The following is a 144,179-nucleotide window of genomic DNA, read 5'->3' as shown; positions in this document are numbered from 1 at the left end:
AGAAAAATGTTCTCTTTTCGTTTGTCGAAGCTCACAAGTTTTTTATCTCACTCATTTTATTTTCTTTGTCTTGCTTTTCGTCTTGACCTGTTTTCCTTATTCTTATTACTGGCCTTTTCCTTTAAGTATTTTATTTTACTGGCCAAAGGCAAAGGCCAAGCTCAGAGCTTAAACATAAAATAAAGGCAGCAATTAGTGCTAAATAAAGAAATCATAAAGTGTAAATAATATTATTCCAGCGCAAATGAAAAGCAAGCAGGAAAAACCACAAGGAGCCATAACAGGCCAGAGCAGAAAAGACGTATTATTTACGGCTGTCATTGTTTTGGCATTTAAAGGAGAAGAAAGCTTCTTGGCCGACAGCAAGCAATCATTTGCAAAGCAATTAATTGTTATACAAAATATTTTAAATAAATGGCACAAGTTTGTCAGGCACATGTCCTGACTTAAAAAGATATGTGGATGGGTAAATGGAAATGCCTTTTATTATTGAATGTTTTCAAAATAGACAAATTCTGATTGGCTCTTTAGAGATTTCTTTTACCGACCTTTTCCGAATTTAAGTAATTCTCTTCTGTTTCCCATTTGCTATCAAACACGTCTTCATTTATTGGACCCGAAATAAATCTCAGAAAGCACATTTGCCTTACAACAAATGCATGCAAAATGCATTTCCTCATGCACAATCTAAATGAATTTATGACTGCAATTCACAAAAACTCAATAAAATATGACTGTTAACTGTGAATTTGTCCTCCATTCAGATTGCATGCATAAAACCATCAGGGAAACCACCAAATAAAAACGTTGTATATATATATTCGTATTTTGTCTATCTGTAGAGAAGCGAAAAAGGTAAGAGTTTGTCTCTTGGCTCAACTTCGAAGGCAGCGGGGAGAAGGACAATTCCTGGCGGGAATCACGTAACGAAGTGCATTGTTAAAATATAATAAAATTGCAATTTTGCGTTCATGTTGCAATGTGGCGTCATATCCTTTTTCCTTTAATTTTTCACGAATTCGCCATTTCGTAGTTCCGAAAAACTGAAACTATCCAACACACCCCCTCCCCTTGCGCTTCGTCCTTTCTGGTCCTTTCTGGGCGGAACATCCTCCGCTTTCTATGCACACTCCATAGATTTTAATGCAATTTTCTCAATGGCGGGTGGTGCGGCATCAGCCCCAGACTCTGTACGTATGTTTGGGTGTACATATTTTTATTTTCGCTGCTGTCATTGTCGCAGCTGCCAAAGTCTTTGTTCTTGGCCCGTCGAGAGTGCGAGTCGAGTGGTGTCGCGTCCGAGTTTCAAGCATCGAGCTCGGATCTGGGTGCTAGGAGTGGGAAGTGGGCCATCCGGGTCCAAGTCCAAGCCCAAGTCCATCCGCTCTCCCCCCGGTTGGTTACGTTTAGTGGGCAGTGTTGCCATTTTACTATTTTTCAGTTAGTGCTGCCTTCTGATTTATTTACAAAATTTAAGAAAAAATAATTTTTGTTTTAACTCTTTTTAAAACATGAAATGAATTAAACGGAGTTTAGATTACATATTCATATTAACGATGTGTACTTTTTAAAAATAAACTCGAATAATTTCAAATTGGGAAATATATAAGAAAGTTACAAAATATATATACAACTAGACTTCCCTAATATAAATATTTTTATTCCGGTCTAAAAATGTATTACATAAGTGATTTAAACGAGTAGTGATTTCTGTAGCACTCTTATACTAAAAGTTATTCGGTTCAAAGATCTGGGTCACTGAGTAATCAACAAAAATGTTAAATGTTACTTCAGCTCAACAAAAATAACTTTATAATTTGATGTTTGACAACACTGATAGTGGCTGCTGTTGTTTCTGAATCGCTACGGTTCGGTTTGGCTTGGCTGTTTGGCCAGCGTATCCGCTTTCTAGTTTCTCTCCGGCTTTTGGCCATATTTCTGCACTCAATTGTCCTTCAGTGCATTTTGTGGTCGTCTCTGTTCTCCTTTCAGCATTGTGTTTGTCATCTCTCCCTCTTAGCCAGAGCTGTAAAGTATAATGCCTTTGTTTGTTCGCGCAATAAAAAATGATTACTTTAATTTCCGAGCCACATAAAAAGGCACGTCTAACATGAGAAATCGCTGTCATTGCCGGTTTGCTTTGCTCTTCTCTGTCATCTACACCGGCTGCATTGACCATGGACCTGCAATGGGAAATGCATTAGAGGTTTTGTCGGGAGCGCTTAGTTTTGTTACGGAGGTGTAATCGGACAGATTATTCTTTTACACTTCCCTTGATTAGAATGCTTAAGTGTGGTTTGCATCTCCTCCATGTGAATTTATTTTAATGGTTCGTTTATAGTTTGTGAATAAAGATTTTCTACAATTTCTAGCATAATATGTAATACATAGTATTTTTATGCTAGCATTAATCTTCTTCTGCTTCACAAAAATTTATAAATTAGGGTATTAAGATTATTATTATTTTTAGTACCAAAAATCTTTCTTAGACTAACATCTGCAGATCAGGGCGGTATTATGATCATTTTAAACCCACCTCAGCTGGGTGTGGACGCAGTATTATCTTTTTGGTGCCATTTATTTCCTTTTTAACAATCGTAGCTCACCAAATGCAAAAATATGCCTGCCAAGGCAGTAATTTTTTGTGGACTGCTGCCTCTTCTTGTTTTTTACCCGATTTAGGTGTTTTTCTCCTTTGTGTTTTTCTATTTCTCTTATTCTTTTGCTATCTTGGCCCCTTTTTGTTTGCTCTGTTTTGTGTCAAACCACATTGGGCCACAAAACAGAAGTCAGAGCCATATTCCGGCACAAGGTCCTTGGGTCGCCAACGCGCTGAGCTGCTAAGCGAAAACTTTATGCACCAAATTGTTTTCACCTGCTGTCCCAAATTTATAACACCTCACCCTCGCCGGTCCTCTTCTCGTTTTATTTTTATTTGTATAATCCTTTCGGTTATGGGCCACGCCATCCGGACACCAGGACACCAGGACACCCGCACCCTTTTTGTGGGGCCGAGTAACTTTTGGGGATGACAGAAACCAGCATTGGAATTTGCGAGCCGGCGCAGGGATTAAGCGAAAGACAAAAACCGGAGGCGACTCTGAAATGCGGATTCCACTGCTCACTGTTCACTGTTCACTGTTCACTGCTCACAATGCCGTACCGAAAAATCGCCGGCACAGTGGGCCCGATTTCGACTTCAAGTGCTGCAGGGTTTCTCGGCCTCTCCAGTTTATGGCTGCGCATCTCTTACTTTGCATAATGTTGTTAAGCAATTTTTACGACACCAGACTGAGGGGTCACTAATAATGGCCAGCACACTTGTTGTGCCCGTCGGCTACTCACGCAAACACTTTTGAATGACCCTCATTAAACGACCAGAAATTATATTAAATTTGCCAAGAACAAAACGGCCAGGCAGCGCAGTGGCGAAAAAATCTTTTTGCTGCATAAAAAAGTTGTAAATATTTTTATGCCTGCATTAATATGCAACGCCAACCACTGTGGGGGTCGTCATGGGAAAATGGGTGGGGCAAGATGGTTGGGGCTCCTTCCTGGCTTGCTGTCGCTGCTAATACCACCGCTAATAAAATCTTACTGCCGCAGTAGCGTCGGCCTCCTCCAGATTCAGATTCAGAATTCAGATTCGGCTTCAGCTTGGCAGCCATGAAGCACAGCTGTGTGCAGTCATTTTTACTGCTGCACTGCAAAGGCATAGAAAGGCGGCAGTATAATAGGATGGCCCTCCTTTCTGGGGGCGGAACAGCCCCAAACAAGGCGTGGCCAGAGCCAAAAGGCCAAAGTGTTTAAGTGCCCAAACTTTGTTATTAGATTGCCGGCGGCCACTAGTTCAACAGTGATCTTTGGCCGGAAATGAAGTGCACAGTTATTCAATCCACGCACTAAACTTATTATAAATCAGTTTTTGCTACTAAAAGTTTAATTGCATTGTACAAAATTAAAACAAAGTTCTAGCTAAGAAAGTAATTAAGAATAATGCCTTTTATTACCTTTTAGTATAAATGCTTTAAGAATTTATAAAATAATATTTTGAAGATTAAGACATTAAAATATATAATTAAAATATTTAAATTAACCAAATTAATTTATTTCTAAGTATTGTTAGAAATGAATATACTTGTTTAAAAATCAAAAAATATTCTATTTAATTTATATATTGTTAGTAAAGTTCCTAAATTTATCCTTAAGTAAATAGCTTTTTTTCGTAGCCATAATAGCATATTTAATTAAATGGAGATGAATAAAATTCATTTTTACTTTCAGATAACTAAATTTTAAACGTTTGGGACATAGTTTTCTGGTTCGATGTAGCCTACACTTCATATTTTAATTATTTTCTCATATTTTATTTGTATTTCGCAATGGAATTTAATTGTTTGATAGATATCCATTTCGACAAATAACGTTCGATTTTCTTATCGGCCACAAATAACTCCAACTCAGAACTCATTTTGATGACCAGATCAAGAACCTGCTGCTTCCGTCACTTTCAAGCATGTCACTTCTGCCGCTTTGCTGTCTGAGCTCCGCTCATTTCTTGCCATATGAATATGGGGAAACAGCATTGTGCAGATTGCAAATATTATAATATTCCCACACAGATGCCCTCTGACAGCTCAAGAGTCGGTGCCTGAATTCCTGTCTATCCATACCGACTGTATGCAAAGCAATATTCTCGGTGGCCCGCCTCTTCGGATCACATCGTACTCCTTGCTTTGTTTGGGCTGTCTGTCTAACTGTCAGTTCAGTTAGCTTTTGTTGGTAATTATTCAGATTTTGTTTGCGTTTCATGCATAAATAAATCACCGAAAATTGCGACTCAAAACTATAAATGCCAAGTCATACATCTGTCACTATTCGGAGAGTGGAGATGGTTGTGCTGTTGGATAATATTTTCGGACCGGCACCGGCACTAAAATGCAGCTGCCTCTCATTAGTACTCAGTCGCTATACCGCGTTCCCTTACTCTAATTTAATCAAGTTGAATGGTAAAAGAAATTACGCTTTCTTTTTTCGGTGGGTGCTCCAAAATATTCAACAACAAAAAATGTAAGGGAATGGAAAATTACCATGGCTAACAACATTTGGGGCCGCGCGTCCTTTATGGAAATTGCGGCCAAATTAGTGAGTCAAGGAAAAAGGAATCCCAGTACAGGTAAAGGAAAACAGACACTTAGGTGGCAACTAAGACGGCTTTGGCTTTGGCCAGACGAGATGACTCCGGGGATATTACTTAACCGCCGGGCAAGTGGCCTCACATAAAGATCCATTAGATGCTTAAGCTAAGTGGTTAAGCGACAACATCAGTGGCCCCATCATATTTTAATTTGCATTCAAATTAAATGGCATATCAACGAAAACAAAACGTGTTTTTGGTCACTTTTCTGTAAAGACGATTTTTGGGAGATTTAGAAAGGGGTTACATCACAAAAATGACAAAAAATCGATTCGAAATTACAAACCAATTTTTTAACGCAAAGTTTTAGAGACTAAAGCCCCAATACTTTAAAGATATTCCATTTTGAAATCGAATGTTTGCAAGAAAAGTTATGGAATTAAAACTGAAGGTTTTTGGTACCTTTTTGAAAATTATTTGTTTCGGAATTTAATTAAGAAGTTATTTCGTAAAAATATCACCCCAAACTTCCAATTCAAATTTTAAATGCAAATTTTTAGAGGCTTAAGCCACAAAAGTTTAATGATATACAACTTTGCGTGAAAGAAAAGTTATGGATTTAGAACTGCAGGTTTTTGGTCACTTTTCTGCAAAGACGATTTTTTCGGAAATTTAGAACCGATTTTACAAACCAATTTTTAAACGCAGAGTTTTAGCTTTTAAGCTTGTTTCTTACCCAGTGAATTTAATTTATTATTATTGCTTGTATTTATAATTAAGATTTCCAGTAGCTTAGTAAATGGAGTGAGACTACAAATAGTTTCATTCTGACTGTCTTCAATTATTTGAAAATAAATGCGATTCCGTAATGATAAGAGACGTATGCCTCGATGAACTTGATGATTTGATTAAAAGTTACCGCAAAAGTGCTTTCCCCGCTTAACCCGAAAGTCATTAGAGGTTTCCATTTAATTCCCTAATCCACAACATCCTTTTCTTCCGCCCCCTCACACGATTGCGTGTGCAAATGGGCCCGATCTCGCTCCATACTCTCCATTTTCCATTTTCCACTTTCCACCGACTCCGATATAATCCCCATAGCGCGCTTTTCTTACGACCCAATCCACATCGTTCCGGCCCCATAGTCGACTGTCATCAACGACGTCAAAAGCGCTGCCCGCTGAGCCAACAATTAACAATTAAAACCCCAAAGCGCACAACTCAATTTTGCAATACACACAGAGAGCAGAGCGTCGACTGGGGCAAACACTGCAATGGCAATTTCATCCATATATACATATATATATATATTCCACAGATAGCTGGGGAAAGATAAGGGTAACCCACAACAACAATAAGCCAGCACCAATGGGCACTGCCACGGCTAAGTTCTCTGTGTGCTCGTCGCACTTACAACTAAAAACTTGTTACGTATTTAATTGCAATTAAAAAGTTGTTTTGTAGTTACGAGTGTTGGTGCTCTTGGCTTTTCTTGGTGGGTGGCTGGCTGACTCGCTGGCTGGCTGACTCGCTGGCTGGCTGGCTGCCGTTGTTTTGTCTGACAGCCAACAACAGGATGGCTTCGAAATTGTCTCCAATAACAAGACCAGAACGAGAGCCAAAACCAAAACCCCAAAGACTCTGGAGCTGGGGATGAAGTCATTACAAGGCGAAATGAAAATGCGTGGAAAAGAAGCCAAAAGGGTTTTACGCTTAATGACTTTCATGGTGTTTCGGTGCTTTCGGATAAAGGAGCCAAAAATCCCATCGCCTGAATCCCACTTCTCCACTCTCCTCTGATTTCAACGATAGCACTCATTAGAGTTTGGCGATTTTTGGCTTAAAACTTTGGCCATAACAATTGGCCATGGCCATCATCGCGATTTTGACACGAAACACGGAGCCATTGGGAATTTCACATCCAAATGGGAGGCAAATTGTCTGCTCTTTGGCCTCGTAAACAAATTGCTTTTATTTGATTTGATTTAGTTTTATTTAGAAAAGCATTTGAGCTTAAGAAATTTAAGGTAGTGATTTTTCTTTCATTTTTTTCATTTTATATGGAAAATATTCTTAATAAGACTTGATTAAACAAGTTAATTTGATAAGTTAGTAAGCAATATTTGTCTTTAGTTTACATGAAATGGTAATGGTAATGGAAATGGAAATGGAAATAGTAATGAAACAATGTTAAGTTGTCTAATGTGTATCTTTTAGATCATGGCTTTCTTCTCTTATGTAAAGTGATGCGTTGACTATAGTCTGCTTGGCAGAATGAAATAATGCTTAACCAAAGAAATCGAAGTTTTGCTGCTGCTGTTGTTGCTGCTGTTGACCTCCGCCGCCACCTTGCTGCTGTTGCTGTTGCTCCTGGAAAAACTCAACACTGCCACCGAAGGGACCTCTAAAGATTACACCCTGCTCCTGCTGCTGCTGCTGCTGCCCACCGCCGAAGTTACTCTGCTGCTGCTGTTGTTGTTGCTGACCTTGTTCAAATCGCTCAAAATCCCGAATCAGTTCTCCAAAAAACTGACCCGTTGCCACGGCGAAAAAGGCCACAAGCACAATAATCTAATGATATACCAGAATTAATAGATTTAAATTAAAGTTAGGATACGCTCAAAATTATTGGGAATTTTTATATAAAAAAATTAATTGTTATGAATTCCATAAGAATGTCACAAAGCAAATACAAGTATATACTTTTTATAATAGATTAATAAATAATTTTGATTCAAATGACACTGTTAATGTTATGTAATATATAGATAAAGTTTGTGCTTTCGCATGCAGCCATTAAAATAATTATTAAAATTCCCAGTATTCCGAGTTTAATTAACCAAACTCACCAGGAATTTCATTTTGAATTTTCGGTTTTATTCCTCTAGCTAACAATCTTAGTTGAAAGTCTAAAATGAACTGTTTGATTTTTGTCTGCTGATCGCGTGTATTTATCCGATTTTTGTTTGCCTTTTTGACACTCAAAACTGGTTGGACACGGACAGATCACAGCTCGGACTTCCCTTTTGCTCTGATCATAGACATTTGCGTTCAAAGGGGCTTTTTTCTGTTGGCGAAAAATTTCAAGTATGGTTGTCAACCTTTCTGGAGCTGACGGGCCCACTAAAATACAGGTTTTCAATCTAGCTCTCACTGGCATATGCTCTTTGTTAATCAAATTAATTGAATTATTATCATTAGAATGTTTACGAAAATCATGAATTCTTAATTTTTGCATGAATCATTGGGTACTATCGTTAAGGGTTATTAGAAAAAAAAATAACATCTGAATAAAAAACCTTAGTAAAGCCGTTACTGCTTAATCTTTTCAACTCATGAGAGTTTTGATTGAAGAAAATTCTTTAAAAAATACTAATACACTGTTTCTTAAGATATTCTTTAATTAATTTAATGACGAAATAACTTTAGAAGAAGCCTCCTTGCTGCTGCTGCTGTTGCTGCTCGAAACCTCCGAATCCTCCACCAAAGCTTTCTTGTTGCTGTTGCTGTTGCTGCTCGAAACCTCCGCCGAATCCTCCACCGAAGCCTTCTTGCTGCTGTTGCTGTTGGCCACCAAATCCTCCGAATCCTCCAAATCCTCCAAATCCTTCTCCAAGTCCGAATTGTGGCAGAGCGGAGGCAATTGCAATGAAGGCCACAAAAACGATCACCTATAGTGGTATTAAAAATAAATATTTTAAAAAATAGTCCTTAATCCTGTGAGACAGTCCTGCGTACAGGAAGCGTAACTTACCAAAAACTTCATGATGTATTCAAAATTAAATTCGATCTTTAAAAATATCCAGAAGGATTGGAACGCTGCGGCGTTGCACTTGATACTGTGCCCTTTTCGGCAAGTCTTTCTCTATTTATACAATTTTTTTTAGTCGTCTGAAGATCGAATTTCATAGGTTCTTTACCCGCATTGGAAAAAACTTGTCCCCAGACACTGGCCCAGACATGGGGGCTTTCCTCTTATTCTCTTTTCTCTTTTAATCTGGTTTTGAATTTGTTTTGGTTTTTGGCTGGTTTTTGTTTTCTTCGTTTTTTTTTTTGTTTTGTTTGGGTGAGCAGGCGCCAAGTGCGTGGCTTTCGATTTGAATTTTAATAGTTTGCTAATTTACATTTAGGTAGTTTTTTTTTAATTTATGACTAAGCTGACGCATGTTTCTGTGAATCTCTATTTAAACAGCTAAATTTGTATTTATATTTAATAATCAGCAGCATATACTTTTAATTTTTTATGCTTGATAATTATTTATTATTAATTAACAGCTCAGTGAACTAGATTTGCAAAACACAATAAGTCCACGTGATTTGAGATACTGATTATATATTCGGAAACAAATGCAAATGAATTCCAGCGAAAAACATATTTTTCAATTCGGTTACATTTTTACAAAGATAAACAAAATCGAATGGCATAATCAAATCAAACTTGGTCTTTTTGTTGGCGTTGATTTCAAGAGTTGTCCAATCGGAGCAAACGGAGCTTACTCAATAGATAAGTGCTTCGAAGGGGAATCACCTGCAGCGTTCAACGGCGAATAGGGAATACTTGAGACCCTGGAAATTTGTCCTTAGCTCGACAAGGGTGAACTGAAATTGCATTTGGTGTGCGGCGCCAGGGGCGATCGAGTTTGGCAATACGTGCTGCCTTTAACTTGGCCCCTAACCCTGCCAACCCGAAAACAGGGGGACACGAAACACGACGACACGGTGTCTTTTGGCATACTTCAGTGGAGCGCATAAAGCTCTAAATGAATTTATTTGGCTCATTTAAAGCAGCTAATTTATTTTTATTTTCATTGAATTTGTGTTTAGTCGTTGGTAAGTAAGCTGTTTAGTGTGGAGACTTGTGACTTTATCCGCCCGAAGTTGTAGTTTCAGCTAAGTCCGCTGGCTTAAATCAGGAGAACCCTGTACTTCGAATAATCCACTATTTCAAGCCTAATCACAGAGAAGTAGCCTGTGGAAATGTGCAGTAATTTTGGTAAAATGTCTAATGAACCCTTTTCGGCAGTCCTGAGGGCCCACAAAATTGCATAGCTCTGGGGAAACACTCTGGGGCAACGTCTTCGTCGCGTGTCAAAAATGCAGCACTCAACGCTCTTTGACTCCTTTGATGGTGGCCCAACACGACACCCTTCGCCGTGCCCTCAAATTTGTTCAAATTCATTTCAATTACCGTCAATTTTCAATAATTTTGTTCAAATTATATTCCATTAGGTTCAAAGCCCAAAAAACACTTTGCATGAATATAATTAGACTGTGCTCGCAACGCAAATTTTTAAGCTATTCTTTACTCTCTTAAACTTAATTCTGTTTAGTATATAATTGAATATCTTGCGACTCCGATTCGAAAGTCTTGAAAACTAGATTCAAAACTAAGCACTACACTTACTTTAAAATTTTAGATTTATAATACAAGAAGTATTATGATGGAACAGCTGCTTAATATAATGAATGTTTGAAGTTTTAGTCCATTAAATTGCATTAGAACTAGTTTTAGAATAAAAACTAATTGTGGTTTATAAGCGGCTAATTCTTATTTATTTAAAAAACAAAGTTAAATATAAAAAAAGTAAATATAAAAAAAAGTTAAAAATAGTTTCATTGCTTTAAGATATTTTAAGGAAAGATATATTTTCTAATTTTTTCGAGTACATTACATTTACATTACAAAATAAATTGTAGTACATGCCTATAAATAAATTATTATGTCATCAATTTAGAGAAGTTACCAAATGCTGACAAAGTTTATACGTAAATTAAGATAGTAATACCCTACCCTTTTTTGGGCCAACCTGGCAAGGTTTTCTCGGATCCAACTACGTTTAATTTTAAACTTTTTGCGCCAGTAACTTCGTTTGACTTTTTTGGCACCCCCGTCGACGCAGTGTCTAAGGTTATTAGGGTGGCTGGCAATGCATTAGCCCAGTCAGTATTTTATGCCCAACCAGCAGGTGAGTGGAGTTTTGGGGGGCTGGTGTGTGTCTCCAGCCGTATGAATTTCACATGCTTAAGCCGCAAACTTATGTGCGCGCACAGCTTGAAATCCACGCTCACGTAAACTTAACTGGAAACTAAACCCGAATGAAATGGAATTCCGAAGAGGAAGATGTCGTCTCTTCCGTTTTTGGGTGTGCTGGGAACTTTTGCCAACATGTTAGCAGGGACTTAGAACTTAGAACTCGGCACTCAACAATTTTTGAGCCAAGTCAATGAGCAATTGACTGCCACGCACCACCGCCACCTGCCTATACATATATGTATATGGATATGGTATATATTTGGGAAACTTCCTTGCACTCTCCACGCATTTGCATATTTTTCCGCAAATATGTTTTAATATGGGTTAGTAAAGTTTCCCACTGCACTCGCTTCCCTTCTTTTGATGGCGGGCGAAGTTTTCTTCTTCTGCCTTTTTGGCCCCCTATTTTTCCTTCCTTCGGATTTTTGCTAAGTGCACTTCCGTCAGCGACGCGAAGAAAACTGAATTTTACTTTATGATAGATGTTTGTGCGGGAGCATTTTCAAAACCAGGCTTGACGGAGATTTTCAAAAGCTTTGATTTGATTTTTATAATCCCAATCAAGAATGTATTTTCATAATTTTAGCTAGAAAGCTCTTGGCTTACGGTTCTTAGTTGTTTGCTGTATGTAACAAATTCAATACAAACTTGAATTCAATATATTATTGAGTATCGGTAAAAATAAGTTTAAATGGCTTCATAAATCAATTAAAATTAAATTATTTGTGCAGTTCACAGAGAAAACTTCGGATATATTATTTGTATTATATTAAATTAAATTAAATGAATTTAAATTGTAAATCAAGATGAATGGAGACTATTAACAAATTCTTTTTTTTTGTTAGGATTTTATTATCCAGGGAATAACGATTAAAAAGATTGCGCCATTTTTTAATTGCTCCATTTTAGAACATATACAACTTATAATAAAGATTTTCAAGCCTTTTTAACATAGCATTTGAAATAAAAATATCATTTATCATAGATTATTTGGAAATTAGCAACAAAAATACTTGTTACCTTTATCATAATTTTCAAGAAAATTACACTTTTAAAATGTTTTACAACTGAACTTAAGATAAGTTGTTTTAATTCGTTTTTTGTGGCACTTCATCAGGATATCCTTATTTGCACATATGCACTTACATTATCCTCGTCCTACTCGCTAATTGTATTTCTTCACCTGAGCAAACTTTGGCCTTTAATCCCTTCCGCCTTGCGACCAACAAAAGCGGCCCGCACTTTGGGCCGCACTCGAAGATTATGTCGCCTTGGTTTCGCTTAAGTTGAGCCCGAGTAGTTTGCAGTTGGGTAACCAAGTGAAGATGCATCTGCGGCCGAGGAACGTGAAGAAGATGCAGACGAGGGGCTCTTAAAAGTTTGGTTTTAATTAAAGGAAATTTGCGTGCGTGGCACTTGATTTGTAGTTTTCTAGTGCTTCCGTGTGTGCGAGTGTGTGGGCGCTTTGCACTTCCCCAGCAGCCCCAGCAACCCCAAAACCCCATAAAAAATATAAATATAATTGAAAATTCTAAATTGCAATTGCCGCAAGTGCTCCTCCATTCGCAGATGCCGAGTTTCCGACTTGCCAAGATGCTGATGCCGATGGCGATGCCTATGCCGCTGCTGGGATGCTGAGATGCTGAGATGCTGCAAATGCGGGCCTTCCTTTTCTGCTCAGGTCTGGGCAATTTCTTGTACTTGTTCCCGCTCGTAATTAGAAGCAAATGCAAATTTACACTTTGAGTGTGTCGGTGATGACGGAAGTCATTGGTAAAACCTGAAACTGTGGGCGGGCAGAAAGTTTACTCTGCCGGTGGAATCCACTGGCTCCAACTGTTTGTCGCTGTGTAAGTGCAGATATAATGAGAAAAGTTTCAGGTAATACGAAGCCTCTGCGCAGGAAGAACCCCTTACTGTCGGTTAAATCTATTCCAGGGTTACCAATGTCCCCTGTACACCATTAGTAAATTAAAACAAAATGGATTTGGTAAGGGTAATGAGCACAGAACTAAAAAAAACGGATAAAAAGAATAGGTTCTTAAATAATAATTCACAATTGACTTGCATCTACTTAAAGTTCAAAAAAATATAACTTCTGACAATTTATTGTTTGAAATGCTTGTTTTAATTTTACAGTAAATTGTTTCTTTACCAGCTAAAAGTTAATTAACACATTATAAATCATATCTCATTTTAAACCCTTTTCCTATGAAATTATCGCATACATTTTTGTTACCGATGAACCCTACTTCTCCATTGAAGATAATTTCCATGCCAATCCATCTCGTTCTATACAAATGCACCTCATTCATGCCAAATTAATTACCGCAAAGCTATTAATCAACAAAAGGCGAGATAACCGACAGATAATCGCGTCGCAGCCCCCCAAGTGGGCGGCATGCCTGACGGGAGGGGGCGTCGCCCGAGGAAAGCGCCACGAAAAAGTTAATTTGGTGTATTAAAAGTAGCCACAGTAGTAGTAGTAGCAGTGGTAGTAGCAATAAGTTGTAATGACCACAGGACGATAGACATCAGGATGAAATCCTTTCAAGCGTGAAATGTCCGAAATGGAAATGGAATTACCATTCACAGAGTTTCCTCTCTTGACTTTTAACTGATGGGCAACAAGTGGAAATGAATGAATGGCTGGGGAAAAGTAATTAAAAACGCTCCTTGTCGGTCTGCCTATCTGTGGTGGATGAGACAAAACTTTTCCATATTTCAAATCGAGATTTGGAAACATTCGTAGGTCGCTGGTCGCTTGGTCGCCAGGCTGTGTTGTCAACGTTGGCTTATGAGCGGCATTCCGGTTGAACGCACTTTCCTCAATTGGCCCTAGAATGACACACCACCCCACCACCAAATGTTTCACCTCCAAGGCCCCTTTTGATCTACTTCTTAGTTGGTTTTTGCCTCACAAGCTTTTTGACGAGAGGCTGGGGCAACCGCAGGTAAATGAGTTTTCATATTGACATGAATTATTCGCCTCACTTGGCCCAGCAAATGGGGGCGTGTTTGATAAGTGTCTATGTACGCACCCACAAACATTCTTAACCATTTCTACATGTTATAGGGTAGGGCTTGATAAATTAAGTTTTGCATTTTAATAGACTTATTTCATGCGACTTCAATATAATTATCCGTGGAAATAATTATATAACGGTAGGCCGCAGAACAATTTTAGATCAAAGTGTCTTTAAATATATAAAAAAAAATTTCAATAAATATAATAATAAATTATAATAAAACAAAAAGAATATATATAAATGTATGTGTATAATACAAATAACTTCACAGCAGGACTCTACAAACATTGTTTTGCATATCTGCACAAACAATAATTATTAAAATTACAATCTTTATTCTAAAAAGTTCTTTAAGTCTTTGTCATTTGAGCTATACTTTCCTCCTAAGACAATGTCATCAAATTTGAATGATATCATTGTTTTGACCTCAGCCATCTCATATGGCTGGGATCGGGTCATTAGATGCAATGGTTCCAATCCAAGGAGGAAGCCTTTTTATAACTCAAGCCTTTTTATAACAACCAAGCCCCAAAATGTTTGAGTTGTATAGTACTTTAAAGAATTAGGAGCAATTTCTATATTCGAACAACTTGATGGTAAATCCTTATATTTATCCGAACTCTCCGCCTGCAACCAAAAACTTCTTAGTTGATTTGCCTTTTCATTTGCAATCGCTTCAAGTTCACTATTTCGCTGCTTCACTTGGGAATTCTCTTCATATAGTTTCTTGGTGGTTTCTGCCGACGAATTAAGTTTTCTTAACGCATTTATCTCTGTATTCAGCTGACTCATAATAATTCGATTATTTTCAAGTGCTTGTTTTAGCTGGTTATTCAACTCAGCTGACTTTTCGTCTTCCTCGAGCTGAACTGGAAGCCTACCATTTTCAATAATGTCTTTATTTATCTTAGTTTCTCGGTCGTTAGTTTTAACTTGTAGCTGCGAGACAGCCTTTCATTCCTTTGATGGCACGGCTGATTTGACCTAAATATATTTATTAACCTTATTATATGTGTGACAATTTTGTTGACCTTTGAATAAAAGTTCTTTAAGTTAAGAAACATGTTTTTGGTTAATTTTTAAATCAAATTTATAGTGCCTACACATTCCTATAGATGACGCGCAAAAATTCATTAAATTACTTTGCGCCAACAGATGGCGCCGGTTTTCCTTATTTACATCATGTCCCCAGAAGTAGGCAATATTTTTTTATTTTTTGAGCTTTCCGAGCTTCAGATGCTTCCAATATCGGCCAAGAGATGTCGCTGAAAAGAGCTTTTTATGCCTTTAGTTTTTTCGAATTTCAAAAGATGGCGTACTTAACTCAAAAAGTCTTATATTTACAAATTTATATGGAGTATTTTCCAAACAAGATGAGTTTAGCGAACAAGTTCTTAAATTTTCTACCCAAGCAAAGAAGCAATTTTTTTTGCCTTGGGCAAACCATTGGAAAACCACAAACTTTGCACATAGTCATGGAGTGCAAGTGTATGCAAATTCCATGGTCAAATGCCCAAATGGATCAGTGTGCCAGCTACTTAGCTACGATGACCAGCGATGGGAGTCACAAGCAGCACAACCCAATCGAAAGAAAAGCCAAAGAAAACCTGCGATCCTCAGGTGCACTTGATACCCACCGGAAAAATCGCTTGCATCGCATGACTGGGAAACTGAGAACTGGGGAACTGCGGCAGTAATTGCTGTGGCACATTGAAGTGTTCCAGTTTCGATCTTCCTCTCGCCGGGACCCAATCCACAATGCTCGATTCGGGGATTGCCTCACGCACACCCATCGCATCGACTGGTCATGCAAATCGCAGCCACTTGCCACTTGACCATAAATCGTTTGCTTCTTTCACACTGAACTTGAGCATGATGGCCAATATGCATACAAAATATATTTAATAATATGGCTAATTTTTATTAAATAAAATATGTTCTAGTTCGAAAAATTATGTCTACTTATAAACAGGTACTTGACATTTTTCTGCTCAAATATATAATAGACTTTAATATACCTAAATAAATAAATATATTTCAGTTACTTAGTTAACTTATATTTTTAATCATTATCATAGACAGTTAAATAAGCATGTGAATAATATTAAAAAAAAATGTTTATTCATGGTTGTAAGCTGTGTGAAAACTTATCCCTGAAACTCTGTTAACTTTTAAAACCACTTAGGGATTTTAAAATATATTTGTTTTTCATAAAGTAACTTTTTTTGGGCATCTTATCAAATCTTATTGCACATAGACACACAGTTCGATCTTTGATCTAATTTTTCCCTGTGCGAGAACTGGTAGATCTACGCTTGGCTACCAGCTGAAGTTTTTCACTATGGGCGCCACTTGTTGGGCGTTCATTGGGGCAACTTTCCAGGCCCAGCGAAGGCTGACCTTAATCGATTGTCGTTTAGCTGCAGATTTTCTATGCCATCGAATGGGCGGAGGTGGTGGTGCAGGTGGAGGTGCAGGTGCAGGGACTGGGCTCTGCCTCCCTCCCAGCAACTTGCACTTGGTACTTTTACTCAAAAGCTGCCAAGTCATTTCTAATTGACCCAGCTAAGGCGGCGGGCGAATGACGTTAAGAATAATGTCTCATAGTGCAATGATTGATGTCAATCCCCGGGTCGCCCTTACTGTGCCCCTCCAGAAAAGAATTTACTTCTGTCTCTGTGGCAATTGGGTCAACGATTGGAAAAGCATTTTGCATCGCAAAAAGTTCATTCTCATGGCCCGCAGAAATGTGTCAAGTCGCTGGCGCCTCGGGGTCTTTTAAAAGTATTTCCATTTTGTTCAGTTTTAGTTTGCCATGCAAATTAAACTTAATACGACGGTGGTGGTGGATGGTGCCAAGACTTGGCAAGGCAACCAGTTTCTTGGGAGGAAAAACTCTTGAGACTGCTAAGAACGCACTGGTCATGTTCCAGCCCCGGAATCATTTACACCTGCTGTCGGGCCGATAGTTTGAGAGTTGGACAAACTTCTTTGGGGCCTGCTATCTGCTCGCAGGGATTAGCGTTCATTTGAAGTCTTAATCGCAAATCAGATTTCCATGGCCAGTCCATAAATGGCACACGGTCCATTTTCTACACTCACCTTTTCCAGACGGATTTGAGCGGCGTGAGAAGTGGGTTGGATGAGACTTCTACGTTCTAAAAACTAATCAAATTTAATTTAGCAAAGGAAACTAATTAGTATACTGTATAACTTTCTTATCCTGCACATTAATAAAAAATGATTTTAGAATGTATTACCAGTTCGAATTGGAAAAACATCCAAATGGCTTACAGCATAAAAAAAATTCTAAGCGTTCTATTAAATATTGACTTTTCCCAACTGTCCTTAAATTGGTTCAAAAAGTTTATCGGTGAATGCTAATTGAATTTTATAACAACTATTATTATGCGAAACGAATGAAAATAAATCATTGTATTTAGCTCACACCTCTGGGCACGACTTTCAACCTTTCTCTGACAAAACTTCTCTCCGTGGATCCTTTCACGGCCTTAAATCGCCATAAAGCTTTACTTTATCTCTTCCTTTAAATATCAGATCACCGGGGCTATACGGTAAATGATCTCACTTGAAGCCTTTTGCCAGCCCCCAACAGTCATGGCTCCAGCAGCTACATGAAGCTGGCAAAAGCAAAAGCAAAAACAAAAGCAGGCCTGTGATTAGACTAGTTTTTAATTTTTATGCTGTGTTTAAATATTTTGTGCCACACCTATGCCAGCGACACGAGCAGCAACAGCCAAAGCCTCGGCAAGAACAGTGCCTCGTGTGCACTTGTTTTTGAGTCCAGGTAAAAGCTGCTGGAAGCCAAATTTAACGATGACATAAATACTGCAGATAACGAGCAGCAGGTGAGCCCGAGCGAGTTTCCCTCAAATGGCTAAGCGAAAAAAATCTAAAATGTAAAATCACAAATAGTCTCCCCTCTTTCAGTTAGTCACACACAACGGCATAGCACGAGTGAAGTACGCTTGCAGTGATGTAAATTTAATTAAGTGCTTGGACGTCTACGATTTTTATTTGCAGCTGGGTGTGGAAGGTAACTTGGAAATATTTTCCAAACAAATGACGCAGGAACTGGCAAACTAAGCGCACAAATAATTTATCTATTTCACATTACTTGTAGGATTTTACTTTCCACCTATTACAAGTTCTTATTTGAAGTCTAAATAAATATATTTCAAAATTTAACGCTTAAACACGATAGCATTAAGTTTTATAAGTTACAAAGCCTTCCTAAAAAAAATTACATGGAGATTCAATTCTTACGCTTACTTTTTTTTAAATAGTAGCAACAATATTTCTTATATATCTTCTAATTTTTCCTTTTTCTGAAAATAATGCATCATAAAATATTAAGTTGAAACCATATTTTAACGTAAAGCTTTACATAATTAATATCAATATAAATATATAAATAAGTTAATTTATTAATAATTGTATTATTTCTAACACTATTCAATTTGATAAATCAACAAAACTAATCATTGCATTTAAAAAGGTCTCAAGTATTAAAATTTCAGATCAATTGTTTTTCAAACTTTATTTAGGAATAAATGTTTTTATGTCTGAATTATAGCACGAGATGCCTTCTAAAAATTATGTTTGTTAGTTTCTTACGTGCATCTAAGACTCGCATGAAAAAACATCTTCTGCTCGACAAAGCCCAAAGCGATCTGCCTAGCTGCACCTTCTTTTTTGTGCTAAGCCCAGCCAATCCATTGCCCATATTTGTAACATGCTGCAGTTTGTTCAACATAATTTACCTGGCCGCCGTCCCAGAAGCTGTTGTTCATGTCGTTGTCGTTGAGCTGATAACTGGAGCAATAATGATGCAAAGCACAGTTAAATGAAGTCGCGCATGAAAAATATATACATATATATAATAATGGATGAAAAAAAAAATAAATATGGTTGAGCGTTTGAGCGCAAAAAGAAAACAAAGTAAACAAGAGAAACGTAGTAATTGCCAGTCAGGCCAGATGAAAGAAAGAATTTCTTCGGGAATTATATTTTACAATTTCAGTGAAAATGGCCAAGAATTAAGAGTTTGGAGCTTGCCCCGTTTTAATCATCGGTTGCATGCAACACTGCCACTGCCGAGGAACCTGTTGCTGCTGCAGTTGCAGTTGCTGCACACACGAGTGAGCAGATGATCGAGACTCGCATATCCCAACCCCGAAACCCCATCCACTGGGTGGGTTTCTGGGTGTTGTCTTGTCATTATCTTGCTCGACGGCATTAATCAGACCCACCTTCTCCCACCCTCCCTCTCTCCCCCTCTACTTTATTTCATTCGAATAAACCTATTTAATTAGAATAGATTCTGGTTCCTTTTCGCAGTGTCTTTAACCTGAAACAAATTTAAACGTCGCAGCAAGTTAACGAGAATTTGATTTATTACCATTTTATAATTTGAAAACGCAAGGAAGGGAATCGGCGGGATAGAAATTGTAATGAAATTCGTATTTTTATTTCGCACTGTCGCCGGCAGTCAACAATGTTCTATGAAGATTTATGGCAGCCAATTGACCCAAGTTTCGCCAAGGTGCTGGCCCAAGAAGCCGTCAATTGGCCGCGGAGGGAGTTGGCGGCAAATTGAAATTGAGTTTCCAACGGCAGAAGAAAGGCCTCGACAGACAGCGGACTTCGGCATTGAATGGGCGTTATTTGATGAATTGTTATTGCTAAAAGTTATTTGTTTATAATTCGCATATAAATAAAAACCGCAAATTGTATTTATATGCGAAACTGTCTGAAAGAAATTGACCAAAAATGTTATTAGTAAATCAAGAAAAACTAATTTCTTACTAAGCTCTAGTATAGGGAAAATAAAATACTATTCTACAACAAAATTTTTAAAATGATTTGTTAATTAGAAAATAAAATGCTATTGAACATTGAAAATAGTTTTAAGCCCGACAAAATATTATGCTATACTTCCAATATATCCAATCTCAAAAACTATATACATATGTATATAATTTTTAAGCCCTAATAAATATTTCCAATAAGACTAGTTACAATTTTCATAAAGGAATAATTACTACAAATTTATAAGCTGTAATACACTTACAAATGTTCACTTGTTGAACAATCTTGACTGCAATCTAATTACGACTTGGCCAAGCTTTCCCCTCTCACCCAAACCCAAACAAATCCCACCACGTCTAAACCTAAATTCAAAGCAAATTTGATTAATTTCACTTGAATTTCACTTGCTCGCCCAGCGCGGCGGCATCTTTCAAAAACAAAAATCTTACGGAAAGGGATCAGAGATGATCAGAGGCATCGACTCCCCAGAGCTTTTCGAGGGTAATTAGAGTAGAGCTGCTGGTAAGCGCCTTAGTATTGTTATTGTGGTGTTGCAGTTGCTCCGGCTGCAGTTGCTGCACATTTTCACCGGGCAATTAAAGCGGCAATGAGTGCATAGAGAGGAGACTGCTAGCGACACTGAGAAAAAAAACTAGTGCCTCTCGATCTTTTTTAAGACCAGGCATACAAGAAACACTAATGAAACCATGACAATTGCGAACAACTAATATAAAAACAAAAATATATTTTATAATGATAATGTAATCCTAGGGTTTCACTATCCTCTTTAATTTTTGTTTTAAATTTCAGATCGGACTAAATTGTAAATTAAATATTCTTTGAATACCAGAAAATAAGAAAGGTATTTTTGATCTTGATGTCCTTGTTTAACTTGAAAATCATAACAAAAAAGTAAAATATTTTCATTCTATTTGTTGTAGTTCACCCTAAAAGGGTTTAGGGCATTAAATTTATATTTTTTCTCAGTGCAGCCAAGACCGAGCAGTAGACTTTCGTGCAGCACTGTAGCCGAGTTGGCTGACGCTGCACCCGCCCGCTTCTAACGAGCGAAAGTGTTGTAAAATATTTTGTTCGCCTTTTTGCTCCATCTCGCCGCGTCTCTGGCTGGTTCATGTTTATGCTTTAAGCACATATTTCTCTTGTGATTTTATTGTTTTTCCATTTCGATTTTTTAATTGCATTTTTAGCTGTTGCTCGATGCTTGTTGCTTGTTGCTGGTTGTTTGTTGCTTGGGCTTGGTCGCGCTCCAATTTGTTGACAAACAATTTTTGTGCACGATGCGTCACAGTTGATTGAGTGACTCGCAGTTGGCTGGAAAAGGGGGGGAAAAAAGCCGCTTTTGTGTTGCTTATGTATTTAATTAATTTCAATTTCTTTCGTTCACTTTGAAGTGTGGAAATGTGCAGGCCAGTGCAATCTGTGAAAACTTGTTGAAAATCGTTTTGTCCACCGTCTGTTGCAACAAAAATGCAATCACTAGAAAAACTAACCTACAATTACTTTCATTTTCACAATGGGAAAAGAGCAAAACCGTTGCACGCGAAAATGCACATTGTCTTTGACAGAGCGATGCAATTTTTTTCGAAATTACATTACTAGGGTTTTTTTGCGAACTTTTTAATAATTGCTTTATAATTATAGGTGGTTTGGCAAAAAAAAGGCAGCTAATTGTATGAAGATTTGAAAGCAGAGTAATTGTAGCTCAGCAAACATGAAACTTCATAATTAGAATCAAATAAATGTGCATTTAATTAGGTTTGTTAACTACAAATATGTATGATATCACCACCAGCTTAACCGAGCAAATAAGGTACATAAACAAGCTAGTCAAACTTTTTTAATACTTCATAATCTCCTTTTCAAAGTTAAATTTAAAAAATTAGAATAGCAATCGCTAATTAGGCTTAAGTTACATATATTTTAATACCTTGAACAATAAAAGGCAAAGTATAAACCTACAAAATGAAAAAACAACAATAACAAAAGTGTTTATATAAAAAAACAAAAGTTGTAGTGTTGTGAAATATTTTTCAATAAAATAAAATTTATAAGCTTTGGACTATTTTTAATTTACGCTTGAAGTACAATACAAACATTTGCAATAGTAATTGAAATCACTCGTGGCGTGCTCTATCTCCAGTTAATCCATCACTTTGGCAGAGTTCTGTGACATTTGCCACTGTAGCTGGCTAAAAACACATCGAGTTGCCAATTCACAACACGATCAGGCGCAAAGACCTCGGCTAACAACGGCCACAATGGCAATTTGTTGGCCCATTACAACAGCATTAAGGCTGAAAAAAGCAGTGGGGGGAAAATGGAATAAAATTGACAACCACCGAGCCCAGCTTGCAGCTCTTTTTTTTTTAATAGACTGAAACCGAGGCGCGGCAACCTCTTAACGCCCCCTTTCCTCGAAAGGCCACTACGCACTGGCATGTGGCCAAAACCAAAGCAAAGCAAAGCAAAGCAAAACCAAAAGCCACAGTCTCATTCGCTCTCACTCATATACGCATCGAAAATTGGGTGCGTTTATGCAAAAAAGTGACAAGTCGACGTGGCTGTGACCAGCCCCCTTTTCCCCGAAAACCTCCCCCTTTTCGCCGCCTCTGCGGAGTACACACAATATACATATATATGTATATGCAAGTATATATCTGTAGGTGAAATCGCTTGGCGCACGCCTCAGGCATATTTTCATGCGTTTATTATAGCTGCGTTCGCTTTTTTGGACGCCGCCACCGCCGAAACGTTTCCAGTCGTCAGTCCGTCAGTCCGTCCATCTGTCTCTCTGTCAATCTGTCCATATGTACATCTATCCACTGCTGCATTTGAAACATGTTTAAAATTTATGATTAACACACGTGCATTCAAATTTTTTCTCTCATTGGTTTTTAATTCTATGCAGCCAAGCGGCATGCTAAAGATTTCTATTTGTTTATGTGAATAATTTTTATGTGCATATCGTGGATATTTATAGTTCTTAATGGTGGGGAAAATTTGTGGTGCCAAGGGGGCGAAAAATGGACGTGGGTTCATAGAACTTTCTGTAGCTCAAAAGCTATCCAGTTGCTGATAAGTTCGTATGGAATTTTATCAAAAATTGTACTTCCTTGAGTTTTGGCGACACAGCGGATGCCTAATTTCTATATTCTTTTAAATTTTAGAAAACAATTAAGCTAAAAAAATGTTGATTGTTGTGGTAATAAATATTTGTGAAACATATAGGCATTTAACAAAGTCTTACTTAAATGAATTGAAAAATAAATAAATATTTGTAAAAATGTAGCCAAATTTTGGCTCTAGAAACAAAATCTCTTTTAAGTAAGTTTAAGAAAGTTGTCAAAGGAAAATCATATATTACACTTAAGCAAACGAATTTAGTGGCTGCCGAGTCACAGAACTAGGGAAATATCTGATCAAAAACTTATGATGTGCCTTTAGCATAACTTGAATAATTTAAGCACGGGTGAAAATATCAGTTTTATGTTCATTATCGACCATCGAAGATCTATAAAATTAGAATAATGTTTGCCCAAAATTAAGAGACCATAAAGTCTTTGATGGAAAACATGAGCATAACTTTGGGTGCAGTTTAGAGCCGTGGAATATGAATACTTATGAGTGCCTAAACCTGGCACAGGGTGTGGCCATTTACGACTCCCTGACAAGTGTCGACAGAGTGGCTGGAAGTGTTGAGCTCGTGGCTAATCTACAAGCTCCGATCAGATGGTAATACATGATCCATGCATTCAAACAACGTTTTCCCATTTAACCGTTGACAGGCCAAAGTCAAAAGTTTTCCTTTCAGCCCAGGTTTTTTTTTTTTTCTTTTTGTTTTTTTGTTGGTGTGCAGCAGCTAATTAAAGAGCTCAGTCACTGCCATCAAAGTCAACCTGTGGACGTCATCAACGTCGTCGCCGCCATCAAAATTTCACCCAACCAATCCGACGAATGTCCATCAAACATAAATTGTAACTTAGTCTTTTTGCCGATTTTTTTTTTCTCCCATCTCTTATGACAGTTTGCGGCCGTTACACTGTCAAAAGCGAATCGTCGAATGAAAACGAATGCAAATGTTGGTGGTGTGGTGGCCAGGGGGGAAAAACACTCTCCCCAGCGGAATATTCATGGGGGACTGGCCACAAATCCAATTTTGATTAAATTATAGCAAAATGCGATTTCGGTTTTTCGTTTTTACTCAAGGGGGCCGCGCATTTTTTGGCGTATGTCAGCCAGCGAAAATTCAACAGCAGCGACTGCTACTCCACAAAGAAGCCAAAGGCATTCCGAAACAGCGGCTACTGCTACTGACACTTCTTCAGCTTACACTACTCCACTGCCACTTGACTCCTACTCGACGATCTGGCGGAAATACATTGGGCTACACCTTATTATTCTGAACTTAAAATACATTTTTCAAAAAAAATCTGTTTTTTAATATAATTTCTTAAAAAGTATAAATAGTGTAAAAAGTACAAAGTTTTTTATAAAAATTTGAAGTAAATTGAATTTACTGTGAAACTAAACATTAATGTGTGTAGGCAAGAATATTTATTTATTTTTATTTTGCCAACGAATTTAAAGACAAATAAAATATTTGTTTTTTTTTTTTGTAGATTTAAAAAAAGAGTATTAAAGGTTTACAAAATGATATTATATATATATTTAAGTTTATAATTTACTTTATTTCTTGCTAAAGAACATGTTGTATTTATTAAATGATCGAAAACAACAAACCTATTTTTCCCTAAAATCATATTCTATCCACTGTATTTCAGTGGCGAATATTTCTGCCACCTCATTCAGTCAACGAGTCCGTCATTCATTTATTTGGCACGTATTTGTTCGTGGTGAGGGGATTCACTGTAAGTGGGGGCGAAATATAGTGGCATTCATCATTTAATCGAAAATTCATATTCCTGTGGTGTTCTTTTTTGATTGCCGTTTGCCATTTTCTGTCGTGTGAAATTTCGCCTGACACTTGCCTTTTTTTTCTTTGGTTTTGGACAAGTGAAATGGTCGTCGTGTCTACCAATCGAGCTTGTATTTTCTCTTTTTTGTATAAATTTGTTGTTTGCATACACTTTTTGTGATCTGTTTTAGTTGGCCATGATGCTTTTGGCACGCCAACGACAAAAACGTCAAGAACCAATTTCAAAGTCAAAGCTACGTTTCATCAATCAATGCCAAGAGCCTGACTGAGAAGGAAATGCAGCCGAAAAGCAATTAGAATTATTAAAATCAAATCAAGTAATCAAAGTCAGCACTCAGCTGCCAAGTCCATTAGTATTTCTGAGACAAGGTCAAGCTTTTGGATCTCGAAGTCAAACAAAAGTACTGAGTAAACACTTAGGTCTTAAAAAGTTAGGAAAGGAATGCGTATCTTAGATAATTTTTTAAAAAAAACTGACTTTTTTTTTTAAAAATGAGTCAATTGAAGCATACTAGTAGAAATATTTAAAACAAGAGTATTAGTTGCTATCAATCGTTTGTTAGTTATTTATTTTAAACATTTTCTTATAAATCCTGTAAATCCTTAAATTTATAAAATTATTCAAATATTTGCTTTTATTTTATTTTTTTAGAGCTTATCCCTCTCCTAATTACCATTTGTATTTGCATGTTTTTCACGTCAATTAAACCAAGCGTAAAGTCAACGATCATTCCAATGACCTTACCCCAGCAAAATGAGGCCCAAAAAGAGTTTCCCTTCAATTTGTGGTTTGTTACTTTGAACTTGACGTCTGCAAGAGTTGGATTGAAGTTGTTCTGCTCGTTGTTTTCTTGTAGTTTTTTGTTGTGGTTGGCACGCGATTAAGTCGTAATTTGTAAAACGTTTTAAAGTGATACTTTCCGACTTGATGAGGTTGTTTGGGTCAAGTTGATGACGGACCGATGGATAAAACAATTTTCTAACACTTAAGCTGGAGTTTATTTCTCCTTGGTTTGTTTGTTTGCGACTGTAAATGCTAGAGTAAATATTTAGTATTTACAGCTATATAAAGAAAAGTAGCTCTAAGTTGTAAATGATTGTTGTAAATCGAATGGTAAACTACCATATAAAGTTGAAACGTAAATGGTTAGAATGCAGAGAAAGTTTATTAGTTTCCCACCCTTAGGTTTTCCAAGTTTATGACAAGATAAAATTGTACAAATTTTGCCAACTTGACCCATGGGTGGTACGGCCCCTCAGAAAATTTCCACATACTCATACATCATTTTGATTTTTCCATTTTCCTCCTCTCCCTGCCCACCCAATTGTAATTGGTTGCATTTGGTGTTTTTTCCCCCGGCTTTTGTAACACTCCCAAAGCAATCAATTGTCCTATTAAGTTGGCTTTTTGTCTACCTCTCTGGATGCCTGCCCTTTTGCCACTTGTTTCGCAATCGAAAATGAGTTGTTCGAGTCGAAATTACACTGGCCAGCAACAGTAACAACAACAGCAACAGCAACACACGTGTTGTCCGCTGGCCGTTGCACTTTATCGATGGACTCTGATGGGAAGGAGTGGGTTTGGGTTTGGGTTGCTGCCTCATGCCCAAAATGTTGTAAAAGTGAAAATCATAAACTGCTAATTGTATTCAAATGCAACTTGCATTCGGCTTATGTAAGAAAGAAAAAGATACATGTCCAGCATGAGATTTGGGTAAATGGCAAAAGTTGAAGCTATAAGGGGGTGGGAGTGGAAGTGGGAGGGGACAACCCACAGGGCAAAATTCATTGGGATTATAAAGGCGATTTCCCAACAGCAATGGGGCGAAAGAAAAAATAGTTTCAATTAAATACGCAAATCAAATGAGTCTTTACGGCCTAGACTTTTACTTTGCCTTTCGGTTTCGGTGTTTAAGTCCTCAAGAGCATAATTTAATTTGTTTTACTGCTTTACGTTTATCGATTTCTTGTGCAATTTTATGGCGGCTTTCAATTTGTTTTAGCCGCTTCCTTAGCGTCCGTGACTCAGCAGCAGCCACATCGCGAAATCTGTTTGCCTGCAAGTGGAAAAAACTCGTCATCGAATCAAATCTTGAGAAGTCTGTTGAGGCCATCCTACCCAGCAAAGTGATATCCTGCTGTGTTCTGTTTATTATATGATTTATATGCATACTACTCTGCGACTTGTTGTTGTTGTTGTTGTTGCTGTTGCTGCTGATGCTGCGCGAAGATGCACTTCACTTTGAGTTAAAAAGAGAGTGGGTCAAGTGCAGTCAAAAGTGAAATTAATATTTGCTCGCCCTTGCTAAAAGCAGATTCGATTGGGGCATAGCAAGTTTAAGCTGGCTTAGGTGCAAAAACCTCATAAACAAAGGAATTGTGTAGTGAGTAGGTTTTTAAAAGTGTAATAAAGTTACTCTAATTCATTATAAAATATGTTTTATGATGGATGCATACTAATTTAATGTTGTGTAATTAAGATTTATTATCTAATTATACTTATTATAATTAAGTTGTAAGTGTTGTGATGTATAAATATTAATGAAAGTAGTTCTCTATTATAGGGTGTATCAGATTAGTGGTTGAATATTTGACTCATTTTTTGATCTACCAACTGGTACGGTTTTTATTGGCCGTATAAATGTTGCTTCAGTGATTCATAATTGAATTCTGTTTTGCTACTTTTATGTATTTTAGTGTACTATTTTTTATTTGCTGTTGTGTTTTGTGCTTATTTATTCGATGTCTGGCCAGCAGGTGCACACAATTGGTGCTAGTAGAAAACCCACGTGATGCATTCGTTCCATAGAAGACTTTGCTCACACTCTCGAATCTCAACTGGGCGTCGAAATTGCGTGTTTGGTCTGCATCTGGACTTTTCGATTTGTTTGCATCGCGCACAGCTAAATAAAAAAGAATTAATTGAAAATAAAATTCATTAAAAATGCTACATTGACAAATAAATCATTGTTCGTTTGGCTGTCATGTCAAATAAATCATAAGACACGACAAAACTGAGCGAGCAAATGGGAAACTCGGAAAATGGAAAACTCCTCGCGCCACGATTCTTTTTTTTTTGTTTTTTTTTTGACTTTGCGTGCCGAGTTGCGTTGATGAAGAGTTAACGGTAAATTATGTTGTCGCACTCACCAAAAAAAGAAAACCAACCAAAATAATGCAAAATATAGAAAAAAACGTAACGTTTTTCCTTCTGCTTTCCCGAAAAACGAGCAAACGAAAGGTATTATATCAAAAGGAAAACGAGCGAAAAACGGCACAAAAATAAAACAACTCGAATAGATAAGTTTGGCGACCGCAACAAGTATACGCAATGTTGGTCGGCCTGCCTGCACAACGCTTTTCCTTCCCTCTCGGCAGCTCATGTCACGGCTGTGACGCTTTTCCCCTCCCCAATTTTCAATTTTCCTTTTTCCATGTTAATGAAACGCGATTTCCTAGCAGCCTGTTGCCGCTGACGTCTGTTGTTGCAACTACTGCCGTTGCTGGTTGTTATTATTCACGCGCTTAGAGTCAATTATCAAAACCGACAAAAAAAAAGACAGCGGATAGCGGGAAACTTTGGCGGGAAAAGTCATCGAACTAGGCATGCTCTAAAGGGTATTATTTCCGAATTTTTGGGTTTCCTTTTTCAAAAGACATTTCAATATGTTTCTTACTTATGTTAGGTGGTTTTAATATTTTCATGGATGTTTTTGTTCTAATTTTTTATCAGCGTTTACTTCTAACGTGAAAAAAACACTAACCATACATTGTAAAAAGGATAAAAATATAATTTGGTTTTAATTTATTTAGAATAAAGCTTTTACCTCTAAAAGTTTAAAACTTATTATTATTCTTTTAAGAAAGTTTTGAAAATTTGAAAGGAAAACAATATCCCTTTTTAATCGCTTACAAAAAAAGATTAGCAATGTAAACTTTTCATTTCTTTTGTATTCCCTGTTTATTGTTTTACAAAAAATATAAAACATGGCTTATCGTTTCATATGTAAGCAATACAATTTTCAAAATTGATACGTTTTATTTAAACACGTTAAAACCCTTGCTTAAATTAAATGTACATTTTTGCTACATGAGAGATGTAATACTACCTTCATAAAAGTGCAGGAAAACCAACTGGAAGTCGAGGCTAGCAGCAGCAGACACAGACATTCGCACACTCTGCGGACTTTGCGAAAAATTTCACTTTCACAAAAAGGTCTATGGACGTTCGGTGCCGCCCCTCCCCCCTTTTCCCAGTCCGTATCTCTCAGCCCCTTTCTACCCCTCCGCCCCTGCCTCCGCCTCCTCCTCCTCCTCCCCCGAGTCCACACCCTGGAATTGGCGTGAGTCCGCGAATCGCTGCCAAATTGGTACCAGTACCAGCCAAAGCCAAAGACTGTCAGACGTCGATTTGCGGCATTTTTCGTTGGCTTTTCTTGATTGTTGTTTTTGTTGCTGCCGATTGAAAATTGTTCGCAGGTGGTTTCCGTCGGTTAAGTCGAGTCAAAATGCTTCGGCTGGCTGGGGCCTTGGATCGGTTTCGTTATAGGTTTAGTTGGTTTTGGTCAGTTATGGGGTCTTTTTGACGCCCAAAAACATTGGCGGTTGCATGCAAAAACATTTGCCTATTTTCAAACGCAAACATGCTGCATATAGGAAGTTGGGTTAGTTTTTTGTTTATTAGCACTTAAAGTGGGTTTTAATGCTCTCATTCCTTTTATTGTTTCAATTCGAATTGTGTTAGGAACGGAAAATAAATTTTATAATTCATTATAAATAACTTTAGAAATCCAATTCTTATAAAAAGCTGAACAATTTTGGGGACAAATAAATTATTTCCTCAGAGGAGCAAGGAAAATCCCTTTTCTGCTACCACTTTCTCCGAAAAATGTCATAAAATGTCTAGCAATAATGTCTCCATAAAATTTTCAAATATCTATTTATATTTCCAATTCCATTGCATTTCATTTTTCATAACCTATCTTTCGGTTAAGTCTAGACTTACTGCTGGATTAAAAATTAAGTGGCAAGTTCAACATAAATCAATGTCTATTTATGGGAAATGTATAAAATTGAAAGGGGCCCTCAACGAAAACAAATGTAAAATACAACTTTTAATTTGCTTCTGTGAGGTTATTTTCAAAATAAGCAGAAAAAGAAAACACTTTTATGTACTTTTGTCCCCCTTTTTATGCTTTAAAAGTAATACATAAATCATTTATTAATGGCCATATCCCGAGGAGTTAAGTGGTTAAAACTGTAAACTAGTCTTTTCTTTTTTGCCGCCTTTTCTTTAATTTCCGTCGTATGACTACAAAAGTATTAAAGAAATATCACTTACTTTTTAATATACAATTTTAATTAAAACTATAGTAAAAAGAAAGCTTATTCCAATTCGAAACCTGGTTCTTTGAATTACCTAAATTATTAAATGGCTATGTAAAATGGGAGATCTTTTTCAAAATTCCCAAAAAATTATCTTTCGCTCGTTTTTTTTTTGGGAGGAAATTAGCATAGAAAAAAGTGAAAGTGTTTGCAGCTGCAGTGAATTTAATATGTAGCAGCACCAACAACCGAACCAGACATCATGTGCAGCATTTAGACCTCGCCCTCTTCTCTCTAAATTACCCATGAATCGAGCCTCACTTGGCCGTCAAAAGGGCGCAAAGTGTGGATAATTTTTTTTCCCAATTTTTTAAAGCTCTTTTTACTTTGGGAAAATGCCTACGAAGCGGCATGGAAAGTGCCAGCCCACGCCGCAGATTATGAAAAACTGTGGAAGTGCAGCGGAGGGGGGCGGAGGAACTGACGGCTCAGATTGCCTCAAGTTCAGTGCTTTGATTTTCAATTCAGTTCACGATTTGCATGGCTAGACGAGATACTTATTAACCCAAACCCAAGTGCTCCAACAAGAAGCGTGATCCAAGTTTTTGGTCACACACCCCGAGGGCGGGATCGGTTGCACTTGTTGTTGCTGCTGCCCCATGTTGCATGTTGGCTAAGTCCGCTGGACTAATTGCCATTGAGTCAGTTAATGATACATGAAGTTTAATGTTTGGGAAACATTTGCCAGACAAGTCTGAATTACCAAAATAGCCAAGGGCGTAGCTTTAATAAATGTTTTTGTAATGTCGCAGCTCCCCATTCAATTATAAAAAATCAACATTTTTGTAGTATCTGTTTAATACAACTACTTTTTGTTTTTTCGCGAAACGTTTCTATTAGGAAAGACCAAGATTTCTTTAATAAATAAATTTGGTAATGGTTTTTTAATTGTTCTGCTATTATCATAAAATTTAAACTGTCGTTTTCAATACTAAACAAAAACCCAAATGAAGTCATTTTTCTGCACATCAATGATTATTTCATCTCTTGGGCAATTTGAAAGGCGCAGAATTTTAACGACCCTCTGGAAAAAAGACTAGACACTCAGTAAGGACTTTGAAAATATTTAGGAAAATAGGTTTTTCTTCTTCATTGTTTGTCTTCCACATTACTTTGAATTCGTTTTGAGTGCCAGGGCGAAGGTGGGATGAAGGAGGGGGGTTGAGGGGGCGTTAAAAGGGGACAACTCAACTCGTGACTCGATTGACATTTGAATGAGAGTGGAAAATGTGCAAAACGAGCGGCGGTGGCTACCAAAAAATATAAAAAAACAACAAAAAAACAACACACTCGCACACAAAGTGTGTCCCCCTTCCCCGACGAAATCAATATGCGGTAATGCATTTTTCAGCTATGCAGGTATTACAACAACAATAACAACGAGAAACACAACAATGGTCCCAAAAAGAAGCCATTATCATGCAATGTTTGGGTGCAAGGCAGCTGCCAATGCAATCGAAACATTTTCGGCAATTGCACAAGAGCCAGCCGAATTCGAATTCGAATTCGAATCAAATTCAAAATCAACTAATTACCATTAAATTAAATGCCAGTCTCCCTGGTAGCTTAAATGGTCAACGAACTCACTGGTTTTAAGTCAAAAATATTTTTTTTTATTCCAAATATCTTGAGTTAAGACATATTAAATATTTTATTTTTAGCATATGGTTTTTGAGCTACAAAAATTTATATTTTAAGTAATTTTAAGTAATGTGTGTACAGCATTACACTCCAGTACATAAATGCAATGAAATTGGGAATTAAGGTCGCTTCTTCATTTCTCCATTATTAACAACTCTTTATTCTTCCCCTTTTTGTTTTTCTTCTGAGGGCAGCGCCACACATTAGTCTTTCCGTTTTCGAGGCTCTGAAACCGCCAACCTTTTTCTTCCATTACGTAGAGCCCCAACATATGGGTGGTAGTCAAAATATTTGATCGAGGGCCGACTCCTTTTTCCCCATTCCCGAGACCTTTACCCCTCAGCTGCCAGCCCCTTCGGTGTCAGAAACCACGACAAGCGCAATTAATCATTTTTTGAGCTACACGTTAAGAAAACATGTCCTTAAATTTGATTTCGTTTGGTCTTAATTTAGAATAACATTTTGTTTGTTTCAATTACGCTGTAAAAATTAAAAACTTCTGAAATATTAATAGTTTAATAGGAAGAAATAAGACATTCACCATCATGTATAAAACGCAATTATTAATTTGAAATCGTAAATATTTTTTTTCAAAAGCCAATCACTTTTAAACTTAATTTCGGAGGTTACTTTTTAATTATTTATTTTTTTCCCAATTGTGTGTTTTTGGGACTCAGAGAATTGTAAGTATTTAAATATCAAATCGGACAAATTCTGTCTACTTATATTTACAAACTGACTACAAAGTTTCCTTAAATATACCAAGAATATATATATTTGGATTATACACATTAGATTGTGTCTTTTGCGCAGTGTACTCTCATTTGTTTTTACAAGTATTTTACCTTTGATTTCTTGCATGAAAAGGGTTCATCTCTATCTTTATCGCCCTCTCCCTCTGTCTCTGTCGGTCTCTACCTATCTCTCTCACACCCTTAATGGTTCTGCATCGCACTTGAAAATTTGTTGACCGAGGCTGTTAATGAAGCGTGCAGTTAATTGTTATTGTTATTGGTGCCGCTCTGCTCTTGTTGTTGCTTTGGCCTTTTCTAAGGGGAATCTGTAAAGAAATTGTTTGTGAAATGAAATGATTGCCGGCTTTGATTTTTCCACCAGCATAATTCATTTTTCCAGTTCGAGAGTCAAAAAACTCATCAATTACAATGTCAGAATCTTGGCAACATTTATTCGGCCGACTCTTAGCAACATGTTGCTATTGGAAAAAAATAGAAATTCGGTTTTAGTTATTTGTTTTTCTATTAATTTATTTCCAAAAACTAGTCTTTATTTAAAATAAAAACAAAAATTCATCACAATATTTTATTTGTTGAGCAGCACCAAATCGCTTGCAACATTTAATGCTGTTGCTTGGCGACATGGAGCAACAAGTGCACATGCGCTTAGCAACATAAAAATAAAGAGAGAGCTCTGTAAACGATTGAACCGGTTAACATCAAAGAGTAATTAGTGGAAGTAAATATTAAGAAGTTTATTCAGATAAAGACAGTTTACTTCGGAAAGTTGATAACAAAATTTTTGTATATTATAAAACAATAGATTTGCTATTTTAATGTAGGTAAGTATTATTTTTTTTATAATTTTAATATTAAATTGACAATATATTGTTAAATATAACTAACAGGATAGTATTTAAAAATTCCGCAGTTTTGATAAAAGATGTCATTTATTAAGTCCAGGAATTTTTTGATGTCATTGTTTTACTTGGACCAAGACTTAACAACGGTAATTTTCACATCGCTCAAAGTTGTTTTAACAGACGGTTCTGCTGTAATGTAATCAAGTATCGGTTAACATTTTCAAACAGCAGAGACCTTGTGCAGAGAGAGAGATAGACTGACAGAAAGAAAGAGAAATTTACACTATAAGTAAAAAGTATTATAGTTTTAGTCAGATGTTTGTAACGCAGTCAAATCTTAACAACACTATGGTCGAGAGTACGACTGAGTGCGAATATTTAAATACCATGTTTTAATAGATTTGGGATTGAATATGCAGATTTTTTTTTTATTTATAAGCTCGCAGCGCAAACCTATTTTAAAATAGTTTGCAAAGGAATTGTGGTATCGTTAAAAACAACTTTTACTCACTTGCTATCATATATGAAGGCAGAATATGTTTGTTGAAGGGTATTATAGAAGTCGACTTCGTGGAGATGTGAATCCGGCGTTTTTCGTTTTCTCCCACTTCTAGGCCTTAACGGTGATGCGCTCTTGCTGGCCTCTCATTCGTGCTGCTGTTAGGAAAAGACGATTTAACATTTCTGTTAGGAGAACGACGACTGAGGCTCTTTTTACGCTCAAAATCAAATTCACTGTCTCGCCGTTCGGACGTGCCCGTTGCCGGTTGGAATTGCTTGCACGTACGGTTCGCTTGAAAAGAGAGCGCTTTCGTTAAGCGCGAGAACAATAATAAATACCGGGTCGACGAAAATACTACTAAGATAACAAGAATAATACGAGAAATACGAGAAAAAACAAAACAAAGGACGGCGGTGGAGGTGAAAAGCAGAAAAAGCCCAAAACTTCTGTGTTTTTGTGGCTTTCGCGGCCGTGAGTGTGTGTATGTGGCGGTGTTTTTTGTGCGTAATTGTGTGCGTGTGTGCCAAAGCCAAGAATCAAAGTGCAAAGCGAAATTGAATAATTTCCCCATCCCTCCCTCGCTCTCTTTCTCACTGAATGTGTAACCAAAATACCCGCAAAATAAGAAAAGAATCTGAAGCTGATAAAGGCTCCGAAGTGAGGTAAACAAAGGCTGGCTTTGGAGGCCAAAACAACAGCAAGCCAATGTCTCGGCTTACGTAACACCGCATCCTTGCAAATCGAAACAAAAACAAATCGAATCGATTGAGAAAAAAGAATAGCTCCGCTGCCATGCAATTTCTGGGAGCAGTTTGAAAGTACCTACATTTCCGCACTCTCTCTCTCTCTTTTTCTGTCCCCTTCAACTCCCCACCCTTTTTTTGTTAATTGAAAAAAGCATCGAAAATGTCAACTGCGACAATAACAACAACGGTGGCTGCCGCCCCCTCAAAGTCGGCACCACCCACACCAACAACAACAAACGCACGCACCGCCGACTGTCGCAAATTCACGCCGAACATTTTCAACAAGAGCAAGTGCAGCCACTGTTTTCGGCAGCGGGAGGAGCACTCGGCCGCCGCCTTGGAATGCAATAGGGTGAGTCTAAAATTTAAGGTTAAATACTACAGAGTTTAATGTGTTTTTGTTATCGGAGGTGTTTTGACTAGACAGATTTACCAAACTCATCCATCATAATAATACCAAAACGCTTTTAAGGATAGGCTGTGTTTAATTTAAAATAAAGAGTTTACTATTTTTTTTTTTGTTTTTAACAAAATGTAGCACTATATTCTTTTTTACGAATGTGCACTGTACTTTCAAGTCTTGAGAAGTCAAAAAAACTTGGGCATAGATTTATTTTCGAGGGTGCCATATAAATCTTTATTTAGTTTTCAACTCTGTGCGGGCTTTTCTTTATTATTCTTTTGTTCAAAAATGTGTGATTCGGTTTGTTCTTGCTCTGGACTATTAGTTTTTCGGATTCTTACTGCAGTTGTGGACAGTTGTGTAGAATTTATTGGAAATTTATGTGGGGGGATTAACTAAGCCGCCCTTCCCTAAATTTAATTTGAATGTTAAAAAGATGCAACTACAAATGTATTAATAGTGAACAAACAGTTGTAAAAACCAGAATTTTGATGTAAAATATTGATGAACCTGATCGTTCTTAACAATAATTTTAATTAAAACGCTTTTAATTAAAATAGCTTAATCTAACCAGTAAAAGCTGTCAAAGCTGGCACATTTTAGTTTGATTCAACCAACTTTTTATGGGAAAAAACAAATGTTTTGACCAAGATTAATTCATCAACTTGATCTTAAGCATCATTCGCCCACGGGCAAAATCATTTTCTAATCTTAAAACTTTCGTTCAATCAAGTTACAAAAAAGACCAGAAGACAACCAACATTTTAAAAACAAACAACATTTCGGCGAGACAAAGGAAAACTCTCGCTTTCTCGTTTCTTTGGAATTTTGGATAGAATTCGGGAAAGAAAATAACGATACGGAAAAAAATGCCACCGAAAACTAATTAAAATAACAAAAACTAATCAAAGCATAGAAAACATAAAAACCCACCAAGTCTGTAGGAGAGGGCGATTAGCCGGAGGAAAAAGTGAAAATCGTTTATTATGTTTACCCGGGCCGGGCTTGGGTCACAAAAAATTTACGACAATACAACGCCCCAAACTAAAACACCGTGCCGGGGTCGAAGTCAGAGCTGAAAGGCACACCGGCTTTTTTATATGCCCATGATAAGTTTTGGAATTTGTATTTAATAAACATAAAATCGTCGTCGTAAAACATCGAAGAAAACTAAGCGCGGTCTTGCCTTTTTGAAAACTAAAACCAGAAGAGTAGTTTACCATTGGGAAAGTTTCGGATTTCGTTGCGAACTATGCAAATGAAGGTGGTAGAAGAACAGCGGGAGAGATATGTCAACTGCTTCTAAACACTTGTCGAAAGATAAAGATTCAAGATTAAACATCATTTGGACATACAATATCTTATCTTATTTCTTTTGGAGATTAAGCACATGAAAAGGATGAAAGAGTTGAGATACAAAATTTTAACTCGTAGATTTTCAAAGCATAAAAAGAGATTTAAATAAATTAAAAATGGTAAGAAAATGTTTTCAAAATCTTGAATCTTGATATGCTACTTTTGCTTTGGTCTGGCTCCCTGCAATTTTTGGTGTCTGCCCTGTCAGATCATTTATTAATATTCTTTAATTTGCTGTGCTCATTTCGTGAAGATGTATTTTTAAACAGCTGACCCTAATAAATTCTGATCTGTTGTTGCTTGTATTGCTGTTCTAGTTCCCAATTCTGTAGACAGGGAATTTTGTGCAGTTTGCGTCTGTGTTTTATGGGTCGACAAATGTTTTATTATTGTGCATAGTTATTTTTCTGATCACTTAAATTGACGGCCCACAAGTGCCGGGCATTTTGAGAAGCCTGCAAAAATTAATTATGCGATTGCCAAAAGCAATTTCTGTCTTGCCTCTTGTCTGTTTGCCAAATTGGAATAGGGGTTTCTTTAATTGATCACCCAAAATTTCTAGCGCAGCCTGGCCTGAGGCAGAAATTGGTTTTTGTGGGCTAAGTGAGCGTAGAAATCAAAATTTTTGTTTTCCAAAAGCTTCAAATGTGTCCGTGAGCAGGGGGAGAGCACACTTCAACTGCGTGACTGATCTTAAGAAACAGAGTCAGAATGACCTCCATGAAATTAGCACAAAACGCTCACACACAGACCTACTCCATTGTATTGTAGACCATTTATTGAGGAAGTCACAGGCCCGAAAACAACGAGAACTCATAGAGAAACACTTTTTGAAAGACCCGAGGCCATCAGCACTTGACAGCCGTGAAAAATGTCGCCCTCAGGGGAATCGAGAATGGAGAGTGCGGATTGCAGGGGGTATGAAAATGATCCATAAACTGGAGAACTAGTTGATCGATTTGTTGGCTTAGCTGTTCCTGGCAGCATTTCCTAATTTATAAATAACTCGAGTTACAATATTGAATTACCCGCGCTGAGCGGAGCGTTGGAGTCAAGTGTTCACAAAGAAGAAAATAAATAAACTTTACTATTTGAGTGTGAAAGTCATTTGAGTCAATATCCAGTGGGTAGAACAACTGTGTCAACAAGTCAGTGGAGACGGCGGGCATTGGGAAGTGGAAGTGGACGAGGAAGTGGAGCAGGGCAGGGGTGAGTCGCCATAAGTTGGCAGATCTAAGGTTAAACACCCTAACTAAGAAACTATTAAACTGTTTCCTACCATGCCAAACAGCGTGGGTTTATTGTGAAACTAATTTAGGAAGCAGAAAATTTTTGTGGTGTTTGATATTAGTTATAAAGTTGCAAATCTTAAGATATAAGTTTCAACTTATTATAAAGTTTTTTTGATATTAATAAGTATTTTAATTAACTATTCTTTTAAGTAAGCTTCAGTAAGAAATTTCAAATCCCTGGATCTAATTAAGTTTGAAATCAAAAGATTTTCGAAGATTTATTTTCTCCCTTTAAGACCCATAAAATGTTTTGTGTTTTCGGTTACAGCATAAATTTTGTTGGTGTACCTACTTTTTCAGTTGCTAGTTCGAAACAAGCAAGAGGCAATCTTAGAAACTATTTTTAAAACAGTGGGACTTCGTTACTGTTGTCATTAAAGAACCCCTCCGGCTGTAGACATTTTAAAGTCAAATCTGGGCACTGGGAACCGTGCACTTCGGCGCTGTGCTCCGCACTCCTTCAGTTTGCTCCACATTTGGCTCCCCCTTCGGCCGATGCAGTTGCTCCGCAGCTAATATGTATATGTATGTAAAAATAGAACTCAACTCTTGGCTTCCGCTCGTCGAGCGGCAATTAGAAGGCGTCGGCAGCAGTCAGTCCCAGTCGCAGCCCCTCAAGACCCCTCCAGCGGTCCCCTTTTGCGGTTACTCAACCGACAGACCTCACAGGCTTAGTCCTCCCCCCCCCCACCATACTTCTTCTGCTCGACAGTCGTTCTAAATTTAGCAACACTTTTGCTTTTGTTTCTCGCTCTGCAGAGAGTGTCCATGTTGGCCTGTCTTCTGCTTCGGTTTTGACTAGTGCATAAATGCTGGGCCATAATTGTTGCATTGTCTGTCGCCGATCCGAAGGCTAATGAAGCCGGCAAAAGCGTCCCTAACACGGCTCTCGGATTACCTGGCCATGGGATCGGACGGGTCGGCGGCATGGGATGGCATACGATGGGATGTGATGGGATGGGTTGGGATGGCATGGTAGGACCACCTATCGTTAGGGGATCCCTTTGTAGTTGGCGGTGCGACAGGAAAATGCGCTAAAACAAAGGCCAAGAAAACGCGACGAGGTGCAAAACGGATGTCAGAATGCATTGTCAAGTCAATGGAGCGGAACATTTCAGTTATCGGTTGCCATCCACTTCAAAACCCATTATTATCGAGAAGATGAAGCTCGTGTTTTTCTTTTCGGGGGGCTATGCCATGTTGACAGGTCAGGTCAAAGGCTTGCAGCGTTTCGGGTTCTAATGCCCCAAAAAGGCAAAAGCCAGCCCAATACTCAGGGAAAATCTCATCTTGCAACTATTTTTGTTTTGCTTTTTGCCCGGGCGCGTGACTGGGCACCCCACCAAGACTAAGACTAAAACTAAAACCTAGACTTGGGACCCCACCAAGAGGTCTGGCCCATAGGCAGTAATTGTGGACTTTTTGCTGTTTTCGGCGGCCGTCTATTTGTCTGGCAAAACAATTGGCTTGGGACACCGTGGGCACAGATACCTAGAATACTTAAAATCAAATTATACGTATTTTCGAAGACATAAAACCTTTTTTAAAGAGATACATTAATGAAACTAATATTATACTGTATGCTTTACCATATTCTTTAATATAAATTGGGCTCTGGCATACTAAATAATATTTTTTTTCCTTTTTATATTGTATTGATTTAAAAATGTTTCCGATTAGTTTCCGATTTCAATGTGGTGACTCTAAAATGTATTGTTCAAATCGTTTTATGATGGAAAACGTTAAAAATTAATAAAACTTTAGCTTATGATCAATAAAAGTACAAAAGTTGGTTCACTGTTGGGGAATCGGGTGTCATTTCGGGCTGTGTGCCCCCGTTGAGCATTTGTCTATGATTCTCCCTTTTTTCGCTGTATTACCCTCTCCGTTTCACTGTTTGTACAAGTCGGTTGGACATCGGTGTCCTAGGTGCCTGCCTATCCCACCAAAAAGATCTCAATTGGTCCCCGGGGTGTTATTGAGCTATTGGCAGCAGCATGCCATGAGAGACGGAGACTTCCATGCCATCATCCTATATGCCATTCCGTCCAGGTCTCCAGTGGAGTCGCCATAGACCTCATTCTCTCGGTCTCTTGGTCTCTTGGTCTCTCGTGTTCCCCTTTGGCCCTTTGAGGCCTCTTTCCTGGGCTCGTTCTCAGTTTCTGCCAGTGTGCCTGGTGCCTGTGTTGTTTGTCAGAGAAGTATACACATAATAAATATTACTTTTGCACACCCATCCTGAACACCATCACAACCCCCCCACCCCCCATTCCGCACCTGTGGCATACCTTCGTGTATCCTCGTTGCCAGTCTTAACGTACTCCCCCCTTTTCTCCACGACGACGTGCTCAAGTGGCCAACAACGTTGATTGATTGTTTGGCTTAGAAATTGTTCTCAGTTCTTGGGGGCCCCGTTCCATGTGAAGTGGGTGTGTTGCTGAAATTTGCATTTTTCTAGGTTAATTAGTTGTGTATGAGCTCTACAGCGAAGTCAAGTACATTGAACCCGTCCACTCACCTGTGTCATCCCCGATCGCTTTTGGGGTCATCTCTCGTGCTGCTATCTAAATCTATAGCTGGCTAGTTGCATTGTTAAACATCAAGGTAACACTTCAAAGCGATAAGGCCAAGGCAAACAATTGTGCAAGTGTAAAAACAAAGGAACTAGCTAAAGACTCGATAAATAAAGCAACAAAGACGTATCTACTAGATACACTCGAACTGCAGCAGACAGTCTGAAAGATACTGTTTGGTTTTCAGTTGAGCGTTCTAAGCACCATCAAGCCAGATAAGAGAAGTCAACTCTTCTGCTTCGGAGTCAAAACCCTGGCTCCTGGTTGCTTATTATACCCTTGCAGAGGGTATTATAATTTCAGTCAGAAGTTTGCAACGCAGTGAAGGAGACGTTTCCGACCCTATAAAGTATATATATTCTTGATCAGCATCACTAGTAGAGTTGATCTAGCCATGTCCGTCTGTCCGTCTGTCCGTCCGTCTGTCCGTCTGTCCGTCCGTTTATATGCAAACTAGTCTCTCAGTTTTAAAGCTATCTGCATGAAACTTTCCCAAAAGTTGTCTTTCTATTGCAGGTAGTATATAAGTCGGAACGAGCCGGATCGGACGACTATAGCATATAGCTCCCATAGGAACAATCGGAAAAATAAATGAAAAAAAATTATAACTTTGCTGTTTTTTAATTTTTTGTTTAGTTCTTCGACATATAGTAATGGTTAAATATTTCCGATTTACGGTTTAAATTTCATCAAAATCGGTCGACTATAGCATATAGCTCCCAAAGGAACAATCGGAAAAATAAATGAAAAAAAATTATAACTTTTCTGTTTTTTAATTTTTTGTTTCGTTCTTCGAGATATAGTAATGGTTAAATATTTCAGAATTATGTTTTAAATTTCATCAAAATCGGACGACTATAGCATATAGCTCCCATAGGAACAATCGGAAAAATAAATGAAAAAAATTATAACTTTTCTGTTTTTTAATTTTTTGTTTAGTTCTTCGACATATAGCAATGTTTAATTATTTCAGAATTATGTTTTAAATTTTATCAAAATCGGACGTCTATAGCATATAGCTCCCATAGAAATAATAAAAATATATAAAATAACTATCTAATAATTGAGCTGCAAATCATCATAGTTTCAATGTTTTTCAGCATATACTCAAGTAAATCATAATTTAAATGTTTTCAAAAGTATTTAATTCATGCAATAGCTGCAAGGGTATATGAACTTCGGCTTGCCGAAGTTTGCTTTCTTTCTTGTTCCAAATGTATTCGGTCTAATCTGACGGTAAGGTTATCTATCATGTTCCATTTTGTTGCAAAAGGCTGTTGCTAGATATTGCAAAAGATTTTCCACATAAATGTATTTCGAAGCTTTGAGATAATTGTTATCGCCATTTTCCACCTTGTCTACATCAGGTTGGGAAAATGCACAAGGTAATTGAGGAGAAAATTGATGGGAACACTAATAAATGTCTGAATATATTTGAGTTTCTTTTCTTTATAAATTGAGCTTAACATTGTATTTTTAAAAGGCACTGTTTTATGAGTGAAATACAGTCGGAGCTTATAAGTAAAACTAAGTATTACAACAGAATTTTTTTGACATTTAACGAATATATATTACATTTTTAGTAAATGATAAGATATGAATGCTTATTTTTGGTACAGCAAATAAGTTTCTTGTAAGGAGTCAAATAGAGTATCTAAAGATCGTTAAGAATTCTTCCATCCTGACGGTTGGGCTTATCTATCTAACTTTGTTGCTGCTATTTGTACTTCGTTGTCTGTCTGCCGCTGCCCGTCGGTGGCTGCAATTAGCAGGAGGCATCGTCTGAATATTCTTCAGCCATTCTGCACTTTGGCTCTCAATTCCGCACCGTATTTCTTTTTTGTATGGGGCCGGGCCGTGTCACAATTATCAGCACGAACTTCTCTTTCTCAGTCGATCAAAAACATGAGCAAAGGTAAGCCAAGACAATGCCCAGAAAGTTGGCTGCTTCCCCAATCTCTGGCGCTCTTTCTGCTTTGTTCAGCTATGGGGGCCAACAAATGGGCCCACCAACCTTATCGCGATACACAGCCAACAAATCATCAATCATTCCAGCAGCAGCAGCATCTACAGCAGCGGCAAAACCAAATCGACTTCTTAACGCCAACAGCTTCATCTCTGCAGCTGCCCAGATTCAGCTTCGTCTCTAGCCCTGGCTATTAGATTTCCTCATAAAAACAAGCTGAAGTCGGCAAAAGTCTGAAACTAAGATCTGGAAGCGAGCCCCATCGGCGGATTTAGTTGAGGGTCCCCCTTCGCATCCAGCTTGAGCTCAAGAGTTTAGTTTATAAACTCCCGGCGACATCTTCCGCTGCGGCGGCATTTTATTTGTTTTTTTTTTTTTTTTTTTATTCGTCTACCTATTCTATCTCTGCGCTATGCCTTAATTAAGTCGGCTTTTCAGGCCCCGCAAACAGTGGGATAACATAAGGGCGAAAAGCTCTGATATCATATTTCAGCGATATTCGAAGTTCTCAAGTAGATTTTAAGTCGATCAGTGCATTCATCACGTATTGATATTTATATATAGCAAATGTTTAAATCGATGGAACTATTAAATTAGTCGTGAAGTGGAAGTTTTTGAGTGTTTAATTAATTGTAAGATTTTCAATAAGTAAACTGTATCCTTTCTTAATTAATTCAAAATATTCTGTTTACTTATCAAATAAGTGGAGTCCTGCAATGTGTGATTTCTGAATATTTCTTATTTAGAATATTCCTTGATTAAATGCCCTATATTTCATTTCAGCTAAATTAATTTCCAACCACTGTGCCAAGACGCAAACACACAATCTATTGCCGAGGCCCTGCTTCCTTCTGCTGTTCAAATTGAAAGCTAATTCTGCTCAGTAGCCGCGGCAGTTCCAAGTCATCCATCTATCCAACCCTAAGAAAACAGCCCAAGCAGGGCCCCCACTGCTCCGACATTCACTTGTTGCCTCGCTGCAACGATTTTGCCACTTCATACATCAGCCATCATCAGCCAGAAGACGAAGAGCTAGAGCCACAGCCCGAAGCAGATGCACTGCCTCCGTCCATTGTTCCCTTCGCCAGCCATCCCATGTGACATTTTGCTGCATAATTGAATTCTTATTCTCCTGCCGAGCTTACTCAATCAAGACACAATGCCAAGCCACAGCCACAGCCACAGTCTAAGCCAACTCCGGCAAGCTGCAGCCCAAGTTCCAGTTCAAATGCCGCGCTGCGAAATCTTCTGAGTTATGGCATCTTTACACCTGCCCCTGGGCACGGTTCTCCGCTTTGAAAGAGATAGAGTTGGAATGGGACTGGGTCCCCGGGATGGGGTAACACCGGGCAAACACCATTAGATTGCCAGCGATAAAGACGGAGGCCGTGGAAGATCCAGGGGATCTTGCGCCTTGGCATTCTCCTGAAATAATGACGTGTTGAGAAGGGCATCTTGATTTCAAATTAGTTTATAATTATGATTTTGCCACGACTGCAACCTGTATTTTGCCATTCCACTCTTTCTCTTCCTCGACCATTGAAATTGCTGTTTAATTGGAAAGTAATTTGCACGATATCGGAAGCTTACCGAGCAGAGCTCGGTAGAAATCGTTAGACTTAGACCCGTCGCGGTCCAACTGCATGCCATAATTCCACATTTCCACACCTCCTTGCCGCCGCAATCATTGTGAAAATTGCCTGGCCAAATATTTATTGGTGCGCATATCTGGCACCGAAACAGGCGAAAAAAACACAACAACTTGGAAAAAAAAAATACCCGCCTCTCGGGCATTTGCAATTAACTATCAAATGCTAATTTCCTGTATAATGCTCGAAAAAAACGTATTAAAACGAAATAAATAACTATTTATGTATGCGTTAGTCAGGTTTTTTGAGGGTTACTGAATGTGAAAAATGCCTGTTCTTCATGAATAAACATAAGACAGATCTTATAAATCAAAAAATCACCTGTCAAAATGTGTACAAACAGCTAGCAGCCATGAGCTAGAAGATTTTTATTGCGACTAAGGTTTTGATTAATGATTTATTATTGTGAAATTATAATATAAGCGCTCTATGGAAGAATCTTATTTCCGCTGATGTTTAGATAGTAAAGCATTCCATTAAAATGAATGTCTTTCCACATATGCAAACAATTTTATTTACACAACAACAACACAACAACCAATTTTTGAATCAATTATTTCATATTCACAAAACAAAACAAAACGAAAATATTTTATAGAATTTTAAAACCAATTTAAATTTTTTTTTAAGAAACACGATAATTGTGTTTTAAATGATTTTCAATAACCAACTATATTGGGGAAATATTTCGCTAAAGAAAGACCCAATAATGATTGATTTTCAGATTAATTCTAAGATGCTTATGCATATCAATAAAATCTATTGTTAGCATCTGCCATTTCACCTTTGCAAGTTTAATGATTATGATCATCGTCGATGCTTTCATACATTTTCTTTGGCTTTTCTATGCGAAAATTTGCCTTGCCAATTTGTTGTTATTTCTGTTGATCGCCGTACTTCTTCGCGCTTAGCTCGTTTTTTAAGATTCTTCGGGTTTTGGGGCCGTGGCAAATGGCGATATGTAAATTTGTTCTCTCTCAGTCTGCCTGGCTGGGCTTGTATCTGTGTTTTTTTCATTCGTGTGGTGTGCGGTCAAGGTGATCGAGCCGCGTCGAGTTGAAGTCGAGTCAAGTCGAAATTCAATAGGAATCCACGGGCAGGTGGGGAAACGAACCGGGCGCGGCCTATAAAGCTGAGGAGCTTTAACACTTCCAGGTAGAAGTTTCAATTTTATGCTCTCCGCAGCTTGTTTGTTGTTGCCTCGCGTCTAGATAAATCATCTAAAATACATTCCATTTATTTGGCAGTTTAGAATTTGGCTGTTCTCTGGTGATTTTGGATTTTTTGCTGTGCGTAAAATGTTGGCATGGGTTTTTTCGTGGGTTTCTTGGAAGCGTCGTTTCGGAAACAATGGATGTTTGAAAGATCTTTTTGTCTGATCTCAGACATGTCCAGTGCGCGGCAACGACAGTCCCAAAATACAAAAACAAAAAAAAAAAGATTGATACACAAACGGAGGGAGTACCTTCATATAGGGGAACCTGCGCAAAAATAATAAGCCCAAGAAATTGGCAATTACAGACCCAAAAATAGACAAAATGAACAAGACTCCGGCACCGTCGTCGCCGACGATAAAGGCAAAAGCATTTATTTATAACCAATAATTTAGGCAATTGCAACAACGGCAACAACACATGCTAAATTACGTAGGTGGACATGATAATTTCGCTCCGCTGCAGACACCCTGAACACACAGCCCCCTATGAAAAAATCCAAGTTTCAAGCCGCGCCCTGAAATAAAAAATAGCAAACACCGCCGCCATTGCCCTCGGGGGAATTTCATTTAAATAAAATAAATTTTTTGTTTGTTGTCTTGCTGCCCAAAAAAAAAGGCAAGCTGGGTCTGCAATTACTGTAAATTTGTGGCGGCTACAATGCAAATCATGAGTGATCGGGGATCGAGAAGGGGGCTCAAAGTCGGTAAGGATGGTGTTTAATTAGAGCTGCCAACTGGGTGCGAGGTTTCATGCCGTTTTCAATGGGAGAGATTGAAATAATTTAAATGGATTCACAAAGAGAAGCGAAACAAAAGGTGCAATTTAATTGCTGTACTTTTAATTAAACCAAATTGAAAAGACGTAGCGTTGTAAAATTTAAATGGTATTACACCAATCAATTGCTCTTTTATTTCCAAAGAAAAAGGCTATTTAAGAAAAGCGATTGTAAAATAGTTTTTATGATAAAGAAAATTTACTTCATTTTGTAACACTAAATCTCTCTTTATTTCGTACCTAAGAATAAGGTTTCATATATCAATAAAACTGTTCACTTCCTTTTATGCACTCAAACAATAAATATGCAAAGCTGGCAGTGATATATAGATATTTGTTTTGCTCTTCAAGAAATTGTCAAAACTCTTGTCCAATTTTCGCAGTCTGAGCATTTAACATAGCTGAAAAAAAAACAAAAAATGTGCCCTGGAAAAATGCATTTTTAATAAGCATTTCGATTCCGCATGCTGTGACGACGGCAACGGGTGGGTGTACTTGTGCAGGAACCACCAAGCCACCAAGTCACCCAAAATTTGCGATGTTTATGTTTTGTCTTCGATTTGTTTCTGGCCTCCCACAGTACGTGGGTCGTTGTGGATTTGTCGATTTGGCTTCAGTTCTGTTCGGCCTTAGCTACAGTATCTGTATCTTTCGAGTTGGCGACAAACGCGGTAAATGGGCGAGCTTCACCCGGCGATATCATGTACGCTTGTGGGTGAGAGAACTACAGACCTACAGATATTTACGGAAATATGTGTTTGCGGGTGTCTGGGGCTTGTGGCATTTTTGGTTCGGCGATATGCGTGTTATTTATCAACTCATGAAATATTTAGGTGTTTGCCATATTTGAGCACGTCTTGCATAATTTGTACGTTTGTACTTTTAATTAAAGATATTTTAGATATATTTCTTGTTTGGCCATATTTGGCCAGCGATTGCGAGTGCGATTGTTGTGTGTGGGGCATGCCGCAACAGCAACAGTAAAAGCAACAGCAATCGAGGTACCAAAATTAACTACCACAATAGCTGCCTAAACGTTGACTTGCAAATTGCGGCCCTAATTTGTCTTTTGCCTCCTTATCCGAAACCATTTATCATGGTGGCCATTAATAGGCATTTTCGGGGCATAATTAGTTGTTGTTGAAATTTTAAATAACAATATTTTTCGAAAGCAAATATTTGACCCCAAAAGTCGAAAACAAAAGGAAACAACACGTTTTCTTTCTGCACAATTATGAATCATTTGAGATAAGAACATTGGTTTAGTATTTACGGGCTGAGTTGATGATGCTACTGATGATGCTGTTGATGTGTTTTGGGTTATATGGTGATTAGCCAGCTCTTTCCCTCCCGCAGAATATTTTGCCTAGGGGCTTTCGAACACGTACACAAAGTTTTCACATCTCTTTACTAATTTGTTTCTACGTTTCTCTTTTCTTGGTCTCGTTTCAGGTATGTACGAAAATGAAAAGTCATAAAATGGTTAACGTTCATGCGACAGCCCAGAAAAATACTCATTTGCAAATTAGCAGATTGGAAGGTTCTAAAGGTATTTTTAGCCTAAGGTTAAATAACTCGATGTCCACCAAAGAATAAACATTATTCATTGGATACCTTAAAAACTTGTCAAAGGGTTTCTTTTATTTTAATTTTTTTTAACAATCCCTAACTCACAAAATCTTAGATATTCTATATACTAAAGCATGTAAAGTTCTTAAGAACAGATATTCCCTGCTCGAAATGCTCTCAACTTCCCTTTTCGATAGTAAAATCCACCAAAAGCTTTTAAACTTTTTTATTTTCTTATTTGCTTACTTACCACCGGTCAATAAATGTTTATTCGTTTATATTTACAAGTATTTTTTATAACTAACCATTAGCATTCTATAAAATCAGTCAAAAATTATAAAAGGCGTTTTAGCAGAGACCAAAGCAATAAATATGATAAATACACCAAAATGAATACCGTTTTTATTGGTCGTTTGAAAAAGTCAACATAAATAAAAGTGCCAAACAACTGAAATTAATTAACAAGGAAAGAAACGAGCTTCATTCATTATGTTTGTCTGATTTATTTGATGTGCCGAAATGAGTTTGACACTGGAAAATATTTTCCTAAAAATGTAAGACAGTCGTTTCGCTTAAATTTAGTTCAATTGAGTGAAGCTGCTTTGACAACACCTACGCTTTTAAACAAAGTACACTCAATATGCTTATTCTCTCTCCGGAACATGATTTTCAAATAAGATCGGTTTCGTTTTGCGAGTTTTTACTGATCTACCATTTAGCCCGCAAAATTGCACGTTCATTTTAAGAAATGTTTACATTTTCGCAGCGTTATCAGTTATTAACCTACTTCCGCCAAAAGAAAAGAAGAGAAATTATTTTTGTTGCTGATGCCAGAGCGGGCAAACGAAGAAACAGCAACCGAAAAATAATTTACAGAACCTAGAAAAAATCTAATAAATCATCAAAGCGAATTGGGCTAATGTCGTCGCTTCATCAGCTGAGCTGAATTTCGTGTGAAAGTCTGTCGCTCATATACACTTCGTATGTTCCTTCACACAAATTAAGTAATTTTAATTTAATTAATCAAATTATTTTGCATTTAACATGATTTTTTCTTGGCTCGACAATGACAGACTTAATTGAGGTTGAGTCTGACACAGAAATTCCAATTCCAACTCACTTTTGAGGCGTTAGGTGGGCTTGGCCTTTGACTTGATACGGTTGTACATACAACGAATACTCACACATTCGATACATTTCATTGCGTTTCATTCATTTTCATTTGAGTTGACAAATGTGGCTGCAAGTTGTGTGTGTGTGGCCCACTTTATTTCCATTCAATTCGTTTAGATTATGGCCTGAGTGGCTTGTTCGGGCAATGGGAGAAGTAGCTGAGAGCAACAACAAAATAAAAGCCCACTAACAAGACGAAAAAGTTGCACTTTTATTAAATGGAAACAGTTAATACACTGAAAGGGTTATTAAAAAACTGTGTAATGTCTTTAAGAACATAAAAGTTCTGGTTGAATATTGAGATATATCTCAATGTTCAACAAATTACATTATATTTAATTAGGAATTTTTTTTTAACAAGATTTTATTACAAAAAATAAAAAAATTTCAGTATTTTTAACTTGTGTTAAAATTTCTTATATTTATTTTCCAAATAAGCCTTTGAAACATTAAACTTATCCTGACAAAAATACCAAAGTCACTTATAGCTCGTTAAAAAAGTTTTGCTATGTGCATTGGTAATTTGACCTTTTTTTTGTTGTTCCTTTTCGTACAAATTAAAGAAATCAATTCTCATTGTTTTTCTGCGTTCAATTTGGACCGCGCATTGGAGGAGTTGTGCTTTTGATTTTGCGATTGGTCTTTTTTTACCGAACCCGTTGACAAGGTCTAGGTGCAGCCAGTTTGTCAGTTGAGATGGAGAAGTTGGACAACTGATTTGAATATGAATTGTACGCGTATATATTTTGTCAGTCATTTTCGATTTCTTGCACGCGCCAGTCGGCGCACAAAAAGTCATTGGAAATGTGACTGAAGTGAGTGCGAATGAGTGTGAATGAGTACTCATGACACGGTTCATGGCGCAATCTTCGTCAAATGCAAATGACTGACAACCTAGGGCAAGGTAATCATCCAATCGCTGATATCGGTGCGAGCTGTGTATCTTTGTATTTGATAGTAAACACGGCTTCCGCACTTTACAAATAGAAAGTACCCAAACAGCCAGAAGGTAAATAAAGGGAGGAATGATTTTCTCAACAAAATCGGTAAAAGAACAAACGCCATAAGCTATCAACTTCCGTTCGAAAATCTTTTTTCTCATGTTTACAAGGTAATTGTAACCCCTCCCCATCCTCTATGTAGTCTCTCTCGCTCTATCGCATTTTGTCTGCCTCTTTTTTGCTTTCATAGAGTATATCAATATCCATCTGGGAAGTGAGTGAGGAAAAACAATTACATATATTGATTTGATTTGTGAAATTTTCAAGATTCTCTTGGCGGTAGTACCGTTCGTTGTTGTTATTGTGGTTTTTGTTGGCGCCCTTTTGTGGGCAATTTTCGCCCAGTCTTCTTCATCTTCTCTTCTTCTTCCTCTTCCTCTTGCACTTCTTGAGTTTCTTCTGCTTCTTCCCGCCGATCATCATCGATGTGGATGTGGATACCTTGAATGCGTGGTGTGAGTGAAGTAATCGGCCCATTGGGCTCTCCGCCCTCTTCTTCCACTTTTCATCATCCCCCCATCCAGCTGATCTCTCTCTCTCCTTCTACACCGAAAGAAAATATTACATTTTTTCTGATAAGCATAGCTTGTTTTTTCAATCCATATATCTGTAATATTCTCATTTTATTCATTTAACAAGTTAATAAATTAAATAAACAATAAATAAAATTATTTTTTAAATTGTTTATTATTATATATAATATAATTTTAGAAAACTTAAAAGTAAAAATGATTAAGTGGCGTGTTTTTGAGAAGCTTAGTTCGCTAGTTCTTTACTATAATCTTATGTTGATGAAGCTAATTATTAAGCCATCGCAATTTCTTTCTGTGCAATATCTCTTTTGCTGTTGCTTTTCTTCAGACTCCTTCAGCGAAAAGGTTGTTGAACTGGTCTCGTGTGTTTGTGTGTTCTTGTGATGTTGTTATTGTTATTGTTGTGTTCCCTCAATCAGTTGCTGCTGTGCTCGTTTGTTCTCTATCCATCTCTTTCACTCGGCACATTGAGTTCTATTATAGAAAATTATATTATTATAATGTACTCCAACTCTTGGCGCTCTATTCGTATTTTTTCCTGTTTTGTTTGGGTCTTCTGTTGTTCTTATTTCAGGCAGTTTTACTGTTATTACACGCAGGCTTATGCAAATTTTTATGATTACTCCAGGTGATGATATTCCTTCATAAGGTTTCCTCTTACTTTGGTTCTCATACCAAAATATGCGAAATTCTTTTAAAATTGCTTTGAAGAACATGAAAACAAGATTGTGTTCTGCATTTTGGAGAGTGTTTTAATAAACGTACAGCTTGGTTCTTCTTCTTTTTTGTTTTTTTTTTTTTCGTTGCCTGTAGTGTCCAAAATATTGAATTTAGGGCTTGTTTAACGATCAGAAAATTAAAGGTTACCGAAATGGAACTAAAGTGAGTATTACCTGTCGTGCGTTGAGGAAAGCCTCAGTTTTATCATTTTCATCAAAACCTTGAACCTCAAAATACACATCAATTCCCAAATAGAGTTGTTGATTGACGAGTTGTTATTGATCCTCCGAAACCCCGTTATCTGTGTTGACACTTTAAAGAAACTTGTTTCTTGTTTCCTTTATTTTACTACGGTAACTTCGATTCTATATTTATTTTTCCCACCACATCTGGACGAGCTTATCGGATCTGGGTCTTCAATTAGCACCCCAAAATGGCCCATCCAAATGAACCATTAAAACCAAATTAATTCAATTGAATCCAAATAGGCGGGAAGACCTCTGGACGACTCTCACGACGACTCTGGGCTCTTATCAGCTGATCCCCCATCTATTGAATGACCTCTCCCCAGACAGCTCAGAATTATCAACTGTCGCTTGGAATCTCAAAGTTTGTTGCCGCTATAAAACTAGAAATGCCTGACTTTACTTGGCGTTGGCGTTCAAGTTGTTTCTGCTTTTGTTTTGGTTTTCGTTTGTTGCCTTTTTTTGGGTCAATAAAAAATGCTGACCTTTTTTGTTTGTTGCCGTTCAGGGCTCAAAAAGCCGGCCAGAGCGGCGCTAACAGGTTTTTCCCGTACATGTGAAGCAATTAATTTTAATATGAGTTGCTCTAAGAATAGAACCTTAAGGGAGTGCCTATTTTGTTTTTGTAAAACGCCGCAACAAGAAGAAAGTGTTGAGTTGGGAAGAATTGTATTGTATTAATCATGATTGTATTATTCTTCTGAAAGTTACATTTTAATAAATAAAACCTTTCCAAAACGATATGGCTTACAAGAAAGGATACTCTTTAAACTAAAATAAATATGTCTACAAAATAAAAAATGAATGCTTTTATTGGGCATAAAGTGACATTTTATTCACAACAAAATCACATGAGAATAAATGGCTTTTATTCCGTTCACTGCATTAGTTGGCAATTGAATTTATGTCTTTGCCAGAGCCAAACCTCTCACCCCCTGGTCAACAGTTAGAAGTCTGTTTTTTGAACCTACTCTAATCAATACATCAAAATTTACAACAACCTCTCCGGGACCTGGACCTCATGACTAACAAAACCGCCCAGCTGGTCTCTCGGGGTCTCCAATGTCCAGTGTCCAGCATCCAATGACCAGTGTCCGAGCGGTCGAGCGATCTATCTGCAGACCGCCAATTGGCACAACAAAACGACGAAATATTTCGACACAAGCCGCTGTGAGAGAGGGTCCAAAACCAAACCCAATTCATGCAGAAAATATCAACCGAAAGGTTCCCACAGTGTCCATATGGACAGACACTTATGACATTTTGCTTTTTTGCAATAAATAATTTATGCATTTTACATATACACATGTATGCATCTAAAAGTGAAATATATATATATATATATATATATATATATATATAATATTTGCTGATAAAAATAAATAAAGAAAAAATATTCATGCAACGCCAAAGAAATTAACAGCAATTGACGGTTGCAATTTGATTTATTGGCTCTGTTTGGCAGCAGGCGAAAACAGAGAGGGACGGCTAGCCGAAACGAAAAAGAGATGGAGACAAAATGTAGTGATTTATTGGCACGATCAGTAAAACGTGTCGAAAGGAGGGGCCGAGCAAGTGGTTGGGAGTCCAGGGGCCTTTGCCCCAACCTGCCCCCTCCCACACGTGGTCAAAATGGAGCGGGAGTTTTGACCCATTCCCATTTCGTATTTTAAAAGAAATTATAATGGAAAAAATAAACACATTTAACTGTAAAACTCATTGAGAACGCGTAGCACTCTTCCCTCAATTTCTTTGCCTATTTCCGTCCCGTTTTGGTTTGTCTACGACAGTTAGAACTCACCGTGGCAAAGCGTTAAGCAATAAAAGCGTTTGTAGAAAGCTGAGAAGTGGAGAGGAGTTCGACGTCCACCTCTGCTCAGTGTGTTTTTTTTTTTATTTCGTGTTCAGAATGATCAGCGAAAATGGCTTGAGAGGCGCCGATCTTGAAGCAGGGTTGACTGCCCGTTACCAAACAAAGTATGTTCCCAGCCAAATTGAATCCAATTTCAAGTTAAGCTTTTAAATTAATTTAAGAAATGATTTAAGTTATCTGTACTTCATTACCCAGATAAAACTAAACTACAATGTGATATTAAATAAAAATGTGGTTTCTAAAGACCTCTTTTAGTTGCTAGGAATACCTTAAAAACCCTTAAATTTCTTATAATTTCTTATAATTACAAAACAACTATTTGTTATTAAAGATACTCCCAAGCAGAATGTTCAACTTTTGATTACCATTTCTTATTTAAATCCAAATGTTAATTTCACACCATTTTTCTAGCCAAAATTTCTTACTGTTCAACGCAAAAAGTACACGAAATGTCTTTGTTATTGCGCTGGGGTTCACTTTCTTGCTCAGCAAATCGAACGAGTTAACAAGTGTAACATTGGCAATTTGTTAGGTAATTTGCCAGAACAACCAGGCGAACCTTGCCCCCTATTTCCACCCACTTAAAACCCATCAGGGGGGCAGTGACCGGGGCAAAAACAATGGTATATTTGGTGGAAACCCTAATGACAACAGCGCATAAATGAAGTTATGTAATGTTGGAAAATTGTCATCTCTGTCTTTTGTCTCTCTGTTTTCAAAGCTAATTTCATTTTCCGTCAGCCTTGCCGGCTAGTGGAAAACTAGGTTCCCTTTGCTCGAATTCGCCCTGCTTGTAGATTATACGATTTTGTTTATTTTCCACTTCATTAATTCGCGCGATGACTTTTGCCTTGTCCAACTCTTGCGCGGCTGCTTCAAAATGCTCATGCCTAATGTTATGTAATTTCCTCGAAATTGTAACTACTTTATTTTGTATTCGAATGTTTTCTTTTCGTCTCTTTATTTTTCTTTATATCTGCATTTGTTTATCATTCGCCTTTTGCCTTTTGCCTTGCTTACGAATGCGTTTTGCCTTGGACTCAGCTCGAATCGGGTTTTATTTTGTGTGTGTCTCTGTCGATGTTGTTTGGCTTTGCCATTACTTGGGCTTCATTATTCAATCAAATGCATTGTGTTTGCGACTGCCTTGCCCTGGTGCGTTCCCCACTTTCAAAGCCCAAGTCTTGGTCATTGTAATGATTTTGGTTCCTACTATTTTCTGTTCATTCACTTTTGTGGCTTGTCATTATGCAGACACTTTGAACGCGATTGAGATGTTCTCAGAGGGGAATGGAAGGCATAATCTAGAATAATCGTAAATAATCCAATTGCAATGGGAACTATTATTAGAATCACAAGAAATAAGACATTTATGCACATAGTCTTGCTTTAAATCTAAAATAATGCAATCTATAAATTATGATTTTGTAGACTTAGCCTTCAACATAAAAACACTCCAGTATGAACAAAACACCCATTAAATGCACTTTCTTTGCTCTAATTTCATGAATTCATGAATTTTTGATCCCATCACATTTATTTGTTCAGAACATCACATTAATGCCCTATTAGATCTCATTATTTCACTTCAGTTCAGCCTCTTTTCCGCTATCAAAGATCTTTTTACTCTCTTTTTCAAATATCATTGAATCAATCAATCATTTCATTTCGATTTCAATTCGAGTTTTATCAAACAAAAGCTGTGCTCCCATTTCACGATCTCTTAGCACGATCGAAAGTGTGTCATGGCGGGTGTAATGAGGAGCCCCCAACTGTCCAATTATTGTTGAGATATGGATTTAGAGGGGAGATGGAGACCATGACCCATTTATGGAGGAACACCCACTGATCAGTGATCTCTTTTAAATGCGGCTTTGAAGCTTTTGAAGTTGTTTTGGTTTTTATTTGTGGTTTGTTGTTGTTTGGTATTCAAGCTTTTACTTTTCGTTTCAATGGGGCAGAAACGTGGCCCGGAAAATAGGGAAATAATAAGACAGTTACCATTTCCCGATTTACCATGTTTGGGCTCACTAATGCATTACTAATTAGATTTTTGGGGCCGAGCCTTTCGCCAAAATGTTTTGCCGCTGCACTTTCACATGTGTGCTGCAGTGTGCAATGTGCAATGTGCAATTGAATTATTGACTTTATTGTCTCAAGTGGCAATAATAAATAATCGTAGGATGTAAAACAACATTCACCATTGTTGGCAGATACGCTTTTGGCCATATTCGGAGCGGCGAAACCACCGTTAGACATGCAAATCGTGTAGGACTTTCCTCAGTCGAGGCTACCTTTGAATGCGTAGCTGGCATTTCATGTTCATAGCATTATCATTAGCCGTAATAAAAGCTGAATGCTTGAATACTGAGCACTGAACACTGAACACTGAACATCAGGCCACCTCAAGGCGCAGACGCAGCTCGTGCAATCGGAATGAAAACCTTAAACCGCACTGGGTAAACATTTTTACAACAATTCTATTAAATTATATGCCTGTACCCGTACATCTGTACGTATCTGCCCATTATCCGCCGTTTGTAATCAAAATCAGGCTTTTTTCACTCGTTCCCCAGTCTTAACATCTGCCATGTGTTTGTAATTGCTGATCCTCCGGAGAAATGATTTATAAACGGAGCCAGGGATCGGGGCTCAGACGGAGGGTAGAAGCAGTAAATTGCGTTGCATTGCAAAAAAAAGGGGCGCTTATTATTAAGCCAAGCCAGACGAAAAACGGTTGAAACGTTTTACCGACGAAGGTTAAATACCCTAATTAGGTCAGTTTTTACAAAAAGGTTGGCGGGTTCATTGAGATGTCAGAGATGAAAGCTTGAAGCTACCTCAAAATCAAGTTTTATTAAGTAGTTGTTTAATTAGTCTTTGTCAAAATATTGCATCAGTTCCAGTTTAAGTTAAATGTATTGCTCTAGGGGCTGCTTCTTACTTACAACTTCATATGAACAACCCACCGATTATCCAGATTTGCATACCTAATCAACTTTTCTTGATACCTTTGCACATTTCACATTCGATATCATATTTTCCTTTGTGATCTTTGCGCTCAAGTCCAGTCAAGTTGATTACAATACATTCGGGCTTATAATTCGATACAATTTTCGAATGCTTCAATACACCTGACAGACTGACAGACTGACGGGCTGACTGACTGACTAACTGACTAACTGGCTGACTGACTGAGCGACTGACAAACGGACAAAGTCGATCACACAATGAGAAACACTACGAAAACCGGCTGACGAGTCAAGTTCGGATGAGTGACTGGCGCAAGATCATTATCAATGGGATCTCCTTAAAAAAAATCGAAATTATAGCATTGAACAAATAAGAAAATGAAAATGAGAAATAAACGAAAAACAGGTGAAGTGATGATGATCGGTCTGCAGCTCTTTGTTATTATTTTTCATTGTAAGCCTGCATTTTTTCCCCAACTAAACTGTAACAATTTTTATTTTATGTATAGAGAAACCAAAAAGCTTTGTAATGTATTTTTTGTATTATTATTTTTCTTTCTATTTTTAACTGAAAAATTACTTAATTTTTTCACTTCCAGTGAAGACAGTTTGATTTGATATTGAAACAACTTTCACTTCATTGCCGCAGCACGTTCCCCCTTCAAATAATTGACAAAAAGAAAAGTCTTTTCTCCGACGCCCCTTTAAATGCCACTCCTCTAATTTGAAATCGAAAAGCGAAAAAATCAAGCTCAAAGCGATTTAATTAATTACAAATGCATAGGCTGACTTAAACCTTTTTTTCTTGCTGGTCAGCCGTTTGTCGGCGCGTTGTCTTCTCCTGCAGGTGAATGCCTATAAAAATCAAATTTAAATTAATTGAAATTTTTATCTAAACGCCCAAAGGAGTTTTTCAAAAAAAAAAAAAAAACCTGAAACCGAATGGAACTTTTGCTTACCTTCTCTTAGTCGTTGCAACTTTGGCATGCCAGTTTTAAAATATTTTAATTAGAAATTATGCAAATTACCTTTTATGGTGGCTGTTGGCGACGCTTACGTTATTTGGTTTCGAGCTAGGCAAGCTAGTTCCAGCAGCTTAAGTTACTCCCCCTTGTTGCAGGTGGCGAGGGGAGTTTAATGAGTTTGGCTTCCGTAATCAAAAGGGGCCATTTGGAAGGCTAACATGAAATTAGAAACCGCTTAAAATGAAGATGGTAGAATGGAAAAAAAGAATATATTCAATTAAATTTAATTAGGATTATTTATTTCCCAATAATAAAAAAGTACTAAAATCATTTATCTTTTTGTTATGGGAACTTAAAATAGGGTTTTCATTTAATGTAGTATGTGTCAAGTCTAATTAAACAACAAAACCAGATACTGTATCTAAAATTAGGTATCTATTTGAATTAACCTATGTCAACTCTTAGCTATGAAAAATCCAAAAATATTTGAACCACCCTCGACAGTAAGGGCCCCCCACTATTTAACTCAGGAGACAAGCTGTCTGAAAATTTTGTCATATTAGCCTGTTTAAAACGTTTCTGTATCTTTTCATTCCTTTTTTTTTATTTTGAGCATGCCGAGACCGCCTTTTGGATGGAGTTCACATAAGATATAAGTTGCACTGACGTCGTCGTAGGTTGGCTGGGTTCGGTTCGGTTCGGTTGGGTTAAGTTGAGTTTGGTGGGGGCTTCAGGGGGTTTCAGGGGGCGCCAGAAAGCTTATGCAACAATAGGTAAAGCTCTCTTGACACACAAGTTTCTCACATTAAGAAACAATAACAATAACAATAACAACAACTGCAATTGCAAGAGTCTATGAGAAAAATCACACATTATCTGCTTGGAAAAATCAATAAATCAGGAGACTGCAACAACAACAACAAAACAAAGGCCCTCAAGCCTGTCGTCGTTGTGGTTGTTTTTTCTGTTTTTTTTTTTTTATAATCTATCGCAAAAATCTGAAATATTTTGCCATGAAAAATCTTGACAAAATATCATTGAAGTCCACATAAAAAAGTAAATAAACAAAAACTTAAGTTACCCCTCAGTTGCAACTATTACAGCTGCACAAGTGAAATGTCAAATATGCAATAAGAAGTGCACCACAAAAAAATACGAACTTTTGCCACTGCCTGCTGGTGCTTGTAAAATTTTATTGTTGCTTAGCAGTTTACATTGTTATTGGCATTTTTTGCTACGTTTCTGCAAATTGTATAATAACAACAATTACAAGCCGCAAAAACAAGCAGAAAACAATTTAAAAAGTTTTCAGGCAAGAAGAAAAAACGAGCAGAAAAAAAACCACAACATCTCACCCACCTCAATGGGTCGCAGACTCTTTTGGAGGTTGTTGTTATTAGCCCCAACGACTAAATGTTCATACCCAGATTCGACCTCACTTGACTTCTTTTTCACATTGAAATTAACAAGAGTTGCAGACAAAACACAAAACACAAAATACAGCAGCCAGCCACGGCATTGGAGTAGACAGACAAAAACCGAACTCAATAAATAAGAAAGCCTCACATGCAGCAAGTATTTACAAAATGTTTCCCCTCGAGTCTTGCGTTTTTCAGTTGCTGCAAATGCAATTTCGGTTGTTTTTTTGTGCTGGGGAGAGAATTGTGTAATCGCGATGAGCTTTCAGCGATAACCGACACAAAAATGGGGACTTAAACAAACTGGCTGCCTTTTTTCGCACAGAAAAATGCTATAATCATTTGGCAGGGAAAAGATTATAGGCTGGCAAGAAGGAAAAAAGGGAAACTGCACTTTAAATGTAAATACACTTTCAGTTTTTGGAAGAGTCTGATTTTTTCTTAACTTTTATTTATCTTTCTATGTTGTTACAAATTTTTGTAAATTTTATAATATAACTAGAGCGAAAGGTTACTTTTAAGTTATTTTTTAAACATATATATATATTGTTTCGCAAAAAAATTTCTATAACTATTTCTGTTCTGTCTGTATTTGGATTTCTACTTTGCTTAACCTAAAGTGTTGGAAGTTCGCCTAGCGGCCTCGCAAATTTCTGTGTCACGAATTCCTGATATAGAAGCCAAAATGCTGGCTGCAGACCATTTATTCAATTATCAAATATATCAATGGGTGGAGTTTCCCCGCCAGCAAACTGAAAATTCTTGTCATTTAGTTTGGTGAGAGGAGTTGGCCTGTCGAACATTTTATGGCAGTCCATAAAAAGCGAGAGAAAGAGGCTGGGAAAAAGCCGTTGTGGCCGTAAATCGCAGTTGGCAAATCATTTGCACATTTATCTCCCGCACCGAGCCACTCACTCCGCCTATAGATAACGAGCCCACAATTTATGAATGACAATAATTATGCCACCAAATAAGAAAATCACAAGCGGACTAAAAAAAAAAAACAAAAACCAAGAGGCCGTCACGTCGCATGCGAAAATCAATTAGGCGCAGTCTCCGACTCGGAAAGTATCTTGTGGATCGCGAATCGTGGCTATCTGCTCTTTTATCTGGTCCAGGAGAGCCAAGAGCTCGGCTTCGGCTGCCCCAAGACAACAGGTTGAAAAACTTATCGCGATCGCTGTCGCTTACGGTAAATGTCCAAAGTTATTACTAAAAGCTGACAAATTACGACTCGGGACTGGCTCAGGCTCAGGCTCAGGTACTGGAACTGGGACTGGCCTGGGTTTTGGTTACGCGACTCATATACTCTTATAGTTTGTGCCGCATCTGGTTGCGGAAATGCAAACCCAAACTCCAAGCTGGCCAGATCTGATCTGCCCCAGAGGAGTCATCCTAGGTCCGTGGGGCCTGCGCTTGCTGCTCTAACGCGCTTCAGAGAAGCGTTAAATTAAAAGTCGCTAATCATATCAATGTCCAAAGCGTAGCGGTTACCTGTCAATTGATGAGCGGAGTGAAGTCCACAGTTCTTCTGGCTCTCTTCTGCGCCGCCTTCCAGCCAGAAACAAAACAGCTAAAAACTGGAACTGCCACCGGGCCAAGTGGCCAAGTGGCCACAACAACAGCGACACGATCAGGAGGTGGAGTAACTAGCTTTCATAGCCGCTTAACTTAGCGCCAAGTTACGACATTGTCGGATTGTCTTTTGACTAGGCAAAAGGAATGCCTTAACCCAGCAGCGGGCTGGGATTTTAAGAGTTCTTCACCGAAATTCGTTTATCGATTATCTTAAATATATCTATTTAATATATACCTATTCAATATTTTCTAAAATATGTTTCCAACTAAAATGCAGTTTTAGTTGAATTGATCATATATTTTCTTTAACTTTTGTATATTTTACACCGAAAAATTATTCAAATCAAACCAAAAATTACTAAGACAGTGGCTTTTAAATGTTCATCTCTGAATATTACATATATATGTGTAACTCAACTGCAGCGATTTATCATAATTTTCCACTTCATTTGTCAAGTTATGAAAGCTTCTCCAAAGTGGAATTCAATTTAAAGGATCTTTCCGGCACAAGGGTTAATTGGCCCGCTCAGAGGCCGCAGTCAGATCCAATAAAGACAGACGGACAGATGAATGTCGACAATGGGTCTACTTTGGCCAGTGCCCAACCCTGCCATTGGCTTGGTTGGCCAGCTTTTGACTTCGGCAGCCGAGGAGGAGGTTACCTCGAGACATAACTTGATATCTTGCATCAAAAACTGTTTTGGCTTTGCCGTGGTATATATACTTTTTCTGCTGAACCGTCTGTTTTCTGAGCCAGCGCACTCTCAACAGCACTGAATTTGTTTATTTATTTGTTCTCCGGTTTTTTGTGTCGTTTAATTTTCTGGCTTTTGCCTTGTTTCTGCCAAATTTGGCAAATTTTGCGAAAATAAAGCTGGCAGTTGGTAATTTTGAAAAGTTGCGCTTCTTTTTAGTTTTTATTTTCATTTCTTTAACCTGCGGCCGCCTGTCCTCTCCATCTTTGTCTGCCGGCTGACATTTTAATATGCACTTTGCGCCCATTTCACAATGAGAAGGAGAATTATAAAAATAAACACATTGCCTTGCTGCTGGCTGCTGCATTCAACTGCCAAAATAATTAACATCAATGTGCATTTTTTCCCCCGTATTTTGTATTTCGCATTTTGTTTGGTTTTTTGTGGCGAGCTGTTTATTTTTATTGGGCAGACATTTTGCTGGTGGGTAAATTTCTTGCGCACGATTCTGGTGCCAAAAGTTTTCAGCCCCATCATTCCGGGTGACACAGATTTCGGATTTCAGATTTTTGGTCGGTGAAATGCATTTATGCGTATATGCTAATTAACCCAAAATCAAGAAGCAAAATGAGGCTCAAGAGGCGGATGACGAGTCATTTACTAAATCCCTTGGACATCGAGCCATTAATCATATTTAAGTTCGCTCAATCCGTTGCGATAACTTATTTTGTAACCATTTGGAAATGTTCAGGTCATTTTCTCACTTTTCAGTTTTCGTCTTGGTTGACTTTTCTTCATGCTCGATTTTCTTCACGAAATTATTTTTAATTTGTTTTGTAAGTTTTATATATTTGAGCTTATTTAATTCTCTCTTATCATTTCATAAAACAATTCCAATATCCTCAACTTTTCTGTTTCATTTTAAAAGAGCCTTGAAGAGCATCCCACCTTCTCTTGGTCGCTGCGCAAAAACTTTTCGTAATATTTTCTTCACAACATTGTTGTGTTACAAAATTTTGAGGACGTCTAAGTAAAGTCTGCCACGCCCACTTGAAAGGCTGAATAGTTTCTTTTTGCTTTTTTTTCTGCTGGGAACGAAGAGGGGCCGGACAAGCTGTGCCTGTCAGTAGTTGGGACCCCTTTCCGATGCCCCGACTTTAGACAACTAACCGAAAACAAAGAGCCCAACAATAACCCCCCGATTCGCAGACAAGAAGACAGTTCGTCTGCTTTGGCTTTGGGTTGCCTCTATAGACGAAAGTCAAATGCAGAAAAAGTGCATTCATTGCAGACGCAGACGATGCGTCATCGGTTTTTATACTCGCATTTATATATGTATATACACCCAGCCTATATATGCTGCAATAGCAATTGCAATTGCAATTGCTGATCGGGCAGTTGACACCCCGCCCCGGCTGCCTTCGGAGAAGTCCATAACTTAAATGGCCACCATGCATCAAGTTGGTCATAAATTATTTGCTTGTTGCTGCCTTTTTTGTTGCCGTGGCTGCTGCTGCTGCTGCTGCCGCTTGCGATTTTATAACGTTGACCCCGCGGATCAGCGGATCTTTGCCCAAGACCCATACCCATACCCCCACCCATACCCATACCCATATGTCTCTTGGACAAACTTGAAATTTTTATTGTGCCTCGACGTCGCGGTCGTGTGTTAAAGTTCAAATGTGCTTCATGCCACATGCGTCGTTGCAATCTGTGTCCCTAAATATATACGAGTATATAAGTGCGCGAAGGTATCTCAATCTCTTCGGGGTTTCCAGGCTTCCCATACAAACGAGTATGGGAATGGGTATGCGGTATTTATAGGCTCTGCGGCGGGGACCTCTGTACTTTTACTTTTGTTTGCCTTTTGCCTTTGCGATTGCCTTTGGCTCGGCGAATGTTATAAATTATATGGTAGGGGGATTAAATGCATTTTTATTGGTCTTTGACTCGACCTGCAATATTTAATCCGGCTTATTGCAGCGAATTTATCGTAAGTCGGAGGATGAGTTGCCGGAGAAAGGATTAAAACCGAATGCGGTTGGGTTACATAAATACAACATATACGCCCTTATGCCCCGTAATACATCGTTTAACTTTTAATAAAATATTTAAAAACTTAACATCTTAACAAGGTTTGCCTTTCTTTTCTAAGGTTAATTTACTATTTTAAATGCAACAGCTTTTTCATACTACTGGTAAATGGTTTATCTATCAGTTTAATTAAATCAAGATCAAATCTGCATATCAAACTTGTTTACACTTAGGTTTGCCTTGGTCTTACATTATTTTGGTATAACAAGTTTCCTTATTATACTTGAATAAAAATAAAATAAAGTTCTTATAATTTGTTAAACACACTTTTTTATATTTCTTAAGATCTAGATCAATTAATTTAACTGCCATTAATTGTATGTCAGTTGGCATTTTATAGCTCATCGAATGAGTTCATGATAAAAATGTAATTCTTATAAATATTCCTCAAGTTTTACAGAGTAAATTGATTGGCAAACTCATTTATTTTCGCTGAGTTTCGGTTGAGGGAAGTCTTGCAGCACTAATCTCTTTATCGTGATCGTAAATCATTTCGCAGTGATTGGACGCATCCTCAGGTCAATTTGGCCCTACGCTCGAACCCAAACCAAATCGCAAACGTTCCGCTAAGAGGAGAAATACCAAAAATAGTTCACTTAGAACAAGACACGAATCCGAAGTCTTTGGCATTGCCCTGCCATTGGGATCGTCGTCGTCTTCGTCGCTCAGTCATTTAAAGTCCTTCGTACAATATGGTGTGCGGAATTTCCATTTAAACCAAATTAGGCAAAGGAATAATTTTTTCGCTTAAGGCCAAACTGAAATGCCACAACTACGGCTGTTAGTTTGGAGGACCTGGGACCTAGGCACTGTTCACTGGATACTGTATACTGGATACTAGATACTAGATACTGGATGGGATCCGTCGATGGTCTGTGAAGAGCTGAGCCCAGCTTAGATATCATCATCATCGTAGTAGTCGTCTTCGTGGTCGTCGCAACTCCACTGGCATCCAGATTGTCTGCGGATTTTGTGCAAAAGTCAATCGCTTGATTGACAAGTCGGTGCAGTCCATTGCCTTCATTGCCAGTCCCCCATTCTTTTGGTTTTCTTTTTTGATAATGCAAGTCCAGAAAAGTGATCTTGTCTCCGTTTGATTCCTGCATCTTTACTTCCTGCTCTCTCGGCTGAGAATTCCACCAGAGTCCAGAATCCCAGTCCAATGCCATTAGACTGCGAGTGCGAGAAAGTTTTTCTTCTGTTTGTTTTTTGTTTCTTTTTTTTTCTGGAATACTTTTCATTTATATAAACCTCATTTCGGCTTGCCCTGGGATAGTGTGACTGACCCAGTTGGCCTTTTGGGATTCGACACAAAACACATTTGTCCACACGACAACGCCCCCGAATCTCAACCCATTTACGAGTTGTTTTTTTGTTGGACTCGGTAACAGTTCAAAGCATTGTTTCCATTGAACAAAGAGTTCTGGTGAAAACCGCAGTTAGCTGATGTCCGATGTGAGGCGGTGAGAGTGGGATATATCTCCCACCAATGCATGTGTGCAGTGATCTATGCAATAGCCCCAAAACTGGCATAGTCCGTTCTGGTACTCCAGGTAGAGCTAAAGCTTTCGTTTGTATTTAGCAATTTGTAAACATCCTTAAATGGTGTACATCGCCTGACGGTGCAATAAGTATTCTTTTTATCAAAAAAAGATGAATTCTCGTAGCACACTCTGCGGAGTGCTTATAGAATAATCTACTAATCGGCATATAGCAAGTATCTAACAGCATGACCATGTATCGCATATCTAATTCTTTTGCTAGTAAAATCCATTCCCATTACTTTTGTATTTTTTTATTTAGTTTCAATGGCTTTTGTTTTATTTTCCACTTGGCCACAATGCCCATTGTATTACCTTTGTTGTTGTCTGCCGCTCGCCCCATTTAAGGCCCAAAACAATTTACAATAAAAATATTTGTTATAGTTTCCAAATGCATTCAAAGCATTCCAACGAATTAAAAACAAAACAAACTAAAAGCAACACAAACAAAACAAAAAATAAATAAATAAGAGTCGCCTGTGCCTAATTTTTCTTTTGATTAATTTCCGAGTGTGAAAATGGAAAGTGTGAAAGTTGCCAGAAGCCGCCGTAAATGCAGCAGCATCTACAGAAGCCAGATGTCCACTAATTAGTTTTGATATATTACATTCAAGTCAGGCCAAGACAAATAGAACTTGAAATTCATCTAATAAGATGGTTTTCACCTGGAAAATCAGCGAATTATTAGTTTGATTTAGGTTTTCATCGTTTTTTATGATGCCGGCAAGTTGGAAACTCGAATTCAATGGCCAGTCTAAACTCATAAATATTTACGAACCGCAAATCGCAATCGCAACAAGTGGCCAAGTGTAAACTTGTTTCAAGTAATTCCACCAGAGTGGAAGATAGGGGAAAAGCTAGACTGCGCTAAAAGTGCAATTAGAATCTTAGAGGGGAGTAGTGAGGGATTGCATAGGGCATTCCCGCATTGCATTGCCGACTTTCCGGCACTACGCAATCCCCCAACTGAAACCAGTCGTCTATCTGCAAAACGGCAAAAACAATTCTAACTCGCAAGTTGTTTTCCAAATGCCACGCAAAGAATATTTGAGACTTGACGAACGTGCAGTGGATACTGCAGCAGCTTAGCACCGGCTGCCTCACTGGTTGCTGCAGCATCAACTACAGCAGCAACAGCAACAGCAACAGCAATTGCAATTGCAACAACAGCAGCAACAACTTTTGACCTAAATTTCAAGTTAAATGCATTTTAAATTCATTGAATCGATCTACGGCAGCAACTACAACACTCGGCTCTGACAGCCACCAGTGTTTTTTGTACAATTTAAAATTGAAAAAGAATCGAACAATAAAAAAAAAATAGCAGAATCGAGTGGAATAGATAGGCGGCAAGCTTAATTACAAAAGTTTGACGTAAATCGATTACACTTACAGCGCAACAATAGAAAGAAAATTAATACTTTAGGCGAATAAATATGTAAAAAACAATTAGAGACTGGAATCAATTTTATTTTTTGTATATTTAAAAACAACTCTTTTAAAAAATTAACTGACAGTTTTTTAGTTTCGATAAAATACATATTTATAAATATATATATATTTTAAGAGCTATTAAAATTTAATCAAAAGATAATATTTAAACTAAGTAGTAAATTCAAAATTTTATGAGTTTAATGTAGAACACCTTTCATTGGTGAATTATAAATGTTGAAAATACATTTCTTAATTTTAAATCATACCCCAAGCAAACTCCATTGCCAGATTGCAATGCCCGATTTTCTAACAAGTGTATACAATAGAAGAAAAATAGGAAAAATAAATAAATTATACAACTTGCAATTGCCAAGTTGTGGCGGTGGTTGTTGTTCTTGTTGTTGTTGTTGGTTTACGCGCTACGTTGGTGTTGCCGCTGTTTGGGACAACAATGTTGGCTGGAAATGCCGTCACCAGCGAACCAAGAGACTTCGATTGGTAAGACGCCGGCGGACTGTGAGGCGGACGAGCTTCGAATGTACGTCAGCATCAGCAGCATCGTCATCCAAGTTGGCTTGTTATTTAGCCGCTACCTATCGTTGTTGGCTTTGTTTGTGCGACTGCTACTGCGGCTGCTGCTGCACACACAAATTGAGCAATTCCAGTCAACAACTCCTACTTCTAGTTGAAAAGTAGCCAAGTTGCTGCTGCTTCTCTCCTTTGGCCGCAGCAGCAGAAAGAGAAAAACATTTAATAGAAAAACCAACCAGGCGAGCAGCCAGCAGACCATTAGGCAATATCAAATACGGTCATAAGTCTTGCTAGCAGGTTCTTTGCTTGGTTTGGTAATTTATACTTGAATTTTCTTCTTCCACCTCGACTTCTTGGCCAAGGGGCGATAAGTAGCACGCAGTGCCGTCCACAGCCAGCAGCACCAACAACCAATTCTCCTCGATTGGTAATGTTTTGTTGCCACTGTGCGGGTTGTGGGACACATGGCACTTGGTCTAATGTGCATATTTCCACTGAACTTTCTGCCAGCAAAAACTTGATATATATAGAACACTAGTACCTTAAAAGGTTTTATTCTGATCTACCTTTCAAAGTCGTCTTTAACAAAAACTCTCTTAATATTTAATTTAAAGAAATTCGTTTTACTTAAGACTTTGCATTAAAGCAAACCCCTAAATGTCTAAAAAATGATAAATGATTAATAACTTGAACTTTCATGAAAAATGCGAAACTATCTAATTTCATTTACATTTTTATTCTGTATCGAAATCTTTTCTTTACCATTTTACTATAAACAATAAAAGTTTTGCCCAAAATAATTTAAATTTCTTCAAGTCTGCACCACATTTTTAATGGTCTGTCATTTCCAAAATTCTCATCATTCCTCTTTTCCCAAGTTCCCATCATATTTAAAGTTCATCCAGTGTTTTCCTGCCATTCCGGCAGTGCTGTCACTGGCTTGATGATGAATTTGCGTTGCTTTGACATTTGGCCAATTGGCATTGGGACACGGCAACGATGCAACCAGGCAACCAGGCAACTCCGCCATGGCATTGGCATATGGCCAGGAGCAGGGCCATCGCAACCGGTTCCCCCATCGCCGAATGATGATCATCATCATCATCATCATCAGCAGCATCAGCATCAGCATCAGCATAAAAATAAATTTCAATATTGTACCATTTAACGGTTCCCGAAGAGTGGCCGAGACGAGAATGCCGAGTCTCCCAGTTTCTGCTGATGCTGCCTCAGCGAAATGTTCTTTTAACTGCAAAACTGAAACTGCACAGCAAGAAGATGACTCCGGGTCTCCTGTCTTGCGGCCTGGCACTCATCACACATTTTCCTCCAGAGATTCCTCGTTCTTCGCGTATTTTTTGGAGTCTTTTTTTTGCAGACAGAGTGCAAACAGAGTCCAACAGACTACGTACAAACACACACACGACCGACCGAGCAGTGGTAAATTCGCTGGGATATCAAATACAGAAATCAACTGTCATGTTGTATGTCAATGACGGAAGTCATGCGAATTTGTTGCCAGGCCATCGTCTTGGCTCCTTTTTGTGATTCTCGTTGTCGGGCTGGAATTGTTTTGGCGCGCGCAAACTGCAAACTTCATTCTAGCGGTACTTCAGCAGCTCTTCGAACTCCGTCTACCTCTAATCTTTATGGCTTTGAAGATTCGAAAATTAGTATGTGGTCGTAAATAACAGCGAAAGTATAAGTATAAGTCCCATTCGGCCCACGTTCCGAGATTTTATTTCTCTGGCTTGGCCAATGCATTTGACACCCGAAAACCAAGAGCACAAAACAAGCCTGGCCTTTATGTAACTGGACGTCGTCGACGTGGGTCTTATTGCATCGTCTCAGACCGAACCAAGGGTCCATAAAAGTAACGAAAACTGCTGCAGTTTCGTTTCATTACTCTTTGTCCCACTGACACACTAACATTCCAAAAAACATAACTGCCTAGGCAACAATGCGGCACACTCCAAGCCCATCTATGTACGAAGAGAAATGAATTGAGGCTTGAAGTGCCATAAAGAAAAATACGACTCTCGAATTGCGGCAGAAGAGGTAGGCAATTCCCATTCCCAGTAAGAATGAGGAACGCCCTAGAATACTGAAGTTAAAAGATTATTACTTTGGGGTGTAGCTTACTTTTAATTATTTAACTGTGCAGCATGGATTTAAATAATCTACGCCACTAACGATAATTGAATTGAAAACCGTGTTCTATTTTAAATAATTTAAAGGATTTTGATATTTAACAAAAAGTACTTTAAAAACTACATATATCCCACACTGCAAAAATCGTACTCAAGTGAGTACCAAGCAAACCTAGCCGTAAAAGTAATAACGCTCGTAATGGCATGACCAAATTATGTTAAATAGCATAGCGACAGACGACCTCTTCTCCTTCCGCCTGCGTTTAACGTGGCGTATGCGCAATGGCATTTAAACGCTTTTACGCTGGCACTTAAATGACTTCTTCTGTTGAATTTGGCTCGCTGACTTGTTTGTTGGTTTCTCTGCCTTAACAATAATGCGACAATGAGCTGGAGGAGTGAAAAGAGGCAAAAAGGAAGTTGCAACGCCGACGCGGTTGTGTCCCACTTTTTCGATTCTCGCTAATTGAGCAACTGATTTTCTACTGAATGAAATGTGAAACCGGCCAAAGACTCTCTATATATATATATATATATATATAAATATATCTAAGTGCGGAGCCAGGTATTGCCTAGCCATAAATAGACAAACGCTGAACCGTTTCTGGTCTCTGTTTTCATTCATAAAAATCATCAGAATGACCAGTTGTGGGCTGGGCGGGGGGAATCGGGTAACTCTCTCTACCGCTGGCCGAACCAATTTTGTAATTACAACAACAGACGGGGTCCGGATCGGCCCCAAAACCATATAAGTTAACCCAACCTTTTTGGCCCGCGTGTGTGCATTGTTTTGTTGAATTACTGCCTCGTATAAAGTCATTTGTGCCAGTTTTTCCCTCAATGCACCACTCAATGATCGTTGGCTGTGGCCCGCACAAACCGTAGTATTTCTCATTACCAAACTAACCGAACTAATTTTTCTACCATTTTCTTTATCTCATTGCAGGTAAGCACACACAACCAGTACACCCAGGCGGTAAAGTCATTCACAATGCTAATCTATGTCGGTCAAAAAAGAAAAACATACGTAAGCTTGAAGATAATTAAAAATATAAGATAAAAGAGGTATTTGCAAAGGGTTTAAAAACGTTGTGGCAGTCACTAAATATAAGTTAGAGGGCATTTGATGGGTGGTTATCAAACATTTCATAAGGAAAGAAGTTTCGTCAAGACCTATTGACAAGACTAAGTAATTATAAACAAGTAAAAAAAAATTATTTTGTCAGCTCAATTGCAGAATTTAGTAGTTAGGAAAATAATTTTTTTATTTGCTACTTGCCTTACCGTTTGCAGTCGTTAAAAGATTTTTCGGACCACGAACTCGACCTGCAGTAAAAAAACCTATTTTTAGTGTCGAATTACCAATAAAAATTCAAGGAAATAAGTGTTCCCTCTTCATAAGACTCCTGTTAAAGCTAAGTCAAAATTATTGTTCACTAATGGCTTATTTAGGACGTACTATTTTCTCAGAGAGAGTTCCCTGTAAATTATTCAAACCTCATTCCTACATTTATGGCGTTTTTTATGGTTAACTATTTTCAACCAAATAATAAGAGGAAAAAAGAAAAACCCGCAGCTTTGGTTTATGATCGCATAACTTAACATTTGCTTATCTAATCTGCCCAAGTGCAATCAAAACTGGCCGAAAACTGAAAAAGAAACCAAATTGTAAAAAACAACATCGATTTGGCGGAAAAAGGAGGGTTGCAAATAACCAGAAATTGAATTGCAGCTGCAGATAAGAGTTTCCCCCCTCACCGTCACTCCTTGTCATATTTTACATTTCACCTTTTTTTCTTGGCCAAAATCGAACGCAAATTGCTGGCAATGGACATGGCCCCATACACAAACACACACATGTGGCAAATGCAGCGTAAAATTCCATTCAAATTGCGAAAAAAAAGCATTGGTTTTCATCTAAGCCGCCCAGTTGTTAATTGTGCTTGGTGTGTTTTGTGGTGGTGCCACATTTTGCGTATCCCGGAACAATGTTAAATGTCAAACATTTCTAATTGGACGATTGGGGGGAAAATGCAGAGCTGCGGCCCGAAAGGAAACCTAAGATCAAACGGACTCGATCATGAATGACGGCGATCATGACGTGGCCCCATCAAGTTCACTTTCACTTAGTGTCAACAGCAGCGGCGGCAACGAGCGGCAAAGCAGCCGCTGACGATGACAATCATCGATCTTCATCGGCAGTACGTACCCTGGGCTTCCACAGACTGCCCCTTTTTCCCCCTACTTTTCCTCAGCCTTTTTCCCGGCTTTCCTCAGTTTCCTCGGTTTCCTCAGCCATCTACCTCGCCATCGATGGCCAAACAAAATTTATGTGCAAAGGCAAAACTTGACTGCGGTCTGTCGAAGGTTCGTTGCCATTTGACGGCGATCGACGATCAACGATCTCTTGCATACCCATACCCATACCCATACACACAACCGCAAAGCAAAGCGCTTTTCCTCCTTCAGTACTCCGTACTTCTTTTTTTTCGCGTTTTGTTATTTTTTTTTTTAAATTAAAAACGAAAGTAGCTGTGTGTCGGTCTGTCTGGCCGTCTTTTGGCCTGCGAAAATTTATGCAGTCGCGCAATTATTTCGTTTTTTTCCTCCTGCTGCAAGTTTTCTCGCGTTGCAAGACGCCTTGTTATGGGCCTGTATTATAAACATATGTATATTTATAGGAGTATATCTACAGCACAAGGAAGCGGAATATTGTTGTCAAGGTTAGGGGAACAGTCGAGGGCTTAATGGATCGCAGGTGAACCATATTACATGTAATACCAGAATAATCAGGGGGAGCCATGGGAAACCCATTTGCCCTCAACCTTAAATTTCAGGTTTGTCAATGTCCAGCAAATATCTGAGTTTTCTATATTTAATTTTAGTAATACTTTTATGTGTGAGGGAAGTAATTGATGGGGATTCATCTTTCTCAGCCTGCAGTGTAACTTTTCTTTAAATGCTACTGATTACATGAATTTAAATAAAATAAAATATTAATATTTAAATTAAAGTTACTTTTAAAGTTATTTTTTTGGAAATTTTGGTTTTGCTGGGTATCCGCCAGTCGAGCTCATACTATTTTTCCTAGCCCTGTCAAGTTTTCCGCCTTTGTTTTGGTCCGTTTAAGCGCCCTGTGGCTCTCCTTGTTAAGTTACTCAATTGGCATCGAGTTGTTAACCTTTTTGGCTGCACCTTCTCCGATTTTCCCCCGCAGTTCGATCTGGGATCGGTTTGGTTTTTTAGTTTGGCGAGAGTTTCGCATGAGGTCCCCCGAAGCGTTGACATTTAATGATGAATTTGACACACAAGGGCACGACAACGAATCATTTGCTGTTGGTCATCTGTCAGCCCCCCCCCCCACCCTTCTCTTTGTGTGCCCTTCATCGTGTCCTTTCCTTAAAATCGGACAGATGATTAATTTCGGATGCCTTAAAACAATCAATCCAGGTGGTCCTGGTCCCCCTTTATTTTGGGTTTTGGCTCTTTTCCATTATTTCTTACAGATCATCGTTGTGCAACTCTCATAAATAACGATGATTGCTGTTGATTGGTAATGTAACCAGCGGCAAGTGATGGGGGAAATCTTGATTGTCCTGTGCATAACTAAATAAGCTGGCCACACTGCAATTGCATGTAATTGCATATATTTTGAAAAGTTGGGAAATCTGTCGAGTCGGCGGCGAGTTGGTGTGAGATGAAATAGCTTTGGGTCGTAGTTAAACGATTTGTTATTTAAGATTTTGAAACTTACGGAGTGTAGTGGTTCTGTTTTATTTTTATTCAATTTTGTTTGTCAGATTTTGATTTCTTTGGATTGATAAACAAACTTAATTTAGTAAGTTTAAATGTTGTGCAAATGAAAAAGTCAGCCTTTATTTTAAATAAACTGAAAGCCCAAAAGTCTTTCAGGAGCAAGTCTTACCAGTTTTCCTGCACATATGATGCATACTATGGCGATGATTACACCGCAAACACTTGGCGAAAACTTTCCATTTCATTTTCGCATTCTTTTCGCTTTCATTTTCATTTGTCGCTGCCCCAGTCCCCTTTTCCCCGACGAGGCCGATGCCAAAGCCGCTGCCACAGTCAGAGTATTTTATGTATTTTTAAATGCATTTCTAAATGAATTGTAATACCGTCAGCCCGTCTGCCCGTCTGGCCGTCCCTCAGTCGAATTGCCAACATGAAGTCGCCAGACACGACCTGTGCGAGCGAGTGTATGTGCGATGTCTATCGCCCAAAAGTCGGAACGGAGTCGAGTTGAGTTGAGTCCCGGCAACTTGCAAACTCATGTGCGGCAATAAAAATAAAATAAAAAATCGTACTCGTACTCGTACAACAAAAAAGAAACACAATCAAATGCAAACATATGCGGCGCACAAGAAGCCAAAAACGTTGAAGGTGATTTTTACTTTTACTTACTGAAATTCATGTGCACGATTTTCCACCATCGGACGTCGATTTCAAATGCCGAGCTTTCAAATGAAGAGGCAACCAAAGCAGCATCCCCATCCACATCCACATCCACGCAGAAGTCTCTCCAGATGCGAATGATGATGAAGCTACCAATAAAAGCCTCCTCGCCCTGCCCTTCTTCACCTCTGCCCTCGTCCATTGAAAGTGAAATGTTGGCTTTAAACTATTGTTTTGAGATTTTTTTGGTTGTGTGGCTGCCCGTGCCAGTGCGTTGTTTTCCCATTTGGAAATCAATTTCTGACAGTTTTTCTATTGTAATTTCTCAGACTGTTGCCTGCATCAAAAAACAAAAAAAGGATTGCGTTTTCCGCCTTTGTGTGTGGCCGCCGCCTGGATGACTAGATTTTAATTTCATTTATTTAATTTACTTCTTTATGACTTGTTTGGTTTGGCTTTTACGAGTTACCCGCCGAGTTTTAATTAGTTTGGTCTGGCCGAGGTTTCTTTTTGAGCAATTGTAATCTTGGCTTTAATTGCTGCCTTATGGCTTTGTAATTTGATTTTGCGGTCGGAGTTTTTATTGAGGTTGCAATAATGTGAAAATCAACGGAAATCGCAATTGGATTGATTACAATGAGAACTGAAGGGTGCCTACACTTATAATTGAGGATCTTTCTTGAAAAGAAATGAAAGCAATTATTAATGCAAATAAAAAAGTTAATTATAATTAACATATGTTTCTCTGTGGCTTATAAAAAAGAAAAAACTTTTTTAATTTCCATCGAATGTGGTTCCTATGAGATTATTCATATCAAACAAACATGATTTCATAAAATCACCAGCATCCCCTTACCTTCTTAAACAAACCTTTTTGGTTGGGCCCTTCAAACTTTAATACCCAGCTTTTCTCAAGCTCTCCCTTTCTCCGCGTCATATAATGGTGACTAATTACCGGGCCTAAACGATGTCACCCATGCAGGTGATCTCATCCGATTCGATTCCATTCCCACTCAGCATGCGGCTCAAAATGCACTTCCCACAGCGGCCAACGAAAGTGAAACTGGGGAAAAGAAAGAGAGGTGGAAGAAACCGAAATTTCCAATACTTTTTTTTTGCTTTTCTTAAATATTACACAATGGGCTCGGCCCATCCAAGTCAATATTATGTTATGTTAATAACTCTCATGCCGCCGATGGTACAACAGCAACAAAGTTGTGGCCCGAAACTTTACCACTCTACGAGTAGATGGGCGATGCAGGCGAAATTCTTGGCATGCAATGCAGAACTGGTCGGATGTTGGCGCATACGTTGACTCGCCTCGAATCGGATTCGATCGCTGCCAGCGGTTCCGGATCGGATCGGATCCGATCGGACCGGACCGGCCGACAAGCGGACAAGCGGACAAGCGAACAAACAAACAGACATACTGTCTGCCCCTTGATGGCCCCACCATTCGATGGCTGTATCTCTTTGGCCCTCGCTTCGATTCGCTTTTTTTCGTAAATGGAGCTTGAAGCGCGACCGCGCACCGCAGGCGATGATCAAGCGAATACACTGAAAAAAAACTATGTGGAAATGGGTCGAAACATGGGTCCGAGGAAATGCCAAATTTTAAAGAACGAAATTGTCACATGCAGATACTGAAAAAATGAATAATAATAATGAAAATATCGTATCCTTATTTCTGTGAAACTATTTTAACTGCAGTTTAAATTTAATGTAATAAACTATTTTTGTATGACATAATTTTTAAGGACAAATATTTTGCACTGTGACCAACTCATAGGTTATAAAAAAATGTTTTACCTTAAACTTTACCTATGTTTAACATATGTTTAAAAAATGTTTTTTTTACCTAATCTTAAATAGTCTTTTTCCCCAGGAGTGGCAGAAAATTTTGGAAATTTATGGTTTTTTTTCTGTGCACCAAACACACAATCGCTACAACGACGACATTCGCTTTCATTTCCAACTGCAGTTGCCTCTCAGCTGCTGGTCAGTCACACTTGCTACCCAGTGCCATAGCACACCATATTTTCATGCCATGCCGTGCCATGCACTTGCCACTTGCACCCCTCTGCCCCTCTGCACTCCACGCCACGGCGACCCCTCTTCGCCCGGGGGAGATGCCCCCGCTCTGGTCGACGGTTCATCGGTTTGTTGCACTTGATGTTCGTCTCTGTGTTTCTGTTCAAGTTTCGTTTGTGTTGCGCAGTTTCGCTTTCGATTTCTTTTGTACTTTCGATTTTTCATACCCTTGAATAAGTTGTCAAAGTTGTTTTGGCATTTAGTATCGTAACTCTAGGTAAGTATAGATTGCAAATAGACAAACTAGCGGCAATCCGCTATTTTATTTTTTAAATTAAAATGATCATAAATGATGTAAATTAAAATATGATGTAAATTAAAAATTTGATTAACATTACCAGACCATTTTAAACATTTTTTTTTTGCACTATTAAAGCTCACACAAAAATGTGTATGTAAAAATGCTGATGGCATTAACCCTTGTCCCTACCCTCTTGAAGTCAATCAAGACCAACCAATCAACCACTTTCTTCTGCCAGCTTTATATCTCTTTCCTTTTGATCGGGGTCTGGGGGACTTAATAAGCGTGCGAAACTTATTAATCATATTTTCTGTCGGAGACGCTTTCATGCGTGGTTGGTAAGGCGTATACTTATACTTATGAATGAGCAGAGATTAGCCGTCATTGCCATAATCGCGCCTAAGATCGGCAACGGCCCTTTTGGCCAACAAATCGAGGGCCACTTTCATTTTTATTTCAACCGGAGTCGGTTTCCGAAACCAGTGAGGCGCTTCGATTCATGGTCAGCGAAGAAAGTTGTTCTCACACATTAATTATGCTCCTCCGAAACCTCCCCATCGATTGATTGATACGATTTATAACCGGAAAAAAATGTTTCTGGTAAAAATGCTTTTCATTCATTGATGGCCAGTCAAGTAATTCCAATTGTCTCACTCAATCTTGCTTTTCTCGATCGTTGGCCCACTTACTGAAGGTAGGACTTTATGACAAAGGCGCAGACTTCGCCGGACTTCATCCACTTTACAATTTGATGGTTCAATTATAAGAATTGATGGCCTGTAATTTTCATGTCCCATACAAAAACGCATTATGCACAAGAAATTCCGAAAATGCCGTAATGGTTTCGCTTTCAGAAGAATCGCTTTTAAATTGGGAAACTTTTAGCTTTGGGGTTTATTTAGCGGCTTTGGCATTTATTTTATTTTTTGTCTCTACATTTTGTTCAATGGAATTCATTGAAATAAAATTAGCATATTGGTTGGAGTTCTGAGGAAGTGATTGAGATTCTCCCCGAGTTCATTGTAATTCCACAATCTTTGAAAGGCGACATTCCTACTCAGCAATAAATACAAAATTATAATAAAAATGTTATAACTAAAGAATATCAATCATGTAGTATTTATTGATGATAAGCTTGTAATGTGCGCGTGCTTTAATCATAATATATGACTTTAATGACTTCATTGAATGGGAAATAACATTTAGAAAACTATTTGATAATTTTTTGAAGAAATTAGTGATCAGAAACGAAAAATTGTTCAAAAGCAAGTAAATGGTCAAAAACCTGTTGCCAACTTTGTACCAACTGGATGGATGTGGTGGCTAATGATGATTTAGTCGGTTGATGTTGCTGTTGTTGTTGTTGTTGTTTCTGGGGTTGTTGTCGCTGCGGTTGAGGATGTTGGTCCAATGGTTGTTGTTGCGGCTTGCCTATTAAGCCGCAACTTAGAAACTCGAAGCGAAACAACAACTGCAATGGCAAGATTGAAAATACACATGTATAAATAAACAAAAATAAATAAACAAACAGAGCTGAGCTAGCGCTGAAGTCGCAGCTAAAGCAGGCTGAAATTGAGTTAAAAGCCCAAGAGATTCGACGAGATTCAAGAGATTGAAGCTGCAAACAACTTTCCACTCCAACTCGTAGCCGGAGCGGGTTTGTTTGGGACTTGACTTGACTTGACTTTGACTTGGACTTGGATTTGGAATTGGAATTGGTGGACATGATCCACGTGTGCGTGCGGCTCACTAACTAAACGCGTTATATATGTATTTATATATATATATATATATATATATATATATATATATATATAGATATATAGTTCCGAGAGTGTGCGCTCATACGTGATATGTGGAGGGGATGCCACAAATCGTTTATTTGTCAATCGGTTTTTGGCTTATTAGCCGCAGCGGCAGCAAAAGTGAAATTTTCCACAACTCCGCAAGTGGAGCTTGAGCTTGAAGCCGATTTATGGCCGGCAGCGGTACGATTCAGTTAATAGTTAATAGCCCCGGCCGCTGCCAATAAATCAGTGCGCTCGGCAGTGAGTGAAAAACGTGACTTTTGATTTGACATTTCACAGTCATAAGTATGCGACTGCGACGTCCCGTCTCGCCCCGGGTTTCTTATCAAATTAAATCGAAAACAAGTCGGTCTCATGCAATTTAAATTCATTTGGCTGCTGCTGCTGCTGCTGCTGCTGCTGCAGCTGGGGTAAGTTGGGGCTCGGCATCATCATCATCTCGAGCGTCTTGAATGTCATCTCGAATGTGGCTAAATGTCAAAATGCATCTGGCAGCCCATCCGAGACATCTTCCCCGCTGCTAATTGAGTCATTTCGTTCTTTCGTTCATCAACCCCCTCTCTCGTTCTATGACTTTGCCTATAACTATTTAACTCACTAACTAACCGAATGCATTCTCTATTCGAATCTTGCACGCTTGCGCAATAGCGAACCTCGTCGAGTCTGGCAGAACCAGTAAGTATAAGACTGCATATATTGCGGATAAGTATGAGCTAAGATCCCACCGATCGCCTCTTGATTCGTTACCTGTGTCTGTCATACATAATTGTGTTTGCATGACTTCATAGTGAGTGTTTTCTGTATTATGTCGTACTCTCAAAAGTAGCTTAGGTTTTGATTCTCACTTGACATTCTTGTTGTTTTTTTCGATTTGAATATTGATGTTATCTTCAATTTAAATTACACAAAACCATCTTATTAAAAAATTTTATGCAGATTTTTTTTAGCTGTCTTGTTGTTGTCTTACGTTTTGAATACTTAAAATCACTATTTGATTTTATTTATATCCACATCCATTTCACATGAGATTTCATACAGACTTTATGTACAAAGATTATGTTGTAGTTTTAGTATTGAATTATAGGATTGATAGAGATTTATAATATTTGTATTTAATATGTATTCTTAGGGGATTCAAGACTTTAGACTTTTTTAAGTTGACAAAACCATTCGGTCGGAAATGGTTTTTGATAAAATTTGGGAACTATTTGCCCCAAAAACGGTTCATTACCTTGGAGCCGGCTACATACTCAGTTCCCAATAGCAGTCACAACCTTTTGATTTGTCATTAGCATTCGCATTTGTGGCTGAGTTACTCACTCGGCGCGATCAATCAGTTGGGCTTTTGTCTGGGTTGGTCCACATTTGCACGGCGCACTTTGCTTCATTAGCCAGTGCCTGGGGGCGTTGCCACGCCCATCCTCCCAGCGGCTCACTCAAAATTCTGCACGCGCAGCCCCAAAAGACCCCGTAATCCCCGCAGAACGCCCAGTTTCGTTTAAAAATCTCCCATTTGTGTGTCAGCAACGACATGCGCGATGTATAAATATTCAGCATGTGGCTTGGATTTGATTTGAAATACCCTAAAAACAGAAGTTGGCTTGAATTTGATTTGAAATACCCTAAAAACAGAAGTTGGCTTGGGTTAAGGCTTTAAAGTTGGCTCCTGAATTATGCAATTTTGAAAAAAAAAGTGGTTTAGAATACACCAAGCGCGGCAAATAAAAAGTATATAAAAACTACACATAAATAAAATATAAACCACAGACTTATTTAAATATGTGTCATTCATTCACATATAAAGTTTATTTTTCTTAAACGCTTAAACATTCTTTATTTAAACTTGTATTGTTATTTTTTTAATTAAAAAGCTTAACTTAATGGGCATACAACACAGCTTAAAGGCGAACTTACAATCTTAATATTACTGCATGATTGACCTTATGCGAACAAAATTTTTTCCACAGCTACTAGCTAATATAAAAGAAACGTTTACTGAGGGTATATTTACATCCATATAAGCAGATTTAATTTTTTTTTTAATTTGATCAGTTCTTCTCTGGAACAGCTCGCACAATTTGGAAGACAATTGTGACTCATTTAGTCACGATTTTTTTTCCATTTACCCGCCTATTCCATACGTATAAGTTTTTTTTAATTTTGCAAACAACCAAAACAGCGACCAGGCTGGCATTGATAATTTATGTTTGAATGTCTGCCAGTGCCAGTGGCAGTGCCAGTGTAGTTTGGGCTACGTGGTCGGGTATTAGAAGTACGGTAGGAGTAGCCAACGGTACTCTGGAACTGGAACCCCTCTTCGCCATCGGAGTCGCCACACGTTGAGCAGTTTAGCGGTGGCCGTAATGTGACAAAAGTAGATCGCAATTTGGTGATCGTGTGAGCCCCCGATCGAAAAAACGGGTCGTTAGAAGGTGCTACCCACTAAAACTGAACCTATTTCTGTCACTTAACTTCTCGGACCCATTGAAATTTATGTGGAAAACGTGTCGACTGACTTAACCTGATGAAAGCCTGACAGCAGCTGAAAACTGCAAACTGCAACTGCAACTGCAACTGCGAGTGCAATTGCAATTGCAATTGCTGCTACTGTTGCAACTGTTGCAAGTCTCTCACTCATTCTCTCTCCCCTAGCTATTTGAATACAAACGTGCGACTTTTCACATAAATCAATGTTAATGGCGCATTTAAACGACCCACCACGGACAACAACAACAACAGCAGCAACCACAGAGAATATCATAAAATGCAACAAAAATAAGAAAATCACAAGCCAGATAAATAAAATTAGCCAGCGTAATTGCAAACCAGACAGCCGGAGACCCCAAAAAGAAAAAAAAATGTATATAGAGTAGCTCGATTAGACCTCCGTGGAAGAGGAGTGGGAGGTTTTACCTCTTTTTTTCGGCCCACTTTGTTAAGTTGCTGGATAGTTTTGGACGCGAGTGAGTGGCCGGGCACTACCGTATTACACATTTCGTTTTTGGGCTTTGGTTTTCGTTTTCGTTTTTGTTATTTTATTGTTTTGTAAACATTTTATGGTGTCAGCTTACAAGACATGATCGGGGTCGGTCGGGATCGAGTCAAAAATCGGGATACCATGCACTATTTGCGGTTGTTTGGTCACTCGCAAGAGGTGACTTAATTCGTGGTCCATTTGAAATTAAAGAAGTGTGGCAGTACAATTTACAAATAAAATTGATAAATTAATATCGATATTACAAAAAAGTTTACAACATTTTTCGGGCAATTTTAATTTTGCTTTTATTATCTTTTGTAAGGTCAATAGACTGAGTAAAGCTTGATTACATAATTAAATCTTCAAAAGAATCAAATGTATAATATTCAATATAAAATAATTTTTTGTTTACTTTTAAATCGTTTTACTTTAACAATTAATGAATGAATATTTCTTTTTTTTCTGTTCTATTTATTAAAAACCATCTCTTTAATATTACCGATAGTTAGTTAGTAAAATCAACATTTTACCTTTTCATTTATATATATATAAATTTGCACATAATATTTTTGCTCCCATTGTAAGAAATGTCTCACTTTCGTTAATTAGTAGCTGATTGACGACCTTAGGCCACCGCGGGAGCTGTCTCAAATTAAATGCCAGTTCAGTTGGGTTCAATTGCTGGGAGCATTGTGCTATTCCCCACTTGGCACTCTTGTTTGCAGCTTTGTCAAATCGAAAAGAAATATATACAGATACAGATACATGTACATTGTACACCCACCCAAAGCAGACCAAAACAATCCAAAACAAGAGACCGACAGCAGCTTAATGGCGGGCGCGACTAACGACCGAAATCCACTTTAAATGCGGCCCAATTGTCGCTTATTGTTCGCCTGCTCTAGACTAGAGGTGTGCAAAGGCCAAGACCCCCTGAGCCCACCCACCCCCACCAAGTGGTCTGGGTTTTGTAGTCGTTTCTACTTGTAATTTATTTTATTTGCTTTAACCCCCCAACAAAAAATAAAAGCCAAAAATACCACGCAGACAGTTAAATTGGCGCACGTCATTAACATTAGTCATGGCTTAGACGAATAGTTTGGGCAAAAACTATATATGTGTGTAGATATCTGGTTGCGGTATGGTTAAGGTAACACGTGCGCCACACACACACAACAAGTTGCCGATAAGCAGACAGCGTTAAAGCCGAACACAAAAGGGGGCTACGAAAATTTGGCACTTTTTTAATTAGAAACACATATAAAATTGTTTTTTTCCGGTTGAAAGATAAGCGAGATATGATAACTTCGTTAATTTTCTTATTTGTTTATTTTTTGCCAATAATATTTCCGAATAAATTTGCTTTGCTAATTAAGATTAAATATTTTTGGTTATCTGTTGAACATTTGTTATCAAATAGCTTAAAAATATTTTCACAATTCACTAGACTTTCCAGCCCAAAATTATGTAATTTATATTCCGTAACCAATCATCAGCATTGAAATGTATATATTAGTCTTATGCGACACTTTTATTTAACATAAATATTAATATTTCTCTTTCGACATTTTTTAGGCATCGCGAAAGGTCTCCAAATGCGGATATCTATTTGTGGCGCCGGATTGGGATTTTAGCAATCCATTGTACAGAACAAAGGTGAGTTCTATTGATACTGTTTATATGGCTATAGTTAAGATATCTTTCAAAATAGTAAAGTGATTCATGTTCTTTTAAAAGGTGGGGTTTTTGTTGAGTATTTGCAAATCAAAGAAAAAATCCAACCAAATAGCTAAATACCTATTGCTCCTATCAAGAATATACGTATACTTCTCTAGATCACAGGTGTTTTCATTTTATTTTTAGCTGAATACCTAAACCATTTGAAACTAGTTTAAGAATAACAGCCAAGATCCATATCTGGTGAACTTAATGACCACTACAAGTTTAGCACCTCATCTTCACAGCTCTCAAATAAACTGACTGTTTAGAGAGATCCTCATCCCAAGAGTTCCACACTTGGCGAACCAGTTCATTTGGGGGCAAACGAAAAGAAAAAATCACACCTTGAATGCATTAAGGCTAACCAAATTTCCGATGTCCACTTTCCCAAAAATGCCAAACCGCCTATCCCCACTACAAGTAAATCCCATAAAGCAAATTGCCAGCCGTGTCCACCCCAGGGGGGAGTGGTGGGTTAAGATGGGAGGAGGTGGTGTGGGGTGTTCATGGGTGGGGATTCGGTGGCTTCTCGGCGGGGTGGTGTGAAAAGCAGAAACACTTGAGCAAATATTTGACAGCATCTGGCGGGACAGAGGCGACTCACAGCCACCGATTTGTTTTTGGACGGTTGGCAAAGAAAGTGCCGCTGTTTGGTGGCGAGGGGAAAGGTGACACGGGGTAACGGGCAGAGCAAGGTAATGATGACAATTTGGCACTTGATACACTTCAAAAAATCCACTCAAATTTATCCATAAAATGGTAATCCATTCTTTTTTTACTTCGAATTGTTTCACAAAGTAATATTCCTTGAGATCTGAGTGTTAACTATTTATAAATTCATTGTAAAGTTTATAGGCTATTCTTTTACAAAGATAGTAATATATTGTGTTTAGTTACATAAAATACTTATGTATCAGAAATAAATAGTCAATGCTGTTCGTGGGAATAAAAAACACATTGTTAGTGAGATATTTGTTGTAGTGCAGCTACCGCCAGCAGCACCCGCAGTTGCGTCAGCTGATGGCCAATACCGGCAACGCCTCTTCCACATCCTCATCCTCTTCCTGGGGGCCTGGGACTTGGAACTTGGACTGCAGGCTTCGACGTCGTCACTTCACTCTCTCGTGGCGATTTGTATCTCGACCAATTAGCGAATGACGTAGCGACGTGGCGACAGCAGCGCATCGTTAAAACCGCAACGCAAACGTTCGGCGACATATGCAAATGGCTGCAAACAGTTACAGCCAGTATTTGGATGTGTGGCAGGGGGATAGAGGAAGTTGGACGCTGGAAGCTGGAAGTTGCAAAGATCGGGCGGACAGGTAGAAATGGCCAAGTGCTGGCCACACTGCCTCTGATTTGTGCTGAGCGACGGCCAATTCAACCGACAAACTCCGGCAACGACAGCGATGCTGATGATAATAATAAAAGTGTGCGCATGCGCAGAGCGCACTTCCTTGTTAACAACATAAATTTACGTATGTTTTTTAATAGATGGACAGGTATTTAATTAACATTTGTGCAGAAGCAGTCGCAGTCGCAGTCGCAATCGCATCCACTAACCGGATGTTGTGAGCTGTTTTGTGCTGGAAAAGCACTCAGATCCAACGAGTGGGGCAGGCAGTCATCAAGTGTCTTGAATCGAGGGCGGGGCTAATTGTGGTGCTGGAGCGACAATGGGAAGGAAATAAATTTAAGCAACTAGCCACAGAGTTCAGTGGTGACTTTCTTTCGGCGAATGTGCAAAAGTAATTGAATTAATGAAGAAAACGTATAAACATTTTTTGTGTATTATTTAAATTGGTTAAATTGCTTGCAATTTAATCACTTGAAAGCTTTAATTTTGTGAAAAACTAAACGATTAAGGCTGTCTACAATATGGATTTGATTCTTTGAGTTGGATGTATGTTATGTTACTAGATCCTAGATCTACAATCTGCAGAATATTACCTAATGTTACCGAATAGTTATAAGAATGCTTATTAATTTAAACATTGAACACGTTTAGGCATCGCATGAATAATTCGCAGTAGTCGACCTGTATAACTTAATTCGCCTTGAAATTAAGCAACTGCCTTCTAGACCCCAATTACATTCAGCAAGTAATAAAAAGTAACTCAATTTCCCCTACTAAAAAGCTCCCGCTATGCTAATTCCCCACTCAATTTCCATTTCACTTGGATCCATGTATCGGTTGCTTAAATTTCCCGGCTTGTCGGGAAATATCTGCCATCGCCCATCAGTTCTTTATCTCAGTTGAGCAGTCATCAAGTGGAGCCCCTTTCCTGGCCTTCGGCAAATCCTCAGCTCTGGGCTTTGGGTTACCCACAAAGAACCGCTGCTAACTGCTGCTGCAATAATGCCTGCTCCCTTTCCTGCCGCCATTATGTACCCCCAGTGGGGCAATTACGTGCTCTGTGATCTGTGCTCTGTGCTATGTGCAATGGCCAAGATTACAACTTCCCCCACTTCTGACAATACCCCGCAACCGCTGCAGGTGCAACCAATTTCTTATTGTCTCGGCTCTTTGCATTGGCACTTTTTTGTTTGAGCGCCATTAGGATAGCATTTTGTTTGGGTCTGTTGGCCATGCACCTGAACTTGATTGAGAGGCCCCAAGGTGTTTTTATGGCTATGGTTTTGTGATTCGATTTTCAGGCTGCATGCGGTCCTTGTGGTTTGGTGGTAAGGAGACAAAATCATAATTTTCCAAGAGAAAGTTCTTTTGCTCACTATTTTGAGAAATGTTCATTGCAACACCGGAAACCACATGTCAGTCTGAATTTACATTTAAATGAGAAACTATTAAAACTTTATGTGAATCTATATTGAAGAACCAGTGTCGTAAAGCTAGCTACAGTAATTAAATCCTCTCTTTTTTTCCCATTTGAGGTTTTAACAAATCAATTAACTGATTTTATCCTTCAGCTCCGATATCAGATCTCAGATCGGCCCAATAGCCTCGATCAGTCTCATAACCCTTAAGACAAATCGACAGTTATGTTAAGCGTCTGGAGTTCCGAAAGTAATTTCACCGCCACTGCCGCTGAAACCCTTTTTAGCATAATTTCCGATAATTTCCTTTGACAAGTTAAATGCGGCAATTTGGTATCCGATAATTTATCATATAACTTAATATTGATTACGATTATGAAAGGGCCACAGCCAGCAAGAAAAGGGGAAACTCTTTTTCCAGCTATCTCGCTCTCGCCACGCCGAAAGCATCTTTCTCCCTTGCTCCGAACGCTAGGAAATGGCAATAAACTTGCGGCTTGGAATTATGCAGATTTTTATCGCCTCGCCAACTTTTCTGCATACAAAGTGCATAATTTCCAGAAAGGAAAAACCTGCTCCGGACGGACAGACGGACAAACGGACGGACACGTGGGCAACATAAGCGCTGGCTGAGCAGCAGACGATAAGCTTTTTGCCGGAGATGCTGGTGTGATGCGGGTAAATATTTTCATAATGACGACTTTTGCGTGAGGAGGCATTGAGTTGGAGGTCTTTTGAGAGGCAGCCTGCATTGGGTGCAATGGACCTGCTACTCCTGAAACGAAGTCCCCCTTTTTAAAACGGAAGTGTTTGCCTCGGGTTGATCTCGAGTCGCGGGGCCTGATAATGAAATTGATAATCATAATCATCACGGTCATAGTGGCTGGAGGCTGGCCGCCACCGTTTCAGAAATGTTGTTGATTGACAAGTTGACCAGCAGAGTCCGGACAGTCCAGGAGTGCCTTCTCTAGTCTCCGTCTCCAGGCCGTGGCTTTATTAATTAAACCAGGAAGCATTTTCGGCCGGCCTCCACAGGCAGTCCAGCACAGCTGCAGCTGGGGATCTTGAAAAATATTTATTAAAAATTATGCACGCATTAGCTGGCCTGGCGGTCGGTCTCCCTGGGCTTTATTAAGGAAGTGTTTTGGCTTGGTGGGCGAATTACACGAAATGCTGCATATTAATTTAGTTTCTCTAGCGGTAATAGCTGCGATTTGCGGTCAGGCTTAGACCCTGTCTCGGTTTATGGTCGTTTGATAGCCGAGAGGATCCGCTATAAAAATAAGCATCCAACATTTTACGACCCGGCCCGTTCTCTTTCTATCTATCTATCTATAGACTCAAAACTATTTGATTTCGTTTTTCTTCTTTTTTTTCGTCTTACGCCCACAGTACGCGTAGTCGTTTGTAATTTCCTCTCGAAACTAATTACAAACGGTGGGGAGAACAAATTAGAATATTAACTGAAAATTGTCTACACGTAAGCAAATTCATTAGTTGCAATTAACGGATGATAGGAATAGAGACTATCGATCGAGCGTCTGATGTAGGCGTACCGATTGAAATGGGATGGAAGTGGAAATGAATTGCCGGCGAGACTGTGGGTGATGCGGATGAATAGGTGGGAGATCTGTAATCCAGAACTAATGAGTATACAGTCTGAGTGAGGAGAAATATCGATCGATCACCTCTAAAACGAATCGATCACGATGCTGTAAGCCCAAATAAGTTATTTATGTGCTTGTTAATTGGGTGTTAATGATGAACTTTTAATAAAAAGAAATCTGGAAGTCTTACAATACCAATTAAATTTCAAAGCTGCTAATTGCTCAAAAATAAAAAATAGCATTGTGTGACATAACATAAAACATTAAATACGCATTCGAAAAATGTTCATTCAATTTAAAAAATGTATGAAACAGATATGCAAAAAAAAAACAATTAATGGCAAACATTTAACAATATTTGTTTTGAACATTTGGCAAACATTTAGCGAATATGCAGTTATTTTTGTGGTGATCAATTCTGAGCACACAGCGGACAATTGGGTTAAGCACATGCATAAAAACAAAGCAAACAAACTAATTTGCACACTTGACAGCCTGCCAACTTGAAAATGGCTGCATGAGCGATTGAATGGAATGACTAACTGAATGACTGACTGTCAGACAGCGAGGCAGCTGCGCCGCTCAAGTTCTGCCGATGCCGTCTCCCACCGCCAATAAATAGCAATTAGAATAACATGCCAATAAATCTTGGCTGGCTAAACTCTTTTCCATAAACTGCAATCGCTTGGTTGTCGATGCTGCTGCTGTTGCAGCAGTTGAACGGAACTGAAGGCGACCTTGGCTTGCATATGAGCACGAGATGCATAATACAGATTTACACACTGGCAGAAAATACTGTGGCCCACAAATTGAGCAGCTAACTCAACTGAAACGGCTTAAGCACAATACCTTTTTTATACTTTGTTTAACTTTTAAATTTTTCACAAAATACTAATAAACACTGATATATATGGGTATCACGTATTGTTTTGCTCAAACTACTATCTTTATAAAAACCTTAATATACCATAACAATAGTTATCCCTGGAACTATTGATAACATTATAACTATGTGACCTAAAAAGATACTTGTACTTATAGATACTTATTTTTCTCAGTGCACTGGCAGCTCTCCCACTTGCCAGCCTCCTCTTCCACCTCCACGACCAGCCATCTCTCTTTGTCTCTGTCAGTTTCATTCATAAATAAATACAAAAGTGCAACACCTCTAAATTTATATGTTAATTAGTTGGGCTGCAAGCTGAAACCGCAAATTAGCCCACGACTCGACTCGCGACTGACTGATGCATTTGCAACTGTCAACGCTGGAGTAAAGCGAATTGGATGGAGTTCTCGACGTGGGTGCGCAGAGTGCACCTCCTCCTCCTCCTCCCTTTTTTCCACCCACCCAAAGGTGTGTTAATTGATTGCTCGGGCCTTGCAGGGCCCACAGTTGCTAACGGTAAAAGCTGCAGGCTGTGGCCACCAACGCCTCAAGAATTCACTGGCAAAAAAGGCCAAAGCAAAACTCATCTCCGGGGTCCATCCATCCTGTGGCTCAGCAAAAAACCAGACAACATGAGAATTAATTGTGCCCATTGTTTAGAGTCATATTTTAAAATGACAATTGTTCAACGTGTTGTGATGTGCTGCTCATCAATAAGTAATGTCCTCTGACATTGAAAACAGTAATACATAAAATCGTATTCTGCAAAGTTTTTTTAGCTTCTTGGGTAAAGAGTGTGTGAACTTCGACCGGGCTTTAGTCATTATTATTTTGAGTGCTATGCTCTGTTGTCAATGGAATATGGCCTGCCCCAGTCTCCTTCGCCTTCAGTGAGTTTTCCTCGCTTTTTGCCTCTTGCCATTACATAAAACAGCGGGCTGAGACAAGGCGAGACTTACGTAGACTGAGCGTCTAACGGAGATGACGTTGACTTCGAGAGATCGCGTATTGGATTTCCACGCCGTCATTGTCGTTGAATGGAGCCGCTATGTGCGGGGTGAGGGGTGAGTGGTGGACTTCTGATGCTGCTGGGGGGTGTGGTGTGGCTCCAGCCTATGTGTGGTTGCATTGACGAACTGTCAGACGACGGAAAGAGACAGCCAGACCCCGTCGGAGGCTATATTTCTAACTGTGGTGTGGTTTTATTGTGCTCATCAAGCCTAGCGGGCCAGCCTTAATAAAATGTTGGCTTTTATCTCTGCCTGTGGTGTACCCTAGATAGAGAATGTTGGACATACTTGGCTTATGGCAAAGCATCATTTTATATAGATATATATATAGAGGGTTTTAATGTAGCCAAAAATTTGATTTTTCAACTTAAACAATGATATGCATGTTAAAAACTCTTATTGAGAGCATACATTTATTATTTTTGTTATAAAGAAATTGTTAAAACTATTATTTTCAAAACAAAATGGTAAATTTTATAATTTGTTTCCTCTTTTTTAAAGGGTTAAGGCCCCTACGTTTTTATTTAGTTATGTTTTTGGCAATCACTAAACTATTTTAAAGGGTTTTCAACCAAACTGTCACGTTACACTTCCGTCCTATGATCGTGGCCTATTCCAGCGTATTCCCCATTCGAAACTCAAACACTTGAGCACTTATGAGATCTGTACTCATCTTTCTGAGCCCCTTTTACAACCCCCTTGCAAGGTATTATTTAACTTTTCTCATTTGCTGACTGCTGCAAGCTTTATGCAAGTTCGTATATCGTTTCTGTTGGCATTTGTTTTGTTTTTCATCCGCTGCAGCAGCAGTTTGTTTTTGTCATCTAGCCCATGTGCAATATTGTGCAGCCAAACAAAAAGAGAAGGGGTATACTCTTTTGGTGGGGGAAAAACTGGGGGGCGGTGGAAATGGTCGCACTAAAGTTTTCATCATAACGGTAACGACTTTTGCAAAATCACCAGGGAGACGTTAGATGTTTGATTTCCGCGTAATTACCTTTTTTGTGGTATGGTTTTTCCAGCTCTGTTTGGATAGTGTCTCGTTCGCACTAATTACGAAAAAAACGCCTCCTGCAGCTGCAGTTTTTGTGGGCGTGTCAGCGATGTGGCAATTGTTTTTTTCATTTTTCTTTTTTGTTCATTGTTTTTGTTTTGGCTGCAATCGCTCCCCGTTTAACACGTATCGCATTAAGGCGAATTTAATAAGCCAATTGCCGCTCTCCCAGTTGCCGACGGTTAGCCCATTCCCCCATAAAAGAAAATAACTACTGGTGAACGATTTCCGCTCGCGACCGTCATTTGACACGTTTAACGAAATGAAAATGATTGACGACTCGTCGACTTGACGACTTGCCAACTCTGGATTCTCCCTGCCCCACAGCAGTATGGTATACATATGTATGTAGATATTTCGCAATGGTCGCCTCTTGCAAAATGGCCAACTGCTGTGGGGCCCACTGACAAGTTAATAGTCGACTCTATTAACTTTTTATGACCACAGCAAGTGCTCTTTTGTCGCCCCAAAGGAAGTGGCATTCACTTGAGAACAACAACGCTGCACCGTCCCCAACAACAATGAAATAATCAATTTGCGAATATTGAAAATGAGAGCTCCAAGCTGTTTGGTAATGACTAAATCAATAATTGACTTCCTGCGGTGCTTTAGCAATCGCATTTGATCATTATTGCATTGATTAGTTTTTAGTTTGTTATGTAATTTGTGGTAAACATTGGGTCTGATGAACTATTAGGAGAACTTTTAATTGTCAATTAAAGTTGCAGAATAAAACTCGTTCTAAGACAAAGCTTAATTACTCAGGCCATTATTTTTGAACAACAATTGTATGGGATTTTGGTTATCGGTATTTTTATTTCCTATAATGTTTAAGCTGCACGAGCATTAAATGGCCGAGTCGGTTTACAAAACAGAAGTCAAGAATGTACCAACAATAAGTAAGAACTTTACGAAATAACAATTAGAAAACCTATATATTTTTAAGGCTTTAAGCGAATTTTACCTATATAAACTAAGAAAATTAAATAAAAATTCAAATTTAATTATTAATTTAATTTTATCTGAAACGAATGTTGTATATTTTTACAATATATATTTGTCTAAAATAGTATAATTTGAATGAAACTTAAAAATTTGAAAAATTATATGGTTTTATTTTTTATAATACCCTGCAGTTCATTTCTTTAGTTGGCTCTTCTGTCGATACATTTTTTAATCCATTGAGATAAAGCCAAATGGTATTTCCAAGTTAGTTTCCAACCATTTTTCAATCATCTCCAGCTCTTTCGTAAGCATTGCAATCGAACACAGATCACAAAAGCATTTCCCAATAGCCATTCAGACTGGGTGTGTTGACAAGGCTAACCAATAGACGCCCCCGCACATCTGTCCATCTTTTGGTGCTCGGTTGAAACAAGCTCAATTTATGAGCCCGGCTTGTGGCATCCATCATCGCGCAACTTGTCTTGCCTTGTCCCCTAAAAGGGCCCAGTCTTTGGAAGCTGCCACATGTATGCGATGCGTATTTCTGAATGCAAACGAGAACGCCACATAATAAACGCCAAAAAGCGAACCCAAAAGGGTAAGGAACGCCGAGCTGTCCGTGTTATAAATGATGGGGCCGACTACAAGTCGAGATTCGGTCTCGAGTTCAGGCCTCTTTCTCTCTAAAGCCTTTTACTCTAGCGCCACATGCCACGGCAAAAGATCTAAGACCATGTTGCACATCACAAGATTGTCTGTCTGTCTGTCTGTCTGTCTGTCGGTCCGTCCGGCTGTCTGTCTGTCTAAATGTTGGCGGCCCACGCATTCTCCGGCTAAAAGATATCCCAGCGAGAGCAGGGAAACCTGCTGCATCATTTTTCACTCGAAGATTGCATAATGATTGACAATTCATTATGCCAGCCAGCTCTTTGCTGGGATCTTGTAAGCATCAAGAAGTTAAGGGCACTAAAAAAAACAATATTAAATTTGTCCTTTTAAAAATAAGTGTACTTGAGAGTAAAATATTTATTTAATAGCCATTGTTATTTCTTATAAATTTTACTATTGAATATGAGCTTATTTATTGAATTTAATTAATTTCTTAAATTATAATTGATATTTTCTCAAAGTGTATAAGAGGGTTTCTTGGGCTTTTAATGGCTGGCCAGATTAGGCATCTCCCCGTAGTCAATAAGGAAGTGTGTGTTGTTCTCCTGAAGTCCGTGTTCTTGCATCTAATAACTCACTAATGAATCTTTTCAAATGTTTTCTTTTCTTTCAGGTGAGTGAAGATCAAATACAGAATAAGACGCCAGATACAGATACAGAGATTGAACCGTGTAAGCATAAACTCAATTGCGAAGCGAGGTATCAAGGTCAGTTCATCGTTTAATTGAAAAATCCACAAAGGTGTGACCGCAAAAGCGAAACAACAGAAATATCGTGAACTTTCGAAAACAATAGAGAGATCCGAGTACTTGGCCCCAACCGAGGGACCGACTGCAATTGAGCCCCATAGATATTGCACAACTTTGTCGGTCGTTTTGCACACCTGTTGCTGCGGCTGCTGCTGCTGCCTTCGAGAGCCCCAGTCGATGTCTAATTGAAGCAATTAGTGAACCCATTATGGCATTTTTCTTCGATTTTTTATGTTTCTGTTTTGGTTATATAGTTTTCGTTACTCTGGCCGATTCAATTACTTTGTTTTTGTACACCAGAAGGGTTGGCAGGGGGTCCACGGCTCATAATTAGCCCAAGTTTATCTGTGGTTCGGGGAACCTCATAACATCCATCCATTTATTTCTGCTGCGGCTATGACAACACACCATAATAAACAACACTGAAACACTGACAAAAGACAATTGACCTTCGTTAGTCAAAAGTTCATTTGCATCAATTTATTATGGCATATGACTCTGTGAACTGTGGGAGTTATTTGCGCAAACTTTGAACGAGAGACAAGCTGTTTTAGTTGATAATGAACAACTGAGATAAAGACATCCACAAGTGGGTTAAATGAACAGATGAGGCAAATAAAGGTTAAGTCATTTCAGTGTTTTAAATTGATAAGCTTAAGTTAAAATTTAGTTGCTTATTTCATTTGTCTTTATTAGTTCTTGAAATTATGCACTTGACAAGATTCCTGCGAAATAAAACAATATATATATACAATTTTGTGTACTAAAAAGTTGTACCTATTTAAACACATACATTTCAAATTTATGGTTCAAAAGTTATTATCCTAGTGGGATGCAATAACCGAATTTATTTACTTCATAGCAGCGGGTTCCAAGTGCGATATCAGCCTCGCCGATTGACAATTGTAGAACCCCAAAAAATATCCAAAAACTAAAAATTAACCATTTCCAGACTCCAAACAGCTTGCGCTCCATTGAAATATTCGTCTTATTGACTTAAGAAATGTATTCAGAAAAAAGGAATTTTATTGAACGAGGCGCCAACAAATCAATCGATTTTACAAACCTAGATAACCCAACAAAATATATAAACAGTATGTTAAATGTTCAGAGCTTTATTATAAGTAAGAGGTAGTTCTATTTACGTTGCTTGTAATCTTTTACTTATTTACAACCACAATTTATTACTACTCATAAAAATCGTAAAACTCAGAAACTAGTGCAAAGTTTCATTAAAAACTGGTTGAACAAAAAAATTAGCATGCGGTTTTTAGGCTGGTAACAAAACTTTACGACTTTGTAAATTTACAACTATTTCCAAATTTGTTAGTACAGCGAGTAAATTGGAACCACTCAAAATTCCAAGCTCCACCAGCGGTCTGCCCACATTGTTTGCACAAAAGAAAAACATTTGCAATTTTCATAAATCAAATGCGAAAATCTCGACAACAAATGAAGCTGAGCAAAGACCTTCAACCTTCGGCACTTTGCATAAGCTTCATTATTGTGCGAAATGCCTGGCCGAATGACCACGTGCATGCATATCGCTATGACTCTATCTTAATTCAGCCCATCTTCCTTAACAAGTGTTTCTTCCATGGCCACAAATCACAGCGAACTGTCAGATTGGCTGGCAAAATATTGAGGATACTCTAGCTGACATTTAATGCCGTGTCAGTGGCGAAAAGAAACCGAATCTGTGAATGAGTTCACTGAACGCGCGACAAACAAAACAGGCCAGCAATCAACGTCAATCAATGGTCAGCTGACTTACGATCCCCCCGAAATGTTTTCCAACATATGCATTTTTGGGGTCTCTTGCAACCGAAGTCGCTTTTGGAGTTTGTTCACCCAATACCCATCGTGGACTGGGAACGGGGCGCCATTTCCAAATATCCATACAAATATTTCTGCCGCGCTTGTTGCCATTTATTTTGTGTGTGTGTGTGTTGTGTTTTTTTTTCGACTGCAACCTGCTTGGGTAATATCATATTTTAGCAAAACTTGTTGAAAATTCCAAGACACCAATACAAAGGCTCGCCACCACGGCACACACGCTGACCAAGCTCTAATAACTAATGGCCAAGAGCGGAGCGGGCCAGTTGGCGGCTTTGGCGCAATTTGAGACTCGATTTCTTGCACCTAGATACAAGGCGGCCCAGGTAGGAAGGCAACCAGCACTCGGCCAGGCAATCGCCAACCGCATTTTCTCGGCTCCCAAACAAGAAAGGAAAGCTGGCTGCAAGGGAATCGAAGTGCATGAATACCCTTGCTAAATGTTATCTAAAGTAAGGACATTTCAGTTTTGTTTCATTATCTATAAAGATATTCAAAGTAACTTAACATTTTGTCACTACAATTGTCGCAACTAGATGTTAAGAAAGTTCTTCTTAATATTCTTAAGTATGGTCCTTACTAATAATGCAATATTATGTTCAGAAAAAAATTAAAGCTTTAAAAGTTAGCTTCATAGGGTTTTTAAGTAAGAGAAATGAACAAATTTAAGTACCCTCTGCAAGGGTATAGAAATGTACAAGGCTCTCTTCAGTATTATATCTGCAGATAAGAAACGACCTTAAAGTCTCTCTGTTGCTGCTTCCATATCTTTTCAGGATGCTTTTTCTCTCATCATCACTGAAAAGAAGACTAATAACAGAATATAAATATAATATATGAGCTATATATAAAAGAACTTTAATACTACATATATAAAAACGGAATTGAAGCATGCGTATTAAAGTGCGATAGAATTCAGACCAGTTTGACTTTAGAAAGTCCATAAAACTTAGATATATTTTTATAAGCTAATTATATCTTCAGGCTTTGATTGAAATGGAATTAATAAAAAATACATTCAAATAAAATTAGCCTTTAAAAAATGCATGGTGAAAGGCTCTCTAAATTTTTGCTATGCCAATATTTTAATTCTTCGCCCCGCATTCTTTGGGAAAGCTGTTCGAAAAATATTCTTGGCAGCAAAATAGATTGCGAACGCAACAAATCTTTCAGTTCTTAGTCAGCTGCACATGCCCTTCTCCAAACCTCGTGTGCCACTCCCCTTCCTATCCATCTTAGTAAACTGCGTTGACACACTAAAAGAAATTGTATTTTCTAGAATTATATTCGATGATTTTCCATATGACAAGAAATTAACCTTGAATTGTTGATAGTTGGCCAAATTAAAAATGCATTAATTAAAGTTTTTGCTTGAATTGATATTTCTTTAACACAACGGTTTGGTATGTATTTTTTTCCCAGTGCAGCTCTAAATGATGCAAGGCAGAAAAATGTTGCGAGAAATTGTTGCGGCAGCCTTTTCTCTTGGTCAGCTTTTCTGTGGGTAAGAGCAACACAAGTTGCAGCAGCAGCAGCAACAACAAAGACGTTCTAAATGTTACGTTATATTATTGCTTGTTGCTGTTGCAGTTGCTGCTGCTGCTGCTGCTGCTGCTGCATTTGCTGTTGCAGTCGCCGTAACTCTTCTACAGATGCGCCTCGAATTAGGTCTCTTAGCTCTGGGCGCTGCTGCAGTAGCGCATTTGTTGCCGCTGCTTTGTGGTGGTGCTTTTATTGTGTAATCAGCAGATAACGGCATTTAATGGCTGAATGAGTTTTCCGTAGAGGAAAAAGGCCAAAACGCATTCCGCACGAGCCCGTTTACCGAATATTTTCCTCAACCATTGTCGATAACTTAATTTTTTTGGTCTCTCTAGTTTTTTGGTTTTTATTTTTGTTATTATTTTGCTGGTCAGCTGAAGCGTGGCGCTAATCGATTTCTATTGCAGCAATTTTGGCTTGCCATCAAATTTGAAATTGCCAAATTATTTCACAATTCGTTGTTTTTCCGTTGTTTTCCCATTTCGCAGGTCTTTCGTGGGGCAGCTTAAATTGCATTCGCGATACTTTGTTATTGAGATAGAGTTGTTGATTGGCTGGTTCAGCCCGAGTGGTTTCGATTTCATTTCCGAATTATTAAAGAGTCATAATTAACTTTGGTTCAGGCAGGAAAGGAGTAATCAAAAGTGCTGTGAGAATATTCAAAAATATATTTAACACTTTAATTAGTCCTAAAAGTAATTTATTTCTTTAAAATGAGTTTTCAAGGTTAATGTTTTTAAAAATTGCTCGAAAGCAAAATATGTACAAGGATGTTTTTGTCTATTACCAAAAACATAGTTTTATGTTATTGATTTATTTTAGGATAAAATAGTCACAAAAACTGCCAAGCTTGATTGTCAGTGCACACCCATTTAGTGGCCCCAGGCCTCTTTCTATTGAAAAACGAAGAGCAAACCATATTGGGAACGATCAAAATGCAATGTTCCAGCAACTAATAACAGTAAACGTTGAACTACTGGCCAAGATTGATTCAGCGATTGCCTCACATCATCTCATCGTCGTCATCATCATCTTGGCAATCAATGCCGTGCCCCCAGCCCCTCGACTCCCAAAGGGAGAAGGGACCTCAAATGCAATTCCCCCGTCAACTCGGCAGAGAGCTCAGAACGAAAACGAACCCACCCCAGAGCAGCCACTGCCTTAAGATCTGTCCGAACGAGCGACTCCTCAACCCAGCTCAACTTCCCGACTTCCCAACTTCTCGGCTGCCTGAGCGACTGTCTCCACTGACTGGCCAGATCACTCGCATCCACATCCACATCCACATCCACAGCCACATCAGTATCCACATCGGCTGCGGCAACACCAACAACCTGGGCAAAATCAACAGCGACAGCAGCAACATCAGCTACGTCGACGATGACGGCGACACATGCTATGGGTACATAGCATAAAAATTACTTCCTGATTGTGTTACATGCACCCAGGACCGGTCCCGGCCTCCCCTCCCTCTCCATTACTTCCCTTTCGGACTCCCTCTTTCAGAATATTGCTTATTTTTACACTGCAACTAAAAGAGGGGGCTTTAAGCGCAAAGAAAAATGCCCATTTATCTCATCCATCTTTCCAACTATATATCTTTATGAAATTATAGTTATGATAGGTATAAAACAGTGGTATCTCTTTCGGTTGAAGAACAATAATTATATTCATTTAATATTTATTGAACGTATTTTATTTTAATTTATTAATTTATTTGTAATATTCATAAATATATCATGCTATCAAATTTTGTGACTGTTTCTACTTAATTCTTATGATAAAATTCAGATTTAGTCTATACTTTAAATACTTTTGAAATAAAAAAGCTCGATAAATTGGTTTTGCATTTAAGAAGTTAGGCCCTAATTTGCGCAGTGCATCGGCATCATTTCACATTCGTCTCTTGTACATACAAAGTGGTTGCTGCCCCAAGGCTGAAATGGGTACCGTGAGTGCAGAACAGGGGTCTAAACTGGGGGGAGCGGTAGGAACTTTGCGTGGGCCAATCTGCCGGCTAGGTGGCCCTCCCGGTTAAACAGTGTGACCCTCCATCTAGAGTCTGAATTCTAGAGCAACACCACCGGCAGAATCGAGATCCAGAGCAGCGCCAGATCTGTATCATTCAAAGTGTCAATGGACGCAAATTTACAAAATGTTTGCTGTTCGTACGCCTGCCATTGTTATATGGCGGGCATTTGGCGGGCCCATTGTCGCCCGGCACGTGTCGGAATCTCAGATCGGCGGCTCAAGTTCCGCTCCATTCCCGAATCGGGAATGGTGGTCCATGGTCGAATGGTCCATGGGCAGGGTTGAAAAATCCAGAGTGAAGCGGATGGGGGCAAGCGACGACCCCCGGAGGGCAAGTAACGTTTCTGCCTGTCATTTTTCTTCATGTTTATTTTTCGCTTACTGCATTTTCTGGCATTTAAGCCCCGCACTCTGATCCATCTGTCTTGGGCCGCCAGTTGGCGTTTGCCTTCTGAGCCGGCTGTTCGAGTTGAGTTTCTGTGTCAGCCCCAAACCCGGAGCACTTGTCGTGATTAGTTTAGAAAAATGTTGGCTATTAATTTGCTGCCTTGAGTAACACTTGTTATTTGGCTTCGCATTTCGCATATAATCTTGTCTGACCGCCTGGTGCCATGTGCGGCCGTAGATAATCTTTATGCGCCGCTCCAAACTCCGCATCGGTCTCAGTACCAGTCTCAGTCCCAGTCTCAGTCTAAATCTCAGCTATAAAGTCTCAGCCCCGAGACTACGAGTCGGCCATACAAATGGGACTTGGCTTTTAGAGCTTCAGAGTTTCGGAGCGAATTGTGCGGGTACGGTGGCCATGTGCTCTCATATCTAACAAGTGTTCATGTGTTTCTTTTTTGCCACGCTGCCGCATGTCTTGTGAAACGAGTCGAGATTGGTGAACTCTGCCCGGGGGGAACTAGATCAGAAAATCAGTATTGAAGCTGTAGAACAAATCGTAAAAAAAATGTTATAGCAAATAAATTTTAAATGTTTCCTGTGGTAATTCAAAAAATTAAGTTGAAAATTATTTATTTATATGCTTATATGAAATGTAAGCAGATATTTGCAATGAACCTTTTTTATTAGAGCAGAAAATTTGGTGGTACAATGGTACAATCACACATCCTGTTCCTTTGAAAAGCGAACTACAAACTAACTTTGGTTAATAACTAAAATACCTTAATTATTTATTGCAATGTTATTACGTTCCGTAATGAGTACATTATCAGTGTTTTATAAAAACTCCCATCAGATTGCAGCTTTATTATCTCACAGATATATACGCCTCAATACAGACAGCCGACCCAATCCATGCAGTTGCATAATCACAATCTTCTTCGGCTGTGGCGTGCATCCGTCAGGTTAATTAGTAAAATACCTGGTGACCAGGCACGTATTGCCATTTAAAAAGCATCAGTTATTTTTTTCTCTCCATTTTTCCGTAATTTTTTTGTTGATTAATCTCCACCTACTGCCGGCAACCGGTCGGTCGCATGTTTTTGTTCGATCTACAGTGGTGGATAAAATACTAGAACTAGTCGCAGCCTAGATACTCTTAGACTTAATCATTGTGCTTAAAAAATAAGTGTGTAATTTCAAAACAAAATTACCATTAATATCTATTAAGATAATAAGCATGTACGTGCTAACCAGCAAATTGATCAGATTTCAGAATTCTTTGAGATAAACAAATAAATACAAATTATAAGCTATTAAAATCTGTATCAAAGATAATTGAGACTTTGGTCAATTACTTACAAAGAATATTTATTTTTTAAAGCAGTTTTTCTGGTCTTATAAATTGCTGGCCATTCCACGTTTCCTTTTAGTCAACCTACCCCAACATTTTTGCGACTCATGGCCTCTCCCATTTTGGCTATTGTGCCCTAGCCAATCGATTACTTCCTGCATTTTTAAATGTCCTCCCCCCTTGACTCCCGGCAGTGGGCCAAATTAATCAAGCGTGTGCCAAAAAACTAAAAAAAAAAAAAAAGGGAGAGAAGAGGAATAAACCAGAAAAATTAAACGAAAAAAGGAGTTATAAATGAAAAATGCTGGACAATTGCATGGTTCGCTTACAGTGACTAATCGATTTTTGGAATTAAGTTGCGCCGCGGAAAGGAAAGCAACATTGCAACGGCAGCGGACGGTGAACGGTGGACGTTGGGGGAAACTCTGGAAAAATGTTTTGATATGGCCAGGCCAGATTCCACACCATGCGATTCCGTTGGTTCCATTCCGCTGCGTTGGGTCCTCAATGTCCGATGGCTCATTGTGGCTCTTTTTGGTCTGGTGGCTATTGATTTTTTACGATCCAAGTGGCCCCCACTAGGAGGAGGAAGACAACGCACTCGAATTGGAAGTATGCCAAGGCGGCGTGCCCACAGTTCACCCTACTATATAGCTGGGGCATACTATATACATACATATATGTATGTATATATTCCTGGGCAATGTGTCGGCAGATTTGTTTGTTTTCGCATTCAATTCTCGGTCGCTCGATTGGGTTTCCTTTGGCTGCTGACTGGCTGGTTGTGCGTTTGGAAATGTGCCAAAGTTCAATGCACGGCAATGCTCTAGCAAAATTTCGACTTGCGTTCGCATAGTTGAGATGCCACTAGAGACGGTCTAGAAATGTGCACGAAATTGCTGCGGATATTGATGGGGGAAAAGCCTTGAGTAGATGGTATTGACTTTTTATTTGCAATTTAGATCAAAGGGTGATGGGGAGAAGTTTGGGTAAATCTAAAACTTGAGATGGGAAAAGTAAAAATCTGTTAAAAATAAAGAACTTGCATTATAAATAATAAACAGTATCACAAATGGGTCCTTAAAGTGTTCCATGTTATTCAATTTCAATAATTATTGGGAATTCCCTAGCTCTTTTACTTATCACCATCATTAATTAAGTTTTTCCCAAACATCTAATTATAATTCCCTTCAAAATGCGCTGCATACTTTTAGGCACCCCCATATTTGTCATTATTCATTCACACCCCATATAGATGACCCATATCTATTATCATATTAAAATCGATTGCCTACTTTTGGTGTAAATCACTTTTTTTATACCCTTGCAGAGGGTATTATAATTTCAGTCAGAAGTTTGCAACGCAGTGAAGGAGACATCTCCGACCCTATAAAGTATATATATTCTTGATCAGCATCACTAGGCGAGTCGATCTAGCCATGTCCGTCTGTCCGTCTGTCCGTCTGTCCGTCCGTTTATATGCAAACTTGTCTCTCAGTTTTAAAGCTATCTGCATGAAACTTTCCCAAAAGTTGTCTTTCTATTGCAGGTAGTATATAAGTCGGAACGAGCCGGATCGGACGACTATAGCATATAGCTCCCATAGGAACAATCGGAAAAATAAATGAAAAAAAATTATAACTTTGCTGTTTTTTAATTTTTTGTTTAGTTCTTCGACATTTAGTAATGGTTAAATATTTCCGATTTACGGTTTAAATTTCATCAAAATCGGACGACTATAGCATATAGCTCCCATAGGAACAATCGGAAAAATAAATGAAAAAAATTATAACTTTGCTGTTTTTTAATTTTTTGTTTAGTTCTTCGACATTTAGTAATGGTTACATATTTCCGATTTACGGTTTAAATTTCATCAAAGTCGGACGACTATATCATATAGCTCCCATAGGAACAATCGGAAAAATAAATGAAAAAAAATTATAACTTTTCTGTTTTTTAATTTTTTGTTTAGTTCTTCGACATATAGCAATGGTTAAATATTTCAGAATTATGGTTTAAATTTTATCAAAATCGGACGTCTATATCATATAGCTCCCTTAGAAATAATAAAAATATATAAAATAACTATCAAATAATTGGGCTGCAAATCATCATAGCTTCAATGTTTTTAAACATATACGAAAGTAAATCATAATTTTAATGTTTTCAAAAATGTTTAATTCTTGCAATAGCTGCAAGGGTATATGAACTTCGGCTTGCCGAAGTTTGCTTTCTTTCTTGTTTTTATTTGATTTAAAATGAATCCTGATCTTCTTCGTCGTTGCTTTGCATATAGTGGACAAACTGATCGGCCATATGCCAGTACCAATGCAATTTGACCAGTTCCAAGCCACCCTTATCAGCAATCCATATCTGACCATTCTCCGATCTCTCGATGGCACTGACAATATTCTGACCACAAACAGATGTCGGTTGGCAGGGAGCTCGACGCAGGCGATTGGCAAAGGATTGTCCGTATTCCAAAAAGGCTTTCAACTCCCTATCCACAAAAACCCTGGTAGGACCACAACAAACCGCTATGACAGCTACTCCGTTTTGGGAATAGTAAAGAGGGTCCTACAGAAAAATATATACATATATAAAAAAATGAAAGATATGCAATGCAAATAAATGTATTACACTCACCGCCAGACTTCGCGTAAACCCAATCACACCGAATTTGGAAGCACTGTAGGCACAGAAGACTGGCGATGGATCCAATCCAATGACAGAGGTAACATTCACAATCAGACCACCAGATCCGCCCATTTTTCTGTCCATATAGGGCAAAACCGTGGCCACAGTGTTCATCATTCCAGTTAGATTTGTATTGATGGTGGCAGTAATGTTATTCTCGTCGCACAAAGTCGCTCCATTGATCAGCACATCGATATAGTCCATTTGAACCATCACCTCATCGAAGTACTGCTTCATATCCTCCCTGGCCATGGTCACATCGTAGGTCCAGAAAAATATCTGGGTACTCGGCTTGATCGACTGTAGCTGGGCAATGGCCTGTGGGTTCTCTACACTCTGTAAAATGGCCAGTTTCTAAAAAGGTAAAACCCTTTTTTAAACTTGTAATTCAAATTCAAATTTTTCAAAGGGATTTAAGTCCTATTCATCTCTATATAGGTATTTGCAATCTTTTTTTAATTAGAGTTTATCGGTTTACCTTATTCTTTAAAGCGAAAAATGGTTAACCTTGTGATTAAAAATACCTTATCAATTAAAATAGGCTTTTATTGGACAAATATGATACGATATCAAGTCATCTGTAAATACCATCTAAACTGCATTCTTGTCAAATATCACTTCAAAAACACCCTGACAATCGAAAGTGCTAAATTTGTCAGCAAAATCTAAGCCAAACTGAAACATAAACTTAATTGTTGCAGCCCGCGAAACAAACATGAAAAACTCATTAACTTAATTAGTTTCGACAGCGACTTGTTGGACTAGTTTCAAGTTCGAGTTTGAGTTCGACCTGGGTGGAACCAGTAAGCCAGAGCCCCAAAGTCCGAAGCCCAGAGCCCAGCTGTCCGCTCACTCACCGCTATGTTCTTGGTCATGAGAATCTTGCTGGTCTCCAGTGCAATTCCTCCGCAATCCGCCACATAGCAGACATGCTTGCCCGTCAAATCGAACATTCTTTCCCGCTTTCGACGACTTCTGTTCTACGACTGATTGGCAGAGCAACTGGCCCTGCTTTGTGCCACTCCCCTTTATCTATTTTAATTAAACAGAGGGCTTATCAATTTGGATTTGAATTTCTCAATTTTCTTCGAGAGTTTTATTATCGTATTAGAGGGGGAGAGTGTGAGTGTGCGTCGAATCAGCCTTATTGCTTTGCGTGGAATATCTATGAACTAATGTTGTGTGCTTTCGGGTGGAGTATCACATTTAGATGCCCGAGTCCCAGTGCTTGGTCCACTGGATGGGCTCCAGAGTGCCCAAGTCCAGTTTCCAGATGGCACCGTTCTGGTTCAGCTCGATGGCCTTCACAAAGTTCTCAGCGCAGGCCAGTGTGGGCTGGGTGGGATGGGCCAGCAGCTTCTCGGCCACCTGGGGCTCCACATCCAGCCAGGAGTTGAACTTGTGCACCAGGGTGGTGCGGGTGATGCCGGGATTCACGGTGTAAGCTGTGACGCCGGTAATGGGGGCCAGTTTCTGTGGATTATACATAACCTTTGTTATTTTCCCTCAACAAAAAATGCTACTCTTGGTAAACTTACCGCCAGGGAGCTGGTGAAGTTGACCACGGCGGCCTTGGTGCCGGAGTAGACGGGCACCTGGTAGATGGCATTGAAACCCGTCACCGAGCCAATGTTGCAAATGATGCCACCGGGGCCGCCCTTGCGCTTGTCCCAGAACTCCATAATGGCCGTCGTCGTGTTGACCAGACCGGTGTAGTTGACGGCAATGGTGCGCTCAATCTGGTGATCGTCCAAAATGCCAGCTCCGTTGATCAGGATGTCGACGGTCTTCAGCTTGGCGAGGATGGTCTTCAGCAGCTTGGTGGTCTCGGCAATGGGCACGGTCACATCGTAGGGATAGAAGGTGACGGTCACCTTGGGATTGATTGCCTTCAGCTCGGCAATGGCAGCCGGGTTGTCAATGCGGTCCAGGATCACCAGGTTCTACATACAGGGAATTTCGATTATTAAGACTCCATCTCTTAGAGCACACTGAGTGGCTACCTTGAGGTCCCGCTTGACCAGCTCCTTGCTGGTGTCCAGGCCAATGCCTCCCAGACCGGCCACGAAAATGACGTTCTTGTTGGTCAGTGTAGTCGACATGGTGACTTCTTAAGCTGGCTCCTTCGATCTGTGGCGATGGGAAGAGGGCTCGGTTAGTTGTTGGTTTCCAGATTGCCACGGCCCCGTATTTATAGGAAGATCTTCCCACTTTAAGCTCCGGTTACGTAGAGCTTTCCATTATCTTTCGTTACGCGATGGGCTATTTTGACTGCGCCGCCAGCGTTGGCAGCGCTGCCTAGCTTAAGGTTTATTTTTACTTTTATATTTTGGCACATTTCGGTTTGTTTTTATTTGAGATCTTGTACCGGCAAAGCTTTATGTGTGTGTATGTTCATAATTTTTGCCGCACTATGTCTAATGTTTGGAAAATTACTGCTGGTCTGCACGCGCTTTGTTTTTGAGATAGCTAACGGATGCCTAATTTTAGAAATTAACTAACAGTTTATTTTCTTAGAAATTTTAATTAAACAATGAACTAAAATTTTTAGTGAAGGCGGTGTTTTAATGACACTTTTAAAATTACGAATTTAACCAGGACTTATAACTAGTTTTAATTTTTAAAGCTTTTTTTAAAAACATTTTTATTATCATTTATATTTATCAAATTGACATACTCGTTTGTATGCAAATTATAAAGTTATTAAAGCAAATTGTTTAATAAATTCAATTAATTTAGACTTCCCATTCAGTGTGGTACTTATTACTTACTTGATCAATTTAAATTTAAAGAAATGCAAGTACTCGTTGACCGGTCTGCTGAACTGCAACTGACAACTGCACTGAGACAATAATCGGTGTTTTTGACTTTTGCAGCGCCTTAAATAGTTTTCTGTAGTGGGGGCGACTGCTGTCGACGTCGTCGTCGACATCGGCAGCGGTGCTCAAATGATTTGTAATATGTAAAATGCAATAGGAATACGAAAACAAATGATCTGCAAATAAAGGCTGAGTGAGAATAGAAAATCGAACAGCAGAGAGTCCACAAGAAAAAAACGATTTTTTAAAAGATATTTAATATAACTTTATTTATAAAACTGTAGAAAATATTGGACAAAGTAATACAACAAAGTTGTTTATTTATTTCTTATATTAAGAGTTATTCACGTTAGTTTAAAATTATATATTTATACGATTGGAAAAACAACAACAACTTTGGCCGAGACAAAACAGACTTGATTTTAAGCAATAATGTCAAATCCTAAAAGTAATTCTCAAGGCAAAACAGAAAAAAGTTGTCTTTAATTCTTAGTGAAACTTGTGTTTTCAAGTGTAGAGCCTCATACAAAATAGTACGAGCTTTAACCTTGTGAATGTCAGGCATAGCTAGCAGAAGTGTAGAAAGATCCAGGCTTGTGTTGTTGCTGCGGTCGCAATTGAACTTCGGCTTAATTTGCATACGTACAAGTCAGATAGAGACCCCTAGGTATTCAGAGGGGTTGAAGGGTTAGCTGGAGGCAGCGTAGAATCAATCTGGAAAAGTAGGAAAGTACGAAACACGCCCCCTTAAAGCAGCTCATTAGCAATCTCGCTTGACCGCAACTGCGAAGTGCGACCAAGCCCACTTTGTAGCCGAGCTGGAATATCGGTTTCAAGTGCAGCAGAACATCAACAGTTAAAAGTTAACCCATGTTTAAATTACAGGCCTTGAAAGCGGAAAACTAAAAGCAATATTTGAATACAACCAAACAAAAATTTTCATAGAAACTTAACTATGTTTCTGTTCTTCTCAAAATAACATAAGATAAAAAAATCCTATTGATTTAGTTCCTAAAATTCTCCAGTACGAGTCAAGGGGTTAAATTAAATGAGGGAGGTGGCTATGATATGTGAGTTGAGAGGCAAAAATATAAAGCTTTCAATTTGCATACAACAATGTTGAACCTGTTTTTTATATGGAAAGATATAAGTGTTCGCTTTGTGAGTGCAGTGCAAAGATGTGGGCGACAATCTTTATATCAGACCTAACCGGACGCTAAATTATTTATAAAAGTTGAATATATTTTCATTTTGTTTGTTCCTATTAATTTATTCATATTTATATTCCTTCTTATTGATAATTTTTGGGGGTCGCACTGAGCGTTATCACTTGACAGGAATGGTCACTTGGAGAGTGCATGTTAGGAAAAATTCGGTCACTGATAAAGATTTTCAGCTCGCAAGTTTCCCACCATCAATAACTCATTTTCCGAGTTGACCCACTAATTGAACGAGTTGCTCGGCTGCCTTGGCAACTGCCCGGGAAATGATATAAACAACATCGTCTGACTCTTCGCGCCTCCAGACGTTAACTTAATACGGCCTAAAATTGTCTAGGCTACAGTTTTCCTTATCAGCAGACGTGAAAAATATGGCATTCACATGCAAATATAGGAAAAAAGTAAATAAACGAAAATCTATTTGTTTATCTTTTTTCTGAGACACGTCAAAAGGAAAACTATTTATAGAATTATTTGTTATTTTTTGATTTTATTAAATCTACCTAATGAAAGATTCTAAGCAAACATTTCTTAAAATATATTTATGTTTTGGTGATAATTAATCTTTCAAAAATATGTTTCTTTAAAATGAATTAAAATAGTATTACATAATGTTAAATATTTTGGTTTCTATTGCAAATGGTCAGTTAAAAGATAATATTTATGGTTCGAAATTTGACCATAGTTCATATTATATATATATAATATAATAAAAAATAATAATAAGTAGGTGAAATCTTTTTCTCCGTGCGCACTGTACGGTGGCAAGTGTGCGCCTTATCGGCTTGGCCCCCAAGTCTGGCCGCCGGTGACATTCAACCTCTGCGGGGGTAATGACGCCAACGGCGTACCTGTCAAAACCGATTTACACTAGCTCTCACATCAGCACAGCACACTCACGCCCATAAGTATACGTTCGGCAGCATTGAGATGTCGTTCCCCGGGCTAATTAAACCAAGTGGCATTGTCTTCCCGCTGTGAGTGTCTGTGTCTGCCTATTGAAACGAAACTGGGGCTTCTAAGCGACGCGGTCTAAGCTGCTTACCTCTAGTACCATATATTAGGGCAGAAGTGGGAAACGTGAGGATGTGCGGCTAATATGAACATTTGGGGCGTGGTTTCCATTGCATCTCGATGCTAGCATAATCTAATTTACTATTCCACTGCCTGACCTATTTGACTTCTGCCAATCTCGCGACAGCGAAAAGGAGGAAATCAACCTGGTTTGACGTAATTGAGTGCAGAGATTCTTTCCCGCGAGCTGATCAGGTTTCTCTGTACGCTTGACTTTTCTTTGGGGTCTCTGGGAAAACCGCACAACGATTTCCTCATATTATTTTCCTATGGCAATTTGATAATTTATTAAGTAAATTAACATAAATCATTAAGGTGTTATATATTTTTTCGTTAATTATAACAGCTTTAATGTCATCTTGAAATGACTTACTAACACTGCTAGACCAAAGATACTTAAAATAAAAACAATATTTCGAATAGTTGTATCTTTTATTTATGTCCAAATTTCTGACTTTTTTGTAAGGGGGTATATCATCATTTTTTGCAGAAATTTGACAATCTGAAAAAATTAAACTAATTAACTGTGAATGCCTATGATTGGAAATTTTATTACTTTGACCATTATTTCCTAGGGTTCTGACACAAAAACCAAGTTTTTAATGTGTTTTTTGGGATTTTTTTGCAACCACAAAGTTCTGATCACCCAAAAGAAAGCTCGTCAGGTCTAAAAAAATCGTTACCTCTCACTTCATTAATCCCAACATACTTGTAGCCTCAAACATCCAATAGATTCGATTCAATATTTATGAATTCAATGCCAAAAAAAAAGACGAAGTGAAAAAAATAGTACTAGAAATATAAAGAACTAGAGAGTAAAGTGAAAAATGGTGCTGCGGCTTGATTATTCGTGTGCGAGTTCCCTTCTTCTAGGCCTTATAAATAAAACGGCCGACACACCTCGGCACTCCACTCACACTCACAGTTGGGTGGGGAGAAATCAACTTTAGGGAGTTGCAACGAGCAACTTGCAACTAGAGACTTGCAACTTGCAACGCATTGGGGCAACAGAACTCAACGTCATCTTCGCTGAAGGTTGAGCTTAATTTGCTTTGACTTTTAGCAATTTGCATAAATATCAGACACACGTTGAGTCCTACACCCTTGTGGCTGTTGCACGTTTGTTATGATTCTGGCAACCGACAATAACAATCAGAATCAGATCCAGATCCGCACCGAATCAGTGCCAATGCAAAGGCGAAGGCGTTGGGGCTTGGTTACCTTTCATGGGAATGACAACGCCAGAAAATATATGAAAGAACGAATTATAAAGGAATTATGATTTCTGTCGGGGGCGTTGAACATTACTTAACCCCCCGACTTACTCTATCTCTCCTCGCCTATTCTTGCCCCACCTTTTTGTAAAGCAAATTGCAAGCGACAATGCAAATTTGTTTTAAAGTGATGTGGCTAAGTAAAGAATCTTCTAATCATTTAGTCTCATGTTGATACTTGCAACTGAAAGTGATTAAATGTTAATCTTATTAATTATATTAATTAATATTTTCTTATCAACATTGTGTTTCTTTTTTTTTATTTCTAGCGCTGGCAGAGGAGGTGGTTTGTTCTCTACGACGATGGCGAGCTGACGTATTCGGTCGATGATTATGTATGTATACTTAAATAATTATATTTTTGTAAAAATTTATTTAAAATGTTTTCAATATATTTTACATACAGCCCGAAACCATACCGCAGGCGTGTGTCGACATGACCAAAGTGCTGGAGGTGACCGGCGCCGCGGAGGTCACAGGTCACCCCAACTCCATCGCCATAACAGCCCCCGAGCGCGTAACCTTTGTGAAGGGCACCAGCTCTGAGGAGTCCCAATGGTGGCTCAACATCCTGGCCGCCTTTCCCAAGTCGAAGGGTCGCCACAAACGGAGTGCCACCCTGCCCGGCGGTCAAGTTGTGGGCAGTCTGCGTCAGTCGAACAATGGCGATCCATCGCTCTCCACGAAGTTGGGCAATCGCCACAGCTCATATCACAAGGACACGCTCACGTCCTCCCAGTCGGCCGGCAATCTGCTGAGCACTTTGGATCTGGGTCCCAGCTCCACGAAAACCGGTGGTTCCGCTCTGACCAGCACGCAGTCCGGTGGTCTCGCCGACGACGAGGAGGATGACGGCGTGGAGACTGGCGAGGATGTCGACGAGGAGGACGAGGAGGATGAGACGGTGCCCCGGAAGTCGAAGACTGTCAACATTGGCGGCCAGGACGAGAACAATCGGAATGCCGGCAACGAGATCACAAATCGGGGTGAGTGAATATAAAGCACTTTAATTTATAAGAATTTGTTTTTGTTTCTTAACATCACAATTTATATTGTGTTGCAATCCTTTTTTTATCTTTATTTTTTTAAATTTTGATGCTCAGGTATTAAAATCATTTTTGAAGACCCAAAAGTGGTCCAAGTTGTTAGACTTCAGCAAAAACACAAACCTTTTAATGGCCATAAGCTTTACGCTGAATATACTCCCTTTCTTATTAACTGTTTTAGTTGAAACATTAATATGTTGCTCCTATATCTTTATATTTTATTATGATAATTTTTAAATCGATCCAGATTTATCTGTTGTTAGAATAATGCTTAAAAATGTATGGTTCCATGAATAACAAGCTTGATTACGTAGTCTATAGTTTTATAAGTAATTTACTAGTCAACAAAGTAATGAATCGTGGCAGAGCACCAGCTCATTTGTCTTTATGTAATAAAGATGATGAAACTGACTTTTACTTTTTGAGGAAAATGGCTCTCAAGTTTAGGTATCTTTTGCCCTGCATTTCCAACCTTTTTTTTCCTTTGGTTGGAGTATAGTTTAGTTCGGTTGGGCTCCTATCGGCTGCTATAATTTTTATGATCATTTATGGCTCGCAGCAATCAAAATTATCAACCTCGGCCCAGACGGACAGAGTCAGCCTCGGCTGAGGGATAGGGATATTTCCGGGGGGACAGGGTACCGGCTGATGGAGATGGAGAGTTGGAGCTGAAGTTGAAGATGGAGGGCAGTGCGTGCAGCTAGTTAAAGCCGCAGCCACGAAATTAACCTTGAATTCACACACAAACACAGGGACAAACGTGCAGCAGCAGGGCTTTTGCCGACGAGGGATCCCCGCCACTACTTAAGATCGTATAATGGTAGGCTTCATAAATTTTCTTTAGATCCCAGCAGACTCTCGCCAACTCGCACTCACACACACCATCGAGTGGATCGAGTGGAGTTGGTCCGTTGCCGGATCGGTTGGTGGTTGTAGTCGGTAATTGCAGTTACTGTGAATGTTCTCACATACATTGCTGCAGGATACTTGTTCATGGAAAAATGATATTCACGCTTAAATTATAGTGTGTCTGCCCTCAGATCCGTTGTTGTGCCATCACGGATGGATCCCTTGGCCCAACTCCCTGCCTGGTCGCAAATTCAAGGCTCAGCATCCACATCAAATGGCATTATTCCGTTGATAAATCGCCAGTTAAATACGTGAACCAGTTCGAAGGTAGAGCCCTCGAAATGGAAAGCGAAAATGTACTATGCATCTAGACAATAACTTTGGAAGAGCCAATGTGAAAAATGTACATATATACATGTACAATGTTAATGAAAAGTAGATTTAAAATTGTTCGTTAGATTTTCAATATGCTTACTGTGAGGTACTTAAATTTATTGGCAACTTCAAGTAATAATCTGAAACTAAATAATTCTCAGTATATTTGTAAAGCCACTGAATTTAAAAGAATTTATTTATAAATATTACATTAATCCGAGTTACAAATGAATACAATTTGTTTATCCGGAGAAACCTTATAATAATAATAGTTCTGGAGAATGCATTTGATTATTGCACGTACCTGCGGAAAGTACCGCTTCTGGAGCCACTCTAATGGTCAGTTTTCACACTCGCATTTGCCACCTTTTTCGATTAGCGATGCACCGTTGGCTAGTGGCATAGTAATGGGTCTGGAGAGGCCGAGATCACTTACCAGGTAGGACTCTAGGGCATTTGGCTCACTGGCTTCGCGGAGCTGGGTGCTGACACAGACTAATTACATTCCATCAATAAGCAAAATTGTGCGGCAAATGAGGCAATTCATTGTTCGGCCGACCATTTTCTGAATGGGTGTTAGGATGTGGATGTGGTTGTGGTTGTGGATGTGGGGAAAAAGCTCTTAAAATGCACAACGACAAAGATTATAAACTGTCTACACCTAATAGCCGTCGGCAGGCCAATGTCAGGCCGGGGCCAACTGAAATATTTTCCAAGTCAGTGCCACATGATAGCCCCTCTGGACATGGGTCCACCATCCATGTGGCTATGTACGTGTCTGCGTAGGGACTTGTAATGGGCAAAGTTTCACGGCAAAGTGAATAATTACAGTGCAAATAAATCTCGGGGCCTGGTGTGGAAAGCCTCTCTGCTTTGCTCTACTCTGTGGATTAGTTTAGAAATTTCAACAGCCCCTTTGGCAGAGGTGACGAAATGTAGCTCTGCAACTTGCCAAAGTAACCAGCGATTAAACGCCCCAAAAAAATAAATCCCCAGACAAATCCCAGGCCAACAATCAAAGCATCAACCTAGGGCCCATTGCAACCAAACAAGTTTCCAAAGAAGTTGGAGTTTCACAAGAATTAAGTGCTAGATTGTAATACAATGACAAATTGTAAATTACAAGAGGATGAGCAGCAGTAACTACTTATGATTGCAACAAAGTAGCTGAGCATTCCATTAATCAGATGCACTGGAAATAATTACAAATTAGCTAGGTTATTTTTCCCAACAGTAGTTTTATTAAAATGTATACTTAAATATTTTGCTTAACATGTTTTCAATATTCTTTTAAATTGTAGTTTTGTTTTTTAAAATAATGTAGCCACTATATCTGTACATAGTTTATTTTTATTACTAATAAGATTTTTTTAAATAACCTTTTCAACCTGAATCATATCAAAACACTGAACTCAGCGGACGAATTTCAAACCGTTTTCATTTCTGAGTTTATAATTATGTTTACCAACATTAACCTATGACCATTTTCCTTAGTGTAAGTTTGACATAGAAGTTGCATTTGAACTATCTGCCAAGCGTTGTTATCGCTGCCTAACCTTCATACTATATCAATCCCTAATTGCAACCCTTTGCAACATTGTAGGATACGTATGGGTTTTAAGAAAGAGTTTCCATTAGTTGTGCCGCGAATTCATTATCTTTCTATTGAGGAGCCCCCATTATGAGCCACACAGAAAAGGCATGTTAACAAACGTGGTTAGGAGGATCCAGCTCCATTGAAGCCGGACAACTTCTGTGCAAATGCAAAATGACAGCGCGCGGTACACGGTATGGGCCAGGAGGTGCGTCTCGGCAGCTAACGATGCAGGCTCTGCGATTTACGAGACTCTAGAACGCCAGAGCTCCAGAGTTCCAGAGTTCCACAGCTCTAGAGCCCAAGAAGCGGCAGCCCCGCCGCTACCGCCACCGCCACCATCACCTATAACCAATCAATATTCATAAGTGTAACGACTTGCAAGCAAAATTTATGCAACAAGTTGGGGTCCGGTCTGGCAGGGTTTATATTTTTTTCGTTTTTTCGCTTTTTCGGGGAGAGGGGGCGGGGCCTTGGTCAGTTAGAAATTTTTCAAAGTCATCGTGTGAGGGGAGCCTGGGGCAGCAGGTAAGGGGAACTAAGGTTGTTTCAACGGGCGGGAGCGATTCCAATCCAAAGGCAATTTTCGCTTTCGTTCGCCCAAAAGGCAGAGTCGAGCAGGTAAATCAACTTGCAATTTGATTATTTATTACGTCTGAGGCGGAGCTTCACTGAAAAAGTACGGCGAATATCGGGGATTCGAGGCGATCGGGAGTTGTTTTTTGCAGGAAGCCCGGCCATGATTGAGTGGGTTGTTCTGAGTGCGCTTAATTGTGGCCATAATTAATCAAATGCTGTTAATTAAAGAAATGAAAAAAGTCGCCACCAGAGACAATTCCAAAAATCCCGCAGCTGTATATGTATATCCCTCGACCCTCCTCCTACCAGTTTGGACTATATTGTCCCGCCGTCAGAGTTCCTCATCTGCCATTGGAACCATAATTATAGGGCTCTCTGCATCAGCAGCGGCAGCGGCATCAAGCCACTTGCCAGCCCATATATCTGCGAACACTGTTTTTATCAACTTAATTACACTTAGCACCTTACGCGTCTTCTCTTTCTCTTTTTTTTTTTTTGCCCCACTGGACTCTGTGGTGGCTGATTTGATCTTGAACTTGAAAGCGCGTAGTAAAAGCCACAATAAATATTAAATGGTGCAAAACACATCAAGGGCAGGCCACAAGAGCGAAACAAAGAGCCACAGATAATAAAGCAGCAAGTGGGGATGGTTTTATGGGCAACTCCTGCGAGGCATCAAGAAACGAATGAGGAATGACCTGTAAACTGCTGCATCTGCTGCATAGATGATTTTTATTGTTCACGCCCTAGGGACTCTTTAATTTAGTAATTTTAAAATTTAAATTAAGAAAAATGTGATTTATGGCAAGCTAACTTGTCAGACGGTCCTGTAGTCCTTCAAGCATTATTTTTTTACTTACTGGTTACTGTTGGAACCTAAAGGTGGCTTAAATTAAAGTATTTATACCCTTAAAGAAAATTATTTGCATTTTGAGTGAAAGGCTCAACTTTGAAAGTATTTAATAGAAATTATAAGTATTGGTATTCAAATGATAGTTGAACTGAATTCATTCTATATATTGAACTTAAAAGCGATTATTAGTTTATTACATTTTTTTACATTTTGAATACAAAAAATATGAGACCAAGTGATCAATCAGCAGACTTTTTATATATTTCAGACTTTCAAGTGATCATTAGTTTGTTGTGTATTTATTTTATACCCTTAAGATCTGGAGCTCGTACCAAACTCATATTTCAGAGGATCCCTGACCGCACCATCGTAAACATAATGAGTCCCATTCGGGTAGTAAAGTACCATTGTCCTTCTGTCCTTCCACTCGACTATGTGTAATATCATAAGCATTATAAATTCCATTGCTGACATAGTCCCAGCCCCGATCCCGGTCCCGATCCCGATCCTGAACCCGATTCCGAACCCTAATCGACGTAGCGTCGCCAGGGCCACTTTGGTCAGCCCTTTGGTTTTGTGCGATGGGCCGACAAGTCGACCAATTAAAGGCATACCCCGTGTCCATCGCCATCGCCATCGCCGCAGTTAGCACAGTAACCTTGAACCTGCTCGGTGAGTCAGTCAGTCAGTGCCCAGCTCCGATTCTGTCAGAGTTTGAGCTGGATCCCCATACCCATACCCCCACCCCATTGCCGACCAACAAGCTTTAGCCGTGCATCCGTATCTGCAGCTGGAGTTCAGAGGCTGCTGGTCCACCTCCTTTCGCTTTTCGCAACAGCTCAATAATCAAGATAAACGCCGCAGAGCAGCCGAAAAGCGACCAACCTGTTCGACTGACCGAATTGATGCGCACTCAGAGACCAAGATCGAGACCCAAGCTCAGCTACAGTCCTCCAGTGCTCCAAGACGCCCGACTTTATGGCCAGTCGCAAATTTGTATCATAATCATAATAAACCTAAATGTGGCGGCTGGCTGGAACAAACAGGTCGTGGGCAGAACTCACTCACTTGCGCGTCTAAATATATATTTTGTAATCACATATTTTATGGGACAACTCGGAGCTGCCTCTCGTCTGGTTCGTCTCCGATGGTTCGTCCTCGACTTGTTTGGGTGTTAATAAAATTATGGCACTCTGCTCTCGGGATCTTTCCAGTCAGCCAGTCAGCCATCCAACCATCCAGCCAGTCTTATCGCGATCACTCGTATCCCCTTACAATGCACCGTGTGCCCGTTTTAATAATTTTATTATATTTGCCCGCACATAACTTGGCTCTCTCGTCGCGTTTTACGGCCCAATGCTGGGCATAAATATTGTTAGGGGTGGAGTTCCTACGAATCCTCAATCCTCTATCCTCGATCCTCAATCCACCATCCACACGATCCTCTGTCTAAGTTAATTTCAGTCAATAACATTGATATGGTTTGCCAGACAGCCGGCCAAATGAAATTACCGACATGCTCATATTTCAAAGTATTTAATGAAGACGTTGAGCCAATTACAGGAAAAGAATGTGTAGATTGCTGGCCAAGGTTTGTTTTGGGCTAAGGCTGATGGGCAATTTATGATCCTTGATCACCGCCAAGATCGTAAACCTATAGTTGCCTGATTGTCTGTCTAAACGATATTCTTTTTATAATTTAATGTTGGTTTGTTTAATACCAATAAAAGCTTTATAATATAATAGTGTTGCTAATAAAATCACTAGAATCAAGTTTTGAAAACAATTTTAAAGGTGTATTGAAGCTTTATTGAATAGTTTAGATGCCTTTAGAAATGATTTCAAAATGAAAGTCATTTCTGTGGCACCCTTTTCGATCAATTCGTAGGTTCTGAAATTAATCATAGCTATTGATTCTTATTAATTTTGCTTAGATAATGAATACTTTTGAATTTTTATTTTATTTATCAGAAAGTTAAAATTCTTTTTAAAATATATGACTTATAGTTTTACTGACATTGTTCCCATTCCAATCTCTTATTTCAGTTTCCCAGCCCACCACCTGCCTGCTGATCGAGGACATCCGTCGCGATGAGAAGACGATCAAGGACATTGCGAACACCATAACGAATCTGAGTCAGCAGCAGAACAAACGCTGGTCTACGGCGGTGAACAATGCCCTGAACAACCAGCACCACTTCAGCCATCACAGCCAGTATGGTCAGGTGACTTCGAGGGATGAAACGGACTTCCAGGTGGTGTCCGCCAATAGCGGCAACAACAAGTCCCAGAGTACGGCCAACGAACGTCCGAAATCGCTGCCCCTGGCATCCAACTCCACGCCGGCGATCGTGTCGGCCATAGTCAAGAAGATACCCACGGTTCTGGAGCAGGGTGAGAAGTCGAAGCCCACGGCCAGGCTGCAGTTGCACTTGAAGTCCCCGAAGCATTACCAACACGAGCGCGGAGATCCCGACGGCGGCTGCAATCTGGACGAGCTGTGCGTCAACTACATGGCCAAAACGGATGAGCTGCGATCGGTGGGCAAGGCGAGCAGTAAGACAACCTCGGGTCAGGGCAAACCGCCGGTTAAGGCGGCGGCAGAGGAGTCGTTGAACGCCAAGAAGGGTTGGCTCATGAAGCAGGACAACCGGACGGGCGAGTGGTCCAAGCACTGGTTCACCTTGAGTGGAGCGGCACTCTTCTACTACCGAGATCCGTTGTGCGAGGAGCGAGGTGTCCTCGACGGCGTCCTGGATGTGAACAGTTTGACCAGCGTTTTGGCAGAGCCGACGGCCAGCAAACAGCACGCTTTCCAGCTAACGACTTGGGACAAACAGCGTTTGCTCTTGGCCAGCTTGTCGCCCAGTTCGCGGAACAGTTGGCTGGCAGTCTTAAGAAGTGCTGCCGGATTGCCGCAACTGGATGCGCCGCCAAAACAGACGACGGACATTGAGCAGGACTTCATGAAGGCGCAGTTGCAGCAGCCGGCCTCGAGTCCGGTTACACCGGTCACGCCCGCTGGACCGCATTTCTCGTCGGACGAGGAGTACCGCACGGCATCGGAGGGCGGCAGAAGGGATAGCTTGGACTGGGGCTCCCCGCTCTCACCCTCACCGCCCGTCCTGCGAAGTTGTCTGCGCAATCGCAGCCTGGCCAGTCTGCACAAAAGGAGTCGCAGTTCGCCGCCCAGTTCGCGACGCAGCACGGTGGATAGTGTGGCCAGCGATGAGCTGCCGCTGCTAGTGGTGCCCGAGGAACTGCAGCCCGCGGAGAGCAGGGAGCTGAAGCAGCAGTGTGAGACGCTGCGGGCAGAGGCCTCACTGCGGGAGGCTCGGATGTCGGAGCTACTGGCCACCCTCCAAAGAACCGAACAGCAGCTTACAGCCCGCCTGCAGGAGCAGCAGCAGCAGCTGAACAGCGAACTGAGCCAGGCCAAGCAGAGTGCCTCCGAGCTGATGCACAATTTGGGACTGCAGCTGAGCGAGAGCCAGTGCCAGATCAAGCAGCTGGAGGATCGTCTGGCCCAGGGAATCGAGGAGAACGAGGGACTGTACAAGCGTTTGCGGGAATTGCAGGCCCAGGATCACGGTGGCGGTGGCGGTGGCGCTGCGCTGAGCAACCTGCAGCGTCACAAAATCAAGCGCATGGACTCGCTGAGCGATTTGACCACCATCAGCGACATCGATCCCTATTGCCTGCAACGCGATTCGCTGGCCGAGGAGTACAACGAGCTGCGGTCGCGCTTCGAGAAGGCCGTGAACGAGATTCGGGCCATGAAGCGGGAGCTGAAGCAGTCGCAAAACCAATACGATGCCTTGGAGCTGGCTCAAGCTGCTCTGCAGCAAAAGCTGGAGCGACGGCAGCACGAGGATGGAGCCCAGCTGCAACTGATGGCGGCCCGCATTCAGGACCTGACCCTCAAGTACAGCAGTTCAGAGCGTCAGGTGAGGGCGCTCAAGCAGAAGCTGGCCAAGTCGGAGAGGCGACGCTCGCTGTCGCTCAAGGGCAAGGAGCAGCTGGAGCTGAAGCTAAGCGAGTTGCAGAGGGACGCGGTGGAGCGGAAGGAGGGCAGCACACCGCCGGAGTCCTCGAGCAGCGAGTCCAGCAGCCAGTCCCCGCTGAATGCCCATCTCCTGCAGCGGCTGCACAGCCTGGAGCATGTGCTCTTGGGCAGCAAGGAGCGTCTGGAGCAGAGTCTCACCCAGTTGCAGCAGATACGGGCGGGCCAGAGGACCCGTCGCTCCGTCTCGCCCATGAACGATCGCAAGGATGGTCTACGGCAGTTGGAACGGGCTCTGGCCGAGACCTGTGTGATGGTCAGCGAGCAGATGGAACTCACCTGCCTGCAGGACGCCTGCCACAAGTGCTGCGATCTGCGGCAGCGAGTGGAGAAACTGTCCGCCCTGCAGCAGCAAACGGAGACGGATCTGCAGCGCAGCGAGCAGCTGCTGGAGCAGCGCGAAAGCGATCTGGCCCAGGCGCTGGAGAAGTGCACCAGCCAGGAGCAGGAGCAGGAACTGCTGCTGCAGCAGCGCCAGGAACTGGGCGAGGAGCTGGGCAGGCAGCAGGAGCGCTGCCGGCGCCTGGAGAAGCGACTGGAGCTCCTCGAACGGGAGCACGGCAAGCAGCTGGAGTGCCTCAGGGAGGTCTACCACACCGAACACGCCAACGCAGCCGACGAGCAGAGCTTCCGAAAGCGCTACCAAACCGAAATCGAACAGCTGAGGGTGAGAAAATAATACTCATATTATTGAATACGTTGTCTCTTCGAAAACAAGTAGTGTTTAATGCTTTTTAAAATGAAATTAGCCAGGTTTGATATATCAAGCTGTAATGTTTTTAAGCTTACCTTAAGTTAAACTACAGCGCTTTATCATTTTTTTAATTGTATCCTTCATTTTTTCTCATGTAACTGATATGCTTACAATTTCGTTCAAAAAATATGTTCATATAAAATATACTTGTATATTTAATAGGCTATAATTCCTTTTTTAACATAGCTTTTTTCAAAATGATTTTATTATGTTTCTACTTAATTTAGGTAATTTATTTTTTTTGGTGTACTCTTATTGAAGTTTGAAAATTATTTTAAAACATAAATATATCATAATTATCATTTTAATTACAATTTATATACTTTAGACCCTCTGTGAGAAGGGATTGAGTGCCATGGAGACTTCGCATAGACGGCTCACCTGCGACCTGGAGCAGAAACACAAGATGGAGATTGAGCGACTGCTGGCCGAAAAGGAGACTGCGCTGGCCGAGGAAACTCAGGTGAGTCCAATAGCCAGTTAAAGCGCTTTAAAGTATTATTTTTACATATCTGGGTATATTTATTTAATTTATAGGCCACTTTGGCTGCTCTGGATGCCATGAGAAAGGCGCACCAGAGTGAAGTTCAGCGAGAGGTAGCTCGATTTAAGCAGGAGTTCCTGCGACAGGTCCAAAGAGGCGAACAAATGCGGGGCGATGGAGCCAAACTTAAGGAGTAAGTAACGCTTTGATAACAAAAATATTTTCTTACACAAGTGTAGTACAAATAACTACTGAATTTGTGTTTAAATATGTAATTCTCTTACTTAACTCTTTTTGCCAACCCAGGGAGGATCTCGGGGAGCTTCGTATGGAAATTCTGTCCTTTTCCGAGAAGTATTCCATCAAGTGTGTGGAAAACGCGGCGCTGGAAGAAAAGCTGCATATGGCCAACAGCAAGCTAAGGCATTTTCAGCAAATGCAGCAACTGGAGTTGAGGTAAGATGATCTATGTGACCTGCCTAATGATCCTTATATTTGTGTCTTACAGAAATAAGCAATTTCGTGCCCACTTGGCCTCCGATGATCCATCAAATGATGTTCACTTCGTGCAGGGCCTGACCACCGACGCTCGAGAGGGTGCTGATTGTGAAGACAGCGAGGTAAGAAATTAGCATGAAACCCACTTAGATCCCCCTAAATTAACACCAGACGAACTTGTATCAATTGTGACTAACACTAATCACTACAGCAGCAGACAACAACTAATCCACTTTGTTACCATCTTCCACTATCCCACAAAATAAAAAAAATCGAAACAAAAACACAACACAACACAAACAACACAACACAACTACAAACCTAAGCCCGCACCACAAATAATGGCTGCAACAGCAACAAGAACCACTGCCACTGCCACAACCACAGCAACCACATCAGCGGCCTCGAGCGACACTGAGTCCAATCCTGATTCTGATTCCAACTCCGATAGAGAAACCGCCGATTCAACGAGAGCGCCGCCCGAGAAAATGGAGCAAAGTCTCTTCGTGATACCCTCCCATATGCTAAACTGTTCCCCCGTGTCTGCCGCAAACGCTTCTGATCAGAGTAGCCCCCTCCTCTTTCAAGATCTCGATGGGCCCGAGGATGGTTACGAGCCATGCTACAGGCCCTTCGATATATTCGCCATCTATCAGAATCGTTTGAGCTTCCCAGGTAAACGCAAAAGCATAACATTCTCCTCGATCCACTTCTCTATCTCTCCTCGGGGCAGAGCACTCTTATATTCTACATTCTAAACAATATCACATCACGGCTGTCCCTGCTTCTGTCTGTCTTTCCGTACACACCTATCCTGGCCCTTTTCAGTGCTCCTCTCGAAGTAAACACACACACATACAAATATCTTTGTTTAGCCAACTTTTGTTTGGCTTTCACTGCTAAGTTGAAAAATTAAACTAATTTTGTGTGTATTATCTTGTTTTTGGCACTCGTTACAGGTCTGAAGGGCAGCTCCACGTTCGGCAAAAGTTTAAGAAAAACCGCTGCACAGACATCACCAGCATCATCAGAACTAACAACAACAACAACAACAAAAACAACAGCACCAACAACCGATCCAAATAAGCCCAGTCACAAGCAAATGTTTAAAACGGCTGCCGTCATTAACATTCAGCAACATGAACTCCAGGAAGAAAAAGCACAATGAACAAATCGAAATGCAATAACCAAGAGCAAAAGCAAAAGCAAACAACAAACAGAACCAGTGGAACAACCAAAGAATAATTAGTGCTAATAATAACTAAATAATTATAATTATTTAAAATATATGAATAACCAAGCAACCAAATGCAAGACAAAATCGAACGGCACAACATCAAGATGTATTGTACATAAAACGAATAACATTTCTCTAACAGAGCGCAAAACTGGTTAAAGATCATAATGATGATGATGATGATGATGATGATGATGATGTTGGTGATGTAGCAGATGAGTAAAAATTTGTATATGAGGAGCTTCAGAATTAAATTGGAGTTAAGCTAACAACGACTGTTCACCCCCCTCCATCAACAAAAGTGGAAGGGACGTCGAGCAATGGAATACTAACCCCAACAAAAGAATATAAACAGCAGCAGCCACTGCGTCATCAACAGCTACAAAAATAACAACAATTTGGGCCAAATTTATGTATTTATCATCTATTCTATCATTGTATCTGTATGTTATTCTACTGTACGTTTATCCAATTCTCTATGTCCACAAAATGTGTCATTTATTTATGTTTATGTAGTTCATAGGTCGACTTCGAAGCCAGCGACAAGTCATCAAACTTGTCTGCTTCCCTTTTTTTCGTTTGTATTAAATATATCGAAATTCTTTTCAGCTTACATACATGTAAATGCATTATACATAAAAAAATACAAACAATAAATCATCTAATTTTACTTCTGTTTTGTTAACCATTGGTATTAATCAATTATATTTTACCTAAATTAATGCAATTTTAATCTTACTAAATAAGAGGGGCAAAACAACAAATGTTAATATTATTTACCCATAAGTCGTTATTTGTGCAACAAAAATAAAAACTATAAGCAATGTTTATAATTTGAAAAGAAAAAAGTTGTTTCTCTTGGGCTCGTCCGGGATTTGAACCCGGGACCTCCCGCACCCTAAGCGGAAATCATACCCCTAGACCAACGAGCCAGTTGTCGATGGGCTGTCTGAATGCCTACTTGGCTTACCGCTCGTGCAGAACAGGTTTCTTTCATGGTCAACAGAAAGCTCTAGCCTTGAAAGTAGCCACGAAACCAGTTATTATTATCATTTTGGCCAATAATTTACTGGAAAACGTAAACAAAACTAACTTTAAACGCGAAAAAAACTTTAGATTTCGTGAGCCGCGTCGATCACCTGGCTCGTTGGTCTAGGGGTATGATTTCCGCTTAGGGTGCGGGAGGTCCCGGGTTCAAATCCCGGACGAGCCCAAGATTGGTACTTTTTTTTTTTAGCTAATATTTGATTTTAAAAGTGAAGGAGAGTTTAGGTTTTATTTATGCAGGCTAATAAGAGTACACACAAGTATTAATGACCTTAAACTTGTATAACTTTTTCACTTCTAGTTATATTAAAACAAAAAATATAACGCTGACAGAAATAATTAAAACTAAAAAAAATACAATTTCTCTTGGGCTCGTCCGGGATTTGAACCCGGGACCTCCCGCACCCTAAGCGGAAATCATACCCCTAGACCAACGAGCCAGTTGAACAAAGTGCGCAAAAAATCCGTTTTGTTATGGCGACCACTCCATGCGCAAGTGCAAATAAAGCTTTAGCTTTAGCTTTCCAGGAAAAATGAAGACGCGACAAAAACCATGATTTCAAGTAATTTCTGCAGCAAAAACTAACAGCTGAATAAATGAGCGCACTTAAGACGTCGATGGTTCCAGGCAGTCTGCCGCATCGGAATGGTTTTCAGAAAAGTGAAAAAGAAAACCAACTTGGCAGGCAGTCCAAGAAGACAGAAGTCCCATTCCATAAATGTCAACTAACGTTCCCTTGGGACGTGCTAGTGCGCTGGACTAAAAAACCCTTTGGTGAGTTTAAAATGCAGAATGCATTTGCTGTTATGGAGTTTTCCTGAGAATATCTGCTTTGGTCACTTGGGTTGTGTTCTCCTTCTGGATCGATTGCCTTTTTGGGCAGCAGAGCGATTGTGACGTCACTTTGAGTCAAACAAAAACACATCTTAACGAGGCAAGAAAGTCGTGGCGATCGCAACTCTAACATACAAATATTTTATATAATTGAAAAATAAAAAAGTGATACCATACTTATAAAACACAATGTTTTATGTGTTTTTTGACAACATTTTTAGAAACAATATATATTGTTAAAATCTTTAAAAGATTTCCTATCGATTTAAGCTTCTAAGCGATTTAAGGTTTTACACTGTTTTTTTTTTTTGTGGTCCATATATGACCTCAAATATGAAGTGAGATTCAGAATCATCTCAAAAGTGATGGCGAGCACATATGACTTATACTATGCCAGAATTTGGGTCATCTATGATTTTGATTCCGGTGGGCTGTGAGCTGGTCATTGCTAGCCATAACAAGTATCCAGTAATGAGCATGATCGGGTGGAAGTCGTCCGCCTCTTCCCGACGCAATTCCCGATCTCGCCCCGTCCCATCCAATCATCCCTCAATTGGGGCCTCCACTTCCACCCAACAGCAGCCCGCTGGCCAAAGTCGTCATTACCATGTTGCACACCTGCAATTACCATCTAGTTGTCCATGCAATTTTCCAACTTGAAATTGAGAAAAGACTTCGCATATGTATATAATGCAGCTACGAGCTCTGATTAGTGTGTGATACGCAACTAGAAATAAGAACAAAGCTTGAAAACAGTGATACATGGAAAAAAAAATACTGAAGTTTGTCAGAGATAGTGTGTATTAAAAGTACAATGATCTGGGACTGACCTTTATATTATTTTGGAAACTAAAATTGATTTATTAAATGACAATCTTTACTTACATTTTTTTTCTTTAGCAAAGAGACTTACTTAAAAATAACAAATTAAACGAGAAAGTTAATACTCATAGCTTATATATGTGTAAATTTAAAAAAAGGAGGGACTCATAACATATTTAGGTATATCCAAGCAAAATTTGTTTTAGAGAAATCTAGCCAAAAAGCTTTTCTCAGCTGATAATCTTTTTTATTAATCCAATTACTAAAACATAATTTCCGACTGTGAAAAATTCGACAGGCCAAAGCAATTTATGGCACCTCGAGCACTCACGTCCTGCCCCCCAACTAATTAAACACGGTCTCGTAAACTTTTATAATATACCATAAGAGATACGACACTAAATCGTTGACCAACTTCAAAGGATTTCGCCTGGCTCTTTCACTCTGGCAGTTCTTAACAAGCGCCAAAAACAAAATCACCGCAAATTAGAACAAACCCATCACGATCGATTACATTAAATAATGCTACGCCTGGGCCATGTGCAATTTTTTCGTTTCTTATTGTGGCTGCTTGCCACAGCAGCAGCATCGGCAGCAGCAGATTCTAACAAACTGCGACAACATCAAAGGCCCAGCCACGACCCAATTGGCCTTCTTCTCGGGATCCCAGATCCAACTGAGACTCTGACTCTGACTTCATTGAGGCATAACGTCCGCCTTGGATTCTTTGGGCCTGTTATAACGGCCACGAAATCGCGCGCCCCAAAACAATGCCAAAGCAGCAACAGCAACAGCAGCAACAGCAACATCAGCAACTTGCAACAGTGGCAGAAACGGTAGCTGGCGTTGATGTTGCCCCTCTTCTCCTGCTGAAAGCATGGTGAAAAGGGAAAATGGTTTCGTTTCGTTCCGACTCTCAGGGGATATTATGTTTGGTAGCTGTTAACATAAATTTATACTGCCTTTAAACTAATTGACGATGACATTTCTGTGCAGCAGAAGCAGCAGCAACAGTAACAACTGCAACTCGAAAACGCTGCTGGCATACTTTTCTAGTCATCCCTGTTGCGGATTGTCTTCAAGATCGCTTTGTGGGCTGGTCGCGGCAAATGTTTCCAGGCCTCGGCGATTTACGAGTGCCGCGATCTTGAAATGCCTCCGCGAGCATTCACCAAATGTGTGTGGCGGTGCCACATTTTATTCAATAACCGAGCTAATTGGAAGGTATACGTCAAAAATCAATTCAAACAGCTTAACTTTATAAAAAAATTAATTTTAATAAGATAAAGGGTTTATTTATGAGAATGATATGTTATTTATTACACAGGAATAACATGTTTTATAATGCAGAATTATTTAATAAATTTTAATTCTTTATACTTGTAAAATTCAGTTCAGAGCTCTGTAACCCATTTTAAAATTGATTTCCAATGTCAATTTTGAAAAATAAGATAATTATAAATATGATTAATATTTTAACTCCTTCAAATATATATTTTAGTTTTGAAAACCAACTCCCCTACTGACAACCTCTTGGACATTAGGCCTGATTGATTGAACATATTGACATTCGGACTTTGCGCGGCTGGGTTAACTTGACTTACATAGGAAAATTCAGTTTCATTAGGTTTTCCATTTTCATAAACGTGTACGGCCATCAATTGTCATTAGTTTGTCATTAGTGAAATTAAAAGCCGGCGAAGATAAAGTGCCGACTGTCAAAGTGGCTAAGGAAAGTTTCGGTTTGGGACCGTTTCGACAGAGTAAACTTCTGTGCGCCGACTCGAGATCAAGATAGTGTGGCAATTGATGAATTCGTGGAGGCGAAGAGGCGAAAAGGGGATCGGTATTGGTATTGGGATTGGTGGAACCACCACCAACACCAACACCAGGCCACTGGGGAAGTCGACAACAAGTTGTAAGAACAAATAAACAATTGGTAATTGTTTCGAATTGGGAATGGAAATGGGTGTTGCGGCTAAAGTTGGAGGATTGCCAGCTAGGAGGAGGAGGGGGAGGAGGGACACAGAGACCCGGTGACACACATTTCCATCCATTTATCCATTTTCCAGGCACACACCATATATACGTGGTTCGTACACGAGCTTGGAAACCGAAAGTCACACAAACCGAGATAATCATCAAACGCGACTTCCCCGACTTGCAGACTTCGCTGTTTCTGTTTCTGTTTCGTTTCTGTTTCTGTTTCTCTCTGGGCCATCGTGTGAAATATAAATGCGCCCAAATTGATTTTTAAATGCTCCTGGGGACCTCTGCCGAGGATTGACCCAGCTCAACCCTCTGGGAATCGGCTGGGAAGAATCGAAGGCAGCCTCTGCTTTTGCTTTGGCTTTTTTCTTTGGCTTTGACTATGGCTTTGGCTGCCGTAATACGCAGACCCCGTTTTTGGCCGTGCCAGGAATGAACGTAAAAATCTGTTTACTATTTAAGGCAGCAACAATTTGTTCGGCTCACGTTTTTGGCTCGCACATATTTGGCTAGGATGCGCCTTGCGCTTCTCCCAGGCAAAAGAGAAAGATCCAATGGAGATGGCACTGCAATACCCGAAGTTTGGGCCAAAAGAGTGTGGGGAGATGGCCAGATTCAACGCCCACAATGAAAGGCGATGGCCAAGGCGTTGCCGCTACAAATTCCCAGCTGGCCGATATGAAATCACAAAAACATTGCATAAACATCGGTACATCGGTGCATCGGTACATCGGTGCATTGGTGCATCGGACAATGGGCCACCTAAATGAACCGATCGTAAATTGTGCGGTAGTTGGGCACACAGTCAAAAGATCCGATCCCCCTTCTGGGATCTGCATCCGTACGTAACTGTGAAGTCATAAATTTGTCGACCGTTTCTCGTTTATGCTGCTTAACGGATTGGAGCCGGCACAGTGCGTGTAATTTTTTTTTTTTGGCCCGAAGTTAACGTAACAGAGCACACACCCCCAAGGGAATTAACATGGTCAAGATCATCGCGAATCTCTTGTTGTCCCAGGATCGTTACCACGAGATGGGAAATTTTGGCATATAAGTATTTTGTACTGTAAAAGTAAAGCCCTACTTGAATTATTGCAAATACAATGATTACAATAAAACATTAGCCTGTCATCTATTACGGGTTTGGATCCTTACTGCGTTATGTTTTCCATTGGAAATTGGTTAGTAAACAATTTTAGTGTTTAGAATTTATGCATTGTGCATTATGCTTGTAAATTTATAAATAAAAAAGTTATCATTCAAGTACAAAATAATGTTTACCCTGTAGCCAATAATGTAAATAAGGTTTTTGGTTTTCTGATATTAGTTATTTTAATTGCACTTGAAACAATAAAGGCATTTCATGGGTTCAATCTGTTTTTTCTGAAATTGTAACGAGGTGAATATTCAAATTCATGAACAGTAGGTCGCTGACCATATCGCTGAGCAGAAAATTCTGTTATAACGTAGCCACCTCCTTTTACCTCATTATCAGTTGGTGCACGTGGATATTGGGAAGGAACACGCCCGAAAACGGGGAAGGCCGCCATTAAGAGAACAGCCAGCACTGCAAAAAGGATATCCTGTGAAAATTAAAAAAATCTTTAAATCATATTCTGTAATCTCCTAATCTACTGACTCACCAACAACTTCATCTCGACAGATAACCTGAATATAGGGTTCTAATCATCGTCCAACTGTATTTATACCCCAGAGCAGCTCCTTATCGCTTGCACAAATAAGTGCTAGGTAATCGATTTCGCGGGAGAATGAATTACACAATAATATTTTCAAAGAATCGCGCCTACATATATTGTAACTAATTTGCAAAGTAGTCTTTCCACGTATTTTTTAATCTTTCCACGTATTTTTCAGTGGGAAAGTTTCATGTTTCTTATTTGTGCATTACATTCTGTTTTTCATTTAGACATACAAAGAAAACCATTTTGCTTTTAGTAACCATAGGCATTTTAATCTAAAGTACTAGTAAATATTGTAGACAAATTTTTAATTGCTAATAGTTTTCAAATACCTTACATTAAAGATTTCTTTGTCCTTTTGCAAGTAAAAACTTCTTGAAAATCGTCATAGCAATTTCTAGCCATCAAGTCGTAAACAAAAACGCTTTTGTTAACGAGCAGTGATAATTTACGGTTCCGCTTGGATAAACACACTTTCGGAGATATTTTGCTCGTTGATCGGTAGCCAAAGCAATCGAGCAAACCACTGGTTTGAGGGGCTCAAGGGGTCGATCTCTGATCGCTGATCGAAAATGTTCTGCAGCCCGAAGGCGAGGGCAGGTCGGCAGAACCCCAAATCAAATGCCATGAAGAAATGTTCGGTCCAAAAGTCTAATAAGCAGTAGCCCAGGCTCAGCCTTTATATTTTTAATTGAATTTTAGGCATTGCTTGTCAGCCGAAAAGCAGAGGCAGAGGCAGAGGCAAAACAACAAATTGTAGTTGGGTGTGGTTGGGAAATTCTCCGGGCCAAGGCAAATGTCGAAACATAAATTAATATGCAGGCAGGCAGTGAGGCAGGCAACAAACGGCAATAGGCGGAACCGACCAAGGCAAGGCCAGTAGCCGGCCAGGTTTTATTGATCTTGCTGGAGAAACTTTGCGGCTGTGCAACTGTGCGGCAGCAGCATGTGCAACAAGTGCAACATGTGCAACATGCTTGCCGAAAACATTTGCCCAGACAATTTTCTAATACCGAGCATGAATGCATATAAATCTTCCAGCAAGTGTGCCCATGCGTTTCCTACAAATTCTCTGTGATGCTGTCCACTACCTTGGCAAAAAAAAAGTTTCAATGGATATTCATTCAATTTGACTAGATTCTAGCTGGTAAAATATAGAATCAATTTACTGCAAGATTAACTATGCCTTTTATTTAGCTTGGCAGTAATTTATTTAAGGGACTAAACAAATGCCAATATGGATAAAAGTCAAACCTCTTCTTTAAGTTACTTAAAAAGTTTGTAAGGAGTGTATCGACATTTACAAATTATATAAGATAATAAGTAATTTGTATATATAAAATAAAATGATTATTTTGTGGAGTTCAATCTTTATGATCTCGCCTTTTTTTATTTTCTAAATTATTTTCTAGAGTATATAAATCATTCACATATATTTTAGCTACCAATTTATTTTAATGATTATTTTCGCCATACGAATTTTTTGGTTGGGTGGTGCTGGAAAATTGTACATGAACAGCAGCAACTTGGACATGCATCAGCAACAAATTCAATTCGAATTTCCACATTGATGCTGGCGAATTCTATTTAAATTGTTTCGCCAATGCCAATCGAGGTGGATTCTCTGGAGCTCCGTTTAATGGGCAGTTGGTTGCTGGTTGTTTAGTTGTTTGGTTGTTTGGTTGTTTGGTTGTTTGCTTGTTCTTGTTGCCGCTGCAGATGTTGCTGCTGTTATTAGATGTTGCTGCAGTGCAGTGCAGTGCAGTGCAGTGTGGAGCTTGCTGCCTGGGCGTTTAACCATTATTATATATTGGCCTCATGCTAGTCATTCGTTTGATTTTGTGTTTTCTTGCTGCTCGAGTAGGCCGCAGCCTCTGCAATTTATTCAGCAGCCTGGGTCTCAGCCTGAGTCCCAGTCTCAGTCTCAGTCTCAGTCTTGTGGGTAGCTGTTGCCGAGACATTGATCTAATAAATGTGGCCGGTGGAGGTCCTCATGCTCATGCTTTTTGTTTTATTTCGTTTTCCTCTGCAACTGAAATTGCCTTTTGCGTAGTCGTTGTCGGTTTGATCCACTAAACCAATAATGCCACAGAGCTGACCCAGTTTTCCCAATATCCCCAGTTACTCCCCATCCGCCCCCCATTTGGAACTTTGTTTTTTTTCTTCGTTTTGTTTTTGATCGTTGTTGCAGCAGCTCGTTATGCGATTTCTGTGGTAATTATAGGAATAGAAAGATGCTAACAGAAAAAGTTGTTCAAAACCTACACACAAGCAATTTGCAAACGAAATGTTGTGTTTTCCCTGGGTTTTCGCCTCAAATTGCAAATTGAAGAACGGGGTGGAACGGTTAGCTTTATATAGCGATTGATAATTGGACGAGATATGGGTTAGTTCGGTGATACTTCCCACATGAAAGTGTATCGATGATTTCGAGCTGGATGGAAAGTGTATTAGCTGGAGGATATGATACAATGTATCTTTGTTATTGGGGGAATTTCATTAAATTACGATTGGAGAAATAATATCATAGTAAATGGGAACTATAAAGAATAAAGTAAGTTGGGAAACTGATTTTTGTGCCAAGTGGCTTAAGAATTCATTGATTGTTTTGTTAAAAATATAAAACCCGTTATACTTTAAGACCTAGATTATCTTTTGCATCATATGTAGCAGTTCTTTCTCCTCGTTGAAGAATCTTTAAGTTATGAATGCCCGCGGCGAGGACGGTAGCCGCAGATCTGCTAGCGTTAACTGCCGATTTATGGCCCAACTTAGCACGGTCAACTGGCCAGAAAGAGTTAAGGCAAACACTAACTCGGAACGTGAGTTAAGTATGCCAAGTTGGCGATCTATTAGAAGATATGCTAAAAGCCCGCGCCAAAGTGAGTGGCTGCCACTCGACCACCTCCTCCGAATCTCCGAATCTCCATTTCTCCAGCAACCAGCCTCCATACTCCATACTCCATACTCCATCCTCCATCCTCCATCCTCAATCCTCCTCCGATGGCAAACACTTCTGTTAATGACACACTCGTCTTGCGGCTCCTTGGCCAGTGTTAATTTGCGGTCATTAGCCAGGTTCTGCGCTGCGACGACTTCTACTTCTACTCCTACTTCGACTTTGACTTCAACTCCAACTCCAACTCCTTCGCGGCGTTCAATCAATTTGCGTCTGCGCGGAGCGGATTCTTTTCTCCCCGCAGGTAAAAGGCTTTTTCCACACACTCACACACAATGGGTTGTTAGCCCACAATGGGCTTTTGTTAACGGTTAAATTGCACTTGATGCCGCCTCTTTGGCTAATGATGCGTATGGGAATCGGGTGAATACAAATGCTAATTCATTTGCACTTTGCCCGCCGTGGCGAGTCGGCTGATTTATTTATGCAAAAATGATGCCGTTGAAGAAGGCGCAGGCATAACAATAAATTACGGACACAAAAGTGAATGTTAACAACAATGGGGATATGGGTCAGAGTCGATCGGTTACGGGTGTTCGCATTCGCATTCGTATTCGCAGGTGCCTGCAATCGGCAAATTAAGCCAGCCAGTCAGCAAGCCAGTTGATATATTAAGTGGCTCTTAAGGACCTGCTAAAAGACCCGGCCACGCCCCCCACATTTGGGATATGTGCTGGCGCATTGCTAACCCAATTTCCCCAGCAAGGGAATCAGCGTGCGATTCAAATTTCCTTTTCCTTCAATCGCCATAGGCACAGTACACAGTACACAGTGCAAAGAACATAAAACACAAACACACACCTGCCGAGAGGGGCCAACAAATTTCACTTATTGCCAATTTGCTGGCAATGAAATAAAATACTACTCTTCCGCGACGCGCCTGTTTCGCCGATAGCCAAAAACCTGACCACAGCGAACGGACTTCAAAGTGGGAGGGGAATCCCCATCTCCCAAACTCCTCATCTCCCCATTTCCCCAATCTCCATCCTCATCCAAATCGAACGGCAGCCGCGCGGACTCTGCAATAAATAAATTGCGAAATTTATTTGGCGGCACTTACGCGTCGCTTTTTTTCATCGACTGCATTTTCCATAGTGATTTATTTGCATCGATCGACGAGGGGCTCGGACAGCGGGCAGATGATCCAGCCGCGGTAAATAGATGGCCAGAAAATATCAATAAAATACTAAAATATTCTGGGTTATGGCCAGTGCCAGAGATGCGGCAGTGACAGGTGATTACAAAGTAAGTGGCTGATAATTAAGAGCTCCTATTAAATAAACTTTCGGCATTGCAATAAGTACATTCACTCAAGGACATAAAGATTGTCTCTAGAAAAACCTTGTATTAAAGCTTTTAAAGTATAATTAGCACACTAAAGACGTAAAATATTTTTCTCTGAAAAATAATAGAAAATAGCGTGATCACGGATCTTTACAACATACAAAATAAAAAGATCAATCAAATTTCTGTTTTACATAGTAAGCTTTGGATTCTTACCAATAAATGTTAAAATAGCCGATATTTTTTGGGAAGAGATAATGGTAATAACTAAACATTAGATTATAAAGAAAACTTGTTTTAGAACCTTTGATTCCAAGCAATATTTGTGTGAATACGAATTTGTTTCATAAAATCATAATAAAATGTAATTTTATTCTAATTTTGATTTTCTTAAACAATTTTTTGTTATTTCAAAACTTGTATGTGACCGAGTGTTTATAACTAGTTTAGCATATAATATCGGTGACTGGCGTTTGCGGTTCCCAGGGGCAGCATCTCCGACTGGGGATTCAACTCGGAACAGCTTCCAGCTGCTTTTCCGCGAATCTCTCTCGGGCCGTGTGTGTTTGCCTGTCTCCCACCAAGATGCGTCGGCCTTTCGGCCATTTTCAATTGATTTTCAAATTTATCAAACAGGAAGCATCTCTGGCTACGCAGAGCGAGAACTGCGCCAAGTCTGGGGCTCTCAATCTGGCATTAGCTTTTTCTATAGATGTGGATGTGGATGTGGCTCGCGCTGCGTGTCCATTTAACGGCATCTTACGGCCCAGGAATTGGCCAACTCGACTCCGAGTCTGCGCCAGATGGCCAAAACCAGCCGACAGACGACAGACGACAGGCAAAGTGTTTCTGTCGCCGCTGATCGATGCGGCGGGTTTCGATTCGCTTCGGTTTGGCCTTGTATGGCGGTCCGGCTGACAATTTGTCAAATGCTCGCCCAGCTTTACGTCGCTAATTTAACTGCTGTTTTAATTAGCCACCGCGCCTCCAGCGAATCTGCATTAAGTGACTGCCTTTGGGTGGGAGACGAGTGTGCGTTATTAACTGGCCAGCTTTTAGTGGACTTCAATGGCCGAGTGGCAGGTGACAGGTAGCAAGTGCTATTGAGTCACTTAGCATTTCCTGGTTAATCCTTTGTGGCATTTAGAAAATATATAGCTTATAATGTTCTTTTACCACTATATAATATTAAAACATGGGGGATTATCGTGACTGTGCTATACACATAGCGATAAATATTATTAACAATAGGAGAATTATTTTCCAACACCTGTTATTGTTATACCCCCTATTTTTTGCAATATAAATATTTAGTAATATTGAAAAACTGGTTGAATTGCAATTTTGGTTTGAACCAAAGTACTTACGCATTTTCTTTTAATTTTTAAATCGGTAATACTATATTACAGTAACAGGGGCCCAATTACGTTTAATGCTGGTTGTGCTTTTAATTTTTTTATTTAAAGCAATATTTTAACATTTTAAATAGAAATTTAGACCTTAATAATTTTCTGTTAACGAGTTAATACAGTTCTGTTAGGGTTTTGTTAAGTTACACACGATTATAATTTCTGTTAACGAATTAACAGTAAGTTAAGGTTTCGTTAAGTTTCAAAGCTGTTAATGTTGTTTCGTCAAAACATAGTTAGGACACACACCACCTCATAAAATGGTCTGTAATGAATGACCGCTAGATGGAGCCATAAATTATTACAAATGAAAATGTAACGTAATGTTAAATGTAAATTATTCTACCACTTTTGATTTCTTAGTTGCCACTCTCTAAGTCTGTTGTACTTTTAGTCTATTTTTTTTAATAGTCAAAACTCGTAAAATCATGGTTAAGAGCTTGTATACATGCCAGCTGGTGTAAAAAAACATGTATTCAAAGGGGAAAAGGGGTTGAACGCTAGATGGCGTGACAATAATGTACACATTTTATGGTTGAGGGAGAAATGGGACAATGAGAAATTTCACCAAAAATGGGAAAATTGTCCGAATAAGTAAGAATGACAGAATGACAAATTTTCAAAATGTAGACAATTTCTGTGCCTGAGAAATTGGTTAACAGTCTGCTACACAAAAAATGATCTGTAATCAATGATCGCTAGATGGCGCCGTTAAATATTTCAAATGATAATGTAATGTAAAATGTAAAAAAATCTACCACTTTTGAATTTTTAACAAGTAAAACGATACCGGCTTAAATTAGTTCTTCTTACTAGTTTTGATCAAATGTTGTTAACATAGATAGACTTGAAACTTTTGCCATAGTTGTCCAATATTGTTAGTCATCAAGAAAATCATGTATAAATATTTCCAATTACTTTTATTTTCTACTCGTTACAGTAAACAATTCCAACAAGTGGACAGAAGCTGTTTTTATAAGATCAATGTTTGTATTACTGTGGGTGAAATTCGTAAATTATAATACTTAATAACATGTATAGGAATATTAATACTATAAGAACAAAGTGTAACCTCGCATCAAAAATTCCTGGAAAGAATATTTTTCCGATAATTCCGATTCTTTGAAAACATTGATGTAATATTCGTCTTACCGAGAAATAAGATGACCTCGAAGTCGATTATCGCAGCCATATATAGAATGCGATAATGAGCTGCTCTGGGCTATAAATACCGTTGCAGTCTGGACAAGAGCTCATACTCAGAATATCTGTCGAGATGAAGTTATTGGTGAGTCAAGAAACAAAATCAAAACAATACAGAAGGAGTTTATCATATATGTATAATTCTTACAGGCTCTACTTGTTGCCCTGCTGGCCGTGGTCGTGATGACTGCCATTCCCGTTTTCGGGCATGTTCTTCCACAATGTCCACCCTCACCAACCGATGAAGTCGCCCAAAGCGGTGGCTACGTAATCACAGACTTATCAGCTCAACGATCCGCTCAAAGATCTGCTCAAGCTCCACCTCCAAGATATAATATGGGCAGAAGAAACTAAATGAACTACGATACACAACTACTGTATCATAATGATTTCAAAGCGAATAAAGTATTCATTTTCCGAACCAAACTTGAATCATACGACTTGGTTAAGCACCAATTTATTGAGCGGTTAAACCCCTTTTAAGCCATGATTATTTGGAAGCCTGTACCCTGTATCTCCCACATAGCCCGCATAACAATCCACAAATTGCGAATAGTAACCTGCTGACTATCTGACGGTGCCATAGACAGGCATTCTAATCTAAGCCGAGCGTGCAGAACATCATCTGGCCAACGGCAAACTGGCACCGCGAGCTGACATGCAAATTAAAAAGCATATGCTTTGACTCCTAATCACAAAGCACTTTCATTCGGCGACTCCTCCTTTCTGGCCCAGCTCACTTGATGGGTGGCTCTTTTCTTCCGCCTGTCAGACGTCGCTGCCGTCGCCTTGTCCGCGCTCACATCCGCGCACACATCCGCGTCCTGCTCCGCTTGACGTTGACATTGATGTTGGCTGTTAGCTGTTGGCTGTTGGCTGTTGCCTGTTTGAATGTTGGGATGTTTGGGTGGTTGCCATTTGGGTGCGTGATGGATTTCTGCAGCACTGCGAAGTCGAAATCCAGCGACTCCGACAGCTCGGCGCACAGCTACGCCCGAAATGGCGCAAAAAGCGAAATCCCCCAAAATGATTAATGACTTTTCAAGTGACTTGCAACAAAACCAAGTCACCAGTCACATAACGAGCCTCAGCAAGGATCAAAAAGTTGTGGCTGCACTGAGGAAAAGCCTTTATGAATCTTGAGTTTTAGGTATTATCATGTTATCTTATCTAGCTGAAAGGTATGCTATGAAATTTGCTTTATTTCTCTCTGCAGGTGAATTGAAAAAGAAAAATAAAGAGTTTAGAGTTTACTAGATATATTCTTGATTACAAGCATAAGAGGGTTAGGCATTAAATATAAACAGGATAATATTAAAAAAATTTAAGATGGTAACAATCAGATATATTTTTAAAGAAACTCATGGAAATAATGTATTCAAATTTTGACATTTTTCAATTGAGAAAATTTTGCATTTTATTAATAATTGTGTAATGGATGTATACGGGCTATAATAGTTAATGAAATAATATAACAAAACTTTGCATTATTTAAATCGCACTTTTTCCCATAGATCTACAGTCTGCGTTCTGTTAGTTTGTGTTAGTGTGTGTTAGTGTGTGTGGTTTTCTTAGTGGGCGTCTCAGATGAGGGCCACAAATTAGTCTCAGCAAACGAGGACGCCGTAGTCGTCGACTCCAACTCCAACTCCGACTCCAGATCCGGCCCTGATGATGACTACCCCCTGCTCTGGGCACTTCCACTCGCAGAGAGACATCCTCCGCCGCTCCGGGCTGCTCGTCTATCTTTGACATCACTCTGGCTGAGTGATGGGGCTGCGTGTGTGGGGTCCTCGTCATTGGAATTAATGATTTAAGTGCGGGGGTCTGGGTCTCCCCACTGGCTGACTCCAACTGTTGTCATGTCATTAACCAACACTCTGCCGCGCCATTTTCACCTGCAGCTGCAGTCATTTTTCAACACTGAGCCAGTGGGATGGCATCGTTAATTGCAGGCAAACGTCAAAAGTCGTCTGTCAGCCTCCAAAGCTCCACCTCCAAGCTGCTAGCTGCTAGCTGCTAGCATCAAACATCAAACATCAAGCTGAAGCCTGGCTTCTCGTCCACGTCCACATCCACGTCAGAAGCTGTCAGGCTCACAAAAGTATACATCACGGCCAAAAGTCCCAGTTCCCCAGTTCCTCACTTCCCCACTTCCCCATCCCAGTCCCGATTCCATTCCCTGCTTTTTCAGCCAAAAGTCCAGGCCTGGTCATGGTCGATAGTTGGCTGTTGCTGTTGCTGTTGCTGTTGCAAAAGATTGATGTGTGCTGTACGACGTCGGCAGGCAAAACGGAAAATAAATGATGTTGGTGATTATTTTTCTTCATTGAGCGGCAGTCGCTGCTGCTGCCCGTTCGCCTCGCATCGCCGTTGCCGTTGTTTCAACAGCCATTTTGGCCATCAATCTCGGAGAAGCATCAGGCGGACCCAACGGGCGTTTTCGAGGTGGCCATCAACTGTTGGTCGAGGGGGCTGCACTCGCTTATTCATTCATTCATTCATACGCAGCACATTTAGACAATCTATCACGTTGGCCTGGCTGGCTCGAACTGGCTCAGATGGGTGGTTAGTGGGAGGTGGACGGAGACCAAGAGCACCACCCGAAGCATTAAAGATCAATGTGTGCTGCAATGAATTGATCAGTAAGAATTTGTATGAATTTTATATTTATTTTAGTCCCAAATAGAGCACACAACTTTTCTAGTTTATAGTGATTTCAATGAATTTAATAATGTACAATGATCAGCGAGAATTTATTTATTTAAATCTCTGGTTTTGTGTTTTAGTTGAATTTTGGTACCAAAACTTTTTAATGTTATATTTATTTCAATAAATCAAAGTAGATACTTTTATAAAAATTAAAAACATATGTTTAAACAGGCCAAAATAATTGGTCTTGGTGATTTTAACCATCAACGATACATCGGTGAAGATTCTCTAAACATGACACTAGTCTACAATGCATTGTAGCCCTAGTTCGATTCATGGCGTCAATAGCAGCATTTCCTCTTCTCTGTGTCCACGAGCATATATCTTCATCCATTACCCTGCCACTTCTCTCAACCAGGACATTACCACAATAACGCCCACAACTCTCAGAACATCTGCAGCTCTCCTTCTCGAACGTACTTGGAGGAAAAAGTGCAATATCATCAATTACTCGACAAATTTAGTGCCAGAAGAGCAAGTCACTGGTCGGTGGGCGGTGGGGGGAAGCTGAAGCTGAAACTGCCAGAGGAGGCAGAGGTCGGAAAAACGAAATGTCCGGATGCAAACAATAAAATACATTTTCCGGTTACTTGTCACCCACTTTTCCATTGGTCCCGCCTTCGTCTTGACCCGCCGGAGAGGAAAATCCCTTTTCGTTCTGAAAAGAAGTTGACACATGCTGCTCTCCTCCTCTCCGGAGTCCGGACTTCCAGGACTTTCAGGACCTACAGAACATCCAGGACCTGCACAGCTGCAAGTTCTCCAACTTCGCCGGGCAACTCCTCGGCAATTGCCAACAAAGCATTTCACTTTTTCGGTGGGAAAAGCACTCTTCTTGCTGTTGTTGTCGTCCAAAGTCATGTCGACAATAGCTTTAGCTTTGCTTTTGACACTTGGTAAATGGCGCCCGCCCGCTGAGCGACTGCAGCCAACATTTTGCCCACATAGCTCAGTCTCCTCCTCCTCCTTCGACTGCCAACATCCGCTTCCTCCCACCTCCCTGTGACCTCCATGTGGGCGTGGTCGGGTCACTTGTTTACCGCTCCACTTACGCGTCGCTCTCGAGAGCTGCTGGACACTTTTCCGGCTACTGCTGCCGCAGCTCCTTCTTATTTTCCTTAGCCCTCGTCGAGTTTTTTCTCACCCAAATACACTGAGAAAAACGACACGAGATCTTCTAATAAAATATGTAGTTTGGATTAAGAAAGCTTCAAAAAGAATGATTCGGGACAGTTTCTGTTTTATTTTTTAAAAGAACTAAACGAAGCTGAGCTTGCCAGACCCCGAATTAATCGACAGTTTGGCCTTATCGTCAATATATTTTACTCTGTATGGCCATGCCTTGGAACACACTGCAAGTACCCCCTGTCTTTTAAATATAAATTGCGCCGAAGTGCAAAGTGCATGGCACTGAGGGCACTGGGGGCACTGGGGGCACCGATGTGAACTATGTGGGGTCATCTCTTCCCTTTCGTCCTTCTACCAACTTCATTGCCTTTCATCACCCAGTCTGCAGATAATAATTTATCAAGTGCGTGTCGGGATGCTTGACACAAGATTTGTTGCTGCTGCTGTGGGGATATGTCAAGTCGGGATGCCAATCGACGACAGTGCGAATGACAGACAGGCGTGAAGTATTGGATCGGTTGTCGGCAATCGATAAGGCAATCAGAGGGAGGACATTTGCATGGATTCCATGCGAAAGCGGAAATTGATATTAGAGCCCTGCAGCGAGGGAAATCATTATATGCAGGAAAATATTAAAACGAAAGTTTTCAATGAGGTGTGAATCTAAAAATGTTGAACATTCGCTGAAAAATGAAAAGGTATTCAAAATAAATCCCTTAACTCCTGTATTAAAGGGGATTTTCAACAAAAGTTATTATACTAAGAGTTTGTAGTTACAACTAAGAATTAAAATTATGAAAAAGAATAAATATTTTAAATAAAGAAGAAGAACACCTCTTTTATATAAAATAATACAAGTTTTGTATACCAAATAAAACAAGCAACGTTTCACTACTCTCATTTTATTTAGATCAGAACTTTTTGACATCGGAGTCCTTGGACATCTCGTCTCCTTAACAGTTTCTCTCACTCTCAGTCGCCCTTTTGAAGAAGAAAGCGAAAATATTGGCCAGCATAAATCTTGGCGGCCAAGTAGTAAATTTTCATTTTCACACCTTTCAACACTTTTCACGCTAACACGACCAGAAGGAACATTTTGCTGTCAAAAATAAAAGGCAGACTAGCAAAGAGGCAAAGAGATTCGACCTCTGATCCCTCCCATTCCCCCATCTGTTTTCCCTCTGACAAGCTACACAAATACTGTCATATGCAGCGGGAAAGGGCCGGGAGAAAGTAGTGAAAGAGGAGCAGTCCGAGCAAGGAGCGCAGAGGAGTTTGGCCAAGAAGAGCGGAGCAGACAAAGTGCCTCTGAGCGTAAATAAATTGGAAATGTCCTTTGCCCTGGCAGTGCCCCCATCAGCTGAGGAGAGAGGGATAACGAAGGTGCACTCAGAAAAAAAAGATAACTGCAGTAAACTTGAGATAAAGCTTTTGAAAAGTAACCCTGATCAAGATATAACAATTAGGGCTTGTGTTAATATTACGGTCTATTTATTAACAACATTTAAAAGCACAAAAAATATAAAACTAATTAATTAGTGTTGTTTTTTAAAAATTGACATACAAAATTCGTTCAAAACAACGCAAACGTTGAATGCACTTTAAATTGAAATCAATTAAATGATTAACACAGATAAAATAAACAGGATTTTTAAAATGAAGTTTATAAATTGCCCAAAATGGAGGGGTTACTAGGAAGGTATATATCCGGTTAAAGGATGGTTGGAAAATTGATAAAAAAAAACAAAGTCTTTTTTTTGAGTGAAAAGGGGAAACGCAGGGCCTGAGATAGGTTCTTGCTGGCATTGCAATGCGTCGGACATTGGGCGAAGGCGATGCTTCCATTTTAATATTAATTTTACCCCAAAGCAGCAGACGGGGCCCCGGACACAGAAAAGTTATTGCCAGCGCCGAGAACGAGACAGGAACAGAGCCAGAGAGACAGAGGCAGTAATCATGGGGCAAGGTCCTGGGCACGGCGGTATCCATCCTGCAGATCCCCACGCCCCCCCTGTCCTCTGGCGTTGTCAGTTGAAGCAATTTATGTCAGTGCATATCCGACAGCCTGGCAGTTGCAAGCCATGTGCGGATCCCGAAGCCCCAGTCGCTATCCTGCCCCCATGCTTGCTTCTTCTTAGGGCCAACACCGAAGTGTCCTTGTTGGCAGCAGCACAAGAACAACAACGACAACGACAACAACAGCAGCTAGAACAACAACGGTGGCACCAACAATGCAGCCAGCACCTATCAAGTTATCAAGCAGCCAAAGGCTTTCCACTGCTGATCCCGTTGGCGATGTCAGCGTGCCACGAACTAAGCCAACTTGCATTACTTCCGTGAACACTGAGAAAAAAAGGTAATACCACAATCCTTTTATTGCATTTATATATTTTAAAGTCCAAGTGTTAACCTTAACCTTATTGTCTCTTGGATAATTAAAAATTGTGTATGCCCCTTTTAAGATAACAAAAAACCGGTTCTTGCCAAATGTTTTTTGGGTAATTATAGATTTTTATATTTTTTATTAAGGGCTTAGTAAATTGGCCGAAAAATTAATGCGACTGTTTGAAATACGATTTCTCAGAAATATTAACTAAAAAAGGATTTATAGGTTTATTTGTCTTTCGTTTATATTTGTCTCTATAATTTTGTTAACTGACTCACGCTGCCATCTCTAGACGCAATCCTCCAGTAATGCTCATCGTTCTCGTTGTTATCCTGGCAACGACATCGAGCAGGCTAAAGTTTAGTGCAACCTTTGATTTATATATTTCTGCCCGACCCTGTGCACCATGCCCCCACTGTTTTTCCCCTGCCCCTGAAGTCCCCTGCACTTTGCAGATGCCAAAGGAATTGCTCCATTTTGCCAGGCTCGGGCATCCATGTCCTTTGGAGCGCGCACACTGCTCAGAGCCTGAAGCACCGGAAGGCGAAAGCAAAATATTTATTAGTTTGTTAAATTGTGAATTGGCCAAGGAGCCGAGCCCGAGCCATTTTCCCAGTTCGATTTGTGTTGTCCCCGGCATTGCATTTCGTTTTAATTTTTTAGCTGGTCATGAGATTGGCTCGAAGCTCCTGTTTTGGCTCGAAGCCCCGGTCCTTTCATGCCAGCCATTGTTTGTTCGGCAATGACTCCTGTCTGACTCCTGGCCTGCCTGGTGCATGCTTTTGAGTCCCTTTCTCGTTGACTGGGCCAAAGGATTCCATTATTATTTTTCATTTGAATGCCCTTTGACACCCAATGTTGTAGATTAAAATGCAGAAGTCCGGGGGTGGAATGCTGTGCGGCAAAGCTGGAAATTAATTCATAGTTTGGGCCACATTTAATTGACTGCTTGTTGGGCTGTTTATAAAATTCAAAAATTACTATTTAATGGGGAGCCCCCGCAAAAACGCAAACACTTTGCGGCTTTACAAAACCGACACATGTTTTGGGTTAAGCGCCCCCTGGCCGGCGTCCGATCATCGGGGACCCATTTTGATATATAATATTTTAATTAAAATGTAAATCGAAATGATTAAGTGCTTCCAATTTATACACAATATTTCATAAGCATCGAGAAGGGGAGAGCCATAAAGCACTGAAAATTGTCGGTGGAATACAAAAGACCATAATTAATTACACCGCTCCGAGCTGGGCACGAAAGGAGCGACAGAGAGGGCTAATGACGAGCGAGCGAGAGGGGGGATGGGGATCGGCCGCTGATTAATGATGGCCTGCGAATGAGACAGAGACAGAGACAGAGTGAGCTTGGCTAGAGCGAGACGGGGCGAAGACTGACGAAAATGAGCACAACCTCATCATGATAAATATGAGGACGATAATGAGCATTATATGATAAATCAGTGGAGCCAGCGGTGCCTGAGGAGGGTAACGAATGCTCTGTTGAAATTTCTGCGGCACAATAATAAATTAATATAAATGATACTTAATTTTATGATTAATGATATTGATGAGTTTCAGCCAGTCAGGGCAGCCGGGCAGTCGAGCATTCAGCAAGTTCTGGGCCAGAAAGGTTCGGCAAAAGAAAAATTTTCATAAATTTATCAACAATAAATCAGTTGGGAATCGGCGTCCCTCAGATTCGGGGCCGATTCTCGCTGTGAGTAATGCACAATAAATAAAAAATAAATAACGCATAATTACAACTTTTGATTATTGCTTCTGCCGCCGCCATTGAGTTGATGTGTTTCGATTTACCCACTCCTCGGCCTTCTTTTTTCGACGCCATTGACGCCTTTCGGCCCGGCCAACTGACACGAGCACGAAAAACTCGGGAAGGGAGCACTGCCTTCTGACAAATGATTCGCCCAATTTGGGGCAGGAAAAAGATACATTTCAAAATGATTGAAACGCCTAATTAATTTACTTTTCGATGCCTCGAGCATTTTTCTAAACCATTTGGGACAATTCGCTTTCTGCCGCTGATGAGCAACGATTTGTCAAAATTACCAAAATATGAAAAGCCATAAAAGGCGGTACGCTTTGAAGCGGAAAATCGAGAAGATACTGGTGAGAGATTTGATTTCATGGCTGAATATAATAAACATGTAGAATAATTTCAAACCCTTTTAAAAATGATTTTATAATATTTTTGTGAAAATAGTCTGATTAACTTACAATAATCGATTTTAAGAGATTGTATTTTAATTGGCAACAAATTGAAAGGATCTGCTTAAAAATAAGGTAAGGTAGCTTAACTTTTATTCCATCCCATGCAGCACGGATCACATCTGGTATCCTCATCTGTGTAAAAAAAATGCCATTTACCGGGAGAGTCAACTAAAAGAGTAATTTCCAGATTGCATAAGTCGCATAAGTCAAACTGTCAACGGCAGGCAGACAATCAGACAACAGCCAGCGCCTCCTAGTTGCGTTGCCTGAAATGCGTTGAAAAAGTGAAAAGTTAAGCGAAATGAAAAGGAGTTTTCCCGCTCCCTGTGTCTACTTTACGTTTCCTTTCAATGTGTCGTTGCTGGTGGCATTGTTTCCATCGCATTTGTTCCAACAAAAGTGCAATTTGCACCCAAAACAGCCGCAAACAAGAAGAGAGAGTGTTGACAATGGCAGAGAGCAAGGAAAGAACAAAAGAAATGGTGAACAAACACACATGACAGAGGAAAAATAAGAAAAATATCCTTTTGTCTCTTGTTGTGTTTTGTAACAGGAGGGGAAAAAATCACAGGAAAACTTTGCAAAAAAAAAAGAAAATCCTTTTCTGTGGAGTGTGTGGCATATGCTGGAGGAGTAGTGAAGTTCAGTTCGGTTTCTGTTTGCTATCCCGGCGATAAAACGCCAAACGAACTCGCTGAAAAGAAACGAGTCGGCAAAAGAAAACGGCAAACGAAAATTGCAGCAAATAACAGCAGCAACACAGCACAACAGCAATAACAATGGCAAACTGACAGCAGCAGCAGCAACAGCAACATCAGCAGCAACAGCTACTGCCAACCACCAGCCACCCATACACCCACCCACTCACCACCGAAGCGGTTGGCTTGGAACAAATGCGTACGTGACACTTTGGTAGCGCAGAGATATAAGAATGTCACATAACTCAACGTGATTAACGTCTTTTTGTCGCTCTCAGGCGGCGGTGTTTCTCCACCCCTTCGCATGCAAAAATATAGCTGGCTATAAAACAAGTGGTTCTCGGTGGGTTCTGTTTTGCCCCTTCATCTCTGGTTTTTCCTATTCAGTTTATTTGACCTACACGCCCCACTCGCCCACTCCACAAATCGTTTAACGAAAAACTTTGGTATTATGCGAAGGCATTTTCAAACATCCATTTTCTGGAGCAGTTTCCTCTTTTTTCTGTTATTTATGATCTCCTTATACCATATATTCTATAGTGGATTTGTTGATTCAGTGTGTCCTCATTAGGAGTTCCATGTTTTTGAAGGGGATTCGGCCTATGAATATTTTATATTTTCTACCCTTTTTTGGAGCAGGTCAATACGGCAAACCAAAATCATTTTTGTCAGGGACCGAAAATAAGAGTTATTGATGTTTTTTCAATTACTTTTTAAATCGCAAGAAAACCTAAAAAATAAAAGTCAAGTTTGTATATTATTTTTAAATTTTTTTCAAGGTTAATAAAGCTATTTTTTTTTTTATTTTTATTTCAAATTATTTTAATAAGACTTGTTTACTATTTTAAAAAATTTGTATAGATCTATATTTAAGTCATTTACTTACTTTTTCTAAACTAAATACATAATTACTCCCAATCAAGACAGTTTCGTCACACTCATCCATAACTCATCCGCACCGTGCCTCGTCATCGAGTTTATCATCTAACCGACCAAGGCGAGCATGAAGCCAAATCCCATTATAAAATCATCAGGCAAAGCTGCAAAACGAACCGATCACAATAAATTATGGCAGAAAGGAAAAAAACGAAGCCAAAGAAATCAACAAGAAAATATCAATTCGAACAATGGAAAATGCGTTTGATATGCCATGGAGCATGATTGACATGTTGTGGCAACCGGAAAGCGAAGACATTATACGATCGCAGATGGATGGCAAAGTCGCGAAAGAGGCACAACGACCGATCGGGAAAGCAGAAAAAAGTAAGAAAAATATAAATAAAAAACAGTCAAACGCTCACGCGCGCAACAAATTGGATTTATTTACGCCCCGTCAGCAGAGATCCAGCTCATGATCACCAGTAACCGTACCATTCCCATTTGCGATCATCATGCATGATGCATGATCGCTCAAATGAACTCACTTGGCCGACAATTACGGCCAGCCAACTGGGCCCGTATTGAGTTACACCAAATCGCATTTTGCGCTAAAAGCGATTTGACATTTTCTCCGCGCCCGAGTTCTAGTTAGCAAGGAGCCCGAATCCGCAGGCGGTTCCAGCTGCGCTCCAGTCAACCTTAATGACACTCAGAGCCCGATCGACAGGGCTGCAGCTACTGTACACTGTACACTGTACACTGGATACTGGGTACTGGATACTGGATTCTGGATTTGTGGAGAGGAAG

At 39.5% G+C, this 144,179-nt stretch overlaps 5 protein-coding genes and 3 non-coding genes across 9 annotated transcripts; 3 read left to right on the top strand and 5 right to left on the bottom strand.

Annotated features, from left to right (window-relative positions):
- Positions 1-7,111: 7,111 nt before the first annotated feature.
- On the bottom strand, positions 7,112-8,354 carry LOC108138673 (probable basic-leucine zipper transcription factor O). The gene is made up of 2 exons (XM_017261017.2): positions 7,987-8,354; positions 7,112-7,708 (listed from the first exon to the last, which is right to left on the bottom strand). The coding sequence occupies exons 1-2, from the start codon at positions 7,996-7,998 to the stop codon at positions 7,424-7,426; spliced, it is 297 nt and encodes a 98-aa protein (XP_017116506.1). The 5' UTR covers positions 7,999-8,354; the 3' UTR covers positions 7,112-7,423.
- Positions 8,355-8,456: 102 nt separating this feature from the next.
- LOC108138674 (heterogeneous nuclear ribonucleoprotein A1) lies at positions 8,457-9,001 on the bottom strand. The gene is made up of 2 exons (XM_017261018.2): positions 8,892-9,001; positions 8,457-8,808 (listed from the first exon to the last, which is right to left on the bottom strand). Exons 1-2 carry the CDS (start codon positions 8,901-8,903, stop codon positions 8,563-8,565), a joined length of 258 nt encoding a protein of 85 aa, XP_017116507.1. The 5' UTR covers positions 8,904-9,001; the 3' UTR covers positions 8,457-8,562.
- Positions 9,002-34,340: 25,339 nt separating this feature from the next.
- Positions 34,341-120,762, top strand: LOC108138741 (protein outspread). Of its 2 annotated transcripts, XM_017261135.1 has the most exons (11): positions 34,341-35,212; positions 81,691-81,771; positions 108,030-108,095; positions 108,167-108,746; positions 115,103-117,786; positions 118,202-118,336; positions 118,411-118,550; positions 118,664-118,813; positions 118,866-118,977; positions 119,182-119,530; positions 119,815-120,762. In XM_017261135.1, the coding sequence occupies exons 1-11, from the start codon at positions 35,021-35,023 to the stop codon at positions 120,021-120,023; spliced, it is 4,698 nt and encodes a 1,565-aa protein (XP_017116624.1). In that variant the 5' UTR covers positions 34,341-35,020; the 3' UTR covers positions 120,024-120,762. The 2 variants fall into 2 exon arrangements, with proteins under 2 accessions (XP_017116624.1, XP_017116625.1); XM_017261136.1 differs by lacking the exon at positions 119,182-119,530 and having other exon boundaries at positions 119,815-119,924.
- Positions 100,915-104,275, bottom strand: LOC108138744 (alcohol dehydrogenase-related 31 kDa protein). Its single transcript, XM_017261138.2, has 7 exons — positions 104,145-104,275; positions 103,377-103,503; positions 102,912-103,316; positions 102,583-102,846; positions 102,231-102,353; positions 101,323-101,727; positions 100,915-101,253 (listed from the first exon to the last, which is right to left on the bottom strand). The coding sequence occupies exons 2-7, from the start codon at positions 103,473-103,475 to the stop codon at positions 100,930-100,932; spliced, it is 1,620 nt and encodes a 539-aa protein (XP_017116627.2). The 5' UTR covers positions 103,476-103,503; positions 104,145-104,275; the 3' UTR covers positions 100,915-100,929.
- Positions 120,763-120,952: 190 nt separating the features above from the next.
- Trnap-agg lies at positions 120,953-121,024 on the bottom strand. Its single transcript has one exon. It is a non-coding gene; the product is annotated as a tRNA-Pro (tRNA).
- A 209-nt stretch (positions 121,025-121,233) lies between these two features.
- Trnap-agg lies at positions 121,234-121,305 on the top strand. Its single transcript has one exon. It is a non-coding gene; the product is annotated as a tRNA-Pro (tRNA).
- A 202-nt stretch (positions 121,306-121,507) lies between these two features.
- Positions 121,508-121,579, bottom strand: Trnap-agg. Its single transcript has one exon. It is a non-coding gene; the product is annotated as a tRNA-Pro (tRNA).
- An 11,762-nt stretch (positions 121,580-133,341) lies between these two features.
- Positions 133,342-133,766, top strand: LOC108138706. The gene is made up of 2 exons (XM_017261056.2): positions 133,342-133,425; positions 133,491-133,766. Exons 1-2 carry the CDS (start codon positions 133,414-133,416, stop codon positions 133,692-133,694), a joined length of 216 nt encoding a protein of 71 aa, XP_017116545.1. The 5' UTR covers positions 133,342-133,413; the 3' UTR covers positions 133,695-133,766.
- Positions 133,767-144,179: the final 10,413 nt, after the last annotated feature.

Source organism: Drosophila elegans, unplaced genomic scaffold (assembly GCF_018152505.1).
Source record: "Drosophila elegans isolate 14027-0461.03 unplaced genomic scaffold, ASM1815250v1 contig_814, whole genome shotgun sequence".
Taxonomy (NCBI): Eukaryota; Metazoa; Arthropoda; class Insecta; order Diptera; family Drosophilidae; genus Drosophila; species Drosophila elegans.
The sequence above is the reverse complement of the archived record's forward strand: the minus strand, read 5'-3'. Positions and strand labels throughout refer to the sequence as shown.

Excerpts from the sequence above, each read along its gene's own strand:
- LOC108138741 (XM_017261135.1), top strand. The coding sequence starts at position 35,021 with ATGTCAACTGCGACAATAACAACAACGGTGGCTGCCGCCCCCTCAAAG. Across the intron at positions 81,772-108,029 it reads ATCCATTGTACAGAACAAAG|CGCTGGCAGAGGAGGTGGTT; the intron begins GTGAGTTCTATT and ends TTTTATTTCTAG. Across the intron at positions 118,978-119,181 it reads CTGATTGTGAAGACAGCGAG|CCCGCACCACAAATAATGGC; the intron begins GTAAGAAATTAG and ends TACAAACCTAAG.
- LOC108138744 (XM_017261138.2), bottom strand. The coding sequence starts at position 103,475 with ATGTCGACTACACTGACCAACAAGAACGTCATTTTCGTGGCCGGTCTG. Across the intron at positions 102,354-102,582 it reads AGCACTGGGACTCGGGCATC|AACAGAAGTCGTCGAAAGCG; the intron begins TAAATGTGATAC and ends AATCAGTCGTAG. Across the intron at positions 101,728-102,230 it reads TCATGACCAAGAACATAGCG|AAACTGGCCATTTTACAGAG; the intron begins GTGAGTGAGCGG and ends TTACCTTTTTAG.